Here is a 144179-nt window from a genome sequence, read left to right as displayed (position 1 = left end):
TGATGGAAGAGGTACCAAAGACACCACATCATTGACATGACCAGGCACTTAAGATGAGCAAGGGTTTGCTAGAAACTTGAACTTAACAATAACACCGGTGGGAGACAGAGGAGACACAACACATTGATTTGTTACAAGCACTTGAGCTCTGGGGTCTCTTCAACAACAACAATGTTCCAGGAAGCTATCCACTTGCTGAGTAATTTGGTCATCATCAAATCTTTAACTACAACCATGACATTTTATTATTTGCTGTGTCACTCAAGGAGCTCAACAATGCAACTGAGAGTGAGTGCATGCACTTAAAGAAGTCACCCTCAGACTCAATCAGGAAAAATATGAGCTCTATAAATCCTAATTGAAACTTTTGAAGATAGATTGCTTGATGAAAATAAACAAGTAGATCCAGAAGATCTAGAGGTTTTGAATAAAACGCCATTGTAACAGGATATACGCACTTTTATGCATGTCTAGCTACCGTACATTATAGACAAAGGAACATGCACCACTCTGCCTCCACTGTAAGAGCTTGGATTGCATGGACACGTCCTTCACTCATCATCAATGTGTTCTCACACAGAACAGGAATGGCATGGGATGCAGATTAACACACACACATCACATGGAAATTAGGACTGCAGGTTTCTTTTGCACAAAGAACAGATACCATAAGAACATCAGCAATGCTAGTGTGCGTCACACACAGAACAGGTGTCACATAGCAATCAGCAGCTACCCTCATGCAGGTACCGTATGGGCATCAGTATTGAGTCACGGCCGGCATGGCTCACGGGTGGGAGGGTCACGCTGGAGTGGGGGTCACACGGGGATTAATTTAATAATAATATTTTTTTTTAATTTAACTTACCTTTCCGCTGGCTGGGTCACGCTTCTTCTCTGCTCCTGCTCTCCTGCCTCCGGCAGGAACAGGAAGCAGGCAGCCAGGCCCCCCCAGCAGTGGCTTATGGGGAGCCCATGTTCTCCATTCAGGCTACATTGCAGCCTGCATGGAGATGGGCAGAGGGTGCACGACTGGTTGGGTGGCCCCAGAGGGCCGACCACACAGTCCTTGCGCAGTCAGGAGTTGGAACACCACTCATCCCCTGCTTACAGAGCAGCCCGCCCACCCGCCTGCCTGCAACCAAACATAAAATGGTAATAACTGAAAGTTATTACCATTTTATCTTTCTGCTTCTCGCAGTGCGAGAAAGCAGTGGGGCGACGCTCCTCCGCCCTAGTGGAGGAGCCGCCCCTGTCAGTATTTCAAGCTTCCCTCGCACACAGCAGAAGTACCATATACCATATATTAGGCAAAATATGTCTCATTCTTCCAGGGCCGGCTTTATTACCGGTGGCGCAAGATGCGACAATTATTTTTGGTGCCCCCACACCCAATGACCGCCTCCTCGGATTCTCTCACTACCACTGGGCAAAAGTGCCCCTCATCTCTCCAATCATGTTATTACTCGCGCTTGTGTATATACCAGCAGGGTGCAAATGTCAATATTTTCTGCAGTGAACAACAGTATTGCAAAACCAAACTTTAAATAATATTTGCACCACCACAAACAACAAAAACAACATCAATAAAAATAATAATTATTTGCAAATTATTTTTTTGACAACACTGCATGATGTACCTCTGGCATTTTATAAATGCTGCAAGTAAAAGTTCTTGCTGTTACGCATTTTAATGGAAATCAGTTTATCAAACGTGAAAGCATGTAAAGCTGGACGGAAACTACCCGACAATATCTGTACACAATGTGCACAAGCCACTTAAGGGTTACTAAAACTGGAGATATCCAAGCTTAAAAGAACATGAAAACAGGAAAGGACAAAGCTGCATTTAGAAACATAACGCAATGATTTTTAGGCACTAACTTAAAAAACAAGCAAACATGAGATGTGCCATTCTTAACTGAGGCACCCACTTTTACGTAAACCTTCAGGCCTTCCATTGCCACAGTACACTGCCCTCATAAAGAATGCAGATGGTGGATGGCACTTTACATTGGTGTTGATTCACAGGGCATTTATGAGTAAGTGAATTAGTACTAATATTGCAATACTTCACATACTCATAAATGCCTTTGTGACCTGGCCCAAAAACATCTAACATGGAAAGAAAATGTGAACATTTAGAGAATATTCATATACAGTTAGTACAAATAGAAAATACTGTATCCTCTTTCCACTTTGCACTTTTGTTGCTGATATACATAGACATTTTTGAGTACATGATGTAGTATTTTTTTTTTTGTTTGTTTTTATATTAAAACTTTGTTTATTGAGATTTTGTGTCATGTCATTACATTCATACAAAAAAACATAATCAAGGGCAAGTGGCATTGCAGGTCACAAGTCATAAAGGCATCTGATCCAGTGTAATCTCAGGGGCCAAGTGAACAACCATACACAGTATAGCATGAGTCTTAACGCTGGTACATAGGGTAGGGACATCAGGCAAAGGGACAATATACAGTATAATCGTCTGGTATAAGCGTGGGGACCCTCGGACAGAGCTCACCTATGCACTACACATCTCTCAAGGCGTGACCACATCCCATAGATCCCGTACAAAGAGCACATAAAACAATCCACGTGATATGGAATAACGTAGATGAGGGACCCAAAAAGGCCGCCCAGAGATGAGGGGGAGAAAGGTGAAGGGGAAACACCGCATCCACACCCATAAGTCTGCAGCAGCTCACCTTCCGCCTTGTGCGGGATGTACGTCATGGGCACTGGGAGTCGGGCCGGCAGTGGCCAGGGGGGGGCGTCTTCTGTCAGAGCCCCTGGACATTGCAGTAAGTAACTTTGTAATGGTCCCCAGATATTGGCAGGGCGGGACCGGGCAGGGAGTAACTCGGAGTATGTCAGTATCTGCTCTTGGCAATAGACAAGGTCTTTGAGCCACTCCTTAAATTTCGGAGCCCGTCCCCGTCCCCACCGGCAAGCTACGCGCCGTTTCGCCAATAGGAGCGCAGTCGTGACAAATTTGCGACTCGCACGCGGAATATGTTTGGTATGTCCCAGTAACGCCTGTACCGGCTCAGGTGCGAGGGGCAGTTCTATCATTTGCGAAATGGCAGAGTACACGTGTGTCCAATAGGTCTGAATAGTGGGGCATGTCCAGGATAAGTGCAGGAAGTCTGCCTGGGGGGCATGACATCTCTCGCAATTATCCGAATCTTGCAGCTGGAATTTGTACTTGGTGACCGGTGTGCAGTAGAGACGGTTCAGGAACTTAAAATGGATGATACGGTGTCTACTGCTCGCAGAAATCTGCTCCGTCTGTGTGCAACAATATGCCCACCTGTCATCGCCCAGCTCCAACCCCAACTCCCGCTCCCACTCCCCACGAGCCCGTGAAATGTCGAGTGCAGTGTCAGAGCGAACTGCATGGTACAGTATCGAGACCAAATGGGAGGGTGAGGTGGCTTGTAAGATCCTGTGTAATGGATCAGTGATTTCGGGCTCAGCCGGGAATGTCGTCAATATGGCCCTCATTCCATGCCTCAGTCTAATGTAGGTGAAAAGCTCCAGAGGGGTAGGCGTGCAACCTTCGAAGAAATGTTCCCTGTCGCGAAAGAGCCCACCGGAGAACAGATCTCCCCATCTCTGAATTCCCAATTTGCGAATCAAATCTTGAAACAGTCTCTCTTGGAAAAGGGGAAGTTGCGGGTGATAGGCAATGGGGAGAAGGGGCGAGTACAGGAACGAACTTCCCACTCGCTTTGATAACTCCAGCCACGCCCTCACCATGCCCTGCAAAGCATTGTAATTTGTATTGGTATGTGGGAGCACACTATGCAGCAGGCCATGCAGGGGCAGGGGCGCCGCCAACCAGTCCTCCGCAGCGAGTTGGGGCATAAAAGCGATCGGGTGGAACCAGTAGTACGCATAGTGCGCTTGAGCGCAATGATAGTATAGTTCCAGGTCCGGTATATGGAAGCCACCGCGCGAATATGGAGAGGTCATCACAGCCCACTTCAATCTAGGTCTCCTCCCACCCCACACCAACCGTATCAATACTGAACGCAAACGAGTGAAAAAATGCCTGCCCGGGGGAAAGGGAATGTTCATAAACAAATACAGAAGCCTGGGGAGCACTACCATCTTAATCAGGGCGGCACGCCCAGCCATCGATAGAGGGAGCGTAATCCAGCGGTCGACACAAGAGGAAACATGCATCAATGTCGTGCCGTAATTTAACCACATGAGCTCTTCCCTATCTCGAGAAATCTTAATGCCTAGATACTTGACTTCGGACTCACTCCATTCTATGGGATAGTCGAGCGAAAAAGTCAGAGAGCCATCAGTCAGATGGAAGATCTGGGACTTTGACCAATTGATTCGTACGCCCGACATCTCCCCGTATGTCAAGAATTCCCGGAGTAGTGGGTTCAGGTTATTTTGAGGGTCCCGCACATACAAAGTAATGTCATCTGCATACAGCGACAGTAATATCTGTCGCTGCTCACAGAACAGCGCTCTGTTTTGATGGCGTTGTCGCAGCCGCGAGGCGAGAGGTTCAAGCGCCAGTGCAAATAAAAGTGGGGAGAGTGGGCACCCCTGCCTGGTCCCTCGGGCAATTCCGAAGGGCTCCGATGTCCTGCCATTGATTAAGACCCTGGCACACGGACTGCCATAAAGAATAGCTATCCATCCCAGGAACACCAGAGGAAAACCCATGTGAGTTAGCACGGCTACCAGATAATCCCACTCCAAGGAGTCGAACGCTTTCGTGGCGTCCAAAAAGACTGCCACCATCTGTAGGCTGGGATCCACATTCTGTAAGATTGCGAATAACGTGCGCAAGTTGTGCGACGTCGCCCTACCGGTTATAAAGCCCGATTGATCCGGGAGTACCAGTCCCTCCATGAGGAGCGTCAAACGGTTAGCCTGAGTTTTAGCAAGGATCTTTGCATCACAATTAAGGAGGGACAAGGGCCGGTATGAGTCCGGGGAAGTTGCCGGTTTACCTGGCTTCAAAAGGGAGGTAATTAGGGCCTCTCTCATAGAAGGGGGAAGCTCCCCCAGCGTGTGGGCTTCCTCGAATACCACTTTTAAAATCGGGGCAAGGATATCAATGTAAGATTTATAGAACTCTATCGGGAGACCATCAAGGCCTGGGGCCTTCCCCGAGGCCATTTGCATTATGGCCTCCCGAATTTCGTCGATCCCAAGTGGAGCCATTAGGAACTGTCTTTGTGCGTCAGAGAGCCATCCCAATGTAATCTCCCCCAAATATTGGCCCAGCTCCAGCGAGTGTGCATGAGCAGAGGAGTACAGGTCAGTGTAATGGGTAACAAACGTTTGCATTATAGACCGGGTATCTCTGTGGAGTACCCCCGAATTTCCTTGGATTTCGAGGACATGGTTGTTGAAACGGGGCGGTCGTATTGCCCAAGCTAGGAATTTACCCAGCCGCTCCCCCTCCCCGTACCTGCGAGCCTGAAAGTATTTCCCCCTAAACCGGACCTCTCTATCCGCGGTTTCTTTATAGTCGGACAGTAGGTCTCGGAACTTGGCCTGCGCTCCAGCATCAGTTTGAAACGTGGGGGCGGTCTCCAGGTCCTTAAGGTCAGCCTCTAGTTTACGAAGGGTGTTACGTAGGTCCCTAAGGACTCCCACCCCCTTCGAAATGCACAGCCCCCTGATTGTGGCCTTAAAGGCCTCCCAAACTACAGCAACACTGTCCACCGTTCCACCATTTCGTTGAAAGAAGCCCTCAATCTCCTGTGCAATTTCAGACAGAAAGACCTCATCTAGCAGGACAGAAGGCTGCAATCTCCACGACATCGGAGAGCCAGCGAGGTCAATCAATTCTACGCCCATCAGGACCGGGGCGTGATCAGAGTACGTACGCGCAAGGTGTTTTACCCAGCATATCGTGGGAGCGAGTCCCGGGGAAACTAATAGATAGTCCAATCTCGCCCACGTGGAATGTGCGGCAGACCAATGCGTGCCCTCCATGGTCGCCGGGTGTCTAGAGCGCCATGCGTCCAACAGATGACGCTCATTAAGGAGATCGTGAACATACGCCTGCGAGCGAGAGTAATGTTGAGGGCCAGGGTTCGCCCTATCTTTTGTGGGATCAACAGCTATATTAAAATCACCTCCCCACACTAAATAAGTTGAGCCTATGCTTAAAATCTCCCTCCAGAGCGTCTGGAGGCAATTCGGATCATCAGAGTTGGGACCATAATAACACGCCAGAGTGAGCGTATCCATACCCATGCGTCCCCAGACAACACAATACCTGCCCTCCCTATCTGTTCGTTCGCCCAGGTGTACAAAGGGGGTGTGTTTCCTAATGAGGATTGCGACTCCACGTGAGTAGGTGGAATAGGAGGAAAAGGTACGGTGTATGGCCCACCGTGATGCAAACAGCGAAGGCCTGGAGGGGTCCAGGTGCGTCTCCTGAAGGAAAGCTACGCCTATGTGATGTCTATCCAGGTACGCTAGGATTTGTCTACGCTTTCTAGGGTCTCCCAAACCCCTCACATTCCAGGTCAGGAAGTTTAGCTGCCCAGTAAAGTCCCTACTTGTCTGCGGATCACTCATGGGGAACAATAAGCCTCAGATACAGCAACGCAATGCAACCACCGCCCCCCGAATGATGTAAAAAAGACGATGCAAACGCCACCACATGCCAATCGAAACTATCAGTCACAAAAAATCTCCAACTCCTCCCCCCTCCCCCCACCCACAGCAGCATCCCAATCATGCCATCTGGATAATCCCCCTCCCCCACCCCAAAACAAAACCCCTCTAGAGCCGGTGCCACAAGGGATCAACATTCAAACTTGAAGACAATGGGGTAATACCCTTGGGAGGACAGTCTAGGTGGAGACACTGTATCCCCTTGAACCATAGGAGCGCGCCCAGCCAAAGACCGAGCCCTCTCCATGGACAAAGGGCGCCCAGCGAAATGAGAAGTCCTGAGAGTCTGGCGCGCGCTAAATAGGTGCAGGACTCTGGTTACATCCCCTTACTACTAGTGCAGCCAGGCCCACGAGTCCTCATACCATGTTCCGTGGCGGCATACGTGCTAGGTTTTACGACCGCGAGGCACTGGTTGAAAAATCGATAGGCAAAAAGGAACCTCCCAATAAAGTAGTTTTTGTAAGTAAATTTTCCCACCTCAGTAACCAGATCAAAAATGTAGTCAACAAAAACTGGCACATTATTAATCACGATGAAGAAACGAAACTGGAGAAACCATTATTTGCTTTTAAAAGAAATAGCAATCTGAGGGACATGCTTGTGCATACTTACCGTGAGGAAAACAACTGGACACAAAGAACGATTACTAACATTCCAGCAGTTGGTAACGTGAGATGTGGTACCTGTAATGTGTGCCCATTATGTATGCAAGCTAAAGAAATCTCCTATAATGGCGTGAATATTCGATCTAAAACACTAAATAACTGTAGAAGTAAAAATGTGATCTACTTCTTACGATGCCCCTGTGATCTTGGTTACGTTGGGCAAACAGGCAGAGAGGTTCGAGTGAGAATACAAGAACATAGGTCAGCCATAAAGATGAAAAAATTTACAGCACCCCTTGTGCCGCACTTCCTTGAAGTTGGACATAGGGAAAATGATTTCTCTTGGTTCATCCTAGAAAAAGTCAAACTTGATAAGAGAGGTGGTAACATTACCGATAAACGCAAGGCCCGAGAACAATGGTTCATTTCTCATCTCAATACCATATGTAAAGGCCTCAATTCACGTGAGGAGTGGGACGCTTTGATAACAACGTAATGTTGTATATCTAGTCTGGAACTTAATGGTCGATTTACCCACCGTCTGCGAGTTTGATACCTGTTTGCTCTTTCGGTGTCTTAGGTATGGTGGCTATTTAGGCGAGCCTTTTCTGCGTAGCATTTCGATTTTAATAAAGGACTAACCTATCTTAAAAGATATTTAGTTTAATATCTGTCTCTACGTGAGTCAATGCTGAGTAATGCATTTAATTAACACATACGCAGAGATTGCAATCCTCGGGATGAGGTTTTTCTAAAATCCATTTTTATGGCTTGCGTCCTTATCAATAATGAACGATGAAGTGCAAACAACTATTGTATCCAGTAATATACCGACAAAAAATCAGGGTATTGTTGCATCTGTATTTATAACAATTCTTGTGCCGTTCCCCCGGCCGTCACTTTTTGATTTCTGTCGGGTTATATTTTGACGCATTTACGCGATAATATTGACGACGTTCTCATTATTCGTCTTTTCATTATTTATGACTTCGGTAGCATCTCAGATGTATTTCTGGACAGAAGTGTCCCGTTGATATATAGAAAAAATGAGTCTAACTCCTTGACTCTAATACTAATACAACAGTGCTAAGATGGCGGCCACTGTGTTTTTGTGACTATTAAGGCATTATTGGGCCTTTCTTTTGCCCCGGAAGGACAATTTCTAGTTCCGGTGCCAGAAAGTGCTAGGTGATACTTAAGCCGGCGTTTTGCTTTACTCCGTGTTCAATATGCTTTGAAGGAATCCCTACTTGCGGAGAGGATCGAGCCCTTTTTAGGTACGTAAAGAGATAGCAGTAGAGATTTGTTTGCGTTTATGGCTGCTTCGGGGATTACTAATCTTCCTCTGCTACTTGTGCTTTTTTCGCTATAGGGACATACATGATCTCAGTATCTGTGGAATCCGCCATCCTTATCACGCTTAAAGGGGGCTAGAGAACGAACTATAAGGTATCTATCTTCATCGAGGGAATGTATGTGCGGTAGGCTTGTAGGATGCTCGTTTAATGGGAGCACTCGGGATTTAAAGCCGCCTCTTTATGCAGTCAGTGTTATAATGGCTTGAGTCTTATCGTGTTATGCCATTAGTAAAGCTTCACTACTCTCGTTTATATAGCCAAGAAGAGCAGGGCTTGGATTCAATCTTATGGGGTTAAGTTCAGCCAATAGGAGCGACATTTGTGTAAGCTTAGTTTCATGTATACGGTGAATTTAGCGTTTTGAGCTGACCTTGTGATATATATTTAATAATAAACAGTCAAGACGCTTAGAATATGTTGGTCAATAAAAGATGCCTCTACTCTGTTTCAGATATTTTACTGGATAGAGACCGAAGACTCTTATAATTTGAATACTTACAGCCAAGGAAGTGTGTTTATATCGCTTGGTTGCATCAAAAGAGTTGAATGGTAAATATAGGACGTAGGGGGTGTCATATTTGTAGTTGGACTAAATGAGATAGGTACCTAAGCCTTTTTCGAAGGGCTAAATAATTTAAGGACATTTTTTGTTTTGTTTTTCTTGTTGATTTTCATGTTAGGTAACAGAATCTTCATGTGATTATCATCCATGAGATTATTGATGGATCACCCATTTTTGTGGGGCCTTCATTTATGCTAGCCACAAAGAACCTTAAGGTAACATCTTAAATCTTTCTCGAATTTCCTAAAAAAATGCAGTAAATAGAAATTTCTGTACGTATTGATAAGAAGTTCTCTTAGTAAAACTACAATGTTGGTGTAGCATGTAGTCTAAGCACAGATAAATGAGGATGAGAAGAATTGTGGTTTAACGATTATGTCAATGACTAAATTACATGTAACCACAGTGTAAGAGAGGATATCCTCCCATAACAACTTCGTCTCAAATATTAAGTACTATTAGCTGTATGACTCCATCAATGTGAAAAAAATTCTTTTAATCAATTCTATTTATCAAAGCACTATGTATTCACATAGTAAGGTATGAAAGAGTGTATGTTTGGTTTTTATAAGAGTGTTCCTATAGCTTGGGCTGAATCGCGATCAATGAAGCATATCAAATAATGTCTCAGATGTATAAAATAGGTAGTCACTCATACTAGTTTTGTTGCACATGTCTTTCAGATTCTCTAATTTTTTAATTGGGATCAGCAAACAATCCTGAGGAAGGTGTTGGCCGTCACCTGTGGCCTACCGAAACGCGTCGATGCTCATTTAAAGGGGAATCGGATAAAATCTATGACATCAAGGGTTGTGCGAAATACATAACGTAATCAAATGTTACTAGGGTCACAACTAATCAGTCTATGATTAAGCGATTCTCCCTTTTGGAAGTAGGAATAATCATCCTGACCTTCTTCCTTTTCTTTTCCCAATTGCCTTGTTTTGTTTTTTAAATTGTGTATTGTATATTGACAGTGAGTATAATTGCTGTGTTGTCATTGCATTATATGTCATTGAATCACATGTGCATTTTTATCGACTTTTATCTTTTTGTGTATTTTGATAAATTGTTAAAAAATTGTTTTTTAATATATGTGTACAATTGCTCATTTTTGGTGAGATTCATGTGACTAATTTTAATAAACTATTGATTTAGTAGCTTGTTTGTTTGCTTCGTTGATGCCTGTTCCTACCCCGTTATTTTTTTAAAGTAAAGTTTTGAGTGTTGCATGATTGTTGGCACGTATAGAGATCCAAGGGAGGTCCCTCTTTTTTGACTACGGGTTTAGTGCAGAAGATCTGTTTCCCCTGATGGGTGATGCGCAAACGAGCTGGGTAGAGTAGCGCATAGTCAATTTGAGCAGCTCGCAACTTTTGTTTGACCTGTACGAATTTCTTCCGCTCTTCCTGGACCACTGGGGTGAAGTCCGGGAATATAGTAAAGGCAGTGCCGTCGTATGATAGAGTTTTCTTCTCCCTTGCCATCCGAAGTGCCGCATCCCGGTCCCGGAAGTTCAGCAAGCGGGCGATGATAGGGCGGGGGGGCCCCCGGCGGCGGCCTCGGGGCCAGTGATCTGTGTGCCCTCTCGACAATGAACTGAGGGGATAGGGAGTCAGTGCCCACCACCGCTCGCAGTAGACTCTCCACATAGTCCTCCATCTTGCCCGTGTGGGTCGACTCTGGTATGCCAATTAAGCGAATATTATTCCTCCGACTACGCGCCTCCAATTCCTCATTCTTGGCCGCTATTACGTGGAGGACTTTGTCCATGCGCGCCACAGTGGCAGACAATTGTGATGTGCGATCCTCGGAATCAGAAATACGCCGCTCCGTCTCTGAGAGGCGTTCTCCATGACTGTCCACCTTATGTACTATCGAGTCCATACGTGACTGCATAGAGTCCATTTTATCCACTATGGTCGCTAGACTTTGCCGCATATCCAGCAGTATAGATTTGACATCATCCACCGGTTGGGCATCCACCGGCGCCGATCCCCCCGCACCAGCCTCCGGCTGGGACCTGGTAGTCTTTTTCGCCTCGAAGGTGAGGCGAGGCTGACGGCTGTCCGGCTTCCCCATGATGACACCGTCAAGCAGTCCGCAGCAGGAGCAAGGATACGACCGGACAGACCGGATTGCAGGGTATTCCGCGAGGAAAAGAAACAAAGGGGGAACACAGCTCTGCAGGGGTAGAGGCAATCCACCAATCTGTACGTAGGCACACGTTAACCCCTACAATAGCGCAATCAGGTCCCCTCCACCAGCAGCGAATGGCCTCGCCAGGGGCAGGCCCCCGCACCGGGAGTCGTCCGCGACCCCTCTCTGGGCCACCAGTCACCAAGAGCCAACCAGGGGGGGCGGAGAGGCCCAAGCCGGACCCCCCAGGTAGGCACAGCAGCCGCGACCCACCAGTCAGGAGCCAGTCAGGGGAAGAGGCAGGCCCCACCGTCCAGCGCCTCCGGGCCAATGGCGCCCGCCGCAGCCCCACCGCAGCCTCAGCGCGATCTCCAGCGCGGGCCTCACAGATCAGAGATCGATGCAGGACAGTCCATCGACCAACGCTCCCAGCAGGCAAGCCCCCCGGGCCACAGAACCCAGCCGAGTCCGCCGATCTCCGAATTCCACCAGGCAGGCAGGCAGGCCACAGCGGGGGTCAGGTGGTCCCCACGGAGCGAGGTGGGCAAAGCAGCGCCGCGCCGCCCCAGAGTCCCGAAGAGAGCAGGGGAGGCGACCGCCGCAGTCGCCGTGTCAACCGGAAGCTCACCTCCTCAATGCCAGTGCCCACAGCTCGTTCTCGGCGTAGTCGCCGTCGCGGCAGTCGTCTCGTCACCGGGTGAGGGCGCCGGTCGGGGCACACGAAGCCCACTGCAGTCACGATACGGGGCAGCTGCCCGTGGTCCAGATGCCGGAGGCGAGGCCCTCCGTCCACGTGTGCAGCGCCGCCCTCACGTAGCGGCAGCACCCCGGTCTCAGCTCCAGTAGGATTCCCGCGCCAGCCGGCGCGGTCAGCAGCAGCCTCTCAGTCCGGCACCACCGAGTCACACAGGGTGATGCAGAGCACGGGCAGCGGCAGCGGTGTCGGGCAGTTCACGAAGGTCTGTTTCGGCAGGAAATTACGACGCTCAGGCAGGATTTTTGTAGGATTTCGTCGCTGGGCTGCGGCAGCTTCACCCACAGGCAGCCATCCCGCTGTGCGCCACCTAGCGCCTCCCCATGATGTAGTAGTTCTCTAATACCACTTCACATACTCATAATTGCCTTTGCGAACCAACCCGATTATTTCTAGACATCTACCCTGTTGCATGGCATTCCTGTGAACGCCTCCTGCACTCCCTAGCCTTCTCCTTGGAGCAATACTTCTCCCAGTGGTCATGATGATAACAAATAGTGGTACCCAGTCGGTTTTGTGACAACCCTTTCAATTCCCAGAAACCAATGCCTGAGCCATGATTGCTTGATGGGGATACCACCTGCTAAGGTCCCCGAAGCATCCCAGCATGCTTGTAGAGTGGCTTAAACAGAAAGATCTGAACTTTGTATTTCTTGAGTCTGAGTTGGAGTTAGCAATAACATAGAGATGCCTTCGCATAGTAACATAATATGTATAGATGACTTTTTTTTTACTGTCTTGCTTGTGCTCACTTACCTTGTATCTAAATGAGCTTCTGCATTACCTATGTCGCACAATGCTTGGGCTGATCAAGAAAGACGAACAAATCACTTGCTTATTAATGAGCGCTTTCTGTATGCCAATTGATTTAATTTTTGTTACTATCTGAGTAACGTGTTCAAGTTTTTTTTCAATTTCATGAGAAAGTGAAGAAACAGAAAGAGGACAAATGTTCACCATTTTACAATGGAGTGGGACAAGCTGTGTCAATTGCAGTGGATGGATACTTCAAAGTCCATGTATTGCAATGGAAGGACTTCTTTTACTAAGGAATAAAAGTCTATGCGATGGAATGTAAGACATGTGTACAAAGAAACTACCAGTTACTTCCTTGGAAGGGTTCCATCAGTAGCAATATTACAATATTTGAGTGTCACTGTGCAAAAAACGGCAAATGGTATTTCTATTTCACCTTAGGTATTATCGTAAGGTCGCAAAACCAGGTCTCAGTAAATCCCACCACCGAAGGCACCATACCCCTTCCTTCCAACAGGGGAAAGATCGATGAGAGGCACAGACAAGGGCTAAAGGGACCATTTTGCATGCTACTCAGTCATAGCTGGAGTTGTTTTTGTAATTCCTGACTTCATTGATACCTAATCAGTATTCAATACAATTTGACCTATGGACCCTCATTAGGAGTGGCCCAGAACAGTATCCTCTGGGTGATATTACAATGGGCCATTTGAGTTGTCAGGTGTTTCTGGGCCTTTCCAGCTCCCGTGTCCCCCTCCCCCCCCCCACAGCACAATAGCTGCAGCTCTCCTTGCCATGCTTCCAACCGGCTCCTCTGCCCCTTTACATTGAGAGCGACTGGGGCTGAAAGAGAGCATTGTCTACACCCCAGCCAGTGCTTAATTTGCAAAACAATAAGTGCCAGAGCTCTCGTCAGGAGGCCACTGCAATCTGTACCACACATTGCCCCCGCCATGCTGTCACTGATTGTAACAACACAACCACTAACCGTCACACTTCTACAAATGTGACAATTTAGACTATTTTATACCCCCAAAGCTACATGAATGGCTTGGGTGCCAGGTAATAGTCATATTTATGTATATTATTTTAATAATTACCTGTTGTTGTGGTCATCGCTAAATTAGCAAGACAGCGCCACCTTGTGGCAGACTGTCACAAGCGTCAGTGTTGACAATTATGTGCCGGTGCTGAGCATCGGAAACCACCAGCTCAAATTAAGCACTGACCCAGCCCTCCATTACCCTACACACCCTACAAGCGGATATCCCTCAGCCATGCACAGAGCCCTTATTCACAGCCAGGAAAGGAAGGAGGAGAACAGACAATGTTCCCTACTGCTTAGTCCTGTCCTGAATCTCCACCATCCTCTCCCACCCCCACCCTACCCCAGGAGCTGTCCCATCCCTTGAGCCTCTCCACAACCCCTACTCCGATATGCACCTGCAAGTGGTAAATGGGTATGGATTTGGGGCAGGTAATCGACCTCTAATGAAACATTAATTTTTGGTGCATGTAGAACAATAAAATACCAATTAAGATTTGGATTTCTGGGTCCACAGGATATTCTCCACTCTGGCAGGAAAATATCAAGGATCCAGATTTAGTTTCGAAGATACAGACCAGATTCAAAGACTTCGACCCCATTACACCTCCCCCAACCTCACATAGTACCGCACATTAATGGAGGGATCTTGTTTCATACAAATCATACAATCACTGATGTGCCTACTGTTTATTTGTAATAATTATGACCATTGCCAATTCACAGAGTTCCTTATTCTCACCCATCTAACTCAGCCAGAAAAAGCAATTAGACCAACACAGACCACACCCACGTCCTCAACTTAACTAGCAGGGGTGGACTGGCCGTACTACCAGTCATCGGATATTTGCCCGGGAAGCTGGAAGGGTTGGGGCTGGTTTTGCAGCAGTGGGGGCCAGTTTTGTTACTGGGGGCTGGTTTGGGAGCTGTGCCGCAATATCTGCCTAAAGTAACAAAAGCAGCAAGCAAGAGTTTCCAGCCTCCCGGGGCCAGGCAGCGCTTCCCCTGGGGCTGGTACGAGAAAATTGCCAGGGCTGCTTTGGGTTCCCAGTCCAGTCCTCTTTACTAGTAATCATTTCCTCTGGTTAGATAAAACAACACATGTGTCCAGAGGCAAATAAAGGATTAATGAACAGCACTTTGTTAGCTATCCGACTACCCCTGTGCCCTTCATCCGCTTTGGGAACACTCATTCATGTTGTGTTGTGGTCTACTGAACCTCTGAGGAGCAAGCATGGTTGATCAACACAGTGGCAACACAAAGCCACACTGTGGGGTATGGCTGCACCTGGGCCATTTATTGTAATATATTTATTGCAACTTCTTTTCATGCACGAACAACGTGGCAAAATACGTTTGCTTTGTTTTTCAGTCGATAGACAGCAATTATGTTGCTAAATCTCTCTTTTTCCTGTTCACCTAGGACAATGTGTTCTCTATATGCCGGCCAATCTGTCAAAATGGCTGCTTTGAGTCCTGATGTACTTTTTGGGAATTTCCATCTTGTTCTTTATACATAATTGTTCCCACATTGATGCTTCAGTAGAAAGATCTCTGGTGGTGCCATGCAGTTGCTGATGTGATAAATGTTCCCATCTTAACCCATTTCAGGATGTTTTGATTTTTACAGTAGATGCCCTGTGGCAGAAACTTCAGACGATGTAACAATAAATGTCTGCTCAAAACAGAACCACCCAGGATGAAGCTTGTGATTATTTTTGTACCACTGACTGAAACTGGCAAACTCATGGACTCCTGACAAATCTGTCACACACAGCTGAATTGTTACCCAACGGGGTCAACAGATAGTTGTCTTGAGATCTTTCATCGTCTTTCTTATATATTGGACTAATTATTACTTCTTTCCAGCTCTCTGGATAAGACCCACAGGCCAGAGCTTTTTGTAAGGTGACATAAAAGAGGCTTGCCCACCAATCCACATTATTTTTTATTAGAACTGTCTGTAGATTGTGTAGGCCCGTCGCCATTGATGCAGCGCAAAGGGCAAATTTACATATTCTCCCTATGTCACAAATTCGTGATCACAACAACTCATTCATTCAATCATTCATTGGTGGGGCCCATAACACCAACAAGCATTCGTCTCATTCGAATCTGTACACTGGAGAAAAAGCGCTGGACATGTGGGTACCTTATTACCTATCAGGATTACATTTCTTTACATTATATACATTATATACACGTGCACCTACAGAATCCTGACCTTAACATCAAGGCACTCCACCACTTGGTCGATGGACCAATTAGTTGGACTGGTTGATGGTGAATTAGAACCAGCTGAAACACAATTAAAGCCTAGGAAACATTTGATTATTCTCTGTAATCAATTAAAGAACCACAAACTCTTTTCTTATTAATTCAAAATTTGTTTATCTAAAATTAATTTCTTCTGCATTAGCATTTATGCACTTCCGGTCATAGTATAAATTCAGCTTAGTTTCAAAGAGAAATCGAACATCTGGTAAATAAGCATAGATTTAGAAAACACATTTAATAATTACCAAATAACAGACGTTGGCTATCCTCTGAGCAAATAGAGAATTATCCGCACTCTCTGGTACAATCTCCGGGATAAATGTCCAACCAACAGCAAAGATGTAACCACCAGACGAAATAACTTACCGAAAATCAAAGAAACCCAAGGCAAACCATGGAAATCTTCACCAGCTCAACACAGTCCCAACGCGATGAAAGATCAGCCCAATGAACCACCCCCCTTTGGCGGATGAGGGCATTTTATACCCTTTTTCCCCTCTTACTTCATTTTAACATGCACATTTTAGGGGTAGAGACATGTTCTGATTGGACAGTCTGGGGTTATCTGTAATTCTATAAAAATTTCCCAGGGCAAACTGGCTCTCCATGAGACTTGGCATAGGAAAGCATGCATAAAATGTTATCCTATTCATTCGGCTCCCAGGCGAAGGTTTTAAAAGTAACGTTTGGAGGAAGAGAAGACATTCCAGAACAGGTTCGGTATTGTCCCCTTTGATGTTCACACCGTCCGTCAGTTGGCAGATAACCACGCTCATATCCTTGACAGGGAACACGGTGTCACAGGGCTGAGGTCACTTGGAGAGCTCCAGAGCCATCCAATTCTGCACAGAAGTCATCGTGCTCACATGGCGTTGGAACTCCATCTTAGGTACTGCGGCCTAGTAGGCCCGAATGCCAACTTAAGCAAAAACAGACATAACAGTAATTAAAATATAGAAATGGAGATTCTAATGTTTAAACCCACACTAATCACAATGCATATTAGTATTTACCTAGCTTGTAGCAACATTCAAAGCAATAATACTCACCATTTTGTAGTACTGGAAGCACAAACCAACACAAAAGCAACATAAATCATGCAATTTTCTATTTTACCAAAATCTAAAGTTAGTTTGCATACCATAGTTAATTAATGAATTGGTTTGCCATACAATTAGCAATTTAGTCCCACGTGTATCTCGTGTTTATCAAGGTGTAAATGTTGATTAGTAATATTTCACTTCAAACCAATTAGTACGCGTTAGATTTAGAATGATTACGTAATTAATTTCATGCAAATTAGAGGAGGTATACAAAATTTTGTTTTTCCTGCTCCATCACCATGGTTTGTTTAAAAGACTGGATGGTTTCTTTTATTTTCTAAATGGAGAAGTACTACTCAATAGCCATATCATACTCGTAGATTTCAGCCGATGAGGTTATTACTCTAACCCCAACACACCATGATGCAGTCCATAGGAGAAAATTTGTCACTGGTCAAGGATAAAGGTGGACTAGCTTCCATTTGCCCCTAGAGCCAATCAATCAGAACCATTCAACAGACCACAAAATACTCCTTTGACCTCTGTGTGTGTGTCTGCAAGGAATAAACTTCTTCAGTTTAAAGAGGATTTTATTGAAGAACGAAAAAGTTGCAGTACAGTAATAATATACATTTGTGGGAAAAAATACATTGTACAACATTTCAGAAAAATAAAAAGGAGTAGAAAGAAAAAGAGAGAGAAGAAAAGAAGGAAAGAAAAAGGGATATCATCATAAACATATTACAACAATATCATAAATAACTGGCAGAATAAAGAAAAAATATGACTTCATAATACAGGAATTAATACTCAAAAAGAGATAGAACAAATTGGCAAACTTCATACATTAATACTATCAGAATTAATAATGATAACAAGAAGATCAAGGAGGTTTAGGTACTTCCTCCCTGCAAGGATTATGTAAGGGAAGGGGTTGGGCAGACAAATTCAGAAAGGAGGTAATGGGTAACCATAATAAGTCCCTTTTAATCGCAAGGGAAATAGGGTGGACATAAGCTCTATCTAGTCTATGGTTATAGCAAACCCCATACCACCATGCTTGATAAGAAATAAGGGAGGTATCCTTCCAAGCTTTCGTGATTTGTTGAAATGCCACAGCAAGAAGGAGATCAACAATAGAGGTATCAACATTGGAGGAGGACCATACTTGTGAAAGACTACCAAGAAAAATATGAGAAAGAGAAAAGGGGAAACTGGTGGAAAAAATGGAATTAATTTGTTGCCATACTTTGCTCCAAAAAAGGCTGAACAGCAGGACAAGTAAACAACATGTGTTTAAGATCAGCCACTAAAGCCAAACAGGACCAACAAATGGACGGGATAGAGGAGTCAATGTGGTGTAGTTTGTATGGGGTGATTAGAAGTCTATTGTATATAAAAAATAGAGTTTGAGTTGTATTTGCCGCTCTAGACAATTTCCTTATTTTGATCCAAATGTTATCCCAGGTAGTAAGCGGAAAACAGTCATCTAAATCTGATTCCCAAGCACATTCCACAGCAGATTTCACTCGATGAGCAGACGAATCTCGCAATTTTTTGTAAATTTGAGAAGCAGATGGAGAGGAATGTAAAAATGGTAAGGAAATGAGAGAAGAATTATATTGAATGGAAGTACCCGTAAGAGCATCAAAAGTAGCTTGAGCCGCCGTTCTTAATAGAATATATTTGGGATAAGAAGAGAGGGGAAGAGAGAAACGATCTTGAAGAACAGAAAAGGGGATAAAAGAACCATCATGAAAGAGTTGATGAGTCCATTTAAGACCTAGAGATAACCAGTCATTCCAAAAAATAGATCTATTTTTAATTTTGATAAAAGAGTTATACCAAATAGGAGACTGTAAAAAACGAGCACGGTCATCCAGGTTGTGCAAAATAATAGGTTGAAAGGACTTGCGAACATGTTGAAGAATGGGAAGAGAAAATTTCTTTGGAGCTTGCGACAATGAAACAAACTCTTCAAACGCAAAGGGATGAAAAAAGGAAGTTTCTACCTCTACCCACAAAGGACAAGAAGAGGGGTCAGGAGTATGATCAGAAAGGAAAGAGGCAGAATGAGTGAGAAAAAAGGAAGTATGATATGAGGAAAAGTCCGGAAAATTAACACCACCTAAATGTTTAGGAGATTTAAGCCTAGAAAAAGACATTCTGGCAGTTTTGTTTTGCCATAAAAATTTTCGATAATACGGAATAAATATTCTTGTAATAAAATTTAGGAATGTGAACTGGAAGATTCGACAAGAGAAATAAGACCAACGGTACCAACATCATCTTGATAGAATCTAATCTACCCCACCAAGATAAGAATAAGGGGTGCCATTGCTTCGTAGAAGTAGTAAGAGCTAATAGTAAATTTTTAAGGTTCAAGGCCACAGTATCCTTAATAGAAGGTGTAAACCAAAGACCAAGATATTTGATTTTGTTTGGGCTCCAGTTGAAGGAAGAAGTTACGAAATCGGCATGAAAACAGAATTTATTGAGAGGAAGGATTTCACACTTGTCTACATTAAGCTTATAGCCAGACACTGATGCATAGTTCGAAACCTCTAACAAAAATGCTGGGAGAGACGTATGAGGGTTCGAGAGAAATAACAAAATATCATCTGCGTATGCAGAGATCTTTAACTGTGTAGAACCATAAGGGAAACCAGAAATATCAGCGCTCATACGAATCTTAGTTAAGAAGGGTTCTAATGCTAATATAAATAGGAGCGGAGAAAGCGGACAACCCTGACGAACACCACGAAGAAGAGGAAAGGAGGAAGAGACAAGGCCATTGGCCAAAATAAAGGACCTAGGAGAAGAATAGAGCATTGAGACATATGAAAGAAACTTAGGGCCAAAACCAAACCAAGAAAGGGAAGAAAAAATAAATTGCCAGTTGACTCTATCAAAAGCTTTCTCAGCGTCCAGTGCAATAGCTGCCAATGACGTCTTATGAGAATGAGATTTACTTAAGACATTAAAGAAAAGACGGGTATTGTCAGATAGGTGACGTCCTTTGATAAAACCACATTGTTCTTTGGCGATTAATTGTGGAAGAATTTTTTCTAAACGAAGTGCAAGGATCTTAGCAAAAATTTTGTAATCTAAATTAATTAAAGAAATGGGCCTATAGTTCTTACAGAGGGTGTGATCTTTACCATCCTTGGGGAGAAGACAAATAAGGGCCTCCTGAAAGGTACCTTCAGATTTTTGCGATGTTATAAAGGATGAGAATAGTTGATGTATTCTTGGAAGAAGTAATGAGGAGAAATGGGAATAAAATTCTATAGTAAACCCATCGGGGCCAGGGGCCTTAACCCTCTTTAGAACTTGGATAGCCTCCAGAATATCTTTATGCGTGATATCATCCTCTAAAGGGGAGAAATCAACTTCTGAAGAGGAAGGTGGAGCAATGGAGGATAAATATCGAGTAATTTCAGACAAGACAGGAGAGGATTCAGGAGTATATAAACGTTGATAAAAATCTGTAAATTCACCTAAAATATCCTCGTCTTTATGAACCACAACATTAGAGGAGGTAACAATGGATTCAATTTTAGTACGCTCCTTCTTAACTTTGAGGTATCTAGCTAAAAGATTACCGGCTTTATTTTGCGCGGTGCAATATTTAGCACTAGACTTAAGTAAAAATAAATTGGCAGAGTCAGTAGAAATTTTATTAAAGGAAAGCTTAGCCTTAATAAGATCATCTAGGTCAGATTGTTTCTTAGAGAGGTAAAAGGAGTGTTCTAATTGTTTAATTTGTGCGTTAAGCAAATGAATAGATTGAGAGGCTTTACGACGCTTACGGGCAACAAATGTAATAATGAAATCTCTAGAAGCGGCTTTAAATGTATCCCAAATAAGGGAAGGGGTTAGCTGGGGCGAGTCATTGTCTTCAAAAAATGAAGAGGCAAAATCCATAAAAGCTGGTGTAAACTGTGGGTCCAATAAAAGAGAGTTATTAAACCTCCATCTCCTAGTGCCTTTCACGGGTGGGAGTAAATCCAGACTTAAAGAGACTGGAGCGTGATCAGAAATTAAGATAGAACCTATGTCTGAGTGAGTAATAAGTTGAGTGAGGGCTTTGGAAATGAAAATATAATCTAATCGGGACTGGGAAGAGTGAGGAGGTGAGTAAAAAGTGTATTCTCTAAGGGTAGGGTGGCAAAGCCTCCAAGAATCAACAAGGGCTCTTTGGGAAATAGTGGAGGTAAACAAAGAATGCATGTGAGAGGGGGAGAACCTAGAATCAGATCTTCTGTCCAAAAAGGGGTCTATAACCATATTACAGTCACCACCCAAAATCAGATAATCATCAGTGACTTGCATGAGCAGGGAAAGAATATGGGGCCAAAAGACTTTATCCGGAACAGTAGGAGCATAAATATTAATAATAGTCAGAGGAATTTTATTAATCAACAGAGAAACTGCTACCCACCTACCATCTGCATCATTATCTTGATTAACAAGATGAACATCTAACCTCTTATGGCATAAAATGGCGACACCATTGCGCTTCCCAGACCCAGGAGAGGCAAAAACATGACCAACCCAATTACGACGTAACTTAGGAATTTCAGTATCTTTAACATGAATTTCTTGTAATAAAACAATATCCCCTTTTAAATTTGCTACATGAGACAAAACTCTTTGGCGTTTAATAGGTGAACCAAGACCTTTAACATTCCAAGATAAAATATTCAAAGACATTTACAGATAAGGAAGAAAATGCAAATAAAAGGAAAACAGAAAAGCATAAGTAGATAAAAACTGGGTAGTAATCATTACATTAGTAAAAGAAGGAAAAACAGAACATTGCAGGGAGAAGAAATAATACCAGTACAAGAGAGAAAAGAAGATACATAATTTAGTAAATACAACCGAAGAACCGCCATAAACACATTGCATTGAAAAGGCAAGAAAATCAAAGAATACAAAGAGAAAACAAGATTGAAACACGGGAAGAAAATAGGAATAAACAGGTGAAAAAGAGAGGTAAAAAATAGATTGAAGTAAATGGTTAAAAAGAAAGAGATAAAGAAAAGAAAAAGAACAGGAAGTAAGAGTAAAAAGAAAAAGAGTGGAACAACGGTAGCAAAAGAAGATATGAGAAGCAAAAGAAGAAAATAGAATAAAGAGAAGAGAACAACAAAGCAAAATCAACCAATTCCATAAACATAAGAACACAATGGCAAAAGACATACCACAAGAAAACAAGAAAGGATGAGGGTGTTGGAACCACATCAGGGAAATGGAACGCCGAACGGGAAACTGCTGGGCAACAACGACAGGGAGGACGTCATCCAGGAAAACTGAAGAGGATAACATACAGGGGCCCAAATATCCAAAACTAAATGGAGAAAGACAAAATACAAATGTTAACAATGTAGAACATTAGAACCAAATACAGTAAGACAGCAAACATTCTACATGAGGAAAACAAAACAGTTACAATCTGGAAACATCCATGGAATCATGACGACAAGTATTCAAAAATTGTTGGAGAACAGCCGGGTCTTCATAAGATATAGTCTTGTTGTTATATGTCACTTTAAAAAGGCATGGATGAAAAAGGCCATATCTAGCATTAAGACTTCGAAGAGCAGGTCTCATTTCCAGGAACCTTTTCCGACGATCTGCCGTCACTTTGGCAGTCCTGAGTAAAAAATAGGTTGGAGCCATGCCAAGAAATCTTTCCTTTTTGTTTGGCAGCTTGGAGTACCTTGAGCAGGTCAGTATATTCCAGAAAATATAAGATAGTACCTCTAGGTCTCGTTGAGGAGGAGGAAGAAGCAGACATCCGGCCCAAACGGTGAGCGTGTTGAATGTTCAAAGGAGGGGATTCAGGAAGACCAAGAAGAGAAGGTAAGAATGACTGGAAAAATTAGATTGGATTAGAACCTTCAAGACCTTCAACCAAACCATAGATACGCAGGTTATTGCGCCTGTTGCGGTTTTCCAATTGTTCGACTTGTTGCTTAAGATGATCAATTTCTGTATGTAAAATGGGAACTTGATGTATGGTCTCCTCAGAAGCGTCAACTCTTTGTTCAAGGGCCACAACTCTCTGGATGGTGTGAGACCAGTTATCTTCAAGGCTTTGTAAGCGCAAATTAGTTTCCTCCATATAAGGCTTCAGAGCACGAATTTCATCAAGGAGAAGCTCCATAGAGACTGAAGAGGGTGGATTAGTAGGAGAAGGAGGATTAATTTTTACCCGTTTGCCAGAAGGCGAAGCCGCTGGTAGTTTGGAGAGTTGTTTGGGACGAGTATCCGCCGAGGAGGAGGCCTTAGGGTCAGAGGATTCCGGGGGAGCTTCATCCATAGTATCTCGTAGGACATTAAAGGGTTGTTATCAGCCAGTGGTGGGGAGATAACTTGGTGAGCCCCACTACGAGCACCACTACGAGCACCACGCGGCATTGCCATGAAGAGAAAGAAGACAAAGTCCCTTTTGGTGATGGTAGAGAAGGTCACAAGGAAAGACGGTACGGAAAGCAATACTTGTCAAAGTTAGAGGAATTCCGCAAAAAAGCGTTGATGAAAATAAAAAATAAAAATGAAGAAAAAAGAGTCTGCAGGAGGTACTCCAATAACTGTCACAAAAAAGACCAGGAAATTATAACGCAAATGAGGAAAAACCTTTGTTCATATGTTATAGTAGAAATCCTGTAGCGAATGGCACTGATAAAAAGGCAACAAATGCATCAGGAAAATATCGTCACAGAAAACAAAATGGCGGCCGCTGTTCTGACTGACCGCATTTTTCGATATAAAATCACCTTAACGGCATGGAAACTCTCCGCTAATCCTCACAGCGATAGCTGAGGTATTCCGACGAAAGAAATGCCGGTTTCCGCGGTCCAATACAGAGGAAAAGAAGCCTGGAGACTCCCCGCTGCCTACGTTGCCGCGGAGCTCCCGAAAGCAGCGGCCATCACCAACGGCTCCGAAGCCACGCCCCCCCAGGAATAAACTTCTTAATGAGCAGAACTACCAAGAAAGCAGTCCTTGGTTGAACATCTGGATCTCTTCGTTGATTGGACGTGATACCATACCATTGGTCTTTAGATTGCATGGGCCTCATTGCACCAGGGTTGGGAATACTTTGCAGGGATTGGTGCAATTGGAATTCCAGATATCCCAGGGTCAGACTTAGGGAGTGCCCTCAGTAATGGGGAAGGAGCAGGGAGATTGTAGTTACCACACTTGGACCAGATGTACTAACTTTCCAGTTGCAAAATGTGGTTGCGATTTGTGACTCCACTCTTTACAACCAGAAATGTATTTTGCAAACCGACCTAGGTACTAATAGGTTGATTCACAAAGTAAGCAATCCTAATAAATAGCAAATGTCCTGCCTAGTGAATGGTCATTATTTAGGTCACAATTAGTGACCCAATGCAAGTGGTCACAATCACAGGGACAAGGACATGCAAGGGTCAGCAGACCACCATCCTGTGACTGCTTTTCAAAAAAGAAAACTTATTCTTTAACGCAGCCCAATTTCTCTAAAAGTAATATGTCTGATTTTTTTCCCTCTCTCAAAAAGGTCTAGTGAGAGTTGGCAGAGGTCCAATGGGCCATTGCCCACTCCCTCTGAAGCTTGCACCACAGTACACAAAGTATAAGGTGTACAAAAAGGACCCCATCCCTTTTGCAGCAAAATTTCTACCCACACTTAAATTAGTAAATTATCAGTGGTTAGCAAACTGAGTTCTAGTCACAAACCATTGGTACATAGGGTGCCAGATTGCTATTGAAGTGTATGCCCCCAACCTTTTACTGACTCGTAAAATCTGTTTAGTTCATTAGGATTTTTTTAGAGGTTGCAAAGCAACACATTTAGTGAATCACGGGGTTTCTTAGTACTAAAATGTTTGCACGTTTGGCCCTCAGTTCCCCTGGTAATTCCATATTTTTTGGCAGTTTTCCACTAGGGAATTTAGGCAGGTTTTTACTATTGATACATCTAAGGGCATTAATATCAGAAATTTGCTTTCTTATGGGAGTTGTAAACCTGAGTCAGCCAGTAGCTCCCAATACCAGTTGAATCGGGATTACCTACAACTAAAAATGGAGACACGTGTTCCGTTTGATGCTGTCATACACAACTCTGGCCTTTCCTTAGTGAAAAATGAGAATGGCAAGCAGCTCTTCCACAAGCAAACAGTGAAATGTGGTTCCCACTTTGTCATCTGATTCTTGATGACAAAGTCTCACACTCCAGGATATACTCTTCGAAAGCCAATGTATTCCCACATACTTTCCTATCAATCAATAACCTAAAGGTAAAATCCCTTAAGACATAAAGCGATCTTTACCTCTTCTACTAGCTCTGTACAGAGAAATGTCAGGGATATATCCACTCTCCTACAGGGAACATCACAGTTCCCTTGCACTTAGGTGGTTTATATTTGCGTCCAGCCAAACTTTGAGATCCATTTGAAAATGTACCAGGCAATGCCTTAGAGCCGGCTGTAGAGGGCTCTACTGGCCATTAAAGGCCCATCCAGCGGTGAAGGCCTGAGCCGATGGTGAGGGCCTTTAACAAGGGAGCGGGCCTTTAATGTCGGGTAGAGCCCCCTACGGATGGCTCTAAAGCTATTAGAAAATTCCGTCCCTTGAAGGTAGAATGTTCTAACTTGTAAAACAAAGGCCTCACAAAGCCTGAGGGGAGCTCTGTGAGGCCTTCTGTTCACAGCAACATTTGTGAAATATAAAAACATTGGAATGTTGGAGCTGCGGGCTTCTTCCGGCCATTAGAAGCCCGGAGCACTCCATTGTTTTCAATGGAGCTCCCAACATTCAATTGTTCTAATTCTACTTACAAACCAGTATAGATTTAAAACACAGCTTTCCTCAGGAACTCCCAACAAATCAAAGGAACCCACTTATCCTGTCCTATGCTAATAACTATAAATTTCTCTGTTTAGGACTTGAGGCTTCTGGTACTCAGCTGCTCCAGCGCATACAATTAGGATCTCAGGATCTAGATAGGTCTGTTCAGTTCAGTTCAAAAAGTTTGTTTATTTAGACCCTGGTCTAACACATTACCATGAATACATTCTAGAATCAGTACCAATATCAACATGATTAATGACGCATCTCATTGTACATACAGCATTTAAAAGGATCTCAATCAATAAAGGGTCTCATGCCACCCCCCCTAATATCTTAGAGCTTATCTGACAGCCCTTTTAGGGATTCACATATTGCATTTAAAAATCACCTTATTGCACATATGACATTTAAAAATCTCATATTTATCAACAGGCTCAGGGTTTGATTTCGATTGATAATCTTATAAGTAATAAAAGTAGACTTAAAAATGTTTTCCGTTTATTTAAAACCCACAGGCAATCCAATAAAATGTTTTTGCCTTCATATCTGTATAACATGGGTTTAACCCAACCCTTAAATTTTAACACTGCATTCCTAAGCTTTGGGCTTAGCAGACCCTCAATATAAGGGAAACCATCATCATTGCTCCAGCTTTTAACCAAAAACTGGGTGGACAGTTTGCTCCTCAAATAGAGCTTTTGCTTAAAATAGCACGTAACTCCTGCTTGGGGGTGGACTGCCCTATCTTCCATTCTTCTGGCACTAATGAGAACTTAACAGAAGCTTCCTTAGCATGTGTTGGTCTTGAAGGGCCCAATTCAGTTCACTTTTTTCTGTCTCCCTTTTACAGAGGTGTGATATTTTAGCATTACCCATTTAATCCTTCCAAAGATTTAGCATAGCTTGCAGCCCCTTATAACTCCAGGATGTAAGTTGGCATTCTGCCCTTACAGCCTGGATCATGGTTGATGGAGGAGGTGTACGGAGCCATTTCAAATATTTACCCTCCTCACGATTCCAATCCAATTTACCAACTAAAGTTAACACACCCACCCTGTACTGGAATTGTGGATGAACCATTGCATTAAAGGATGACAGTAAGAGGTGGAAGGATGTCCCTTCATATTTCTGACGGATGTATGTCGTTACAACGCACACTTTTACAACGCATGCACTTACAACGCATTTTTTACAACGCACAATCCATTACAACGCATGACATTACAACGCAGGACACTACAACGCATTTTTTAAAACTACCTTTACAACGCATTTCCATTACAACGCATACTACCTTTACAACGCATACCATTACAACGCATAATATTAAATTGCATTTAAGGTAAGTATTAGATAGTATAGGGGTAACAATTACTATTCTAACTCCAGGGGGTGCAACAGTAGGGTAAGTGTTGGATAGTATAGGGGTAAAAATTACTATTCTAACTCCAGGGGGTGCAACAGTAGGGTAAGTGGTGGATAGTATAGGGTTAAAAATTACTATTCTAACTCCAGGGGGTGCAACAGTAGGGTAAATGTTGGATAGTGTAGGGGTAAAAATTACTATTCTAACTCCAGGGGGTGCAACAGTAGGGTAAGTGTTGGATAGTATAGGGGTAAAAATTACTATTCTAACTCCAGGGGGTGCAACAGTAGGGTAAGTGTTGGATAGTATAGGGGTAAAAATTACTATTCTAACTCCAGGGGGTGCAACAGTAGGGTAAGTGTTGGATAGTATAGGGGTAAAAATTACTATTCTAACTCCAGGGGGTGCAACAGTAGGGTAAGTGTTGGATAGTATAGGGGTAAAAATTACTATTCTAACTCCAGGGGGTGCAACAGTAGGGTAAGTGTTGGATAGTATAGGGGTAAAAATTACTATTCTAACTCCAGGGGGTGCAACAGTAGGGTAAGTGTTGGATAGTATAGGGGTAAAAATTACTATATTATGCATTGTAATGGTATGCGTTGTAATGGTAGTATGCGTTGTAATGGAATGCGTTGTAAAGGTAGTTTTTAAAAATGCGTTGTAGTGTCATGCGTTGTAATGTCATGCGTTGTAATGGATTGTGCGTTGTAAAAAATGCGTTGTAAGTGTAGTGCGTTGTAAAAGTTGCGTTGTAAAGGTTGTTCCCCATTTCTGACTGAACTGTTTTAGGACCCATACAGGGTAGTGCAGATGATTTTAATGCTTCAATGGGGTCTATCCAATTTAAATTGGTATCAAACCACATACCCAGGTATTTATATTTAACTACAACATCCACTTTGTCCCTTCCCAAGCCTCAATTAAAAGCCCCCATTTCCTTTCCTCAGCACCAATATTTGTTTTTCTCCAAATTTACAGTATTTTTTTTATTTGAAAGATAATTAAGGAAAACATGCAGGGGCAGATTTACAAGCCCCTTGCGTGACTTTTGCTTCGCTGTTACGTCACTTTTGTGACGCAGCTGCAGCGTAAATGTTGTGGCCCATTTACAACGTGACGCATCTAGGGAGATGCGTCACATTGTAAAGCCTTGCATTTCATTATACCTGTGTCAGGTATAATGTATGCAGGGTGGGCGTTCCCACGCAAAAAGCCATGTAGAACTGACGCAGTGAAATCTACAAGATTTCACTGCGTCGCTCTATGCCTTCACTGCGTCAAAATCCCTACGTCTGCTCAAATCAGGCGTAAGGAATAACGCAGGGCTTTTTGAATGGGACTCACCCATCTATTGAGGTGCATTGAGGCATCACTTTCATGAGCAACTCTAGCAATGCGTCACTTTTGCGCCAACAGATGTGTCAGAATTTCTGACACATCTGTTAATCCTTGCACCATGGAGCACTGTATTGTAAATACAGCGCATCAATAGTGGCGCAAGGACTTTCGGCGCTGACGCAAGGAATCTGACGCATCGATGCAGCTGAGTAAGTTCCCTGCAGTTTCGTTTGGAGACTCAATTCCGTCTAATCCACTATCACCATCATCGGCATATAGTAGGCACAGGACATGGGTCCCTCCCATTTTGGGGAACGGGCCACTAGCTTCATGTAATGTATTTGGTAAGTTAGACAAGAGTAAAGAGAACAACAAGGCCATTCTTTATTTGTATTCTTTTTGATAATGTTCCACAGATAATTAAGATCACACTTGTCCAGATCTGACTGTGCAATTCCTGAACAAGTGAAAACAATGCCTTGTTGATGCAGGGCTGCCTTGGCATCTCCCACAACAATTTGCGATCAACCAGGTTAAAGGAGGCTTGAAAATCAAGAAAGCAGCAAAATAATCTACATCGCAACTCGACTGCCTTCTGTGCCATTGCCCATAAACTAAGGCAGTGATCTATGGTTGAATGGCCTTCCTTAAAGCCACCCTGCTCTATCAGTATTCAATTATTTTGCTCTGCCCAAGGCTTCATTAAGCCTAACAATACTTTGGAGAATACTTTCTCCCCCACATCCAGCAAACTAATTAGGCAATAATTCTTGGGCAGTGTGGCGTCGTCTTTCTTATATATTGGACTAATTATTACTTCTTTCCAGCTCTCTGGATCAGACCCAGAGGCCTAAGCTTTTATAAGGTGACATATAAGAGGCGTGCCCACCAATCCACATTATTTTTTATTAGAGCTGCCGGTAGGTTGTGTGGGCTCGTCCCTATGGATTGTTTAAGAGACTGGTTTCTTTTATCTTCTGAATGGAGAAGTACTACTCAATATCCATATCAACCTTAACAGTGCTCTTCAGATTTTTATCTGCGCTGTTACTAACATGTAGATTACTCAGGTGGTTGATCCAATCATCTTCACCTAATAAGCATCTCATTTATTCTTGTACGTTCCCATTACACCCCAGCTGCAAGAACGTCTTAATGGTATTTGTTTCTGTCACTTCAAGCACGGTTTGCCAATTTTTGCTTGCATATTCCAATTTCCTTTCCCTCAATTTCTTTTTGTACTCGAGTTTTGCCAGGCGGAGGCTTTCCATTGTTACCCTATTGTGCATTTTCCTAAATAATCTTTCCCATTTTAGTACCATTAATTTTAGGCTCCTACATTCTTTACCAAACCAACCATTTCTCTTTCCCCCCTTATCGTTTTTATGGTCCTTAGTCACAGGCCCTACTTTGAGTTTTACCCTCAAGCAGTTTGCCACCTGCTTAGCCACCTGGTCATCCAATATTAGTGCATTGACCTGGTCCTCTGGCATGCTGAGTCTAGGAAGCTATCTCTGCACATGATATCACCACTAGGTGGTAGCGCCGTGTGCAGGGTCCAGGGGTTCCCAAAAATTGTACAGGGCTGAATGTAAAACCCAAAGTGCTCTATTTGTGATAGTGTGGTCGAGCAGCCTTAGGCCTAACACAGAGGAGTGTAAGACATGTATTGCACACACAGGATCAATAATGGACACACGACTCAAGAAGTAGATCCAGGCCAATTTTATAAAATTATACTTTGTATTTTTTTTATTAAGACCACAAGACTTTGTAAGGAGGTAAGTACATTTCAAGTAAAGCTTCTTTTCATGTTCTAAAATCAACAGTGTAATATTCGGATAGTTTGAGATCCCTGAGGAGGAAATCAGTCGAGTATGTAAGATACAGTTTCAGTCCTCAGGTGGTCAGACCCACTAGGAGTGCAGGATCTGTCGTGGGGGACTAGGACACCCATACCTTCACCGAGGTGGTCGATACCGGTAGTGTTCACCGCCCTCCTGGTCGGAGACGGCAAGGAGCGGGATAGGGTCAGCAGGCAGCCAGCGCAGTTACCGTTGTGGTCGCCAGTGGTCGATGGCCATAGTTTGGGCGGAAGTGCGCCGTTGTTGGATCGTCTTTGAGAGATCGCAGTTGGATCAGAGGTGCTGGAAGTGACCGGTTGGACCACTAGCAGGAGGGTACAGGCACTCAGGCAAGGAGCTGTGGGCAACTCGGTTGCGGGCTCAAGAGGATCCCGCGAGGTTGTGGGGGTCGTCTGGTTGTAGGGCGTTCTGTGGGTCGGGTATAGTTGCGTCGATACAAGTGCCGGTCTTCTGCCACTGCAGTCTTTGGGATATCTTTGGTCATGGTGAGTCATGTCGACAGCAGTGTTGGTCCTCAGCCGCTGCGGGTCTTGGTGTTCTTGTGCAGCAGAGAGTCGCGTAGACTGGAGCCGGTCCTCCCTGTGGCAGTTCTTAGGGTTTAGCTCTTCTTGGACAGGTCCACTGTCCTCGGGAGATCGGAGTCTTTCTTGAAGCCAACATTTCTTCAAGGGGTTTTGGAGGTTGTGCTGCAAGACAGGTTGCAGGTTTCGTTTAAGTGGGAAACAGGCCAGTAGGACTGGGGCCAGGGCAGTTGTCATTTCCGGGCTTCAGCTGCAGGGTGTCTTCTTGTTTCTTAGGTCGTCACAAATCTGTGGCCCAGGTCTGGGGAAGCCACCTAAACAAAAGATTTAGGAGGCATTTTTAGGGGACTAGCAGGAAGGGCCAATGGGCACCACACCTGGGGTGACTACACCTTCTATTTTGCTATCCTTATGTGAGAGGGGCATAGACCTAGCCCTGAATTGAGGGGTCCCCCCATCCTCAAGATGGCAGAGCCTGAAAAGGGTGCTTCACCTCGCTTCCCCAACCTGAGGGGTTGGCAGAGGTGGGCACACTTCCTATCATTTTTAATTTTTCCGCCCAAAGAGGGGGTGTGAACTGAGGCATGCCATTTAGGCTTCGAGCACTGGCCCATCCTGGGGGAGGAGGCATGACATTGCCATCCAGTTGTCCTCCATTTGCAAAGTTTCATACCCTTCTACCTCTGTATAATGCCAGGCATTCATAAAAGCATAATCAATTGGACAGACCTGATTACCTGCTCAAAATGTCTGGGTTGCAGGGCAGTCTGTGTCTACCCATCCATTAACACAAAACATTCCTATAGAACAGATGAATTTTACAAGGTTTTTGTTTTGCACGGTATCGCCTGATCTAGGGAAAACAGCTGGGGGCACTCGTGCAGCGGCTTATAGGTCCGTATACATCTTATTGCTGTAGGATGGATAAAGTTATGATTAAAATCCTCTAATATCATTACCAACTGATTTGCCTTTGCCATATAGTTTGACTCCAGGTCTCAATCTAACAGTTCCAATGGAGCTTCATAATCTATTATATTCCCTGGTTGGATGTATATATTAATCACAATTATTTCTTTTTTTACCCTGGAGCCACTGTAACGCTCTATTTGACTGGCCAGTCGCCATAGGCTTTTAACTTTCAACACTGATTCTTTATTGTCTATTTTAGGTGATAGTAAGGTGACCAATCTGCCTGAGGGCCAGCTTGGGCCCAGCCGCACAGCCTCTTTAAAAAGCATTAAAAATCTGTATACTGGCTCAGGTACTTCGCACAGCCAAGTCTCATGAAAACACATAATTTCGTACCTTCCCAGTATCTCTTTAAATTTGTCTTGGATTAAGTGTTTCTTATATCCGCCCTATATATATTATAAAGTATATCATTCTTCAGCTCAAAGATATTCCTCCACACAGTGGACCAAATCAGAAAGCAGGAGCTAAGGATTACACTGGGGTGTGGGTGGGCACTTAAAATGTATAGCCTGATCTAAAGTTCGGAGGGTGATATTCCATCTGCCGCATTACAAGTGCCACTGGATATAATGCACTTATGGCAGACAGGATATTTGCCACATTTGTGACGGAGTAACCCATTCGCTGATCTCTAAATCAGGCCCTTAGTTCGGTAGGTGCTCAGTCCTTTATCAGAGATTCCAGTTTAAACATGTTGCCTAAAGCTTGTTAGACGTTTTCATAGATGCTGAGCTACATGGAACCGCTGATAAATATTCGAAGATCGTTTTGCTATAAATATCTGGGCCCCAGAGATAAATAAGTGTTTCTGTATCGTGCTCTCAGCATCCTCAAGAGTTATTCTAGCACTAGGAGAGAAGAAATCTGCTACCAGCAGGAAAATAAAATGGAAGAGTGACATAGAACAACCAAGATTTTGAGGTGATTGCAGAAAGATATGTGGTTGCACTGACTGCAAATTAAAAGAGAGAATTACACAGATTGGTAGACAAGAGTTAGATGGATCTTCCTCTTGTTCTGGAGCGTTGAATGACCCGCACATTGAGCCAAAGGGTGAGCGGGCCTGTGACAGGAAAAATTTGAAGTAAGAGAGGGCCAGTGTTAGGTAGTACCCAATGATTTAGACATGGACAGATAATGAAAGTTTGACCAAGGTCCATCAGGGGAAGCCTACAGGAAGCCTAGATTGGAACTTCAAATTATACGAAGACATGTCAGGGTCCAAACATATGGAATTCCCACGATTAACTATTTCCTGGAAAACTGTTTGACAGTTGTCCTAGGGGAGACGAGGTACATGTTTTTTTCAGAAATCAGAAAACAATTAGTGGTTAGTACACTAAACTGAGCTTTGAGAGTGATACTGGAAAGAAACAAGGGACAAAGCGGCGATAATTTTATTGCCTAATTAGCAAGGTCACGCTAACGCGTGAAACCTTGCATTAGCGCACCTATTCTTAACGCCCAGCTTTGCATCTCTAATGAGATGCAAAGTGGACGTTCGCGACATTTCTCCTATCATCAAGCCCCACGCTATGAAGCATAGCGGCAGGAAAAGTAGTGATAACCCCTGTTATCGCTACTTTCCTTACGCCTGCTTCAGGACTGACTTAGCCATGATATCCTATGGAAGGTGGATATCATGGCTAAGTTTGTGAGTCCCTATCAACAAGCTAACGCCGCATTTCGTGAGATTATCGCTGGGTTTCCAGCGATAGTCTCACGTTAGGCAGTTAGCGCTAGGATTTTTATCGCTTTTGAGATAAGGGTTGCTAATAGCATGCTATCTCAGCGATAAAAATCCACACTAGCAGGCGATAATTGACCTAGTGCTAAGTGCGCTTAGCGATAATTATCGCCGGTTGTTGCTGACATGCCCCCAAGATCTCTCAATTTCAAAAGCTGGTAGATGGAGTAGGGAGTTCTCCCATGTAAGATGGCCACCAGGAATCTGACCATGGAGTTGTGCCTCCTTCCAGTATGTCACTCTAATTTTTCATCAGGTTTGAGCTTTTGTGAATTGAGGCTCATCCATTTCCTCCGATTCCAACAATTTAAAAACTTTTACAGGCTCTTTTTGATCTCTTTTCCTTTAATGAGGTACTACTTTCCCCTTTACGCTCCCCTCTTCCTCAGATTTCTATATCATGTGGCGACCCAGCAAAGGACCGCTGTAAGTTTCTATCCCTCTCCCATGGTATATTTGATTGAACCCCTTCTGCTGCCGATATCAACGTACTGAGACACACCACCTTTTGCAATATCCTCCCTTTACAGGTATGTTTTAGATTGAGACCTATTGTTTTATAGCTCATGAAGTGATCCAAACATTTTGACTCTGTACATGTTAAAAGTTTTAATAAAAACAAGCCAATGGCAAAACAAATGTTCGGCTGACCGAGATCCAGTTGCATGTCTGACTTTAGCAAGTCCAGGCCCTCATGAGGCTTCGACCTCTCTCTGCAGTAATCCCACAAACCCCAGGACATAATCCTCATTAGCAAAAACATAAACCCTTCGCATGTAGCCCATACATCATGCAAAGCTCAACGGCCCCCACATATGGTGGGCCCAACTAGAAACAGATGGAGCCAGAAAGGCACTCAAATTAAAGGGAAATCAGTTCCTTACAGCACTTGCGTGAGAGTTTCATAGGCTAAATCTTGGCTTTCAGTGCGCCTCAACCCTCAGTGGTCTACTCTGAACCCCCTTCCCCTCCCATCGGTGCAACTTTATGTCGACTTTACACCTCCTGAAACTTTGAAAAGTTTAAATCTATAGCAAGTCCCTTCAGTAATTGCTTAGCTTTGACCCACATAGGCGCTGGGAATATGCTAAGAAGAATGCGAGAAGAAAGGAGCGCTGCTGAGAATTCTTGAGCGAAATTCGAAAATCAGCCTCATATTATAAAAAAATAAAATAAAAAAATAAGCAAAGCCAAATGTTTGATGGGATCTTCCAGCGTGCATGAATAGTTATGTGTTGCAGTGTATTTTTAGACACCAAAGAATACAATTTCCGCGGCGGAAAATCCCTCGCTTTGCATCTGCTTTTTTTTATCAACATTTATTATTTTAAAAATGGCGGATCAGCATTTTCTTTGCCTCGCGTATTAACACATTTGCATTTGCTCAATGCGGAGAATACCTGTGCAGCGCCTTCACCATTGGCGGAAAAAGCATGTCTCATTAGGGGGAGAGAAAAGGCACTTGATGGAAGCTTTGTATGCCAGCTGGAAGCTGCATAAATAACTTTTTAAAGAATTTAGCATTTTGTATGAGGGTGAAATGAATTCAGTCGGAAAACAATTGCAAGGTTCATTTTGTTGGCGAATATATGTGCCATTGAACTGAATCGATTGACATTTACAAATGTCATAGTTTTCTGCACATTAAAAGTTTGTGTTTTGTTCCAAAAGTCTTCTCTCAGATAGAGATCATTTTCATGAGAAGGGATGCAGGTTTGAACATTTTGATCATGGAAGCCTAGAGAGAAAACTATTAGCATAATTGAACTCCAAGACTAATTTGTGATAGATTTGACCTGGTAGCACTTTCTTCAGTGGGGGCAAACTCCTTCAGGCGATCTGGCTCATCTACGCATACGTAAACAACGTAAGGCACAATTGACAAAAATGACAGGATTTTAAGGAGACAACATAAAATACAAAGGTTTTGGCTAGGACTAAAATGGATGTGATATAGTCTTTGTTAGGACCAGAACCCCTCACATACCAAGGTGGAATGCGTCATTGTAGGGTCTGCACCTCACACTGGCAAATTAGTCTTTTTTTCAGGTGGGCACATGAACAGGAGGGCTTGGAGGCGAGATTTTAGGAGCATATGAAGAAATTGGTTATATCTCTATAGCCCTGCTTTGGCAAGAAAGGAGGGCTACTATAGAATTTAAGTACAATTAACTAGCAGTAGACTAAAATCCATGTATTGTTGTCTCCCTATGATAAGCTTAACAAATATTTGTCTTTTAAGGAGGGTAAGAAGACATCCCTCCCACCCAAATCATCGACATGTTTCGGTATATTTATAACGAGGGCTTTCTGCAGGACAGAGGTCCCTATTTGCAGCTCCCTTTGTAGGTCCTTAATTGTAGTGTCCATTAGCTCCTTGTTTCAATAGAAGAGTGAACTACTGTGTGGCCTGTAGGGTGCAGAACTTAAAACCAGGATAAGATGGAACTAAAGGATACACTAAACCTGCTGTGTTTGTTTCAATCTGGTTCAAACCCATACAGAGCATTTCATAAAGACATTGCATCATTATTGTATCATTCTCAATTACACCACCGCTGTTCAGCCATATGCTTTCCTTTGTACACCACTGTCATGATAGTGAATGAAAAGCCAACACAGGGATTCTTTGTGTTGGGATGAACCTCTCCAATATGTGTTAAAGTTCCTTGCACTCGGTGATCACACATTTTTGGTGACAGGTAATTAAGAGAAGTATACTCACCCTAACACTACACTAATAATTTACATGGAGAGGTTGTGGTGCCAAGCTCTGCGGCCCAATGGCTACAAAGAAAACAATAAAAAAATATATAAGGCATCTTTGGCATCAAGCTCTGTAGGTCATCAGTGTAGGGGAATGCTTCTCTTCTCTTCTCTTCTCTTCTCTTCTCTTCTCTTCTCTTCTCTTCTCTTCTCTTCTCTTCTCTTCTCTTCTCTTCTCTTCTCTTCTCTTCTCTTCTCTTCTCTTCTCTTCTCTTCTCCACATTAATCTGTGATAACAGAGGCCTAGTTATTGACAGCGGAACCAGTATATGTAGACCCTAAGGTCACCTCAAGCTCTTAGGAGAGACAATGATGATTAAAAGGAGGGACCAGGGGACAAAGGAAGGGAGCGGACGAGAGTGATGGAGAAAAGAACCTGTCCTGGGAATGGAGCACTTTTTCACAATAAGCTTATTCTGCTCGATGGAAGGAGAGTGCCGTAGGGAATACAGTAGCGAAAAAGATCAGTTTAGAGATGCACTCAGGCTGGTAAAGGGACAATCTAGTGAAGAGAAAAGAACAATTTTCATTACCCAGTTCTGCATAACTAACAATAACAAACAGAGATAATCCTGGAATGCACCTTTGGTTCATGCCCGGGTTTGCAACCTTTTGTTCATTGATGGCTCCTTTAGAGAGCATTCTGGTGAAATAACAGAGCTCCATGAGATCCTCTCTGCTTCATTGATTCTCTGTTAGAAGATGTCCTATGTGTACTTAAAGTCTCTGTGTTTTTAAACCTGGTTCTATAGTTACTAGAGGGCACTGTGCATTAACAGCCATTGGTCGATAGGTGTTAGGTGTAAAAGGCAGAGCTATTGGCTTTGCTAATGCTTGTTGGCACATGAAAACATGTATTTCAAAACTCCTGCACATGCATTACTGACAATGCTGGAACAGGTTTTCTATTATAGAAAGCCCATTTCAAGCTAGCTGCCTATGTACATCTATGTGTCATGACACATGTTCAGATTGTGGTGCATGCACTTGCATGTGTCATCATTTGTGTGTACGGATACATCACAAGGGCATGCGCATGTGACATGATGCATTACAGATGACGGTGTTAGAATGGCAAACTAAAATGTTAAAAAAAGAAAAAAGGTGCACGTGAAGCCTGAAAAAAGTAGCGAGAGGCCCAGAAGCCGCCTGACCGTTCTTGAATTTTATTTTACTGTGGTATTGTTATGTCTTTACAGACAAACCAAACCAAAAGGAACAGTTCCCTGTCACAACTGCAATAATGTTATTCAAGGTTCCACCATGACACATCCCAGAAAGGGCACTAAGATTGGTTTGGAAGTCTCAGCAACTTGTGAAACTATGAATGTGATTTACTTGTTGAAGTGCCCATGTGGCAAAGTGTATGTTGGAAAGACCGAGAGAAAAATTAAAGCCAGGATTAATTAACACACAAGTAATATTAGAACCAAGAACATGAAATCTGTTGTAACCTGTCCATTGAGCAAAACCACAACATCAGTCAATTGAAATTTTTTGTTTTAGAAGTTGTAACCAAAAGTGAGGGCAGAGACAATAACAACCACTTACTACAAAGGGAGAACTTTTGGATCAAACACCTTGACGCTTTAAAACCACACGGAATGAACGATAGAATGGAATTTCAGTGTTAATTGTGACCTGAACCTCGTTGTTGACTTTGTTAACATTGTTCCTTTTTATCTTTGAATTCTTGTTGAAAAGCTCTCAATCGATTATTTCATGTAATCAAGTATTCATATTTTTGTTTGAATTATTACTCCTGGATTAAGTTTGGTTCATAATTATTATTTACATGAGAGATGTAATGGTGTACTTTTTTATTTGTTAATCGGGTGTATTTTCAACACTCTAATATGGCCGCCATGAATTGCACTAACCCACAAGCACCAACAAGTCCTTTTTCTTTTTCGAGAACAGTTTGACTTCACGAGTCTGTTTTTCATTCACGTTATTTTTTCCAGGGATCACAGTATGCATTTGTTTGACGTGTGATTAACCATTGCATGTAGGAAGACGCTGTACGCAGGCTCAACGAGCGCTTATTACGTTTTTTAATTGTGCCATCCTTCGTTTTGGTTTTCACTGCCAAACAGCACTGGGGCTTACGGTGTTTATAATTTTACACACGTTATAATATAGTTCACGGTTCACGTTCTTTTCCTAACCGCACATTTGACTAGGGGAGCTCCCCGTGCCACGATCGCCGAATATAGCACATTAAGGGTGTCCTATCAGTTAAGTTTGTCGAGTAAGCACATTCCATTTTATCTTCTTTTTTCAACATGATCACCTCGCTTCTTGCTTTGTTGTTTATTAAACTCACCAGATCCTCAAAAGACCCAGCTTGCACGTAGAGCATGATTGATTGAGCAACACGGCAGTTCGTCATAGATGCATGTTATTACCGGGCACCACAAGATAGCTCCACAAATTGACAATAGGATGGTTTCCTTAATGTAAATTATTTGTTTTGTATCAAAGAATTGTCCCCTGACGAAGGGCCGAGTGCCCGAAATGCATTGGAATGGGCATGAAGCAAGAGGAGGATAAATATGCTGTATAATAGTTGGCTTGGATTTATGGCCATTGATGCAATTTGAAGATTTTATAATATAGCCTTATAGCCCGCCATAGCGGGCTATACCGGCTGTTAAAGGCCCGCTGCAGCGTTAAAGGCCCGAGCCGAAGGCGAGGGATTTTAACAACAGCAGCGGGACTTTAAAAGCCGGTATAGCCCTGCTACGAAGGGCTATAAGGCTATTAAAACATTCTGCCACTAGAGGGCAGAATGTTCTAACAAAACGAAGCCTTCAGGGAGCGCGAGGGGATTCAAATCCCCTCTGGCTCCCTGAAGTCTTTGTTCACAGCCAGAGCTGTGAACAAAGACACATTGGAATGTTGGCGCTCCGGGCTTATACCAGCCATTATAAGCCCGGAGCACTCCATTGTTTTCAATGGAGCTGCCCACATTCCAATGTTCTAATATAGCCTTATAGCCCACCGTAGCGGGCTATACCGGCTGTTAATGGCCCGCTGCAGCGTTAAAGGCCCGAGCCGAAGGCGAGGGACTTTAACAACAGCAGCGGGACATTAACAGCGGTATAGCCCTGCTACGAAGGGCTATAAGGCTATTAGAACATTCTGCCACTAGAGGGCAGAATGTTCTAACAAAACGAAGCCCTTCAGGGAGCGCGAGGGGATTCAAATCCCCTCCGGCTCCCTGAAGTCTTTGTTCACAGCCAGAGCTGTGAACAAAGACAATCATTGGAATGTTGGAGCTCCGGGCTTATACCAGCCAGTATTAGCCCGGAGCGCTCCATTGTCTTCAATGGAGCTGCCCACGTTCCAATGTTCTAATTCTGGATAAACTCTTGAAACACTGAACCATAAACTCTGGATGACTCTCCTTTTTTGAACGAATAAATGTGAAATACCTTCTGGAGGGTCTAGATTGTGCCTAGGGGGACGAACCCTATTTAGGGTGTGCTACTTCTTGCTTTTAACAGTTGACGCTCCAGACCGGAGAGTGATACCCCAGGAGCACATCAAAAATAAGGAAAATTTGATTTTTGTATTGGTTACACGTGTTGTGCGTGCTCATCATATTTTTGTATCGTCATGTCTTTGCCATTCATTCTCTCTTTAGTTATATGTCTCCTGCTGCTCAGTTAGTGTGAGTGTGAGGTAATAGAATGCAGATGTGTGCATGGTTTGAGGGAGTGTGAGTTGGAGTGCATGAGCTGAGCAGCAAGGATGCTACTCCGGGTGGGGCCTTCCTGATACTTTACCACCATCTTTACCTGTAACCTGAGACTCCTACCTTGAGAATAAACATTATCCTGATTCACCTATATTATTGGCTACCTTGCATCCTCATAAAAGTTACATGGCCAGTGGGATGGGGAGTGTGACAGCAAGCAGACAGGGAACATCGGGCAGTGAGAAAGGAATAAAATAAGAGGGTGTGGGCGGGTGGTGAAATAAACAGGAAAAAGGGGCACATGCATGCCATAGAGAACTCATTGATAAGAGCATAAGAGTTTGCTCAAGTATGCAGTGTAAGAATACAACTCATCCAATCAATAAACTGCAAGAATGAAACATTCCTGGGCAGGACAAAAGCAAAAATAGGAAAGCAATTGGCTAAAGAGTAGATAACTGAAACACAAAAGAACGCCATTGGATCATGAGCATGGGGCTGACCTAAACATATGCTGTCTGGTGGCAACAACAGGTCAACCTACAGATGTCTAAAGCTGTCTGTAGTCAGACCTACAGAGATGTAGTGTTCTAGAGGAGGATTAGTTTCTAAATCTGTGCTTTGAACATTGTAGAGCTCTGTAGATTTGAAGTTAGTAAGGATTGTTTTACCTGCTGTTTAATATAAGCAAACAAAGAAACAAAAAAATAATTAAATGTTTAAATGAATTGACATCTGTATAGATTGCTCCCATATATGTATGTGTGTCATGAACACCCACCTGTAATACTTTATCCATAAACACCACTTTAAAAATGCTGCACTTTCAAAATTGCACTTATGAAAACGGACATAATAAGTACTCGCTGGAAGCATAGCTAACACATTTGTGAAGTACTATGGTGCATCACTTATTGCCTGCACATTGATGGTGCGTGTATGTTTCCTGTTCCTGTAAATGTGTGACATACCAGCTGGTGGTACATGTGACATGTGGGCAGCCTGTAGTGCTTATGTGATGAGGGAAACTAGCTATGGACAGATGCTACCCTTTGCTAGTTGTGTGTTGAGTCCTGGTTCTGGGAGCCTCATATGCTTTTGTATGATGGTCAGAACTATTCCAAAGTAGACAATGCTGTTTCTGGGACACCAGCTCTGCCAGGTGCAATGCATCCTGTACTTCTACACAGTACTTAATTTGTAAAATAATAAGTGCTGGGGCTCTCATCAAGAGGCCACCACAGTTTGCACCACACTGTGTCACGGTACTTTCACAACTCCTAACCATCACACTGCTAAACGTGTGACAATTCAGACTGTTTGAGGCTGCCAAAGCTTAAAGAATGGCTTGTATAGCAGGTATTCGTTGTTTTTAATGTATATTGAATTAACAAACAACTGTTTTTCTACTCATCTTTGAATTACACAAACAGCATCACCATGTTGCAGCTGTGATAAGTGCAAGTTCCAGCAATTAAGAGCCGGTACCGAGCACCAAAACCACCGGCTCAAATTAAGCACCACTTCTACATTAATTAGCATTTTACAAGGCCTCATTTCATCTAATACGATATGTTTTTTTGACACCAATGTGCTTTGCATCCCATTGTTGGTCACACTGATGGGCATGTTTGCATTTCTCAGTAGTTCAGGGCCTCTATTTGAAAGAGAGGCTGAATCCCTTAGTTAACAAGCAATGGTAATGCCAATAGGTCTGGCTTTGAAAGAATGCTGTATGGTAATGTGAAGTATTACAAGTAGATAGCACGGAAATGGCTATGTAGTTCTGTGCTGGAAAGAACTCTAGAATAATATTAGTGTAAGTTAAAAGGTCATATGACAGATGCATTGTTAAGCCAAACCTAAAAAATCCATGTAGGTTAATGACTGTCCTCCTCTCATCTCTGCTGCTGCCGGAGAAAACCACAATAAATGATGTAGTTATCTAAGATAATTTAATAGCATTCCTATGTAATGTGTGTGCCCCTGGAATTTCAACCTCAGGCAGCTGGATAAGTAAAACATGATTACAGCTGTGTGGAGAGCAAGCCCTTTGTTGTGGAAGCAAACAACTGCATGCCCAATCAAAACATGTACTCCTGGCTCCCAACATGTGGGCGGAGTCAAGGCCCCTCTCCTTGTGTTCTCACATAATTTTCTGGCAACAGCTATGTTATCAGGGGTGTCACTGTATTATAGGCATCTCTGTATTGCTGGGTGTTGCTGTCAGACTTTTTCGGGTGCTCTGAATGAATAAGTAGTGTTCTACGATGTGGGAAAACTAGTGCTTAATTTGTGGAAAAGTAAGTGAAAGGGTTCGTCTCGGAAAGCCACTGCAGTACACGCCACCCATTGCCCCTGCCAGCGCTGCCAATGACAGTATCAACACCACTATTACCATCAAACTCCTTCACACACTTCAGGATGTTTCAGGCAACCCGAAGTTATAATAATGGCGTGAGTGACCTGTATTACTCAATTGTAATGTTTATTGACATAATAAACACGGTTGCTGTGCTCAATTCAAAATTAGACAGACAGTGCCACTACGTGGTGGACTGTCACTAGAGCCGGTGCTGACAATTAAGTGCCTGTGCCCAGCACCGGAAAACACCAGCTCAAATTAGGCACTGGGGAAAATGTGTTAAATACATAACGTAAAGCTTGCTCCCTGTATTAGATGGCTGCCTTTATGGGATATCTGTGTGAAAAGAGGTACAATCTGTGTTAGAGAGCTCTTGTCTTAAAATATTGTGTATAGATAGAGAATTCAATGAAATAGTTACTGTCAGTATTAGAGAACTCTCTCCATTAAAAAGAGGTGCAGTTGTGTGGTATACTGTTATATGTTAGATGATCTTTTTTTATTAGACCTCTCTGTTTAAGAGGCTCTTTCTGTATTTGAGAGCTATCTATACAAATGATGCAAGTTACCTTCTGTATTCTATTAGATATAGGATTACACAGATCTCCATGGAACTTGCACATGATGTGTTTTCTAGAAAGAAGCAAAAAAACTGCAGACGCGTATTGCATTTCACTAAAGTGATTAAGAAATATATGAAACTATGTCCCAGCAGCTTACCAAATATTGGGGTGACCATAAGGCCAGTAAAATATAAATTGGTTTGTAGTGTGATAGTGAAGGAAGACATAAGGACAGCAAGTCAGACCACTGATGAGATTTGTGGATGGCCATTGAACAAGTCAAGCCAACTTTGGAAGAATGAAGTTTGAGGGCTTACTGATAAAAAAAGAACATAAGTGGTCCATTGACTAATAACAAAGAAGAAATAGCTGAATGAAGAGATAGACTGGCATAGTAAGGTTTGACTGGCAAAGATGAACTAGCTAGAGTATATAGAGAAACAGTATGACTGGACATTGCCGTGAAACAGATGACAGCGCTAACACACCTCTAGGCCGAAACATAAAATAGCACATAACAAACAGACACCCTCAAACTATTCAATGGGTATATTCAAGTGAATTACCTAGAAACACAATAAACTTAATGTGTGTTTCAGTTATTTGAAAACACAAAGCAAACAGATTTTAATATGTTAAACACATTTCCTGTTTATTTTATAAAACTAAGGACCTTGTGTCAATTCATTTCCCATATACAGAGAATGGGTAAAACCCTGTAAAACATAAACCATACATTGCAATAATAATCAATCTCTAATTATGTTAAAACAATATTATTTCTTTTCTTTTTACTTCACATTTACACTGATTATTCTCTCTCTGAACATATATACATGTTTAGACTTCCTTTATGTGCCCCGCACGATTTTGATAAGGCAATAACCAACCAAGGTATTTCTGTTGAATGGCTTCTACATTCCCAGATTACCTTGTAACTAACATTGACGAGATGTTTTCCCAAAACATGTCATTGAACTGCCTTTTTAGCATGAATAGGGTTGGGCGAAATTTTCAGTGGAGGTGAAATAAAATATACAAAGAGATAACATCCTATTTCATGAGAAGCAATAAATTGAAAAGTGGACAGCTGTTTTGCATATATATTAAGTAAAATAGACATTTAAACTTAACAAAAAATAACCAACGTAGTGATCAGAATTGTTAAAATATCACACTCATTTCCTTTAATTCTGGCAACTTATTGTAAATCAATGGCTTTTTTGCAGGTTCAGTCCCACTTTTTGCCCCAGACTTTTAGATTATTAGGTACTCGTGTAATTAGCTGGTTTTAAACTGCTAACCTGACTTTGTCATTTAAACCAATAGCAAGTCCCAAACATTCCTTTTTGTTATTAATAAGTCTCGCCTAAGGCAGGCCTACTGAGCCCTAAAGGCAAGGTGCATATTAAAAAGAAGGACATGTGTTTTACAAACCTTACATGAGTGATCACTCCATTGACTTCTATGGGGGCTACTTGATGCGGCTAACAAGACCCTAAACTGCTAGTCATGGTAGATTACAAAGATTCATTGCATTTAGTGAAAAGCAGTAATTCAATGTTTGTTTGAAAACTCATATCTCCGGAACCCTTTGGTGGATTGTTGTCATTAAGGTGTTAATTTAAAGATAAAAATACAACCCTTTTTTATACATCTTTTTCACATTTTTATTGTATTTTCTTCTTATTCAACTGTTCTGGCACTTATTAATGCTTTACACTTGCTTCCATTGATAATGCCTGACTGCTACGAGCCACTGCTACCCAGGACTGAGCTACCCGACTGGACCTGATACAGGTTTGTGCCATTATTACACTGTGAGGTCACTCAACCACACCATATAATAATCTACATTTCCTCCGACTTATGAAAAACATCTTCATATCTAATGAAACACTCAATAAAATACATATATTTTGTACCTGGAGTCTTTCCAAATATACTTCAATTTTATCAAGAGCAATGTAGGAAGCGAATATATACCAAAATCCTCTAGATCTATTTATGACCAGCGGAATTCCACATGCACTATAAGATTAGGAGACATCTGGAGAAAAGTATAAAGAATAGAACGTATAATTCATTACTGAATGGAAAATAGTGGGCTAATCAAAAAAGGCAACTTGAGTGCACCTAGGGCCTGCCACTTGTACGCTCTGATCAAATTGTTCGGGATTAAATCTAGCAACTGCTATGATATTAAATAGCCATTAAAGCTAATCACAAGATATCTGTTACCAAAATATTGTAAATACTGTGGGAGGGTACCTATCAGTGGTTATTCTTGTTCCCTTCAACTTTTAAACAGAACCACTTTCTGTAATCTTTGGCAGTCACAACCTAATTTAAACTCATCTGATGGGAATGTTGAGTCCCTCAGTTTCTAGATTGAGATCAACATGTCCCTAAAACTTTTTTAAAGCAAAAGACACAGACATACTGGTAGAGACCATCCTAGCAAAACTAAGCAACATCTTCCTAGGACGGAATTCACAACAACTAAATATGCTCTGAGCCACTATCACCTGAACTGAGACAATGCCCTGCTCACCAACTTCCCTGACACCAACTCTGCTCCACTGGCCACTGAAAGGCACTCTGTATCAGAAAAACTCATCAAAGATCACAATCCCTTCACTCCCAACATGCAGGAAATTCATGGGTTATCTGTCCCTGCCCTATCAACATAAACACCTGTCCTAACATAAGGCAGCAACATCTCACATACCATCCTATTTGTAAGAAAACAACATCACTGGATGACATCCGGTCTCTAAAAGGCTTCATACCACCTGCCACAAAACTAGGAGTTGCAAAAAAGAGAGGGCCAGAATGTTTTTGTTTTCTTGTGCACACAACTAGAATCCGAAATCCCATGTGTGTGTAGCTCTGATTTGCCCCTTTGTTCATCCACTTCAGAAAAGAGGAGGTAGCACTTCTTTTAAGGAACTCCTCACGACATGTATTGCACAACTCGGACGCTCTCACGTGGGCCGCAACTTAAGATAATGCATCCTTCCTTTTCTGCTGTCAATCTTGCATGTGTTTTCTTCGAAGTAGTACAGTGCTGAAGTTAGAAGGAAATATTTTCATGGCTATCTAGCCACGCTAGGTTTGATCATTGCTGGTAATTACATCTTGGGGCCCAGTTGTATCAAAGGGTTTTGTTTCCCTTGCATTACAAAGGGTGACACAAGGGCAACACCATCCTTAAGTCAGATTTACCAAGCCATGCAAGGCCAACTTGGAGTAAGTCACGTCCTTGCGTTGCTCTACTCTGGAAAATGAGTACATAGATGTAGTGTGGGTGTTCCCATGCATCCACCATGGACATCATTTGAGGGTCACCAGGGGTCGCAAAAGCCATCCCTGGATTGCCCCTTGCTATCGCTGGTACTGTTCTTGCGATCCCTGGCCTCAGAGGTCGCAAAGGCAGCACGAGTCACAAAAGAGTCGGACTTGAGAGCAGAAAACAGACCAAAAAATATAAACTCAGTTAATTTCTTTCTCGTTTTTGTAAAAAAAAAAAAAAAAAAACTTGTCACTGCTTCAATGTTTTGGCCAGAAGTATGCCCTTCGAGGCAATGCAGGTCCCAAGCTCCTAAACACTGAGTATGTTTATCCTGCAGACTCTTTTGATATTTTTCTCCCATCCTCTTTAGTAGAAAAGGTAGGAATTAATAATAATAATCCACATTTGTAAAGCACGAACAATCACCCGTAAGGGTCTCTAGGCGCTGGGGGCCGTCGGGAAGATTAAGCAAGCTATTCCCCAGAGTCACATGGTGCTGGGCTAATCTGCCACTGGCGCCAGGGATCGAACCGTGATCCCCAGATTCCGGAGTCAGTCGCCCTGGCTGTGGCGCCACACCTCTTCCCTGTTAGAAGGACATGCATCTTCAGTGGGCTTCCCTGGTTCTCCAGTTCTGCTAGAGCCTAGCTGTCATTGTGGGCCTGTGAGCTGTGCTGCCAAAAAATCAAGAATGCATCATTATGCAATGTGGTTGACTAAGTTGTGTGGCAAGAAAAGGAAAATTAAACCTCATAATTTGTGCACATTCTGTGGCAGGGCTATTACTCCATTTTGTAATTTTAATATAGGTTAAGTAATATTTTATTTTATTGTAATTGCCATTACATAGCACTTCGTATACCTGATGAGGAGCTGAAGCACATTAGTGGATGAATAGTATGTTACACAGTGTGGGAGTACTTGATTGAAACAGCGTCAATTGCAATTTGCCTTACTTGGGAAGTGTTTTTGTGTTCTGTGGGTGTGACCAACCAGAGTGGTGCTGTCTCTGTGAAACTCAGTGTTAAACGTGTGGTGATGTCACTTCCTGTGATGTCACAGGTTCAAAGGTCACATGATGTCACTTCTGCTACACCTTACATTTTTGGGAATTGACTTCCATGGCATCCACTCATGCTTTCTGGTGCATTCCCAGATTTACCAAGAGTGGTAAACCTGGGAATGTGTAAAAATGGTATGCCTTCCCAGTAGAGGTGCTACAAGGAGAAATAGATTGATTTTGTCTAGTTGTTTTCTCTTTCTAAGTTTGCTGCATTCTTCAGCATACTCTGAAGGAGGAAAAAGGCTCAAAGAATTGGTTTTGTGCAAGAAGGTTCTCTTCCTGCACAAAACCAATCCTGCATCCACCACAGGCACCCTTATATAATGAAATATATGGGCCGGCCAAACAGTCATGTGCACTTAGGGAGTGCAAACCGCTCCTCCTCCCTCTGACGGCGGCGAGCCCAGCCCGTCCCGCCCTAACATTGGTTTGAGTGGCACGGAAAAAGAAAATGATAATAACGTCTTGTTGTTATCATTCTCTTTTTCTTTTTTAACACTGCTCAAAGAGCTGTGGGGCAATGTTCCACCGCCTTAGTGGATGGGCCGCCACTGTTTGTGCTAAATTTCTGGCCTAGATTCCATTTTGAGATTTCAAAAGCCTATTTTTTCTAGTTCAGGCCTTTGGTCTTTTAGAACCGATGTGCATTAAGTTGGTTAAGGGAGGCATAAAAGGAACAACACCATATAAAACGTACACACCAGTCATTAAAATTTAATTTTCTATTGCTTTACAATGAGCACATAAAACTCCGTAGAATGCCCTATTATATATTTATTATGAGAAATTGCATTACAATTGCGCTCCCAGCCCACTTCCAAATAAAATCGTAAAAGCAAAGAAATATGGCATTTACTTTCGAATTTTTAGTTAATTACATTCTGCTCTGGCATGACTTTAACAGCTTCATCAAGATATCTTCCAACGCTCCCACATGTTTTATTTGTGTTTCCTCTTAGAGGAAATTCCAGGCTTCAAAGACTTTATTAAACCCAGGCTCATGAAATAAAGGCCTAATAGATTAACTCCTGCCTTTATAATGGACCCTTAACACGCAAAGTAGATGTCGTATAGTTTCAGCAAACACAGTCAACATTTCATTTCATCTATCGATAGTTACAATCTTGACCCTAGAATCTGCCATCTGTCCAGGGGCTCTTGGAACGATTCAGGGCCTGCCTAGTGATGATGGAGCCCGGTGAGACAATGTTTTTGGGTGCCCCCCCGCCCCCAAATGACATCCTCCTTGGATTCCCTCACTACCACCTGGGCAAAAGTGCCCCTCATCTCTCCATAACCGGAACAGCGTACCTCAACAGCTGACTCAGCCTCTACACCCCCACCCGCCAGCTACGCTCCGTAGAATGGCCCTTGCCACCGTCCCCCGCATCCGAAGAGTGACCGCCGGCGGCAGATCATTCTCCCACCTCGCCGCCAAGACGTGGAACACCCTTCCCATCCGCCTACGGCAGACTGAAGACCTTCTAACCTTCAGGAGACTCCTCAAGACCTGGCTCTTCGAACAGTAGCAGCGTTCACCCCCCCTAGCGCCTTGAGACCCTCACAGGTATGTAGTGCGCTTTACAAATACTATGATTGATTGATTGATTGAAACCCTCTCTCAAATACATATCATTTGTTTAAAAGAGCTGGTAAAGGCTTACGTTACTATTCCACTCAGCTATCCACATAAAATACAGATCTCTTCTGTGCAGCAGGCGTATTAACCCTCTGGCTACTTTATGGAGAGTCAAAACTGCTTAGAAAAAACTCAAGTTTCTTTCTCTCTAGCAGAGACATTTATCATATGAGTTATCATGACATTTTTATTGCTATCTGAAAGCTGGAAGCACAAGAAACTCTGCAGTGGATGCTTTTAAATCCTACATTATTGCGAAACACAGCGCTCCCCTTGAGGTCAGCGCCCCCCCTTACAGGTCAGCGTCCAGTGCGGCTGCACCAGTCGCACTGCCCTAAGGCCGGCCCTGGTGCGATTCACAAACTTTCAAATTCATCCATAAGATGGCAGGAGAGCTAATTGTTATTGGCGTCTTTGCCCCAAGAACTTCACGCAACTGTACTGGACTATTTTGGCTAAAAATGGCCAATCCCCTTTTCTCTTCCAGGAGTTGTAATTTTTCTTTACTAACAGCATACGTTTTGGTGTCCACTGAACAAGGCTACATTTCCAAGATCTTTTGCTGCAGAACAACAATTCTGTAGGGCAGACAAACATTGTGGATTTCTAGTCTCCTCATGGCTTTGGATAAATGTAATTTAATTTTCTTCTGTCCGGAGCAAAAACAGTGTGGCTGGTACCAGGTGGGCCAGACTTTGACCAGGTGCCATTGGAATAGACTAAAAACCCTTTCCTCCCTGCACATCTCCCACTTTTTCAAAACAGCAAATTAACAATTCCGTAATTGGCTTAAACCTCATATTGTCCATTTTTTGGGATCATTCTTCTGTTAATAAAAAATAATAATTACTGTTCAGATCTATAAAATGCCTTTTAATGCGATAGACGCAATACTGTAATATGGTGTATACTGCGTTCCCAAAAAAGTCACAGACAGATAACAAAGGCTACAAATTTATATGGCCAAACTCTGAACCTGATTTAGATTCTGACGGGTGAGTTACTTCGTCACAATGTGATGGATATCCATTCACCTTATTATAAGAGACATAGGATATAATACACTTGTAATAATGTGGACAGGACATTGGTCACAGTTGTAACAGAGGAACCCATCGGCCAAATTCTTAATCGGCCCTCTGTCTCGATCCTTCAAAATGTGACTTTGTCAAATCGGCTTTGAAAACCTTCCATTGGCTCCCAGTGGATTCAAGGATCAAATTGAAAATAGGCCTGGGCGTTAAACTCAACTCTGTTCGTGGAGTTTTCAGAATTTTGGGCTCTGCGCGCAGAGCTTTGAGCTTTGAAAAACCCTGCAGAGTGGCGGAGCGGAGTTTTCCCTCTCACGGCTCGGCAACGTTAAGTTGGCAAGTGCGAGTGAGGAGAATCCAACGCTAAACCACCTCCCGGCGAGATTTCTCAACACGCCAGTTGCGGCAGGTCACTACTGCATGCACTGAGAAACCTGCAGCTCATGTCGAGGAAGCTGGCGCTCAAGTAGAACATATATTCGAGTGGCAGAAAAGTAGCTGCGCCCTCTTGCACTGTATGTGGTGCTGTTCATGCAAATTTTTCAGCGTGGGACAAACGTCTGGAGCTAAAAATCTTGTGGATCTCCGTTGAGTTTTTTGGGCACTACGAGGAGTTCTTCATATCTGAACTCCGCATTTCCACCCAGGCCTAATTTACAACCCTCTGCAACAGCCAGGCGGACTACTTGAACAAAAGACCTGCCTACTTACAAAATCTGACTCCTTATTCGACTCAACCTGAGATCGAAAAAAAAAACGACACCTAATCGACTGAAATACATTCCAGTGCCAGGTACATGGGAGACAGATATTTGGGCATCCAGGGCTTTGGGATTCGGAATGCCTTTACACAATAAACAAATGCATAAATAAATAAATATCTGAATGTCCCACCCACTTTCATTACCTGAGCTGCCACTATCAGCCTCACTTAACCTGGATATGGGGCTCAAAATAATCTGAATTTGCAGAGGTTAAAGCATGTGTGACCTTCAACAGGAACCGGAGATCAAAGAAATAAAGCAGACTTGCAGCTTTTTTAAAAATAGATTTTAGACCTGCATTCTCTATGGGGCATTTACAATTGAAAATATTGTCATGCGAATATATGCAGCCGGTATGTTTGGTGTTTACTACATACATTCGTTAGACTTTTTATAGACTTAGATTTCTACAATAGGATTTAACAAGTAAAATGGTAATCAAAACTTGTTTCTTTGCATTACACACTTTACTTATAGCTTATGCTGCCACCTCAAGGAATAAACACGCCCTTTGTCTGGGTGAGATCTCAAAGTCACTAAATTGACTTGAGCTAAACCCCCTGGCAGCTGTGACATAGAGCAAACAGGCTTACCTTAGATCAATGTGTAAAAGAAGGATCTATACAGTGCCAATACAGTAATAAAGTAAAAATGCCAAAAATGTAAATACTGAACCAAAGTAGAAAAATAGATTTCAATGTAATAAACAAATGGCACCAAAATGACAAACAAAACTGTATACGGAATGGGAGATATTTTTTTAAAAGATTTAAGTAGAAATAGCTCCAGAAGTACAAAGCTTCAATGATAGTCAGTGGGACATAGGCGTTAAATTAGACTGAACGTGATGGAGTGTGGGTCGGCACATTTTACCAGGGCAAACCAAGCAGGTTTGTCCTGGTAAAATATTTGACCTCCTGACTTAATCAATTAAGTCCAAATCACCCCATGCGTACACTTCTAAATCTCCCCAGGACCTATGGGGAGGTACTTGAGATTCACAGGTGGTGAGGCAGAGGCCCACAACAGCATTTAGTCCACGTCCAGTTGCCACTGGTCAGCTGGGTGCTTCCAGGAAAAAGCCCCATGCATCTTGTTGTCTCCCTGAAGCCGAAAAGAAGGTCAGCAACTGATCCTTGGAGTTTTCTTCTTTGTTCTGGGTACAAGAGGGAGCAGGCCCTGTCCTTTTAGGCACCTCTGAGGTCACAGGCAGCTGGTCTAGTCCTCTTTTGATCTTCCGCAGGTACACAAGTGTTCTGAAGTGGTTGCCCTGGCGAGCCACATCTATGCTTAGCACCAGCTAGAGGGTGTGAGTGACTCCTGGGCACTCCCTAACCAATGACTATTTATTTTCAAGATGACGAAAGACTTCAGCCACATTGAACTTGGGCTGAGGGGAGTGTTCTACGGTAATCCTAGTGTCCTCTCACATCTTACACTAAACTCCAGTTTAATGCAGGCACTGTACACACAAAAAGTGCAGAGACCGGCGTCTGGTAGGGTGAAAGCAAGGTTATTCACTAACCAAACAGGGAATCCACAAGAATAGCACTCAGTTCTCTCCCTGTTGGATGCCCAAAGCCCTTCCCTGTCCAACTTTCTGTGGAGTTCAGAGAAGTCATCTCTTCCCATTCTGATTAGCCGATTATTTGAGCTTGTGGAGCATTTCACACCTTTTTCATACCTATTCAAGGCTGAGCACAGGCTGAGAGCTGGCACAGAAATATGCTAATTGGCGGTCTGACAGTTCAGGGAGGTAAAGGGCAAGTTTCTAAAAATTACTTTTCCTTAGTATTATTCAAAATCTGACTTCACCATTGAATTGGATTTTTAATAACTTTTAAAAATAGTGATTTAAATATTTGTCTAGCTCGTTCCTTTCTCGAAATGCAGTATTCATATTTCAATCTGTGCTCTGGTTATCTACAAAGACAGCTATGCCTCACACACTGAAAATAGCATTTTGGGCCATGTCGCTGTGGGAAAATGGTAATAGTAATTTTCTACATGCCCTACTTTTAAATAACATGCACCCTACCTTATGGGCTACAAGGGTCACATGGGGTGACTTACTAATATTTAATAGCTGTTTTTAAAAAATATCAAAAGGCTTATTTTGACAGGTTGCCATACATGTTTTGCACTGTTACAGTCAGGCTACATTGGTAGGACTGAGTCCATGTTTGCACTGGCACTATAATGGATGGCACTATAGGTGCAGTCCACTGTTGGTATTTAGCTTCCAGGCCCTTGGTAATTTTGTACCATATACTGGGGACTTATAGGCATGGTAAATGCACCAATTAGGAGTATGCCACTTTGAGCATGTTTAAGGGGGAGCACAGGCACTGTACTACTAATTAGCAGGTGGAATGTTCTAAAGTTAGCAAAAATATATGGTCCAGCAAAAGGCAAAAAATCTTGAGTCACCATGCAGAAAAGAGGAATTTCCTGCAACCATATTTTCACAATTCAAATTAATGGCCGCAAAATCATGTAAAATAACAAGCTTTCTGTCATGACGAACAATGGTTTGAACATTGGTTTCCATGAAAAAACAGGGCTCATCTGTGTGCACTTTCACATTTAGTAACTTTCGCATATGTACTTGAAGTAACAAGAAGAGAAGTGACGGGCGCATGGCAAATGGACGACAGCCATTGCTGACAAAGTGCTGACACTGGGTATGGCCTTCTGTAATTTTAACTGTGAAATTTATAGCCTGCTCTAGTACAGATCTAACAAAGTTGTGCATCTGGGGCCATGATGTGTTCCAATCAGCATGTGGAAAACCATCACGCACGTCCTTTTAACAAGCAAGCTGGACTATAATAACACCTTCTATGCCAGATGAACAAAAAACGTCCCCTTTGGCTGTTGACCATTCAGAACTTGGCGGCCAGAAACCCTTTCATCCTCCCACGCCGCATTTACATCGCGCAACACCAGAAGGAGCTTCACTGGCTCCCCATAGACAACTGAACATTATCCAAACTTCTCACCCACCCATTCAAGGCACTACAACAGTGGTATCCAACCTTTTCTATAGTGAGAACTACTTCTGATCAAGGAAAGTCCTGCATAGCTACTAGCATATATTATCACTGTAAAATAGTGGTGATGTGTTCACATTATACTATGAACAGCCTAAGCATGATTATCAGTAGAGACCACCCAAACATTCTAGGCGAGGTTGCACGTAGAAATGCCATGAAAACATTCATCCGTATTAAAGTCCCCAAAGTGAGTAATGAAGTAACATTCAAATCATCACATGCCCTGTGGCACTAAGGCTCTAACCTCAGCAGTAATTCGTCCCAGCTCAGCTTGAATTATCATTCAGCTATCAACTTAAAATGTGTTTTAGAACTGCAATATTTTGTCTTTGCCAGCATATTAATTTTTTAACATAGACATTTTTCTATCAAAAAGCATTTTCCATTTTAGGCAAAGAAATTCAGTTTTCAAAAAGAAAAATCAGTTTTAGAAAAAACACATTTTTTTGCCTTTAGAAAATCAGTTTTCATTTTTAGAAAATACACAGTCCTTAAACAGCAGCTTGTCATTTTCATTGAGTACTATCATGTAAAAAGGTATCACATGGACAGATTCTGCTTTGAATACCCAGGTAATATAATCATAGCCCATTGATGCTCCCCATAACTTCAAGGAGGCCTGTGTTATGATAAAAATGCCAACCATTATACCAAGGCTGGATGCCATAACACCCAGGATGCTCAATGATGGCAGCCTATATGGCACAACTAGACAAAAATGGCAAAAATAGTAAAAGATGGTCATTATTATGCAATTAGCTCTATTATGTTATGTATGGACACAATTGTGCTAGAAATAAAACCCTTATGATGGGGGCATGCATACACATTTGGTGGTCCTCAACACTAGACGTACGTTCCAGGAAATAAGGTTTATTAGGAAGGAGCACAATGTCAGACAGACACGCACACAAATGTGGGCCTTATGTTATGAGGCTCTTAATTTTCTTTGCTCTGGATCAATACCTTGCTCTCTTCTGCTCTTGGGCTGGCCATGCTCCCAAACAGTGCTTGATTTGACCCTGTGGTTTCCGGTGCTCGGCACCAGCACTTAATTGCTAGAACCTGCACTTATCTCAGCTGCCACATGGTGGCCCTGTTTGTGTAATTTAACGATGAGCAAAAAAACATTTGTTTGTTAATTCAATATACATTAAAAAAACAACTAATACCTGCCACCCGAGCCATTCTCAAAGCATTGGCAGCGCCGAACAGTCTGAATTGTCACACTTGTAGAAGTGTGATGGGTAGTAGTTGTCTAAGTACAGTGGCAATGTTTGGTGCGAACTGCGGTGGCCTCCTGACGAGGGCCCCGGCATTAATGTTTTTACAAATTAAGCACTGCTTCCAACTAACAAAACTTGGGCTGAGCATGCTCCCAACCAGAGGCGCAACTAGAGCCAAATTTCGGGGGGGGGCTGAGCAAAAATTTCGGGGGGGGCTGAGCAAAAATTTCGGGGGGGCTGAACTTTAAGCAATAGGCAGAGTGGAGCTGCAGGGGCTCTTAGAGGGGGTGAAACAACAGCAAGGCCTCATTAACATGCAAATGGTCTTTTAAAGACCTGTGAAGTGCTCGGGTGCGGCTGCTTTTTTGCCCGGGAAGGTGTCTCAGCCCGGGCTGCCACACACGACGGGGGGGGCTGAAGCCCTGTGAGTCCAATGGGTGTTGCGCGCCTGGTCTGGCTTCTGCAGTTCTACACTTTGGTAGGTCACCAATGGTAAGAGCTGCCACTCTTTGATAGTGCACACACATGGCACGATGGATTGGGTAAGGAATATAACATGGTCAATATCCTTATCACTAAGTTAGGTTTAGAGTGTGTACAGATGGTCACAAATCAGACCCAATAAGCTAACACAGTGTGTGATTAGGTTTTATCATTTGGCCCTGCCATTGGTTTGGCCCACTGTCACTCTGTGGGTTTTGAGATGAGCAGTGGTGGCTTCTTTAGTATGCAGGCCCTCTGATATTGGCTTAGCGCCGCTTCTGCGAGCTACTTTAAGTGTGCCGGTGAGCTGCCAGTAGCTCCTGATCTACTTGTTGGAGACCCCTGCACTACATAATACAGGCCCAGCAAGCCTAAAAAAATCACATCTGCTTTCACAACCCTTCCAGACACGGCCTCTCTCTCAAACGTTTACTTACACACATCCCACGCATAGGGAAATCCAGATCCAGAAGTCAAGCCTTCTACATCACTCCTAAACTGTGGAAGGACCTGCCGCTACACATAAGAGCCTCCTCCTCACTTCTTGAATAACACAAGAAGCTGACGACATGGCTTTTCCAGTAGCCCCACTAGACCTTAGGTGTGGCTAAATTCACAACTGATCAGCGCCAGGATAGCGTGCCTATTGATAGTGAGCTCGACAAATTTGCATAACATAACACAATATAACACAATATCATTGTATGCTTTCATTGACTTCCAAGAATGGCAAGGTATCACACAGGATCTCCCTTCCCTGATCTGACGGACCCTTTATGGTTTTCCAGCAGCTACAAAGTCATCAAAAGGCAACTTACATGTGAGTAGGAACTCCATGGCTTGCAGGTACTGTACATAAATAGGCTACCTGAGACCATTAAGCTAATTTTCAAATCTTCAACTCTGGCTACGGTATTTCCAGAAAATCTAACACCTTCTTTTGGCTTCAGTGAATAAGAAGCTTGTAAAAGAAAATTATTTAACGTTTTGAATTATATTACAAACCTGAGGTCATACTGTTACTTACCGATAGTATGATGTTGGGTATGGTTGTTCATTTGGCAACATCCAGAACCCAGAAGACATTGGATGCACTGATAATCACTTAAAAGACACCGGGTATATGCATGTAACTGACTCTGAGCAGTCATCTGTAAAAAGATTTTCTGAAATGATGTGTTTCTATTTACCTAGAAAGCCATTTCTTTTAATCAGTATAACTGAGTCATACATTTGTAAGTCAATTTGTGGCCAATCTGCTTTCCTTAATGTTTACCTTTTCTTTTGCAAGATATCCTGAATTGAATAGAACCGACAAATAGCATATACATAGGTATTTTTGTTGTTGGTTCTGGAGGACATGGCCATCATATTTTATGTCTTAATTATATTTTAAGAACTGTCAATATATCCCAATGTTCCATTATTGTTTTAAGTTTCTTTTCCTCTCTGTACAAGCTTTAAACATATCTTCATATGTCATGATCTGAAATCCAAGACTTTGTATCTATTTTTGCACAGTTTTCTCAACATTTCCAGTTATAACGCCTGTTTTATCTATGTGGATTTTGTGCTCAGAGATTCTTCTAAAGTCCATTGTACTTGTATTAATAAATGTTTCTATTCTGGATCATCCAGATGTGGCGAAGACAACACCTTCTGCATAGAGTGAAATTTATTTCTGGCTATTCCCAATAGTTCAACGGCTTGATGACAGTCCTCAGTCTAAAGCAAATCGAGCTCATGATGAAAAGAAAAAAGGGTGCCTGGAGGGGGGACCCTTGAGTTATGCTACTCAGAACTTCAAATGTGTCTAATATCTTCCTATATATGATAACGTAAACATGTACTTCACTGTGACTGACTTTGATGATCCTAAAAGGTCTGTTGAAAAACAAACATCACTTTTCAGAGGTCACTGTCAAATGTATTTTCTTCATCTTACACTTTCGAAGAGAGGGGAAGAATGAGACCTCCAATCTATCTTAATGGTTGGAGTGACGTAGATTGCTAAAAAGCTGGTGGTGCCTTGCGTGTACTTGATCTATAGGACTGCAGGTTGAAGGGATGAAATGGAATTTCTCAGGTTGACCCCAATACAAGATAATGGGAGACTTGTGGATTAACGTTAGAACTATGGGTAAAATCAATGGACACATACTGAAAATGGACCGACGGAGCTCTCGCTCCCTTCACGATCTGTTCCATCACCTATAAAATATCAACCTTCTTCCAAGACTCTCTAAGAAATGATCAGTAAGACCGATACATTCAGAATTTCACGCTGAACATTATACAAACCCTCTATAACCCAACAGTATTCAAACTGAGAGATGGTAGAGGTGTGGCGCAGTGGCCAGGGCGACTGACGCCGGACGCCGGACGCTGGGGATCACGGATCGATCCCCGGCACCGGTGGCAGGTCAGCCCAGCACCATGTGACTCTGGGCAATAGCTCGCTTGATCTTCCCGACGGCCCCCAGCGCCAGGATGCCTATGGGTAGCTGTGCGCTTTACAAATACTGGATTTACATTCTGTGGGAGATTACAAAAACAAAGTGTGAAATCTCTTGGGAGATACAGTTTACTGAATATGGTGTAAGTACACCTTCAAGAGGATTAGTGAGAATGGGAATCTTTGGGATACTCAGTAAGTGATCCTTGCAGCAGTATAATTTGATCTACTTCAATCAGTTAGATAAAGATGCTTGGAAAATAGGCGAGTCAAGTTCAAGTTTTATTGTTTGATTACTTAAAATCATTACAACCCATCCCCCCCCACCCCCCCCCCCCGGAACAAGTAACTAAATATTACATAACCTGGAACCTTGTTGTTCTGAATAAAATCCACATCAATTGTCAATAAAATTTAAGTTTTAAAAATGCGTACATTAGCAACTTTAAACTTAGAACAGCAGAGTTATTAAAGTCAAAAACCCGTTGAGGACACTGATAATCTCATTATACTCATATTATTTAGTATCTCCATCGGCTTGCCGTAAAAGTCTACTGACTAAGTTCATGTATTTAATTCCACGGCATGCCAGTATAATCGACGTACCCTCTAACCAGCAATCACCACTTGCCAACTGGAGCGAATGTTCAGCTCATTGAAGATAGATTTGGTCTAAATCGGCTGTACAGGCACATAATAAGTGGATTAAGGTTTCCTTTTTAAAACCACAAAGTCTGCAGGAAAATAGGGGAGTCTTTTCCAAAGGATCCAGTGGTACTGTAGATGCCATCAAGTATGGTGTTGAAGACTGAGGAAGACGCTAGAAAATATAGCATTGCAAGATGGTGGGAAAGGATGCTTTCTATTAAGTGCCGACTACCACAGCCTTCTTAAAAGATCATAGGCAGCTTTGTGATGACTACTGGAGTGGTATTTTCTGACCAAGATCAATGGGTTTTCCTCAAGAGGTTCAAACTCCTCATGCAATTTTTATCTATTGCTAACATTTATTGAACCATTTTACATGAGCAATGCATTCTCGTTCATTAAAAGTAAGAGCCTGAAATACACCCATTTCTGGATATAAATTAAATATATAATGTCTCGTCTCTTAATCAATCTAATAAAAACTAAATTGGCAAACATGTTTTCACTTTATAGTCACAGAGCTATTGCCTGCTTACAATGGAAACATCTGTGGTGCTGGTGATTCTTTTCAAAGTTATTCAAACATATGATATATCTGTGATGGTGTGTTCAGCTGTGTTTTGGGAGCAGTGAATTGCTGTGTACTCATACAAGACCATGTAACAGAAAAACATGACCAGAACAAGCAAGACTGTTTGCGTGTGGGATGGAAAGATAGAATGGAGGAGAAAGACGTTTAAGCAAAAGTTTGCATACAACTTTTCAGATGTTTTTGAAGAAGGAATTTCTTTAATTGGCACAAAAAAAACACATTTTGGGACAGGAAGTTCCATAATACATCGCGGCTGTGGCAGAGGACACAGCATACAAGGATCACCACCGACTAATGCAAGTCCAAAACTGCTACACTTGTCTAGGCCTGGGCGGTGAACTCTGCTTCATTCGGGGAGTTTTCCACTCTCCGCGGAACACACGGAGTACGTGGAGCGTTTTTTTTCCTCGCTCTTGCTCAGAAGCATTAAGTTGGTGTGCGTGAGTGAGAACAATCCAATGCTAGACCACCCCCCAGTGATATCTCTCAGCGTGGGCGGTCGCTGATGGTCTTGACCGTTCGTGTTGAGAAGCCATCCATTCGCTTTGAGGAAGCTACTGCTCGAGTAGAAAATCTACTCGAGCGGTAGAAAGAAGCAGCGCCCTCTTGTGCTGCGCATGATGCCGTTCCCGCTGATTTTCCAGTGCGGTACAAACACCCGGCGCTAAAAATCAGAGTGAACGGCACAACCTAAAGCACTCTGCCGCTTGCGAAACCCGTGTAGCACAGCAGACTTTTTGGTCACTTTACGCAGAACTCTGCCCAGGCCTACACCTGTCCTGTCACGAAGAGTCTGCAATAACGGACATACAGTCATGACTTAGGCAAGGCCCTCCAACAATATCTACGCTCCCAAGATAGATTGACCTGGAAGAAATCCAGGGCTCTACAGAGGTTATGAAATTAATGTGGAGGGGAGCAGAACCTTGCCCACCAGGGGCGGAACAGGGAAGCACATGCAGTTTGTAGAGCTAGGCATTTGTACTTCGAAGGAGCACCTCAGGTATCTGCAAATGTATCACCCGTCAAGCGCAGCTCTGTACCCGCAATGTAGCTGAGCAAGGCACAGCAGAACTGCACCACAAAATACTAAAGGTAAGCCCAAAATACACACATTTTATGAAGGAAAATAATGATGGTGGCCCATGTTGCCACCCACAGGGAAGACTGGTCCTTAGCTAGCCAACAGCCAAAGCTGGTCGAGCAGTCAATTGGAACAACAATGATATCCATCAACAATTGGTGTAGATTGAAAAGGCAACACAACCGCAGTATTACTAGTCCCTGAAATGTCAGGTGGAAGCCAAAACTCCCTTGTCCTTGTGTCTTCTTGTGCCTAAATGCATACCAGTCAGTGACTTTAAATGTCCCAGCCTGTCCCCGTCGGTGTCTGCCCAGTGATTTAATATTTCATTATGTCCCTGAGATTCTAGGTTCCCGAAATTTGTATTTTCCACAAACACAGGAATGGTTGGCACATAAAATAATTTAGCTGGTGCTTTTATGTATTTGTACACAGAAGATGTCTTAGCAATCCATTCATGCATGTAATGGTGCAGCAGGCACTTGATAAACACTGATACTGTGGTGTGAGATATTTATCAAGTGACCCATTCTGGTTTACATGTTGGAATCACAGAGGACCCACTGATACTACTTGTTTCCCTATTCTAAATTGCATAAGCTTGGTTTGTTTTGGTGTACCCTAATGAAATATGTGCAGGGAGGCAATGTTATCTAAATGACAGAGCTTCCTACTTTGGAATTCCGGAAACCAGGGGGCATATTTACAAGCCCCTATAGCCGCCAGAGCGTCACTTTTTGTGACGCTCCGGTGGAATAGCGGCACACATAGAAGGTGCAAATCACCATTAGTGATTGTTTATGTGCGGGAAGGTGTTCCTTCCTGCACATAAACAATTGTTTCCGTAACGCAGGTACCCTTGCAACATGGCGACAGGGTGTGCGCGCTGGTGCTAGGCAGCTTTTTTTGCGCTTTCTTGTGAATACGGCACATCCCTGCATTTCAAACATTTCGGAACGCGGCGCTGCAAAATTTGGCAAAGCACCGCGCACTGACATTTTTATGTAAATATGCCCCCAGGTTTGAGTCCCAAACTTGGCTCAACATTCTGTGGTTCTGGACAATTCAATGATTCTCCCCGTGCCCCAACCCCCTCAACACATGTGTAATGCGATCGATCAGGTTTTCGTGTAGAGCGTTCGAATTCCTGGGGGCAAAATTTGCGACGCACAAAACTGTGAATAAAGAGAAAACGTGTGCACCGCACATATTTGGAATCTGGATTAGGACGAGAACTCCGGCTTGCACCTGAATTTGTGTCGTCAGGAGGCCTCAGTGAACTTGTGCATTTAGTTGAAACCAATACCTGCCCAGATGGTGACTTTCATGGGGCTGTTCTGCTGAATTAAATCCTACATTCTCAAAGTCGTACACAGCCTCCGTCATAATTCTTTATTACTGCATCAGTATGTTTGCGCGAATGGTAATTTGTTGCGAGTTTTATTGCTAATTTTATGAAATGCCATGTGGCAGTCTCTGCACACGTATTCATTACAGTTCCGGAAATTATCCTTCGAAAATCAGGCGCCATATTGCTTAAAAGTGAGTGTCTGCTGCACGGTACGTCTGTTCACATAAACGCTTGAAATTTCAAAATGGCGGCGAGAAGTAGAGAGTACTATGGACGGTGCAGAATTACCTTTGCTATATATCACACTTTCATGTTATTTTAACGATGTTTTATGGTATTATGAGCAAGGAACTGAAGAAGGCAATTCATGTCCTCCATTTTGTCTCTGCGCTTTCATTTATTTTGAAATCCATCCACACTGCAGTTTGGGAGTAAAAAGCTCTGTTTCTTCTCGTTTTCGGTTTTCCTATTATCCTCAATGCTCGCAGTGGGATTTGGGGATATGGTTTTCTTCCCCGGCGATCAATGCTTGCCTGCAGCCCGCGTGGTGCTTCTGACATATTTTTACCCTCTCTTCCGACCTTCAGGAGAAATAAAAGGAAGGTAAGACTCTCAAAGGCTGTTCATCAGACATAACTTTGATAGACCGCGTACCTCTACCATTGCCCCGTATAAGTAAATAAGAGATTCATGTGTAGCCGCTGCTCTGCTAGGGAGGCGGGAATGGGCCTTATTCTGGGCTTCATTTGATTGTCTTTACAGCAGGCCCCTAAGGGGAGCAGCCATTGCGGGGGGTCACTGTGAAGGTTGGAGGAATGATGGAGTAAAGAATACATCATTTGGATCACCCCCACAAAAGATGCTGAGACTCTTCAGAAATTGTTCTTCGGAGCTCACTGATGTCTGAGGATAAAGAAAATGCCCCTGAGAAATGTGTTAGTACTTGTTTACCGCTCTCTGTGGCAAATGCTACCAGGGTGTAGTTGTAGGGCATGGTAGGTACGTGATTGATAAGGTGCCTTTCAAGATTGCATGTGAGGAAAATGACCTTTACAACGCGGTGAAAACACCGCAATACACTTACATCGCTGTTTTTACAAGGACTTGCGCTGGATGGCGCTCTAGACTAAGGAATAGTGTTATTTACTATTCCAACACCTTCCCTACTGTTACGTAGGCTGGAGTTGGAATAGTAAATCACACTATTTCTAAGTACAGCGCCCTCCAGCGCAAGTCATTGTAACGACTTGCATTGTAAAAACAGCGATGTAATGTACCACGATCTAAATGATCGCGCTGTGTCGTCATACATCCGCATGTGATCATATTGGTTCTCGAGAGGGCAGATGGTAACAAGGTTATGTGTATTTCAGCTTGAACTCAATGTAAGATTTCAAGAAAATGGTTTGAGAAATTCATTTGTCTTTTGGAACCCCATAAATATTACCTTGGATTTGCACAGTTTTTGACCTCATCTGAAAATCTATGTTATGGTCACACCCATTTATTTTAATGTTTTATATATACAGAGGGTGAGATACAATATCATTATAATTGAATGTAATGGCACTTTACCCTCACTGCCCCTCGCTAGTGGCCCCTGAATGCCACAAAAATGTGCTGGAGAACCTCTATCCCCCAGTGTCCTTACGAATTTGGGGCTGTCAGCATCAAACGATCGGAATGAAATACCACAAAATGGCTTCGAGAATTCTGTCTGCAAACCAGGCGCCATATTACACAAAGTGCCTCAGGAGTGCAACAGCACTTTGGTATTACAGAAGGTGCCGCTGATGCTTGTGTAATACCGATAGCGCTGGCGCACATAAACGCCAGTGCTATCTTCAGAGGGCGTTCTCTTGTTTGCATGGGGCGTGCCCAATGCATATGAGGGAATCCCTTTGCCTCTGAGTCCGTGCTGTATTACAGACATGGGCACAGAGGTAAAGAAGCTCTCAGGAGGTGAACTGTCCGTGCGCCCCCTGAAAGCAGCCCTCAGAAGGGGGGAAAGGGGGTCTTATAGACCCCACAGACATCCCCTTGCAGGCGGGTGACTGCAACCGCCTGCAAGGGGATCTCTAATCCCCTTTAAAAGTGCAGAGGGGTTGCAGCCTGCACTGTGAAAACACGGAGTGGCTTCAAAGTAGCCGCTCCTTTTTTTTCACATGAATGCGCTGCCCCCAGGACAGTGCGAGTTCGCAGCTACCCTGAGGGCAGCGCATTCATCATAATGCGATGCATTTCCTACATTACACTGGGCGCACCTTTTGAAATGTGTGTCCAGCGCAATGAAGGAAAATGCACCGCATTTATAATGCGGCCCCAGGTCACTGCAAAATTATAGTTGACATACAGCCTGTGTTATTCTTCTGGTATGTTCAAAATCATGACAAACGCACATGTGCGAATCAATACCTTCAAGCGGGGGCTCTATTACTAAAATGTTTTAAAATTATTCGTATAGATATTTGGCCGAACATCCAGTTTGATATGGTACAGAAAAATCTTGGCTACCAGAACCCTAAACCTGGACTTGTGCCAATGGCACCTGTGCCTTATAAACGTGGCATATTTTGGTGTTGTACCACTGTGGCCACCTATGGTCAACTTTGCTACCTGAACAACAAAGGATGCGATTAATTCGATTCAGTGTTCGAGAAGTATTCTTTCTAGAAAAAAAGAGGACTATTTTGCGACTTTCATAAGACTTACTTTTCTTTCAGCCCAAAATGTATCCATTTTATGTTTTAAAGTACATTTTTTTCTGCAGCATATGAATTTACTATGATATTGTCTCATGCCAATTTTGTCAGGTTTTTATGTCTTATTATTTATTATAGGATCATGCCTTATGGTGTTTTTTGCTTCTTTGCACAGTATTTTACTTGTATATTAGTGTAATTTGAATGCTTTAATGGCTATTTTATAGCCGAATAAAGATCATTCTGATTCACATTCTGTATCCATATCTGTATTTTATTAAATCCAGCCAAAAGCTGATGGAGGCTTTGGTGCTAGATTTGTAGCACAAGTCAAGGTTGGTCTTTGTCTTCCATTGCACAACTTTATGAGCTCTTTAAGCTGAAGTCATGCCATACATCCCTGTTTTATCCCAAGCTTTTCAGCCAAGGAACCAGTCTCGTAGATCTATTTGTCCTTCTACTCAAATCAATTTATTGATTTATTGAATGCTTAAATCCTTTTTATTGCTAATGCATGCACCACTGTGCCCTTCTGAGTATGAAATGGGATTCAAAAAGTTGGACAACAAGAGACATGGGTCCAACTGAACTTGTACTACAAATCAGTTATTGGTTGTCACTGATTGGCTAGACCACCTCTTGATGGCACGCTGAACTGATTCAAAGCGCAAGGAATATTGAATGAAATAAGAGTGCGCAAGTATATCAAACTCATTTATTTGCAGGCTTTGATACTAGACCAGAATCTTCGAGGTTCCTATTTAAAAGCATAAAATTAAATGTAAGAGACCGACAAGAATTGAATTTAACCTTTGAAAAGAGAACTGGATGTGTTCTCTTTTCAACCGTGGCTACTGCAGGTAAGTGTGCTGGGGCGGTGGGGCCGTCTGGGGGGATTTCAAGAGAGGACCTTGAGGGAAAATTATTTATTTATTTAATTCTCCCTTGCAGTCATCTCTCGAACTTCCCCCCTCCCCAGCCGGCCCCACCACCCCACCACCCCACCACTCCTTACCTGCAGCTGTCTCTTTGTCAGTGACGACTACCTCCTTTCTGAGACAACTCTGCAGGCAAAGGGTTCTCCAACATAGACACTAGGGCATGATGGACCTGGAGAGATTAGGACAACATCAACATGTAAGCAGGGCTGAGAAGGAGGCGGTGTGCACTATAGTTGAGGAATGCTGATTATTCATCCTAATTGATCATCTTTATGCTAAGGAAATGCTAAGGAAATGCCTAAGGTGTTTGAGGAAGCTGGTTTGTTAACTGGTTCGTTAACTGCTCTTATCCAAAGTGGTATTGGGATTCAAAGTGAGTCATTTAGCTTGACTCCGTGAAGTTACAAAAAAGCTCTGCACGATTCTGCAGAATTTCTTGAATAGGTGGAAGCAGTCAAGGTGCGCTGCTTGCGCTGTGATTTGTGCTGGGAGCTCGTACCACGCTAATTGCACGAACAGCACCATGAAGCATGCCAGAGGGCAAAGCTTATTGAGTTAATTTTGCTGTCATTCAAGTAGATTTTCTACTGGAGCTGCAGCTTTCTGACCATGAATTGTCATGACCGCACGCTTTGGAGAAATCTTGCTAGGTACCCTCCTAGTAACTGAAGATCATGCTAGGGGACTCCAAAGCTCGCTCGTGCTTGCCAACTTTCCATTTTTGAGTCGCGCGCGAGAAAAAGCTCTGCATCGGTTGGCGGTATTTGACCGGAACTTCGTGTTACAAGCGTAACATGGTGTAGCCAAAATTCTACCAAATCTGCAGTCAGACTAGAATAGATCACCCAACCCTACAAAAAATGAGGCTTCTTCAAACTCTGAATCACCACAAAGTACTGGTTATGAGAGATCCTCTTCACTTGGTTCATTTGGTCCTTTATGCTAAGATTAAGGGGTGCAAACTTGTGGGTTTCAATGGTGTCAAGATTATATCCCAAAACCAGTACACTCAAGACTAGAATAATTGAACACGGGAGGAAATGTAACTTAGCAATGCACAATGACCACACAAATGGCCATTCAGGAATAAAAATGCATCTGGTAGAGAATGAGAGAGGGAACTTTAAAGAAAGCTGGGTGAGACCAAGCACGGTTAGAGAAGTATTACAGGACAATGCTTATTTCAGACACCTAATTTAAGTTCGGTATCTCTATATTAAAACACAACAAAAATCACAAAAGACCATACAAATACAATTTAAAAATTCCTTGCCAATTTAAAGCTGTGAGTGCGCAGCTGGAACACAATCTGACTGCTTGCATTACTGTGGTCAGGAACAAAAACTGTATTTTATTAAATCATTTAAAGAAGGAGAAGTCCAAAGATTGGAAAGAAAACACAATGTGATGATTGGAATGAACCCAAAAGCTTCTTCCTCCTCCAAGTTGTCTTTTTGAGCCTGGAACATGCATATGTTAAAATAAACTGAAGGTCTGGTTCAGTTCTAGATCACCTGTCTGTTATTAACTTTAAAGTCTGCATTTTTTCCACAGTATTCATGAAACAGGTGAATGTGAAAGAGGCTATGTGTATATAAAGAAGTTGGACACAGTGCGAAACTTTGGCCTTGTTTTCGATGTTTGATATTATCACAATCAATTTATTGTAGGTATTTTTTCATGGACAAGATCTAAATCCTAGATATTTATTGGACCATTAAAACCTCATAACCATTTGCATCGACCCACTTGCCGCCTATACACTCCCTACTACCTACTTCCTACTACCTAACATTAACTGGTTATCTATTTCGTCTATGCATCTCATTGAGGTAGGGTAGGTTCTTCGTCAAATTAAATCAGGCTCACCGATGATGTCTGGCCGACATCCATTCATAGTCCTTTGTTACAGGAGTTAATCATTCACATTCAGTGTTCTCTCTGATTCACTGCAAAGTAAGATTGTCCCTACTTTGACAGAAAAGAATATTTGGACACAACAGTTAGAGAAAACATCAGTTGCATTACCCTTCTTCTTATTTTAAGCAAAATTGCAGAAAAGGTAAAGTTCAATAAACTATCAGTCTGCCTGTAGTATACTAACATTTGAGACACCTAGCAGCTAAGCGTACATCTGGCTGGAGAAAAGAAACTGGCCTGCCATTGACTGTCCTTGGACATAATCTGTGCTGGATGATATGGATGCGGCGGTCGTTAATTCTATTAGATCTACCTGTTGCATTTGGTCCCTCTTCATACCACTTTATTCACTCCAGAGTTAGCAAGCCCAGAAGTGTTGTGTTCATTCTTGAAGGTCGCAATCTGTGCTCTTACTCTACTTTCAGTCAATAAGCGGCCTCATTAGATGCAAAGTTCACCAGGGCTCCTGCCTATCACTGAAGTTATTTAAGATCTATGTCTGAATATTGACCAATCCGATAAGATTATTTGGATGCTTGACTATCACCCAAACCACCTGATAGGCAATTTACCGTACACTGGTTATACTAGACCATTCGTGATTCCTGTTCACCCTCTTATCTGAACAGGTGCTTGTTGGACATGCAGCAGTGGATGAACTAAGTTGTCACTTGTTAGGAAGCAGCAATTCTGAGGGCATGACTTGCTGTGGACTTCATTCTTTGGGGATGGGATCTTCCACTGCTGGCAATAGCTATCAAATCACTGGGATTCATCCAATTTGAAAAGCTCTATTTCAAAGCCTGGATCAACACTGTTTCTTCTACTTGCTTCTAGGCATTGCGCTTGATAGGAAACATTCTTCCAATCTTCCCTGTTGGCTACAGATGAGGGATGTCAATGCCTCTTTATCACAATTTTCTCTATTCTATAAAATTGGAGTAGGATTTTTCTTGTTTTGTCTTTTCCACTTTAGTAACTGTTTTGGAACTGATAAATGCTTTACATATTTCTCCTAAGTTAAGCCTGACTGCTCTGTGCAGCAGCTACCAGGGGTTGAGTCCAGGTTTAAATTAGTGAAACCTAACTGGACCTAAGGAATAGGGCTATTATTACTTGAAGATGGCTAGCACGCTCTTCAACTAATAATCCACTTCATCAGAATAACAAACAAATTTATTATTACATGATATTCTACTATAACAGTCATGAGAAAGCATTATCACTATAATTTGTAATAACTCTGATAACAAAACAGAAAGAAGTGTGAACCCTGAATGCGCTACAAACCTATTTTATCAAACTTCCCTAACCATTTTTGTAAAAACCTAACTATGTTATGATTAATTAACATATGTCTTAGTTATCTCTGAAAATCTTATTTTACGTTATCCTGCCTTCTGGCACTCTGCTAGCAACCAGTCTATTTTCCTTGCTGTGTCCTAATTACCAGTATCTTTTGTACCATTTTCATTTATGGGGGTCTACGCAGTGAAGAGAGGGGGCTCATACATTTGTTACACAGGACTAGGCTCAGCATCCCTGACATGGTGTCAGTTTCATTGCAACTTTACTATTCTTCAAGATTCATTTAACCCTGGGCGTAGTTCGCGAAGTAAGCTATGCGTAGCACTTCGCGAACTGCGTAGTACCCTGTTCGCACTGTGCAAGATGCTGTTTTCAATGATTGCACAGTGCAGACAAGCATCCGGCACTGTGAAATCATTGAAACAGCATCTTGTACAGTGCGAGCTGTAGTTTTCTACCGCTCGAGTAGATTTTTACTCACAATGAGAAACCTGACCTCCCCACGTTGAGAATCTCGCCGGGAGGTTTATTTTCCACGCTCGCGATCGCCAACTGGATGTTGCTGATCGCGAACGAGGAAAAAGCCTCGCCGGGATGTCATTTTGCTTGCTTGCGGTCGCCAACTTGACGTTGAGGACCGCGAGCAAGCAAAAAAGGACCGCAGGACTACACAACGCTACGCGTGTTTGCCCTGTGCTACGTGCAATTCGCGTAGTGCGAAGTAGCGCAAACTTCAAAAAATACGCGAGCGTAGCGTAGTGCTTTGCCCAGGCTTAGATTCATTGCTACCAAACACTTTGCCATTGCCCAAACCTAGCTGCGTTGATTTGGTGCACTGCACATTTATAAAGGACGTAAGCACCATGCTGTCCTTCGAGTCACTACTGGAAAGCATCCTCCAGTGCCCATTTTCTGCACATCGTTATCTCTGTTACTTTCACCTGTGGCAATAATTCCTTCACTCTCCCTTCCTCCCCAACACAGTCTGCTCATCACTTATCTCTCCTCTCTGTCACCAGCTCCCTTTAATGCTATTCCTGTTGTCAACCCATCTGTCACATTCTGTGATCTGAGTCACTCTCTTCTCACTCTTTCTTCTTATTCTTCCTGTCACTTGTTGCCCTATATGAATGTATAGATGTAACATATATATAGATGGGCAGCCAAGCAGTGCTGTAGCATATAAAGGTGTTGGGAGATGATACAAGATTGTGTACATCAAGCTGGAATTTACATCTTAGACAACATAACATAATGTGTATTTGTACAGCGCATCTTCACCCAAGGGTATCTTGGCACTGAATAACAAATGTTTATTGTTACCCAATGGTACTCATTTTATCGACCTCAGAAGGAAGAAAGGCAGAACAGATGTTTATTGTTACCCATCTCAATGGAACTCATTTTATCAACCTCAGAAGGATGAAAGGCAGAACCTGTGACCATGAGGTCAAACACAAGCCCCATACAGTGGACGCATTAGTCCACTAAGCCACCAGACCCAACATTGTTACATTTCACACTTTACAATTGCATTTCACATATTAACTTTATTCGAGGCACAAGGTGATGAAGTGATTTGCCAGAATCTCACAATTTTCAGTCAAGTGCTGATGGATTTAAAAGCAGTCAGCTTAGCAAGTCCTCTTCCTTGTCCTTTTTGGAAGCATCGCCCTGTCGCTCTCTCTCATACCCTGTCCCTCATCAGTTCTTTCAAGTGTACCACTGCAGCTTCTGCACACACAATCTGCAGTTAAAGTCATTGTTAAATACAGTCGTGAAATCGCACCATGGAAATTAAAGTGGCCACTCTAACAAAACATGAATATGAGTTTTTTACTGATGGAATAAGTTTGTAAGAAATTCTGGAGGTTTGGGAAATGTTGAAGGAAACACATAAATTGTCCCTAAGAATGTTTGTTATGTTGGTGGCAATAATAAACAGCCATTCGGGGAGAATAGTGGCGATTTTCTATCACATCTCTGGGCTAATGAGCCAAAAGTTAAAACTTTATGAAGAACTCAGAGTTCCAGAAAAGTAACAAGTCCTCTGTTTGGCTCGCATCAAAGTTCTTCTTGAAAGCCTGGCACCTCGTTAAGAAAATTCTGCTGTATGCAGTGAAGCCTAGGAACTATTTCAGAACCAATTTTTCGTTCAGTAATACATTAACGAGAGAAACGCTGCTTCTATTCTGAAAATAGATACTTAAGTACATAAAAACAGCTTAAGTAATGCAGACAAATAATATCCTTGAAATAACTTATGGTGCAGACATTTCAGGCCTCATTGAAGCAAAAGTGTTAATAAGGCAGATCACTTCAAAGCTAAAAAAACATCTGTTTATTAGAATTGTCAGTTTTAAGGTCGAGCCTAAGGGCACCGCACAAGCGCTGCTCGCTCTGAGAGTCATGCTATATTGGAGTATGCAGTGGAAGCCCCTCCCACTCTCCGCCCATATTTGTCATTGGCTTGTGTCATTGTCCTATGTAAATGCTGGCTTCGGATTCATGAGTAGGCTAGTTAGTCCCTCCTTGGTACTGCCTTACCTGCATTTGTTACCTCCCATAACGACTGGACCTTTTACTTGGCTTGTTACACGGTCTAAATTATAAGTGGGTGAGCACTATTTTGTTTATTCACTAATGTAGACAATGGTGGCTGCTTTTTTTGTATCTGCAGCGCGCCCGCACAGGGCAATGGTGGCCACTTTTCGTATAGATCACTATGCCGCTCTAACTTTAAAAGTGGCTGCACCCTACCACCACAGCACTCATGGCACAATGGCTACGTTCTTTCACCTTTTCTTAAAAATAAATCGGCTTTTGGGACACCGCACTCAGTTTCATTTTTTTTTGTTAACTATAATGTGGAGCGCGGCGCCCGCTTCAGGGACAGCGTGCTCTCTGTTTTAAAAAAAAATTCGGGTTTTTTAACTTTATTGTTGAGCGTGGCGCCGATTCAAGGACACCGCGCTCTACAATGCAAAAGGTCTTACTTTTGCCAAAGTTTAACCTATTGGTATTGTAAATGACAAAGCCTTTTAATATTATAAAAGGCATTGCCATTTACAATGCCAATAGCTCAATTTCTCGCAATTGCGAGACCTAATGCTTGTTGTTCCTGTCTCCTGGAAGTGAAACCGAATCACAGTAGGGAACATACCATTTCTTGGTTTCACTTCAGCAGTCACAGTAAGTAAAGAATAGCTGCTGTATCTGCCAGCGGGCCATAGACCGCTGCTAGACTGCCATTCTGGTTCCCTCTGGTTTGGACAATTTGTAACAGAATCAGCAGGCGGGACAGCAACATTGTAAATGGCTGCACAGCAGCCAATCAGAAGGGCCTGGGCACAGTGAATCTTTTGAATGGCAAGCATGCTCTATTGCCGATGCGTCTTATTGATGAGAATAGATCGTCTGAGTAATGGAAATCTCAAAACCGGTCCTCAGCCCACACACAGCAAAACACATTTTTAATTGCAACAGTAAGTAAGTAAGTAAAAGCTTTATTGTTAGATTAATTAAAATTGTTACAATATGAAATGCAGTGACAAATAGAGTTTGTTAAAATAATAAAATGAGAATGGAGAATTGCAACAGTAAGCATTTTGGTCTACATCCTCAGCATTGATGCCCTCAACGGAATACAGCTTGTATCGTTGGGCATCGCTGAGGGGTCACTTCCAATGAGTATCCATAGGAGACCCGGTTTGGTGCCTAGGTTTATGTGAGTGTTCCTGGTGAGTGGCACTGTGCCCAGCAAGAACTGTGCATCGGGGATTCTTTATCTAACCAAATTGGACTCCAAATAGGCTGAGGGTTATTGTCTCCTCGGGCTCTGTGAGGCCTTTGTTCATAGCAACAGCTGTGAACGACAACATTGGAATGTTGGAGCTCCGGGCTTCTACCGGCCATTAGAATCCCAGCGCACTCAATATTTTTCAATGGAGCACCAACAGTCCAATGTTCTAATAAAGAGTTGTAGATTTACTTGTACCAGTGACTCAGGGTATTCACTACAAGAGTTTTGTGACAAGTTGAATGAACCCATTGTGCTTGGCTACATGTCAATTGTGGGGGAGGTATACTGGCATTGTCCATTATTATTACAGCAAATAGCTCGCATAAGATAGTCCAACATAATATAGCACTGTTAGACCTGTCAGCCCTTTGGGTGGTCCCTCCTCATCATTATTTATTTTGTCCCACTTTTGCCTCAAACCCGGTTTGAATTTTTCCTTTTTGGGAACCACCAGACTTTTTAGAGTTGCTGCAGATTCAGGGAGCCATTTTAGCTACCCCTGAAACTTCTGTCTGAGGGCCTGAAGCACAAAATGGTGGCCACCTGTGACATCACCAGCATCCACTGGAACCTACCAGCACCTTCCAGAACATTCCAGAACCCTGTGACAGTTGGAGGCGGTTTAGAATGTTGGGAAGCTAAGAGAGAGAGTTGGCAGTTGGAGCTGGCAGTTGGCACCTGACTGGTGAAGAGTGAGCAGCACAAACGTGAAGGAGGAAGGAGTGAAGCAGCAGGGGTGGAAACTTGTGCCTGGAGTGGGGTCCATAAACCCACCCTTGATACTAGTCCCTACTGACGGAGCCCAGCCTAGAGCCCTGTGTGGGAAGAAGTCAGAAAAACCATCCTGAGGACCTGGACAGCAGGAACAGGCCTTAGAAACAAGAGAACAGCAAGATCCTGACCTGGAAGCTGGTTTCCCTGAAGTCCGACGTCGAGTAGCCTAAGACCTGGAGCCCGAGGTGGAGAAGCGGCGCTGACTGGAAAAGCAGGCGTCGTACCCGGAGCCGCCAGAGGTCGAGAGAGGGCGCCATCAGAGGTCGTGAGGAATACCAGAGGTCGAGGAGGAAGTCACCCGAGGTCGAGTGAGCGGCGTCATCGGAGGAGTGAAGTCCGCCCTCCGGAGTCGTCGGAGACCGAGGTGAAGGGTAACGGAGGTCGGGAGTGAGGATCGCACTCCGGAGTCGCCGGAACCTGTGAGAATCGTGCCGGAGGTCGGGAGTGGAGGTCGCACTCCGGAGTCGCCGGAAACCTGTGAGGAGCACCGGAGGTCGGGGGTGAGGATCGCACTTCGGAACCGCCGGAAGTCGACATCGAGGCAAGGCCGGCCGACGTCATCGAATCCGTGGTCGCCATCGGACCGGAGCCGCCCGAAGTCGACATCGAGTAAAGACTGCCCGACGCCATCGAATCGGAGGTCGAGATCGAACCGAGGCAGCTGACATCGAGACCGGAACCGCCTGCCGGCGTCGTCAAAGAACTGACATTGTGCCGAGGCCGCCGACATCGAACTGGAACCGCCTCACGGCATCGACCCGACTCCAGCGGCGTCGGAGCATCAGAAAAAGGGCAGTAAGTGGAGTAGAGGGCGCCTAAGGCCCTGTGGAGACCTGAGAGACTGCTCTAAGGGGCTAGGGAGGTGCTGGAACCAACCTGACTGTGCCAGGGGTGAACTGGGACTAATCTAGAGAAGTTGTGTGGAGAGAGAGAGCCAGGTTTCTGGTATTTTCCCCCTTTATCTACCTCAGTTTAGGCCTCAGCCTTGACCAAGCCAGGGAGTAGACACCCCCAAGCCTTCCACATCCCCACAAGCTGTGCCTGGGCCAAATCAGCCCTTAGGAATTCAAAAGTGATCTGATTCCATGAGTGTCACTGTCAGCTTTTAAGTATTTATTAGGGGCACTGTATTTATTGTATTTAACCTATTTATTGTTCCACTGTATTTATTGGTCCACAGTATTTATTGATGCACAATATTTATTGGTTACAGTATTTATTGCCTCAGAATATTTAATTGCCTGTCTGTATTGCACTTTTATTTATGCCTTCAGTATTTATGATCACCCCTATTTATTGAATCATTAAGCCAGTATTTATTTGACCTGCACTTTCTAAAAAAGTTTGTATATTGTGATTGTTATTTATTTTATCCAATCAGCAACTAAGAGAAAAAGAAGATAAAGAAAGTTATTTTCATAATTTTTACGGTGTAGAGTCGTTTTTGGAACGGATGCACGCATGGTTATTGTTTGGGTATGTTGTATGCTTAGCACGGAGCCTGATTCCTGACCACTCGAGCCAAGCTACCACAGTGTGTCCGGAAGACCACCACCACCCCTTCTAGTGTGGGAGTGGTTTTCCAACATAAATTGGTGTTCAGTGGTGGGATAGAGCTGTGCCTACGCATACTCAACAATAACTGTGGGTAGTCCATAGGCCTACACCGGGAGTTTTCTCAAGAGCGGCCTTCCTAATTGTGGGTTTTTGTTTTTTCCAAATTTACTCTGGTGGTGGGAGGAGGTATTATTAAAGGTACCCCCCTGCATAGTTACTGCACAAAAACCTGTCCTCTAACCTGAGTGGGCAAGATGGAGTTTGTACTAGAGAATCTAGAAACGTACACTGTGGCCCAACTCAGGGAGTTTTGCCAGCGGGAGGGGGTGTACTGTCCCCCAGGAGCAAAGAAGGGTGCACTCCAAACCAGCTTAAGGGCTTGGGGGGAGGCACGCCGAGAAAGCAAGGCTGAGGAGGAAGACAGGGATGGAGAGCCTGACCCCGAGGGGGCTGAGATGTACCAACCTGAGGTGGGGAACCTGTCAGCAGGGCCCAGAACCATTTCTAGGAAGGGCAGCAGTGCCTCTAGCGGTGGCTTGTCTGAGGTGGAGTTAACAGACCGGAGGGAGAAAAGACAGCTCACATGGGACTTAGCAAGGCTGGAGAAGGAGAAGGAGGAGCAGAGGATGGCCCATGAATTACGACTGAAAGAAATAGATCTTCAGATCTTGAGAATCGGGGCACAACCTGTTCCTAATGGTGGCAGCCAAACCCAAGAGATCCCCAGGGAACCTAAACCATACCTGCCAAAGGACATAGTAGCTAGCTATGGAGTGGGCGACGATATCGCCAAGTGGCTAGCGGCCTATGAGGTCTCGTTGAGGGCCCATGGGGTTCCAGAGAAGTACTGGGGAGGGGGATTGTACAAGTACATGCCTCCAGCTGGTAGGGATGCTTTATTGGCCCTCGAGGAGGATGAGCAGACCCACTACCCCACCATGAAACTGGCGCTCATCAGAAAGTTTGGACTAACACCTGAAAAGTACAGACAGAAGTTCAGGGGTAGTCACAAACTGGGCACGCAGAATTGGGTGGACTTCCTGGACTATGCAAAGAAGGCACTGGAAAGTTGGATTCAGGGCAGTGAAGTGAGGAACTACGAGGGGTTGTTTGACCTGGTACTGAAGGAACACCTGCTCGAGAAATGTTTCCCTGAACTGCGGCAACACCTGGTGGATAGCAAGCTGACCAGTCCCCGGAAGCTTGCTGAGGAGGCGGACATTTGGGCTAGTACCCGGGTGTCCACAAGGGGGACTGGAGGGGATACTCAAAAGGCCGGACAGGGCGCCCCCCAGAAGAAAGAGGGAGGGGAAAAGAAAAAGGAGTTCTCCAAAGGCCCCCAAAATAACTTCCAAGGGAAGGGAACAGGATTCACCCCTAAGGCTAACCCGCCCAGAAACCCTAATCCTGGCCAGAGTCAGCAGCCAAGGGTTGTCCATTGCTATGAGTGCGGTGGCGTTGGACACTATAAAGGAGATCCGAAGTGCTTGAAACGACCACCCCCTCCCACTGGAGGAAAGACCCCCGGAGTAGCTAGTGTAGTGCTCGGGGAGGAGATGCCCTTAACTAAGGGAAGGGAGTGGGCGGGTGTCACTTTAGTGTCCCTGGGAGAACGGGAGATGGTTCCTAAGATCCAGGTGCCCGCAAATACCGCAAAGTATGGGCAATGGGTCACCATCAACGGCCAAAGAGGGGAGGCTCTGAGAGACACAGGAGCCAGTATGACTATGGTGCGTAGCCAACTGGTGTCTCCAGAGCAGGTAATTCCCGATGTACTCCACCCAGCCGCGATGGCTGACGGCAGAACAGGCCACTATCCAGTGGCCGAGGTTCCCTTTGAATGGGGGAGGGTTGCAGGTTCACTTCGAGTTGCCGTAAGCCCTGCCGTGCCAGTCGATTGTCTGCTGGGGAATGACATGGAGCACAACGCTTGGAAGGAGGTGGAATACCGGACTCACACCGAGATGCTGGGTACACCTGACTGGGCCTGTGTTAGCACAAGGTCCACGACTACCCGAAGAGGGAGTTCATTTCGGCTGGAGCCTGGAACAAAGGCCCAGCCAGCTGCCAGTCAAGGGAAGAACCGAGGACAGGAGGAGCCTGCCTCGGCGTCCCCACCCCGTAGGACGGATAGGCCACCGGAGGTGGTGGACCAGGAGTCTGCGGTGGGGGACGTTACCAACCTGGAGGACCTACCCATCCCGGCCGAGTGGCACGTGGAGGGAGGCCCGTCCAGGGAGGAATTCTGCCAGGGCCAGAGGGAGTGCCCTACCCTTGAGGGGCTGAGGCGACAGGCCGAAGCCCAGGCAGCAGGGAACGTTGAAGGGAACTACAGTGTTTACTGGGAGGATGGCCTCCTCTACAGTGAACCCAAGGCACCCCTACACGGATCGTCACGAGCCTTGGTAGTTCCTCAACGTTATCGAGCCTTCCTTCTGGAGTTGGCTCATGAGATACCATTGGCAGGACACTTGGGGCAAGACAAGACCTTCGCCCGTCTTGTCCCACACTTTTATTGGCCTCAGATGAAAGTGTCGTCCGATACCTACTGCCGGACATGTGTGTCTTGCCAAGCCAGTGGGAAAACAGGGGTGAAGCTGAAAGCTCCCCTGGAACCACTTCCTGTCGTTAGCACCCCCTTTGAAAGGGTGGGCATCGACATTGTGGGTCCATTAGATCCGCCAACTACAGCTGGTCACAGGTTTATCCTGGTTCTGGTGGATCATGCCACACGGTACCCAGAGGCAATACCTCTGAGGACCATAACAGCACCTGTTGTGGCAAGGGCCCTGATGGGAATCTTTACCCGAGTGGGTTTTCCCAAGGAAGTTGTGTCCGACAGGGGGACCAACTTCATGTCAGCGTATATGCGGGCAATGTGGAAGGAGTGTGGAGTGACATACCGGTTCACCACTCCTTACCACCCCCAGACAAATGGTCTGGTGGAAAGGTTTAACAAAACCTTGAAGGGCATGATCAGAAGTCTGCCTGAAAGCCTGCGGAGGAAATGGGACGTCCTCCTACCCTGTTTACTTTTTTCCTACAGGGAAGTCCCATAGAAGGGAGTGGGCTTCAGCCCCTTCGAGCTTCTGTATGGGCACCCTGTACGTGGACCTCTCAACCTGGTGAGAGACGGATGGGAAAGAACTCCCAGAAAGATTCCCCAGGATGTGGTGAGCTACATGCTGGCCTTCCGGAGCCAAATGGCTAAGTTGTGGAAGCAAGCTTCTGACAACTTGGAAGCCAGCCAAGCAGTGATGAAGGCGTGGTATGACCACAATGCTCACCCGGTGGAGTTGGAGCCTGGCCAGAAGGTGTGGGTGATCGAACCCGGAGAGCTTAGTGCCCTCCAGGATCGCTGGTCAGGACCCTTTGAGGTGTTGGAGAAGAAGGGTAAGGCTACCTACTTGGTGGACCTGAAGACCCCTCGTCAGCCCCTGCGGGTGCTGCATGCCAACCGCCTCAAACCCCACCACGAGAGGCCCGAAGTCATCTTGATGATGGTGACTGACGGAGGAGAGGACATGGAAAGCGAGCCTCTCCCTGATCTGTTTGCGTCTCAAGAGAAGGATGGGTCGGTGGAGGGAGTGATTCTCTCCCCATCTCTAACTCCTGAACAGCAGGAGGACTGTCGCCAGGTCCTGGGGCAGTACTCTTCGTTGTTCTCCCTTGTCCCGGGTAGGACTCACCTGTGCGTCCATGACGTGGACACAGGAGACAGCCCACCTGTGAAGTCCAAGATCTACCGGATGTCAGACAAGGTGAAGGCCAGCATTCATAGTGAAGTCACTAAGATGCTGGAGCTAGGAGTGATCGAACCTTCTAGCAGCCCCTGGTCCAGTCCGGTGGTGTTAGTACCAAAAGCTGCACCACCGGGTGCCCAACCAGAACTGAGGTTCTGTGTGGACTATCGGGGACTGAATTCAGTGACCAAAACTGATGCTCATCCGATCCCTAGGGCGGATGAATTGATTGACCGGCTGGGAGCTGCCCAATATCTAAGTACCTTTGACCTTACTTCAGGGTACTGGCAGATCTCTTTGACTGATGGAGCAAGGGAAAGGTCAGCCTTCTCCACGCCCAATGGCCACTACCAGTTCTGTGTGATGCCCTTTGGGCTCAAGAACGCACCTGCCACGTTTCAGCGCCTGGTAAACCAGATCCTCACCGGAATGGAGAGTTTCTCTGCTGCTTATCTGGATGACATAGCCGTCTTCAGTAACAGCTGGGAGGATCACTTGCGTCACCTGCAAGCTGTTCTCCAGGCCCTGAGACAAGCTGGATTGACGATCAAGGCCAGCAAGTGCCAGATCGGGCAGGGGTCAGTAGTGTACCTTGGACACTTGGTGGGTAGGGGAGCGGTGCAACCCCTCCAGGCGAAGATCGAGGCCATCATGGCCTGGGAACCCCCCAAGACACAGACTGAGGTCCGAGCATTTTTGGGCCTCACGGGATACTACCGCCGCTTCGTGAAGGGGTACGGTACCATCGTAACCCCCCTCAAGGAGCTCACGTCCAAGAAACAACCTCGACGGGTAGTCTGGACGAAGGCTTGTCAGCAAGCCTTTGAGAGATTGAAGAAAGCCATGTGCGAGGACCCGGTCTTAAGGGCCCCAGACTTTTCCAAGGAGTTCATTGTCCAGACAGATGCATCAGAACATGGCATTGGGGCAGTGTTATCGCAACTCAACGAAGAGGGTCTGGATCAACCCGTGGTCTTCCTATCCCGGAGACTACTTCCCAGGGAACAGAAGTGGAGTGCAATAGAGCGTGAAGCCTTTGCAGTGGTATGGGCTCTGAAGAAGTTGCGGCCATACCTGTTTGGCTCGCACTTCCTAGTTCAGACCGACCACAGACCCCTTCGTTGGCTGATGCAAATGAAGGGGGAGAATCCCAAGTTGTTGAGGTGGTCTATTTCCCTACAGGGAATGGACTTTCAGGTGGAACATCGGCCTGGAGTGGACCACGCCAATGCAGACGGTCTCTCAAGGTATTTCCGCCTTAGTGATGAGAACTCCCAAGGGGTCGGGTAGCTCTCCCCACTTTCAGCTGGGGGGGACGCGTGTTAGACCTGTCAGCCCTTTGGGTGGTCCCTCCTCATCATTATTTATTTTGTCCCACTTTTGCCTCAAACCCGGTTTGAATTTTTCCTTTTTGGGAACCACCAGACTTTTTAGAGTTGCTGCAGATTCAGGGAGCCATTTTAGCTACCCCTGAAACTTCTGTCTGAGGGCCTGAAGCACAAAATGGTGGCCACCTGTGACATCACCAGCATCCACTGGAACCTACCAGCACCTTCCAGAACATTCCAGAACCCTGTGACAGTTGGAGGCGGTTTAGAATGTTGGGAAGCTAAGAGAGAGAGTTGGCAGTTGGAGCTGGCAGTTGGCACCTGACTGGTGAAGAGTGAGCAGCACAAACGTGAAGGAGGAAGGAGTGAAGCAGCAGGGGTGGAAACTTGTGCCTGGAGTGGGGTCCATAAACCCACCCTTGATACTAGTCCCTACTGACGGAGCCCAGCCTAGAGCCCTGTGTGGGAAGAAGTCAGAAAAACCATCCTGAGGACCTGGACAGCAGGAACAGGCCTTAGAAACAAGAGAACAGCAAGATCCTGACCTGGAAGCTGGTTTCCCTGAAGTCCGACGTCGAGTAGCCTAAGACCTGGAGCCCGAGGTGGAGAAGCGGCGCTGACTGGAAAAGCAGGCGTCGTACCCGGAGCCGCCAGAGGTCGAGAGAGGGCGCCGTCAGAGGTCGTGAGGAATACCAGAGGTCGAGGAGGAAGTCACCCGAGGTCGAGTGAGCGGCGTCATCGGAGGAGTGAAGTCCGCCCTCCGGAGTCGTCGGAGACCGAGGTGAAGGGTAACGGAGGTCGGGAGTGAGGATCGCACTCCGGAGTCGCCGGAACCTGTGAGAATCGTGCCGGAGGTCGGGAGTGGAGGTCGCACTCCGGAGTCGCCGGAAACCTGTGAGGAGCACCGGAGGTCGGGGGTGAGGATCGCACTTCGGAACCGCCGGAAGTCGACATCGAGGCAAGGCCGGCCGACGTCATCGAATCCGAGGTCGCCATCGGACCGGAGCCGCCCGAAGTCGACATCGAGTAAAGACTGCCCGACGCCATCGAATCGGAGGTCGAGATCGAACCGAGGCAGCTGACATCGAGACCGGAACCGCCTGCCGGCGTCGTCAAAGAACTGACATTGTGCCGAGGCCGCCGACATCGAACTGGAACCGCCTCACGGCATCGACCCGACTCCAGCGGCGTCGGAGCATCAGAAAAAGGGCAGTAAGTGGAGTAGAGGGCGCCTAAGGCCCTGTGGAGACCTGAGAGACTGCTCTAAGGGGCTAGGGAGGTGCTGGAACCAACCTGACTGTGCCAGGGGTGAACTGGGACTAATCTAGAGAAGTTGTGTGGAGAGAGAGAGCCAGGTTTCTGGTATTTTCCCCCTTTATCTACCTCAGTTTAGGCCTCAGCCTTGACCAAGCCAGGGAGTAGACACCCCCAAGCCTTCCACATCCCCACAAGCTGTGCCTGGGCCAAATCAGCCCTTAGGAATTCAAAAGTGATCTGATTCCATGAGTGTCACTGTCAGCTTTTAAGTATTTATTAGGGGCACTGTATTTATTGTATTTAACCTATTTATTGTTCCACTGTATTTATTGGTCCACAGTATTTATTGATGCACAATATTTATTGGTTACAGTATTTATTGCCTCAGAATATTTAATTGCCTGTCTGTATTGCACTTTTATTTATGCCTTCAGTATTTATGATCACCCCTATTAATTGAATCATTAAGCCAGTATTTATTTGACCTGCACTTTCTAAAAAAGTTTGTATATTGTGATTGTTATTTATTTTATCCAATCAGCAACTAAGAGAAAAAGAAGATAAAGAAAGTTATTTTCATAATTTTTACGGTGTAGAGTCGTTTTTGGAACGGATGCACGCATGGTTATTGTTTGGGTATGTTGTATGCTTAGCACGGAGCCTGATTCCTGACCACTCGAGCCAAGCTACCACAGTGTGTCCGGAAGACCACCACCACCCCTTCTAGTGTGGGAGTGGTTTTCCAACAAGCACATAATACATATGCCATGAAATAGCAACATAAACCAATAAAACATCACAAAACACACTATAGCATAAAATAATTTTAAATCACATAACACCATAAGGCAAAACATAAAAAAATTAAACACAACATAACATCACAACAAACTAAACATTCAGCAGAAACCTGTATAGATACACCAACAATATTGCTTTTGCTCCTATTTTGAATTTAAAGAACTCTATTTGAACAGATAATGAATGCATACAAACATTTTCAATTGCTTCAGACCATTACATAGATTAAAGTCCTGTTCAGTACCTCAAAGGTATTACAGACCGCTTTTGAGAAATTAAACGAAGGAGGGGGCGTTTTTAAATGTGCCCATGAGAATGTTTTTATTTATATTCTGTTGTTGTTCCATGATATTCTATTGATAAAGGCTTTTTTAATTTATAGGAGCCATTTTAAACTTTGTATTGCATGTAAATCTGAAATTGACTTTGTGAAATGCAGTGTTTACTTTGTATGTCAAAAGGAAAGAATAAAAATGAGCAAATAAACTTGAACGTGAACAAATTCAATTAGGCTTATCGAGCAATAATTCTGTGTCTCAAACAGAATTTAATGTGTGTGCTCTCCAAACACATAGCAGTCTGTTCTTGAGACTCACAGGGAGGACTGGCCTGAACTGTCATCACAACATTCACCATGTATGTCCAAGAACACTTCATAAACATGTAAGGGTATGGTAACCTTCTTATGTGCAAAAGCAAAACAACGTGTGCTGGCTTTGTCTACAAATATAGATTCACTGAAAAAAACAAAGGTTAAAGTGACATTATAGTTATATGAAAGAGCCAGTGACAAAGTATAGGTTGAAACTGAAAAACCCGCCGAAATTCCCCAGTTATATTTTTCTCTCTGAACTATAACCCGAGACCTATGGTAACTATAACTCACACCCCTGCCATACACAGTCTTGCCATCAATGATGTAATTTAAGATGTTGCACTCATGCTATCAATGATGTCATAGATCATGTAATGAGTGATGTAATATGTGTCATAATTAGCACTGTTTCTTTTAAGTGGAGAGGAATGGGCAGCTCCCATCCGGAGCCTCTTTGGCCCCAGGGACCCAAACGCCCAGTTTTTTTTTGTTTTTTTTAAGGGGATGGGGTGCGCAGTCCCCTTCCCGGAGCCCTTTCAAGCCCCGGGACCCCATCTCCCAGGGCTTTTGTCTTTTTTTAAGACGAGCGGGATAAACAACATCCCCCTCCTCAAGTCACTTTGGGCTCCAGGGACCTTATACCCGAGGTCTTTAATTTTTAGGTCTCGCGAGCCAAAGGCTCGAAGAGACATTTTATATGTGGGATTTTCAAAGTGCTACCCACAGTCTTTTGGCTGGCCTAAACCTTGAGTGCACGAGATCACATGCACGTGCACAGCTGCTCCTCTGCTCATTGCATTCCCCCCTCCCTTCTCACCCAGCCCTTTGATGCTCTGCTTGATTACTTTCACTTTCGCCCGCTTTGACCCTTGCATTCCCCCTCCCTTCTCACCCAGCCCTTTGATGCTCTGCTCCCATCTCCCTCCTCCCTGGGCGTGAAGGGAGACAGAGCCATCCTGCTTGATTAATGGCTTTTTTATTTTACTGCTTCAACAGAACCAGCAGGCCACCAGTCACCCACTTCAGCTCTGTCAGTGCCCCACGGACTTTCGGTTTATGCTGCTGAAAGAGCATACAGTGAAAAGACTATGTGCCAGCTGATACGTTAAGAGCGTCTCACTCTGGGGCTCTGTTCAGTAATGATGTAGCTTTAAATTAATGTCTGCCTCAATGAGTACTTAATAATGATGAAATACAAGTCAGATAAAAAAACTTCCGCATTTCGGTAGCAACATTATCTAAGAACACAGAAGATCGTATGGCCTGTGGAACAAAGAGTTGTTTTTGTGCGACTTCCTTGTTTAAAGCATATAGTCATGGGCTCTCAATCACATGCATGATCAAACAGGGACATGCAGCTGAAATGTGATAAAAAGTTCCACACAAATTTCACAAATTTCACAAAAGAAAACCACAAGGCTTGCGTGCAGATCAAAGACAGTTTATATGCAGCCAAAAAGGATAGTGCTGATCTCAAGGCATATGACTTACTAACTGACTCACTCTCACTAATTGACTCACTCTCACAGACTCACTAATTGACTCACTCTCACTGACTCACTCTCTCACTTGCTCACAAATTGACTCACTCTCACTGAGTCACTCTCTCACTAATTGACTCACTCTCACTGACTCTCTCTCTCTCTCATGACTCACTCTCACTGACTCTCTCTCTCATGACTCACTCTCACTGACTCAATCTCACTAATTAACTCACTCTCACTGACTCACTCACTAATTGACTCACTCTCAATGACTCACTAATTGACTCACTCTCACTGACTCACTCACTCTCTCACTAATTGACTCACTCACTGGCTCACTCTCACTGACTTACTCTCACGGACTCACTAATTGACTCACTGAGTCACTCTCTCACTAATTGACTCACTCTCTCACTAATTGACTCACTCTCTCACTAACTGACTCACTCTCACTGACTTACTCTCACGGACTCACTAGTTGACTCACTCTCACTGACACACTCACTAATTGACTCACTCTCAATGACTCACTAATTGACTCACTCTCACTGACACTCTCACTAATTGACTCACTCACTCTCACTGACTCACTCACTAATTGACTCACTCTCACTGACTCACTCTCTCTCACTAATTAACTCACTCTCACTGGCTCACTAATTTACTCACTCTCACTGAGTCACTCTCTCACTAATTGACTCACTCTCACTGACTCACTCTCACTAATTGACTCACTCTCACTGACTCACTCGCTGATTGACTCACTCACACTGACTCACTCTCTCTCTCATGACTCACTCTCACTGACTCACTCACTAATTGACTCACTCACTGAGTCACTCTCTCACTAATTGACTCACTCTCTCACTAATTTCCACACTCTCACAGACTCACTCTCACTCACTCATTGGCTCACTCTCACTTGCTCACTCTCACTGGCTCACTAATTGACTCACTCACACTGACTCACTCTCTCTCATGACTCACTCTCACTGACTCACTATCACTAATTGACTCACTCTCACTGACTCACTCACTAATTGACTCACTCACTGAGTCACTCTCTCACTAATTGACTCACTCTCTCACTAATTTCCACACTCTCACAGACTCACTCTCACAGACTCACTCTCACAGACTCACTCTCACTCACTCATTGGGTCACTCTCACTGGCTCACTCTCACTGGCTCACTAATTGACTCACTCTCACTGGCTCACTCTCATTAATTGACTCAGTCTCACTGACTCACTCACTAATTGACTCACTCTCAATGACTCACTAATTGACTCACTGTCACTGAGTCACTCTCTCTCTCTTATGACTCACTCTCACTGACTCACTCTCACTAATTGACTTAGTCTCACTGACTCACTCACTAATTGACTCACTGTCAATGACTCACTAATTGACTCACTCACTGAGTCACTCTCTCTCACTAATTGACTCACTCTCACTGGCTCACTTGCTCACTAATTAACTCACTCTCACTGAGTCACTCTCTCACTAATTGACTCACTCTCACTGACTCACTCTCACTAATTGACTCACTCTCACTGAGTCACTCTCTCACTAATTGACTCACTCTCACTGACTCACTCTCTCTCTCTCATAACTCACTAACTGACTCACTCTCACTAATTAACTCACTCACTGAGTCACTCTCTCACTAATTGACTCACTCTCACTGACTCACTCTCACTAATTGACTCACTCTCACTGAGACTCTCTCACTAATTGACTCACTCTCACTGACTCACTCACTAATTGACTCACTTACTGATTGACTCACTCTTACTGACTCACTCACTAATTGACTCACTCTCACTGACTCACTCTCTCACTCATTGACTCACTCTCACTGACTCACTCTCACTCACTCATTGACTCACTCTCACTGGCTCACCATACCACAGGAATGTTCCACAGGCAAATATAAACTTTCTTTACAGTATTCTTGTTGCATCCTTTTGTAGTGTGATCGAAGTATACTACAGTTACACATATAAAGGAATCAAGGCCGGAAGCAAGTACATTAAAATGAAGTAAATATTGCCTACTTGACACTAGAGATGTGGGAAATAGTAACTGTGGTTAATTTATATAATCTATTCACATTAAGTGGCGATTAATGGTTACTTTAGTTACTCTTTTCCCTTGCTCCGTGCCATAAGCAGTGACTTGAAAAAAAGACCACTTATGCCATAGGTTGACTCACTCACACTGACTCACTCTCACTGGCTCACTACTTGACTCACTCTCACTGACTCAATCTCACTAATTAACTCACTCTCACTGACTCACTCACTAATTGACTCACTCTCAATGACTCACTAATTGACTCACTCTCACTGACTCACTCACTCTCTCACTAATTGACTCACTCACTGGCTCACTCTCACTGACTTACTCTCACGGACTCACTAATTGACTCACTGAGTCACTCTCTCACTAATTGACTCACTCTCTCACTAATTGACTCACTCTCTCACTAACTGACTCACTCTCACTGACTTACTCTCACGGACTCACTAATTGACTCACTCTCACTGACACACTCACTAATTGACTCACTCTCAATGACTCACTAATTGACTCACTCTCACTGACACTCTCACTAATTGACTCACTCACTCTCACTGACTCACTCACTAATTGACTCACTCTCACTGACTCACTCTCTCTCACTAATTAACTCACTCTCACTGGCTCACTAATTTACTCACTCTCACTGAGTCACTCTCTCACTAATTGACTCACTCTCACTGACTCACTCTCACTAATTGACTCACTCTCACTGACTCACTCGCTGATTGACTCACTCACACTGACTCACTCTCTCTCTCATGACTCACTCTCACTGACTCACTCACTAATTGACTCACTCACTGAGTCACTCTCTCACTAATTGACTCACTCTCTCACTAATTTCCACACTCTCACAGACTCACTCTCACTCACTCATTGGCTCACTCTCACTTGCTCACTCTCACTGGCTCACTAATTGACTCACTCACACTGACTCACTCTCTCTCATGACTCACTCTCACTGACTCACTATCACTAATTGACTCACTCTCACTGACTCACTCACTAATTGACTCACTCACTGAGTCACTCTCTCACTAATTGACTCACTCTCTCACTAATTTCCACACTCTCACAGACTCACTCTCACAGACTCACTCTCACAGACTCACTCTCACTCACTCATTGGGTCACTCTCACTGGCTCACTCTCACTGGCTCACTAATTGACTCACTCTCACTGGCTCACTCTCACTAATTGACTCAGTCTCACTGACTCACTCACTAATTGACTCACTCTCAATGACTCACTAATTGACTCACTGTCACTGAGTCACTCTCTCTCTCTTATGACTCACTCTCACTGACTCACTCTCACTAATTGACTTAGTCTCACTGACTCACTCACTAATTGACTCACTGTCAATGACTCACTAATTGACTCACTCACTGAGTCACTCTCTCTCACTAATTGACTCACTCTCACTGGCTCACTTGCTCACTAATTAACTCACTCTCACTGAGTCACTCTCTCACTAATTGACTCACTCTCACTGACTCACTCTCACTAATTGACTCACTCTCACTGAGTCACTCTCTCACTAATTGACTCACTCTCACTGACTCACTCTCTCTCTCTCATAACTCACTAACTGACTCACTCTCACTAATTAACTCACTCACTGAGTCACTCTCTCACTAATTGACTCACTCTCACTGACTCACTCTCACTAATTGACTCACTCTCACTGAGACTCTCTCACTAATTGACTCACTCTCACTGACTCACTCACTAATTGACTCACTTACTGATTGACTCACTCTTACTGACTCACTCACTAATTGACTCACTCTCACTGACTCACTCTCTCACTCATTGACTCACTCTCAGTGACTCACTCTCACTCACTCATTGACTCACTCTCACTGGCTCACCATACCACAGGAATGTTCCACAGGCAAATATAAACTTTCTTTACAGTATTCTTGTTGCATCCTTTTGTAGTGTGATCGAAGTATACTACAGTTACACATATAAAGGAATCAAGGCCGGAAGCAAGTACATTAAAATGAAGTAAATATTGCCTACTTGACACTAGAGATGTGGGAAATAGTAACTGTGGTTAATTTATATAATCTATTCACATTAAGTGGCGATTAATGGTTACTTTAGTTACTCTTTTCCCTTGCTCCGTGCCATAAGCAGTGACTTGAAAAAATGACCACTTATGCCATAGGTTGACTCACTCACACTGACTCACTATCACTGACTCACTATCACTAATTGACTCACTCACTGACTCACTCACTAATTGACTCACTCAGTCACTCTCTCACTAATTGACTCACTCTCTCACTAATTGACTCACTCACTAATTGACTCACTCACTAATTGACTCACTCACAGACTCACTAATTGACTCACTCACTAATTGACTCACTCACTAATTGACTCACTCACTAATTGACTCACTCTCAATGACTCACTAATTGCCTCACTCTCACTGAACTCACTAATTGCCTCACTCTCACTGAACTCACTAATTGACTCAATCTCACTGACTCACTCACTAATTGACTCACTAATTGACTCACTCTCACTGACTCACTCACTAATTGACTCACTCTCACTGACTGACTCACTCTCACTGACTCACTCACTAATTGACTCACTAATTGACTCACTCTCACTGACTCACTTTCACTGACTCACTCTCACTGACTCACTCTCACTGACTCACTCTCACTGACTCACTCTCACTGACTCACTATTTGACTCACTCTCACTGACTCACTCACTAATTGACTCACTAATTGACTCTCTCACTGACTCACTCTCACTAATTGACTCACTCTCACTGAGTCACTCTCACTAATTGACTCACTCTCACTGACTCACTCTCTCTCTCATAACTCACTCTCACTGACTCACTCTCACTAATTGACTCACTCTCACTGACTCACTCGCTGATTGACTCACTCACTGAGTCACTCTCTCACTAATTGACTCACTCACACTGACTCACTCTCTCTCTCATGACTCACTCTCACTGACTCACTCACTAATTGACTCACTCACTGAGTCACTCTCTCAGTAATTGACTCACTCTCACTAATTTCCACACTCTCACAGACTCACTCTCACAGACTCACTCTCACTCACTCATTGGCTCACTCTCACTGGCTCACTCTCACTGGCTCACCAATTGACTCACTCACACTGACTCACTCTCTCTCTCATGACTCACTCACTGACTCACTATCACTAATTGACTCACTCTCACTGACTCACTCACTGAGTCACTCTCTCACTAATTGACTCACTCTCTCACTAATTTCCACACTCTCACAGACTCACTCTCACAGACTCACTCTCACTCACTCATTGGCTCGCTCTCACTGGCTCACTCTCACTGGCTCACTAATTGACTCACTCTCACTGGCTCACTCACTAATTGACTCACTCTCAATGACTCACTAATTGACTCACTGTCACTGAGTCACTCTCTCTCTTATGACTCACTCTCACTGACTCACTCTCACTAATTGACTTAGTCTCACTGACTCACTCACTAATTGACTCACTGTCAATGACTCACTAATTGACTCACTCACTGAGTCACTCTCTCTCACTAATTGACTCACTCTCACTGGCTCACTTGCTCACTAATTAACTCACTCTCACTGAGTCACTCTCTCACTAATTGACTCACTCTCACTGAATCACTCTCACTAATTGACTCACTCTCACTGAGTCACTCTCTCACTAATTGACTCACTCTCACTGACTCACTCTCACTAATTGACTCACTCTCACTGAGTCACTCTCTCACTAATTGACTCACTCTCACTGACTCACTCACTAATTGACTCACTCTTACTGATTGGCTCACTCTTACTGATTGACTCACTCACTAATTGACTCACTCTCACTGACTCACTCTCACTCATTGACTCACTCTCACTGGCTCACCATACCACAGGAATGTTCCACAGGCAAATATAAACTTTCTTTACAGTATTCTTGTTGCATCCTTTTGTAGTGTGATCGAAGTATACTACAGTTACACATATAAAGGAATCAAGGCCGAAAGCAAGTACATTAAAATGAAGTAAATATTGCCTACTTGACACTAGAGATGTGGGAAATAGTAACTGTGGTTAATTTATATAATCTATTCACATTAAGTGGCGAATAATGGTTACTTTAGTTATTCTTTTCCCTTGCTCCGTGCCATAAGCAGTGACTTGAAAAAAAGACCACTTATGCCATAGGTTGACTCACTCTCACTGGCTCACTCTCACTAATTGACTCAGTCTCACTGACTCACTCACTAATTGACTCACTCAATGACTCACTAATTGACTCACTGTCACTGAGTCACTCTCTCTCTTATGACTCTCTCACTGACTCACTCACTAATTGACTCACTCTCACAGACTCACTTACTAATTGACTCACTCTCAATGACTCACTAATTGACTCACACTCTCTCTCACTAATTGACTCACTCTCACTGGCTCACTTGCTCACTAATTAACTCACTCTCACTGACTCACTCTCACTAATTGACTCACTCACTGACTCACTCACTAATTGACTCACTCTCACTGACTCACTCTCTCCCTCTCACTAATTGACTCACTCTCACTGGCTCACTTGCTCACAAATTTACTCACTCTCACTGAGTCACTCTCTCACTAATTGACTCACTCTCACTGACACTCTCTCTCTCATGACTCACTCTCACTGACTCAATCTCACTAATTAACTCGCTCTCACTGACTCACTCACTAATTGACTCACTCTCAATGACTCAAAAATGGACTCACTCTCACTGACACACACTCTCTCACTAATTGACTCACTCACTAGCTCACTGACTTACTCTCACGGACTCACTAATTGACTCACTCTCACCGACACACTCACTAATTGACTCACTCTCACTGACACACTCACTAAGTGACTCACTCTCAATGACTCACTAATTGACTCACTCTCACTGACTCACTCTCTCTCATGACTCACTTTCACTGACTCACTATCACTAATTGACTCACTCTCACTGACTCACTCACTAATTGACTCACTGAGTCACTCTCTCACTAATTGACTCACTCTCTCCCTAATTGCCACTCTCACTGACACACTCTCACTGACACCCTCTCACTGACACACTCTCACTGACACACTCTCACTGACACACTCGCACTAATTGACTCACACTCACTAATTGACTCACTCTCACTGACTCAGTAATTGACTCACTCACTGACTCTCTCTCTCAATCACACTAATTGACTCGCTCTCACTGACTCACTCACTAATTGACTCACTCTCAATAACTCACTCTCTCATGACTCACTCTCACTAATTGACTCAGTCTCACTGACTCACACTAATTGACTCACTCTCAATGACTCACTAATTGACTCACTCTCACTGACTCACTCTCTCTCACTAATTGACTCACTCTCACTGGCTCACTAATTTACTCACTCTCACTGAGTCACTCTCTTACTAATTGACTCACTCACACTGACTCACTCTCTCTCTCTCATAACTCACTAACTGACGCACTCACTAATTGACTCACTCTCACTGACTCACTCACTGAGTCACTCTCTCACTAATTGACTCACTCACACTGACTCACTCTCTCTCATGACTCACTCACTGACTCACTATCACTAATTGACTCACTCTCACTGACGCACTCACTAATTGACTCACTCACTGAGTCACTCTCTCACTAATTGACTCACTCTCTCACTAATTTCCACACTCACAGACTCACTCTCACAAACTCACTCTCACTCCCTGACTCATTGGCTCACTCTCACTGGCACACTCTCACTGGCTTACTCTCACTAATTGACTCACTCTCACTGGCTCACTCTCACTAATTGACTCAGTCTCACTGACTCACTCACTAATTGACTCACTCAATGACTCACTAATTGACTCACTGTCACTGAGTCACTCTCTCTCTTATGACTCACTCTCACTGACTCACTCTCACTAATTGACTTAGTCTCACTGACTCACTCACTAATTGACTCACTGTCAATGACTCACTAATTGACTCACTAAATGACTCACTGTCACTGAGTCACTCTCTCTCTTATGACTCACTCTCACTGACTCACTCTCACTAATTGACTCACTCTCACAGACTCACTTACTAATTGACTCACTCTCAATGACTCACTAATTGACTCACACTCTCTCTCACTAATTGACTTACTCTCACTGGCTCACTTGCTCACTAATTAACTCACTCTCACTGAGTCACTCTCACTAATTGACTCACTCTCACTAATTGACTCACTCTCACTAATTGACTCACTCTCACTGATTGACTCACTCTCACTTATTGACTCACTCTCACTGATTGACTCACTCACTAATTGACTCACTCACTAATTGACTCACTCTCACTGACTCACTCTCACTCACTCATTGACTCACTCTCACTGGCTCACCATACCACAGGAATGTTCCACAGGCAAATATAAACTTTCTTTACAGTATCCTTGTTGCATCCTTTTGTAGTGTGATCGAAGTATACTACAGTTACACATATAAAGGAATCAAGGCCGAAAGCAAGTACATTAAAATGAAGTAAATATTGCCTTCTTGACACTAGAGATATGGGAAATAGTAACTGTGGTTCAAGCATGCAGACAGCGGGCTTCTTTGCAATTACATTAGAAATGCTAAATTAACAAGTGTCAGCAGGAAACAGACCAGAGGCGCCACTAGGGCAGAAGCCAGACAGAACCATCCTCCTTGATTGCGGTTTCCCCTCAGAGGTGTCCGTGCTGCATATACTTAAGGAGCCTGCGAGGTTAATAAGGTCACATTTAAAATTCTGCTTTGGCTTACAGCGCTTCATATTTCGCCGCTCCCACACGCAGGGGGCCAGGCAACGGATATGGTGTGATACATAGAAGTAAGAGGGAACAACTGTCAAAATTGAAATGACCAAAAAAGGAGTTTTAATAAAGGCGCGTTGTTAGAAACCTGCATGCCACTGTACAACATAAACGTTACACAAATATACTAAGAAATATACAATTTTCTTTGTACAATATTTCTATAGTGGATTAAAATCTTTAAAGTTTGGTGAATGGGAGCCCCACCATAAATCAGTGTGACTCTGGCCACACCTAACACATGGCTACCCTGCCTCGTCTAACATATAGGAAAACATCTACAAAAAATGCTTTCATTTATTCCAAATTATAAACACTTAATTCTGATAACAGAAATCTACACATTTTTTTCATACGGTACCATACGAAAATGCACCTCCTTATAAACCTTCCGTTTTCCTTCTGCCTACATGGAATGGTCTTTTCCCTGCTCCTATAGGACAGAACAGCAACTTCTCAAGGAGATAGCAATCTTAAGTGCCAGGCCACATGTCTTTTATTATGCTGCCACAGTCTAAACAATTGGAACTTTTGACACCACGCCAGACTTCTTGGGGCAGGGAGGAACTGATAACAGTCAGCAGTTGTACACTGGCTCAGTTACTGCTCACACATTAAGCCACGGGTCACGACAAAGGAACATGCAGCTTTTTTATACCCTACATCCTTATATCCCAACTTTTAAGTGTGCTGCCGCAGTCTCTAACAGAAGTACATTTAAGAAACAATTGCAACATTTCACACCACGCCACACTGCTTGGCACATCTTTCTTTCTTGAAGCACAAGATGTGAATACATTTAAAACAGACTGAACTGATAGAATAGCCTAAAGGCAGCATTACGTTTTTAGCCAATTACAACGCAGCTTTCTAAAACAAGCATTTGCAAAGCAATATGTATCGCATTTGCGAGAGTTTAAGCTTTTAGCATTGTAAATGGCAATGCTTTTATTTATGTTTTAAATACCAAAAAATAAATAAGAGGCATTTTCATATACAAGGCCAAGAGCTCAAACTTGCGTAAGTGCGAGACCTATTGCATTGCAAATGCTTGTTATTATGGGTAGGGGAGCTAGCAGCCCCCTCTCAGAACCAATAAGTGCCCCAAGGACCCCATTCCATGGGGCCTTTTTTTAAATTAAGACGAGGGGTAATGGCTTTACAGGCACGTCCTTGGTGCGCTCTGCATTTGAGGAACCACCCAGAGCTCTCCCATCCTGCACATCTTTAACAGTTTTATACAGTGCTCTTGTGCCAAAGGGCGTTAGGGCCTTGAAGGATAACTGAGTAGATCAAATGAAGTATAACCTGAGAGCACATTTTGATGCACAGACTGCACAACAGAAGAGGTATGAATATTTCATGGAACCTATAAACAATGCCCTTTCGTTAGATCAGTAGTAGCTATTAGTAAGGAAGTGGGTATTAACTTAAGAAAAGACACAGAAGGTTTGTTTTAAGTGCTTTCTGACAGTGAGAATTGTAGGTTTTGCTCATATGTCAAGAGGCAGATAATTCCTGTAGTCTTTGGGGTGGGGGGTGCTTTCTTTTTTCTCCTCTGCAAAGACCACAGTTGGTGATGGTTGATAGGTTTTAGGGTGTAGTATCTGAACCCTGGCCTCATTCTAAATTAAGATCAATGTCCTGGGACAATTGAGATCTTCTTTGCAGTTATGTTTTCTGCCTGAGTGGAAATGTTTGCAAACACTAAGTGCACTGGCTTTACCAAGATGGTCAATAATTCTTCCTCTCCTGCTGTTGTGACTCCAGGACCTGTATGAGGGGAATAAGCAATGTTCACCATCCACTACGGCTCCTGAAAGTAAATGGACAGCCACTGGTGGGCTGTGGTCATTGCTGTATATTCTGGCAACAGTTAATGAGTGTTCTTCCCAGATGCCCTTCTGAGGAGGAAAAGTTCAGCTCCCACCTGATTGGTTGAATGTTTTCACTGAAAAAGAATGGCATGAATCTGATTGGCTGTGGGACTATTCCTTAACTTCCTGGACTTCTACAGACATACTTGAGCACCCCTCCAGCTGTTTGAACACCTTCAGCTCCAACCTGACTGGTTGGATTTTCTAACTGAAAATAATGCAATGAACCTGATTGGCAGTGAGACTAATACTTAACTTCATGGACTTGGATAAATGAACTTGAGCACCTCTCCACTTTGTTGAACACCTTCTTCACGACACACCTGCACGTGCCCTGTGGAAGTGGCAACTCCCAGCTTGCCCAAAGACCCCCGTAAAGGCAGACCCAACCTTAAACAGCCTTTGATGTCCATCATATAACAATGTCGTCTGGATAGGATTTTGGTATTCTCTGCAGTTTTTTATGGAGAAGTTTGGGAAGGGAAGGGAGGGTGCTTGATTCATTGAAAGATTCACGACCATGAAGAATCTTGATTTGGGAAACATGGAAGACAGAATAAAACAACTGCTGTTCACCACGGCTATATGAAGGGTGACCCATGCTATGGAGTTATTTAAATTTGATACCGACACACATGTGGTGCTTGTCCTCTCCTGCTTTTTATTTTCCACATGGAGTTAAAGGAAATGTCTTCAACAGTGATTTATATGTTGCCTCCTATTGAGCAACCATTGTTTAAAAGTGTGATGGGAAATGCTTATGCATAGTTTTTTTATCTGTGATTTTATATGTAGGGCATACCAGCGGGGTTCTATCACAATCTTTGTTTAGAATTGTTTATTGTACGTTGTTTTTAAGTGTTTTATTTAAATAGGTTTATACGTGTATTGTATGTTATTGCTTCAGGTTTTTATGGGCTCGGCCCCGAAATAACCTTGCACAGAGAGGATCCAAATAATTATGGTGACAGTAGGAAGGTTGAATTCATTGAAGCATATCTCACGGTTGAGTACTTCCCATCCAGCCTACACCACTTGCGTCCCGATCACCTGTGCATGTGCACTGAATGTGTGTGAGATGGATTGCAGAAATTAAACCTTAATTTTTCATTGCTGAGGGTGTCGGCTGTGCTTCAAAGTGAACTACAGCTAGTAAATGGAAATAAGGGTTCCGGAGTAGTGTGCTACTCGCCGAAAAGGCGCTTCAACGCCTCGTCTGGCGTAGTAAGTGCTATATAAATGCAATTACAATACAATACAATACAGTAGATAAGGATTTAGCAAGCAAGGGTGATGTATGAACAGACAGACAGAAATGGATGCATGGATGGAATTATAGGTGACAGAGGGTGGATGGTTAAATAGATGCGTAGAAGGAGGGAGAGGTGAGTTATGTAAATGATTGAATAGGAGACAGCCAGATAAGGATCCAGATGAACGGATGAGTGGGTGAATGAATAGAGGAGCAGTGCTTCAGATTACGTGGTTGCCTCGATTGTCCTTTCTTAGATGACAGGAGCAAGAAGAATTAAGAGATACTGCTGAAAATCAAAGATAGAGGGATCGCTGGTTGTAGAAGAAATAGAAGGACCCTGAAAAAGGAATAGAGACTTAAAATGATTTTAAAAAATCAGAAGATAAAAAAAGAGATAGAAAGAGAGCAAGAAAGAGCAAAAGAGAGACAGAACATAAGAGAAAGAGAGAAAATGGAGATAGAGAGTTTCACAGCATGCTAGAGTCTTTGAGAGACAGCGAGAGAAAGGAGCGACAAAGACACACCAATGATAAATACGGGAAAAGAGAGTGGCAGAGGGACAGGCTGAAAGAGATTCAGAGTAGGTGAATGCACACTAGTGCTGTGGGAGAAGAACCAAATACAACAACAGAAAAGAAAGCCGCCTTGGATTCATCGTTGTAGTATTAATGACGTCTTCACGTCTGAGGATGTATGACGTTACAACGCATACTTTTACAACGTATGCACTTACAACGCAATTTTTACATCGCAACATCCACTACAACGCATTCCATTACATCGCATGACACTACAACGCATTTTAAAAAACTACCTTTACAACGCATTCCATTACATCGCATACTACCTTTACAACGCATACCATTACAACGCATACTGTTACATTGCATTTAAGGTAAGTATTGGATAGTATAGGGGTAAAAATTACTATTCTAACTCCAGGGGGTGCAACAGTAGGGTAAGTGTTGGATAGTGTAGGGGTTAAAAATTAATATTCTAACTCCAATGGTATGCATTGTAATGGTATGCGTTGTAATGCCTGCGTTATAGTGACATGCGATGTAGTGTCATGCGTTGTAATGGTATGCGTTGTAATGGTATGCATTGTAGTGTCATGCGTTGTAAAGGATGTTCCGTTGTAATGCCTGCGTTGTAAGTGTAGTGCGATGGAATAGTTGCGTTGTAAAGGTTGTTTCCCCACGTCTGATGTCTCCACGTCGCCAGTGTAAAATGATAAAATTCAGGATGCTGGCACAGGTAGAGGTGAAAATGAAGTAAGTTTATTGCAGAGGAAATAAGATCCCATCCATCAAGTTCAATCAGTCAGGTGCAACTCTCCGTTCCCCACACCACAGTATTCCATCAGCTACATCAAGAAACAACGAGCTCTCCAGTGACTAATCCTTAAAGGAGAACTACTACTATGTACAAGATAAATATTTAAATAATATGCACATTACTAGAAAAGTACTTGCTGAAAAGTATGGTTGAAGTATATCAGTCTATATAGCAGCGGACACAAAATGTAAAGTTGACTTATAGAACTGATGCGTGCATGCTGTGAGAAAATATGTGGCCTTGAAAGATATCTCAATAACAAATGGCTGACTTTTTCATCCCATTTTCAAATCATCCTGTAAAAAAATGATTCAGAAAGAATCAGCCTCCTCCAAGCTACTTAGAGGAATGTTTCTCACCTTTTGGACAACCTACAAAGGTGTCTTTAGGGGCTCGGGACAGAGGAGATGCACATCACCTGCTGGAAAAACCTAAGGAAGAAACCTTCTGATACTGACCCGACAAATTGTTGTGTTCACTGTGGATTTGTAAAAACTGTTGTGACCAACCCAACTGTGCAAGTGCCCATGGAAACGTAAACCCTTCAGGTCATCATAGTTATACCCCACTGAACATGCGGAAGAACCTATGAGATCAAACCATCTGCACACATCATTGACCAATAAATGAAGTGTTTTTAATCATAAGAGGAATCTCCGATGAATTTAAGGAAGCTGGAGATCTTCATGAAAGAATTGGGCTCAACAAAAACTTCACAAATAGGCTAAAAACGAACAGATGAGAAGGGAAAAGTCCAAGAAACCAATGCAATCTGATGCTTAAGTTGGTGTGTGTGTGTGTGTGTGGGCGCATGTGTGTGTGCGTGTGTGTGTGTGCGACTCATACAAAAACATTTAGAAGCTGCAAAAATCGTATTTTAAAAGCATCAAATACCTTTTCTTGAAAACTAATAGATTGCAGCAGGGAACATGTAATTATGGATTTGATTATATTTACCCAATACCTGCCTTGTGAACATTGGCTGCAGAGTAAGGGCCAAGAGCAGTGCTTAATTTCTGCTAGTGGTTGAACACATTTTTGGGGGCCGGGACTTGTTTTGCATCATCATATTTTGACTCAGAGCTGCAGAGATTCAGACAGGAAAGGTAAAAGAAGGAGGAAGAGAAGACAGGAAAACAGTGACCAAGTGAGAAAGGAGGGATGAAAAAGAACCTACTGTATTGAAGTAAGGAGATGGAAATGAAGGGTAGTGGAATAGAGAGACACACGTTGGAATCAAGGCAAGGCAGCCTTTGTATTCGGCAACGCCTGGATTTGGTAGCGCTAACATATGGCTCCAATGCCCAACTTTGTGCTTCTGCACTTAGTAATGTACAAATGAAGTGTTGGTCACTGGTCCCTGTGGGTCCTTGTTAAGTAGACATTAGACTCAAGTTTGACACTGAGGGATAGCCAGGGATGACTCCAGGAACTCAAAATTTGACATCATCTGATACACTACCATGTGCGGCCAGTACAGATAAAAGCGGTGAGGCGGTGGGGCGGGCCGGGGCAGGGGGGAAGTCAACAGACAACGGAATAGGGAAAATAAAAGAAAAAAGAAAACCACTTACCTTGCGCTCACCGTATCATCGGCAAGTGTAAGGTAAGGAGTTTATTTACTTTATTTTATTTTCCCTATTATGTCATTCTGTGCCCTCTCCCCGCTGCTGCCCACCCCGCCCCACTGCTCTTAGCTGTTCCGCCCGCGCCTGTGCACTATACCTTTTAGACCCAACATTGTACCCACTGTTTGCCCCAGTGATGCGTTAGCAGAGAGACAAGTGTGGCGATAAGTAGGGGTGGCTTAGTTGGGCCATCCAAGAGTCCATAATTCCTCATTCTGGAAACCTCTGTCTGTGCAGTGAACTTCCAGTTTAGTAAGAGTCCTCAGCAATTTTTGTGGGAGGGTAAAAGTTCAGCCTGGGATCAGCCAGGCAGCAACTGCACATTCCATTGATTCCTGGAAACTGTAAAAGTAAAACCTTGACAGTCGACATTTTTGACTATTTGCCATTCAGCTGGCTCTCTCCATCAGGCCCTTTGGGTATTTTTGGCACTTCTCGAAGACCCCACAAATCAAAATGCGGAGACATTTGAAAACATAGGTTGCTTCATTGACAGACATGGCGGCTTCGCTGAGTCTGACCACCTTGATCAGCGCGTTCGTCATCCCGGGTGGTGACAAGTAACGCTAAGCTGTGTAGCAGATGATGCCAATCACCCAACATGGAGAAATCTGCCGCATGCATGGCAGCACTAGAGCATGCGTTGTCTTCCCATGTCACCAGTGTAGAGGCAAGTGGTGGTTCTGTTGGCCACTCTATCATGTGTAGTGTAGGGTGATGGGTATGTTGGTCTCTACTGAGAGACGGAAGCAGCACTTGGGTCTGTAGGAGGCACAGCGGGGCACGTAGAAGGATGCGAGGGATGGTCTATTGCACTCTACCATGAGGGCTACAGTAGCACGTTAATACATGGCGTAAGTGTGTGATGTGCTTTTAGAGTGTTTACAGTGACGAGAGATTGCTCTACTGTGTTTGAAGTGTCATGTGATTTAAAGAAGGGTGGTCTTCCTTCTCAGCACAGAGAAAGGGTGAGTTTTGGATCTGTCAAAAAGAGTTACATTGTCCGAGTGACTGCAGGGTGTGGCCCTTCTGTACCTGAAGGGGGTGGCACAGTTTTCTGGACTGTGTAAGGCACTCTGCATCATTTAAATGATTGGATATATTCAGTCATTAATTTGAGCTGGTGGTTTCCGGTGCTCGACACCGGCACTTAATTGCCAACACCGGGTCTTATCACAGTCTGCCACAAGTTGGCGCTGTTTGTGTGTTTTAGAGATGAGCACAACAACAGTTGTTTATTAATTTAATATACATTAAAATGACTGATACCGGCCACCCAAGCCATTCTTATTGCTTCGGGGGCCTGGAATAGTCTGAAGTGCCACACTTGACGGAGTGTGATGTTCATAAGTGTGTTTGTGCTGTCAGCGGCAGCGCCGGCCAGGTGAGTGTGTGGTGCAAGCTGCAGAGGCCCCTCTGACGACAGCCCTGACGCTTATTTATTTACAAATGAGGCACTGATGCATATTGAATTGTTCTCTGTTGTGGGATGGGGACATCCTTGGGTGTGTGTGGGGTGCACTCACAGTTCAGAAAGCTGTGTGTCACTGCAGTGGGGACTGACTGCTCCTGGCCCTGCATCAGACACACAATTAGTGATAAAACTGACGGGATCTACCGCTTTCTGCAAAACGAATGGAAAAACCCTCTGGCAGCATGAAGAAGCATCTTTGCAATGAAAGATGGCAGATTCTGTCTTGTCTTATGAGCCAAGAGAGGCTGTAGTAATTGGTTTCTGCAAAGGATAAAGGTACGTTGTACCCAGTGGTTAATTTGTAAAACGATAAGTGCCAGGGACCTCGTCAGCAGGCCACCACAGCTTGCCCCACACATTGCCCCTGCCAGTGCTGCCAATGCCAGTAACAACAAAACTGCTAACCATCACACTCCTACAAGTGAGACAATTCAGACTATTTCAGGCTGCCACATCTATAAGAATGGCTTGGGTGGCAAGTGATAGTAATTTTTCATGTATATTGAATTAATAAACAACAGTTGTTGTGCTCATTTCTAAATTAGACAGACAGCACCACCATATGGCTGACTGCTACAAGTGCTGGTGCTAAAAATTAAGAGCCGGTGCTGAGCACCGGAAACCACCAGCTCAAATTAAGCACTGCTGCACCTCTGTATAGGGAAGGCCCTTGCATTAAAGTGCAGGGTTCTATTTGTAACCACAATGGGATGAGCTAGTTCAGGTTGATATGGAGCACAGGCTGGAGGCATCCTCTGGACTGTGAGAGGGCAGTGTGCAGATCTGTATGACGTACAATTTGTGGCAGAAATTGATGGGTTAGAAGGAATCTTTTAGTGGAAGAGGAAGTTCCTGTGACGTAGAAGCTTCCTTTTGTACTCTGTCTATTTGACGGAGCTTGGATCTACTCGTCGCTGTGCTAAACACATTAGTTAATAAGCGAATATTGCCTGATGAGGTGGGCGTCCTATGGAAGTGTGGAAGCGAATCCATTAGTGGGGGATATTGGTCCTTGCAGGGGCCGGGACCTCTAGTCTCTCTAAGTAGGACAACAGTGGTGCGGCAGCACAACCATCCGGTTCCTGGACTCCCTCAACCGGCTCCCACTTCAGGTCTTTAAAGTTATAATCCCTGCCACTCAGTGCTTAATTTGAGTCTGTGGTTTCCGGTGCTCAGCGCCAGCACTTAATTGTCAACACCATTTGTTTATTAATTCAATATACATTAAAAATGTCTAAGACATGTGGCACAAGCCATTCTTATAGCTAGAGTGGGCCTAGAATAGTCTGAATTGTCACACTGCTAGGTGTGTGGTGGTTAGCAGTTGTTTTGGTACTGCTATTGGCAGCGCTGGTAGGAGCAATGGGTCGTGCAAACAGCAGTGATATCCTGAGAGGGCCCTGGCACTTATTATCTTACAAATTAAGCACTGCTGCCACTCCCCCCTACCTCTGTAATCCTAGCACCTGCACCCCTCCCACAAAATGTGGTCCTGATACAACCCCTTTAACATAGCTTCCCATGAACCCCCTCTTAAACTGCAAACACCTCTCTGTCTCTATAATACATGTTATAATGTTATCATTTTTTATTAACCGCTAGATTACCCGTGAGGGTGTCTTGGCGCTGATTACAGGGAGGCAATGGTATACTAAATTAGAGAAACCTAGTGAGTAGAATTAAAAAGCCAAGTCTTAATGGATTTTCTGAATCCCAGGAGACATGGGGAAGCTTTTATGAAGTAGGGAAGTTCAGTCTAGGCGAGGGCGGCGGTCCACACAAAACTCCATCCACCCCAAGTTGCTCGCTTGAAGCTGGGAACAATAACTTTTTTAGTAGTCGAGGAACGTAGAGACCTGGTAGGCTGGTACCAGTTAAAACAGTGTTTGCGGACTAAGGGACCTTGGTCGTTCAGGGACTTAAAGACAAGGCACATGACTTTGAAGGTTACTCTTTGCCTAATCGGTAGCCAATGGAGTTTCCTTAAATGTATGGCCACCAAGTGATACTTTGGTATTTTCAGAAGGAGTCGTGCGGCCGCATTCTGCAGCGTCTGCAACCTGTTTAGCATATGCTAATGGGAAGTTAGATACAGGCCGTTGCAGTAATCCAGTCGTGAAAGAGCGAGGGAGGTAACAAATGTCTTCTGAAGATGGGGAGGAATGGAAGGACGGATCTTCTTCATGCGCTTTAGAGTATAAAAAACCTGGGAAGCGAATGCACTCACTTGATCCACAAGGGATAATTTGTTGTTCATTATGATACCAAGATTGCGATCTTTGATGACAGGGAGTGGAAGGGAGCCCATATCCTGAGGCCACCATGTAGGCGTCTAGAAGGATTTGTCGGCCCTGAAAAGCAGAACCTCCATCTTGGCTGAGTTTAATTGGAGGCAGTTATCTGCCATCTAGTGGTTAATGGGCTGCATACACTTGTTAAAGTTGAGCCCAGTTTCTATCAAGTCATTGGCTAGGGACACCACGATTTCGGTATAGTCGGCGAAGGACATAAGGCTAAAGCCAAATGACTTGATCAGTTACACGAGAGAAGTAACATAAATGTTAAAAAGCATAGGGCTGAGTGATGAGCCCTGCGGAACTCTACATGGGCGGGAGAAGGATTGGGATACAAATGATTCCAGTCTGACTGTTTGTTTGCGGTCCTGAAGAAACGAGTGGAGAAGTTTCCAGGTCATGTCAGTGACCTAGATTGCTTCAGACGATTCAGTAGTCTGCCATGATATCAAAAGCCACCAACAGGTCCAGAAGTGTCAAGGTTGCCTTGCTGCCGTGAGCTAAAGATTTCCTTATTTCCTCGGTTGCTTTAATTAAAGCCGTCTCCGTGCTATGCCCGGATCGAAAGCCAAATTGAGTTTCATCCAAAAGATTGTTGTCCAGGATAAATTTTACAAGCTGACTATTCATTTCTTTCTCAATAAGCTTCGCCGGTAGAGGGAGACACGATATTGGGCGGTAGTTGTTTGGCTCTGCGGGATCGAGAGATGGTTTTTGTAGCAAAGGAAGAATCTATGCTTTCTTCCAGATGGATGGAAAAATGGCCGAGTAGAAGATGTGATGGAAAATTTGCATCAGGATGGGGGCTAATGACTCTGTGATGGAGGTTGCTAGCCTTGGTGGGCATGGATCCCTTGGAGATCCCGATCTTGCAGATTTAATAAGTTTTGTGACACGTTCGGTGGACGGGATAGAAAAGAATTCAAACTTGGATTCATTGGATATGGCTTTGAGACGATTGTTGGTGATGCGAGACAGGTATGTAGGAAGGGAGAATGTAATGTAGATGTTAGATACATCCACACCATCACATCGTCCTCAGCCTGTACCACATGTCCACCCAAAAATAAAAAATAAATATATATATGTATGTATGTGTGTATATATATATATATATATCTTGTAACAGTTCGCCGTATGTATCCACACAGAAACTGCACTCCACGTAGCGCTAATTTTCAGTTTATTGAGGTCTTTATCTTCATGGCAAACATAAAACATCTATGTGTTTCGGCTCCTGCAGAGCCTTGTTCACATGAATAAATGGCTGTTAACAGGCGTCTGTTAGTCTTTGCAGTGAGGAGACACACTACAGTGTAACTAGAATTAGGCAATTCTGCATATTTATGGATTTACTACACTTCACACAGCATTCACCATCAGCTTCATATTTTGTAGATTTCAACAAAAAATGTTTTTATGGGTAAAAAAGATCAAATGTTTCTTAACATTGGATCACTTGATAGCATTGCGGCACACACTTTACATAGGATAACTAGTCACCTTTCAATTGCCAGTGATGAACTGGTACTAATGAGGTGAGATCTTTGCACAGACCAGATTAATGTGTCTTAAATTAAAATAGCTAAATATCTGCTTTAGAATATGCCCCCTGAAACTGCATTATGCCAAATAATTTTGCATTTTTAGGCCGCATAATTTAAAGTACCCTACCGCATAATTTGGTCCGCCACGGCTGCATAATGCCGGTGGCCCTAACACTAACTCTGCTTGCAGATTTCTCCATTATTCGCTGCTGGGTTTCATGTTTGCCGCCTCAATTTTAGTGCAGTGAATTCTGTCTATTGTCTTGAGGTCCCCTAGCAGGCTGCAGAGTGCAGACCCTTCTTCCATACCCCCTCTCCCCCTGTAATAATGGAGGTGTGACCTTACATTACTGAAAAAAAATTGCCCTGGTTTGACTCTTTTGTGACCCGTGCTTATAGGGTGATTGACAGCCGGGCCCAGGCACCAATATCAACACGGATTTGAAGGGTCAGGCATTTTACATTTCAGAATTTGTTCCTGGCCCTGCCTCCATAAATCTTCCAGGCCTCCGGCCCCAGACTTGCTGCATCGGCGGCTGGTGACAGGTTTCTGACTGGGGCCACCATGTGCAGGCTGCCTGCGTCTGGTGGCAGTCCGGGCTGGTATGCGCCCCCCCTGCTCGGGTTACTAATGCCATGCGCCAGGCTTGTGGGCCTCTCACAGAACTGAAGTCATTCTCAGCACATTTACACTGCTCTGCTTGTTGGACATATCAGAAGCATTCCCCAGGGCTCCCAGGGTCTAGAGGACCCCGCTCCATTAGTGAGGCAGACACATGGAATAAGTGGCTGGTCTGTCAGCACCAGCCCAGAGACAGGCTGGCCCCACAGGACAGGAGACAAGCCCCTCCCCCCTCAGGGATATTCATTTCTGCCTCGCAGTGCTTCATTCTTAATTTGTTAAACAACAAAAAATAATTAACAAAGTAAGTGCTGGGGGCCTAAAGTGTCAAATGCCAAGGCTGCATAATCTTGATTCCACCTCATGCCCGTTCAGCCACCACAGACACTCTCTGCCCCTTTATCCCACTCGTTCAGTCATTTTTCACCCCTTCTTCCTCCGTTTATCACTGATATTATGTCTTCCTCTTCTATCCTTTCCCCTCTTTTGTGCTTTTCTCTCTGTCGTCCTGGATCAAAGTTAGTTGAGGAAAAATAAGTGGTAGTGCTGTGGGCCCCACTTACAAGGACCCGGCTCAAATTAAGCACTTTTGCACCCAGACCGTTCTCATTCTGGCATCCAGTGTCCACTCTACAGAAGAATTAAGGAGCGAACTTTCCTAAAGTCACTGTAATTGTCTGTTTACTGTAACACATAAATACTCCACATTTGTAAAGCGCGAACAATCACCCGTAAGGGTGTCTAGGCGCTGGAGGCCGTTGGGAAAATTAAGCAAGCTATTGCCCAGAGTCACATTGTGCTAGGCTAATCTGCCGCCGGCGCTGGGGATCGACCCGTGATCCCCAGATTCCGGAGTCAGTCGCCCTGGCCGCTACGCCATACCTCTTAAAGCACGTGCCACAAGGGTCCTACCTGGCGAGGGGGGGGCGGCGTTTCCGATGTTTGCCCTTTGCACAGATGGCATTCTACTGGTCACCTTCACCTGAGCGAAGTTTCGCATCGTTATGGTGAGGGGAGCATTTAGCAGTTTTCACTGCCCCTTATCAACATTTTCCTATTGGTGACCGGCAGTGAAAATTGACCTCTAATTCCGCCCATCCACACTAGGTGGGTGGAATGGGAGGTCATCGCCCTTACTTTAAAGGGACATCCGAGGCGTTCAATCACAGCTGATCTGGAGTAGTCGCTGCCGTGATTAAACCAAAGGTCTGCCTGCATTTAAGTCGGGTGCGCGGACCACAGTCTTGGTGGTAAGGATACTCTGTCACCGTTACGATGGAGTATCCATACCGCCAAGATATACATTTGTCCGTAAGGGTCTATAAAGGGTGTCCAACATAAGCCCAGGAGTGCTGGATCCATTCCACATTTTTAAGGCAGGCACTGAGTTCCACTTGGATTCATTGTTTGTAAATGTACCTAAAGTGACTATATGATAACCCGGCATGAATCTGACCAACGGATGTGCCTAAGTTCATTATGTCACGGTGGGAGCAGAGCACAGGGAACAACGGGGAAACCCAGGTTTGTCATTCTGACCTCAGATTGTGCTGCTTCCTACGTTACCTGCTTCCATGTGTAGATTTTGTTTCAATTAATCTGAGGTGTTTACAATATTACCATGTGATGTTCAACTGTCTTTACATCATCTGGAAGTGTGATTGCAGCTTGCATATATTTATTAGCACTTTCTCATATATTATCTACTGGCGGTCGCCAGTAGATAGTTATAGTTAGGACCGTGTTTCCATAGGAAATCCGCAATATTCTATTTGGAATAACTTTGGCGCCGGTTGACGAATCCTCGCAAAATTTTCAAAATAGGTGGGGCGCCCCGCTCCACTCCTACCCCAAAAGTCTCGGGGGGATTCGTCAAGCGGGGGCTGAGAAAAAAGGGGGGTCCCAAAACACGTTTTCCCCATGCAATTTTCCATAGGGACCTTTAGTCCAAGGTACAGCCCGAACGGCTGAACAGAATTACTTGAAATTTGGCAAAGAGGTAGTCCTCAGGTCAGGGAAGTGCCTTTTGCAGGTCTGGTGTCAATCTGTTCAGTAGTTCCTGAGAAAATCAAAAGTAAAATCATATATATATGTGGGCGGAGCCTAACCACACATCTCATCGTGAGATCTGATTGGCTGTCAGTACTTCATCCAAGAAGTGTTGGCAACCATCTTGGGACCAATATACATGATAGCACCCCATTAAAAAGCATTGCAGTTAATAGAAGGTTTTAAGACTTTAGTTACATTATAAATCATTTGTTGATGGTACCATACTCATTTTAGGAATTGTGGTATGTTCTAAGGTGATTTCACCATGTGAAAAAGCCTTCTGCTGGGATATCATGATTGAGAGAAACATATTTTCTCATGCTTTTCACCACAGAGGTTTGGAAGGTGATCTATAAGCTAAACTGAGAGCTTATTTTCTGTAAATTCACATTATCTTTCTCAGTCATGTGAGAATGAAGTCTGACATTCTCAGTAAAACATGTACATACAACAAGGGCAGAGACTGTCAGTTGATTCCTTTGTGTTCTACTGCAGCTTCCCAGAGTGTTCCAAAGAACTACTAGACCGCTAACAGTCCTACTTATGATAAACGTATGGCACACCTGAAGCCATCTTGCTTGGATTAAAGTGGTAACTCTTAAAACATTTAATTTAAAAAGGAACAAAATGAGGGGGTTCATTTTTCCATAAAAAGTATGATTAGTGCTGCAGAAAGAAAAATTAGGGCACATTTTGAGTGACTTCTCAAATCCTCTTCTATTTCATTAAACTATTCTGACATGCAGACTGAAACATGCACTTTCAATACCAGCAGCAGTTTTCCTTGGTGAGCAGTAGCTTTACTACAGTGATGTAATGAGCAAAAAGAGTGCTAACATTCTGAATTTATGGCAAATGTGTGACACGTCTGAATGCCTTCTTGATGGAATCAAAGTAAAAAACGGAAAGTATTTCCCACTGAGGAGACTGCAGTAAATGAGGAAATTAGGAAACTTCATAACAAATAAGTCTCCCAAGATGGCCACCAGAGACAAAAGAGCCCACATGTAGCCCAAATATCACCCAGATGTAGCCCAAGTATAGCCCAATGACAGAATGTCCCAGAGTGTTCTTAAAAACAACTAGAGCGCTTACTGTCTTCATTATGATAAAAGTATGGCACACCTGAAGCCATCTTGATTGGCATAAACTGGTAACACTTAAAACATTTAATTTAAAAAGGAACACAATGAGGGGGTTCTTTTTGCCATAGAAATTATGATTAATGCTGAAGAAAGAAAATGAGGGCACATTTTGAGTGACTTCTCAAATCCTCTTCTATTTCATTAAAAAATTCTGACATGCAGACTGAAACATGCACTTTTAATACCAGGAGCAGACTTCCAGTTTTACTACAGTGATGTAATAAGCAACTAGAGTGCTAACATTCAGAATTTATGGCAAATGTGTGACATATCTGTATACCTTCATGATGGAATCAAAGTAAAAAACTGAAAGCATTTCCTACTGAGGAGACTGCAGTACATGAGGAAATTAGGAAACTTCATAACAAATAAATCTCCCAAGATGGCCACCGGAGACAAAAGAGCCCAAATGTAGCCCAAAATCACCCAGATGTAGCCCAAATATAGCCCAATGACAGAAGTGTGCAAAACACTTATTATTTTGTGTTTTTGCAGTGTTATATAGTGCAGACTTGTCAGGTATTGGAGTGCTTTACATGAGCATTGGTTACATTACACAAGAACAAATTCATTTTGGTTGTAGACATGGGGAGACTAAGTGATTTGACCAGAATCACAGAATGTCGAGCTGAAGCAGAAACTCCAACCTGGTTCCCCAGTTGCAAAGTCTGCAGTTCTGGAAGTAACACCACATCCTCTCCCCTAAGTGCAACATTTAATCAAGTGGTCAACTGGATAAAAAAACATAAAGATAACAAATAATTTAAAAGTGCTTTGTCGCTATTTGAAAACTCAGAAAATATGTCCTTATTTTAGTCTTTTAGAGCACTAACCATAATTTTGATGCCAATAAGACCCTCTCATATATGTAATTTCTAAAGGAAATGCTCTAGGTATTACAGTTTTGATTACATCAAGATGACGTCAGACGTTCCACACTTTTGTAATAAATATAGAATGTTAGCAATCTAGTTGTTCATTAGGATACTGTTGAGAGGCAGAGGCCAGGGGCACGGACTCTGAAAATTGAAGGCAGGTAGGAGGGTGCAAAGGCAACAATTTAACCACACTGAGCAGGCAGCAAGGGCGGTGGAAGCACAACAGACTATGGAGGGCAGTGGAAAGGGGGGCAGGGGCAACAAATAAAACAATACAGGACTTACAAGAGAGGCTGTGGCAATGTAATAGACCATTGTGGGCAGAAGGAAGAGGCAATGGTAGTACAACCATACATGCCAACAGACCCGATTCAGCCAGGAAACGTCCAATGTTTTTAAGCTCAAATGGGCTTTATTTGATCTGTCTCCTGTCTACAATCTCCTCTTTTTCAATGTAACTCAAAGGGGAAAATCAATACCCCAGTTTTTTTTCAAAATCTCCCTCTTACCAAGTTCAAAATGTTCGCAAGTATGGTACATTGGATCATGGAAGGAAATGGGATAGGGACATGGACTTGGATAACAGAGGACAGGAGGGACATGGAGAGGTGCACCAAACTGACCCTGCAGGGCAGGCATCAGGGTTTGCAGCAGCACAATACACCACACAGGGCATGCGGGACGGGAGTGCAGCACAACAATCCATAGAAAGCAAGATGGAAGGGACAGGACCATGCACATGGACAACAGAGAACTGAGGGGCAAGAGGCAATGGTAGCTAGCTGACCATAATGGACAGACAGGAGAGAAAGCTGCAGCATAACAGACCATAAAGGGCAGGAGGGACGGATCAGGGGCATTACAATGGAACAGACAAGCCAGGAGGGAGGGAGTAGGGGTCTGCACATGTAAACAGAGGGCTGGGGGCAAGGGGGCACGGCAGGAGCAGCAAGATAGCCATGGAGGTCAGGCAGGATGGGCACTAGAAGCAAGACACACCATGAAGAGCAACAGTGAGACTGTGATGGCATACACACAGACCATGGAGGGAAGGTGGGAGGGGGTCAGGGGCAGCTAACTGACCACACAGGGAAGGTGGGAGGGGCCATGGCAGCACAGAAGACAATGCATGGCAAGTGGGAGGGTTAGTGGCAGCACAATGGCTATGATGGGCAAGAAGGAGGGTGCAAGGGCATGCACAAAGGACGATGGAGGATAGAAGGGAGGGTCAGGACCTGTGCACAGACAAGAAAGTTCAGGGGAAGGGGCCTCACAACAGACCGCACAGGGCAAGCAGGAGGAGCAGTTGCAGCACAACAGACCAGGGAGGGCAGAAGGGTGTGGCAGTACAATGGACCATGTAGGACAGGAGGAAGAGGATAGGGGCATGGCATGTGGACAGGCAGGGTGGAGGTGGCAGGGACAGGTTACAGTCATCTGACAATGCTAAGCAGGTGGGAGGGGAGGGGCAGCTCAACAGAACACTCAGAGTAGATAGGAGTGGCAGGTCCATGGAACATGGTGGGCAAAAAGGATGGAGCAGGGGCATGCACAAAGACATCGGAGGGCAGGGGGAAGGAGAATAGGGGTAGCAAGCTAAGCACAGAGTTTAAGCAGGAGGTCAATGATGGGGCATAGAATTGGGCAATGGAGGGCAGGAGGAGTGGACTGGTACATCATACTAAATTGAGGGCAGTGGCAGCACATCAGACCATGCATGGCAGGAGGGAGGAGGCTAGTCCATGGATTCACACAACAGAGGATAGGGAGGAGGGGGATGGGGCAGCAAGCTAACTGTTCAGAGAAGGCGGGTATTAGGAACTTTATTGTTTTTAAAATGTGTGTCTGTGCGAACTACTTAAAATATGAACAAGTATGCAGCATAATCTCACTTTTATTCAGGAAGAAGAGGACATTTGTGACTGTGACTCCGGGCTCACTTGGCAGAAACACCCCCTGACCCTCCACCCCCTATCGCAAAATGTAATGCCCGTGAAAAGGGTAGGTGAACACAGTGTTATATAGAACATAGTCCTGAGAGCACGACTGAAAATGAAAACTAAATATAGTGTATGGTGTAAACTATGCACCAAAAAGTGTGATATAAGATGAACCGGGCGTGAAATATAATATGCAATACATTGTGCGCAATGACAGATTCATTGGAGAGCGCGAGATAGCACAGGCACTAGCACGTGCTATGCGATATGCGCCTTAGAGTGTAATATGCACAGGGCAGTGTTGTGTAACCTAACTAGTCTCTAAAGTTGTAATATAAAATATGTGCTGGGGAGTGTAACGTTGCATATGCACTGTGACAAAGATTTGGATCCCAGATTGTAATATGTATGGCATAGCACTGTGCGTTATAACATAGGCATCGAGGAAGGCACGTTAGATGGGGCAATATAACCCGTGCGAAGACAAGTGTGGCATGATATATTCACGGGGTGGTGTTACAGTGCACATGGGCTAGAGAGTGTCATAGCATATGCACTAGTTAGTGGAATACAACACAGAGGTGTGTGGCACTCGGCAGGCAATGGTGGGTGTAACACAGCATTGGGCTCTGCCAGGAGCGCGCTGTGACTCTCAAGTGATGTTCGTCCCCTTTCCAGAGAGTAAAATAAAAAGTATTACACATCCGGCAGTGGATGTGTGTTTTATTAACCATGAGGGGGTTTCTTGCAAAGTTTTGGTCGAATTTTTGTCGAATCCCCTTTGAATGGCTTGGTGTGCATGTGTATTAAATGTGCCCGTCAATAGCTACCCATGTTTGTATAAATAAACGACAAGGGTGTCTACCGGGATTAGGCACGGTAGGGCATCAGACATGTCAGAGCTTCACTAGTGGTGTAAATACATTCCACGTGGATTCATTGTATGCATAGTCCCCTTTTAATGAATATCACGCAAATCGTCATGTTGATAGGTACGTACGGTTTGTCCAGCATGTCCTAGGTGTGTCTATAAATATATATTTTTTAAAAATAATAAAAAACAGTGGCCGGTCCTGGGGATTGGGGTCAAAAAAATATAATTAGGAGACAGGTCCTGGGGGATGGGGTCATCAGGGCCAATAAATTAGAATAAGAAGGGGAACCACACAGGCCCCCTTCTTAAAAAATTAAAATAAATAAAAGACTGGCATCGTGCCGGAACCATGCCCCCTCCTTGCAGCACTCTGCAAACGCGCCCCCTGGCGAGTTGTAAGTTGGGGAATTAATTCCTCTTCAATACGGAGGGTCCCTGAGGGCCAACTAGCCCAACAGGCATCTCCAGTATGCGCTAGGGAGCTGCGCTGCAGACAGGTGTTCTGAGGGAAAGCCCCTTTTTACACCTCTCTGCAACGCAGCTCTGAGGCGCTTACTGTAGGTACCTAGTGGTCTAGTTTGACCCTAGGGACCCTTAGGATTCAAGGGGACTTAATCTCTCAACTTAGAACAGCCACAGGGTGCGTTTATACAGTGGTGAAGGGAGGGGACGGGGCCTGAGGTGACGTGTGCAAACACGCACTATGGCACGTTTTAAATTGGGGATATAATTTTCCTTCAATACTGAGCGCCCCTGGGGGCTAACTAGCCCACCAAGTGCTTCCAGTAAGCGCCACTGAGCTGCATTGCAGAGAGGTGGTCCAGGCCGTGCCACTTTTTACACCTCTCTGCAACGCAGCTCTGTGGCACTTACTGGAGGTACCTAGTGGGCTAGTTGGACCCTAGGGACCCTCAGGATTCAAATGAACTTAATCTCCCAACTAAAAACAGACACGGGGCATGTTTACACAGTGGTGAAGGGAGGGGACAGGGCCTGAGTTAACGTGTGCAAAAACGCCCTGTGGCCTGTTTTAAGAGGTAGTTTTAACCCCCCTGCCCTATTATATACTAGGGGCTTACAGAGGAGGTCATGCTAATTACAGGGGGACCCCAACGCATAATGTTCCCTAGTGTATGTAGGTGTTTTCACTGTATTCCAAGTGTCTTTTAACATAGCACTGGCTCTAGGACTGGTTAGTCAGACTCAGTTACCACCAGTATCCGTCTGAAAAAGTTGAGGGTACAGGATGATTTTGCAACAAGGCTTCTTTCTGCTCTTCTTTTTGTTCTTTCTGCACGTTATCCTTCTTCCTGCACTTTTCTTCGTCTTTGAGGACTTCTGTTGCTTCTTTCTGCACTTCTTTTTTTTCTTTCTGTGCATTTTTTCTTCTTTCTTCACATGTCCTATCTCTGTAGGCATAGTTAGAAATTAGCATTTAAAAAACCTTTGAAATTCACAGAACAAACCATAGGTTTCAGGCACGTTATAGTTAGGAATTAGCATTTAAAAAACCTCAGAAATTCACTGAAAAAACCATAGGTTTCAGGGGTGTTATAGTTAGCTGGACTTTTCACTCGTACAAAACCATTGAAATTCCCCCGTTATAGTTAGTTCAGCCAACTATAACTCGCGCGCCCGCAATGCACTGCTGATGACGTCACATATTACATCACTCATGACATGGTCAGTGACATCACTCATGACATCACTGATGACATCTCAAATGACATCACTGATGACATCACTGATGACATCATCCTTGTGATAGAGTGGCAGACCTCCTCTCACCCTAATATAACCTTTGATACACACATTCAAAAATAGAGACTCAAATTTTCAAAACAATGGACATACCAATACCAGTTACAACAACCTCTTTAGTAATTCTAAGATCCACATACACATCCACTCATTCACCAACAGGCCTATACAGTCACTCATACATGTACTCACTCATCATATGTACTCATACACCTATACATCCTGTTACACAATGCCACTCATCCATAGAGTTACTCACACACATAGTCACTCATGCTAATAAAGAATCAAACATACATTTACTTGCATATACAGTTATTCAAACACCACCACACTTACTTCTACGGAAACTTACACATACTTAGTCTTTTAAACAATCACTTATAGAAACACATACTTGTTCATACAGGAACTCTTTCAATCTCTCACTCTCACATATACTCACTTATCTACACCAATAGTCACATATACTAGTTTAAAACATATGTAGTTACTCATAAAGACACTATTGAGACAGTCATTCACTCACTAACACACCCATACACACACTCATCCACCCATACAGTCCTGCACACATACTGTGTTCAACACATACAAACAGTGAGTCACTCATTCATGCACCTATGCACTACGTAATACCCCCCACCGAACCATGCAGACACTCAGACTGATACTCAAAAAAACAACTAATAACCTATATAGACACCCATGTAGCTACTCACCAACCCATGCAGCCACTTATACACAAAGTGAGAGACTGATACAGATATTTACATATTTAAACATTACTCACTAAGCCATGTATTCACTATGATACAGTTAATCAGTCAGTTACACAATCAATTTTTCAAAAACAAATCATCCATTTAGACACTTATATACCCATTTATTCTTCCATCGACCTTGAGATATACATATATAAAACATATTTAATTTTCAGGAAAAAAAACATTCACTGGATGATGTCATCAGTGATGTCATCAGTGATGTCATGAGTGATGTCACTGACCATGTCATGAGTGATGTAATATGTTACGTCATCAGCAGTGCATTGCGGGCGCGCGAGTTATAGTTAGCTGAACTAACTATAACGGGGGAATTTCAATGGTTTTGTACGAGTGAAAAGTCCAGCTAACTATAACACCCCTGAAACCTATGGTTTTTTCAGTGAATTCATATATATTCTCATATATTAAGGGCACAAGAAATGTCATCTTGCATGTGCAAACAGGCATTTCATGACTTCACATCCTTATTTGTGATTGACAGAGCATGGATTGCATTCATAAAATAATTTACCCAGAAATTACATTTTTGTGTAAGTAAATCTACTTCTAAACGTTGGGCCTGAGCATTCCAGGGCAGGAATTCTATGAACCTTTGGGAACCTACTTGTTTGTGGCTGTTCACACACTTCTTTTCTGCCCATTTCCAGCTGTTTCACTTGTTTTCTGGATGGGAAGAGAAACTGAACACCTGTCCATATACCGCTGCACAAATGCCTCATCATATGAGTACATATGATTCACAAAGGTTTTCCAAGACTATTTCTGGGAGCATGCAGATGACACAGCTTCCCTGGTGGTCACTGGCAAACCTTGGTAAATTCGCCCAAAATTGAAAATTTACTTAGACAGAGCCCTATATGTTATCTGTAGACAAAAGGGCATAATTTTCATTTCGTCTCCAATATTTCGCAAAAAATGTTGGCTTGGAGAGGATGACTGTCCATTGAACTAGGGTATGTGCAGGGGTACTGGAATTATGCCATTATGCGGCTACAGCATTTTTTGTATAATTATTTTTGCTGAATTTGCCACATAATCCATCATCTACTGCATAATCTGCAGATTTTAACAAAAACAAAAAGGTGTTCCTAGCTCAAGCGGTTCAAAAGTTACTAAAAATGTAGCGACGTGTTACTGTGCACTGGAAGGTCATTTGCAAAGGCTGACTGACCACCTTTCTGTTGCTTATTACTAAATTTGGGTGTTAAACTGGTACTAATGAGATGCACCAATACCCAGACAGTGTTAACAAGTGTAAAAATGACAAATTAATGAAGTATTACTATCACAAAATGTTGCGCATTACTCCACAAAATTAGCCTTTTCTTGCTGTATAATTTGCTCAACCCTGCCGCATAATTTGGCCCTCCCTTCCGCATAATTCCAGTATGGGCATGTTTAACTAGGAATGCTATATTTGGCTGCAGGGCATTCAAGGACAAGTAAAATTATGACCCAATAAAAGTAAATTGAAAAATGGAAACACTCCCAGATGAGGCCACACAAACAGACCTTTGGAGGGTGTTTACAATGCAGTGGTGAGCTTTCAGCTACCTCACATAGGATGCTATTTTGATATATATAAGCATTTGAAGGTCTGAAGGTTTTTCTTTATATCATATTACTCTTTTTTTCTACTTTATAATCCATTACCTTTTATTAATATTTAATCATAAGTATTTCCCTTATGTGATTACTTTCCATTACAGATTTCCCTAGCTCTTGTTATCCTGATGGGTTAACAGAAAGCTATCTTATTTCCAGTAAAATGTATTATTCCAAAACATACTTTTAGTGCGTTCGCATTTGACATTTCCCTAAGGAAGCATGTGTTACAACCGTAAACCGGCCGCAGTACATGCTCCCATATGGAAATGTGAAGTGGTGTCAATCCCTGCAACCCATGGGGTGCAGGGATTAACAGGTATGCACCATAGGTGCCCCATTGGCCACCAACTGGAGGCCGCAAAGGAAAGGGGGCCCTGCTAGGGGCCCCCAAACACGCTTTTGACAGTGTTTCCATGTCAGTTATGCGGCAAACCGTGCATCGTAATCCGGACGATGTAAACCGCCATCCATTTGGATTATGGTCCGGTTCCGACTGGGAGCCCGTCGGAAGCCAGCTGGAATGACCAGCCAGTTTCAATTCCGATCAGCTGAATCAAAATCAGCCGGTCAGAATTGAAAACGACCTGAGGTCAGAGGCTTTACAACCGACATCGTAATAGGCCCTTTACCACACTCTGTAAATACCATCAGAGCAGGATGCAGTATTTGCCGGTGCAATAAATCCCTCCAAATCCAAGTTTCCTGGTTAATATTAGTAATCGCATCCATAATCTGTTGCTTTTTGCACCAAATTCCAAACCCATTGGAATTTGCTACATGATTTTACCTGCAGAATTGAAATGCTGAACTTGAAAATGGGAAAATTGTGGGTGTGCAGTGATAATGGTAAATCTCAGAATTTTAATTAATGAGCCAACAGGAGTTTGCAGTGATCAGAATTTAATAGCTCAATTGGAATAGGACCTAAGTGTCCATTGGCAAACGAAACTGCTGTGTAACAAGGCTTAAAGTAAAATAGTAAAAAAGGTCTATGGTGTGGTCTACCTCGGCCATGCCATAGCACTTTATTTTTATTTATTGAGCCATATTGCACAGTATCCTGAACTTCTTTGCCATAGGCGAAATCTATTGGCTTTGTTTTCTTTCCCAATATATATATATATATATTTTTTAAAGCTGGAAGGGGCTGCATTTAAAAAATGTTTTCCAATTAAAAAGCCATTAGTGAAGAAAGCAGTGGACTACTGCCTAATCTGCCTAAGCCTGCCTGATGTTCCCAAACAGGGGAAGCTTCTCCTTTGCAAATCATTTACCACCGAAGTTGCTTGTTGGTTCCTGTGAATCCCAAAGATGAGCGGGGTGCCACTTTCTTGCACCCTCCAAATCATAATTCAGAATGAATCAAAAAATTTATTTTGTGAATCAGAAAATATTTTATAACTCAAAATGTACTTTTAGTACACTGCAAATCACTTTTTTTGTGGTTGCAAAGCCGGCAGTTTTATGAATTCCAGACTTTGAGACTGCAAAAGAGTAGCATTGATCAGGCTCTTGGTACCTCAAATCTACATTGCAAATAAATGCTTTAACCCCTTCGATGCTGCGCAGATTCCGCCGCTGTGCTGACGGAATCTTGCGCGGGCGTGGTCATGACGGAATGGTTCCGTCATGAGCACAGCTCAACCGTGGGTCATGATGGAACCATTCCGTCATGAGCACCGAAGGGGTTAACAACTTTCGTTGTGTTTCCAGACGAAAATCCAAGACAGGCAGATTTGGAAAAAATTGACAGTGGATGGCTGATAGAATATCGATCGCTAAAAAAAACGTGGACAGATTATTGTGTCAAAAATAACCGGTCCTAAGATGCTTGTTTCCAGTTCAGGGAGGACCTGGCCTGGCAGTTCAGGCTGGACTGTTCCCTTTGGGCGCAGGGTCAAGAATGATTTGCATATGGCTGGGTCCAAACTGGAATGGCATGGTGAGCAAAAAAACGATGGATTTAGGCCCAGATCTCTGTACTGGGGGGGAATGTATGACATTGTTCTGCATTCTGTCCATCAATTGTTCTTTTTGCATTTGTCACCCCGAGTGGGACGGGTATGCCCAGACGTGGGTCCCGTGCTCTCCATGCCACTGGAGTCATGCTATCCTGGTTGATGAGGGCTGAAAGCCTGAAACCGGTCCTAGGATGCTTGTTTCCAGTCCAGGGAGGGCCTGGCTTGGCAGTTCGGGCTGGACTGTTCCCATGAGGCACAGGGTCAAGACTGATTTGCATATGGCTGGGTTCAAACTGGAATGGCATGGTGAGCAAAAAAACGATGGATTTAGGCCCAGATCTCTGTACTGGGGTGAATGTATGACATTGTTCTGCATTCTGTCCATCAATTGTTGTTTTTGCATTTGTCACCCCGAGTGGGAAGGGTATGCTCAGACGTGGGTCCCTTGCTCTCCATGCCACTGGAATCAAGCTATCCTGGCTGAAGAGGGTGAAACCCCGAAACCGGTCCTAGGATGCTTGTTTCCAGTCCAGGGAGGGCCTGGCTTGGCAGTTCGGGCTGGACTGTTCCCATGAGGCACAGGGTCAAGACTGATTTGCATATGGCTGGGTTCAAACTGGAATGGCATGGTGAGCAAAAAAACGATGGATTTAGGCCCAGATCTCTGTACTGGGGTGAATGTATGACATTGTTCTGCATTCTGTCCATCAATTGTTGTTTTTGCATTTGTCACCCCGAGTGGGAAGGGTATGCCCAGACGTGGGTCCCTTGCTCTCCATGCCACTGGAATCAAGCTATCCTGGCTGGAGAGGGGTGAAACCCCGAAACCGGTCCTAGGATGCTTGTTTCCAGTCCAGGGAGGGCCTGGCTTGGCAGTTCGGGCTGGACTGTTCCCATGAGGCACAGGGTCAAGACTGATTTGCATATGGCTGGGTTCAAACTGGAATGGCATGGTGAGCAAAAAACCGATGGATTTAGGCCCAGATCTCTGTACTGGGGTGAATGTATGACATTGTTCTGCATTCTGTCCATCAATTGTTGTTTTTGCATTTGTCACCCCGAGTGGGAAGGGTATGCCCAGACGTGGGTCCCTTGCTCTCCATGCCACTGGAATCAAGCTATCCTGGCTGAAGAGGGGTGAAACCCCGAAACCGGTCCTAGGATGCTTGTTTCCAGTCCAGGGAGGGCCTGGCTTGGCAGTTCGGGCTGGACTGTTCCCATGAGGCACAGGGTCAAGACTGATTTGCATATGGCTGGGTTCAAACTGGAATGGCATGGTGAGCAAAAAAACAATGGATTTAGGTTCAGATCTCTGTACTGGGGTGAATGTATGACATTGTTCTGCATTCTGTCCATCAATTGTTGTTTTTGCATTTGTCACCCCGAGTGGGAAGGGTATGCCCAGACGTAGGTCCCTTGCTCTCCATGCCACTGGAATCAAGCTATCCTGGCTGAAGAGGGGTGAAACCCCGAAACCGGTCCTTGGATGCTTGTTTCCAGTCCAGGGAGGGCCTGGCTTGGCAGTTCGGGCTGGACTGTTCCCATGAAGCACAGGGTCAAGACTGATTTGCATATGGCTGGGTTCAAACTGGAATGGCATGGTGAGCAAAAAAAGATGGATTTAGGCCCAGATCTCTGTACTGGGGTGAATGTATGACATTGTTCTGCATTCTGTCCATCAATTGTTGTTTTTGCATTTGTCACCCCGAGTGGGAAGGGTATGCCCAGACGTGGGTCCCTTGCTCTCCATGCCACTGGAATCAAGCTATCCTGGCTGAAGAGGGGTGAAACCCCGAAACCGGTCCTAGGATGCTTGTTTCCAGTCCAGGGAGGGCCTGGCTTGGCAGTTCGGGCTGGACTGTTCCCATGAGGCACAGGGTCAAGACTGATTTGCATATGGCTGGGTTCAAACTGGAATGGCCTGGTGAGCAAAAAAACGATGGATTTAGGCCCAGATCTCTGTACTGGGGTGAATATATGACATTGTTCTGCATTCTGTCCATCAATTGTTGTTTTTGCAAATTGAAAAATGGAAACACTCCCAGATGAGGGCACCCAAACAGACCTTTGGAGGGTGTTTACAATGCAGTGGTGAGCTTTCAGCTACCTCACATAGGATGCTATTTTGATATATATATAAGCATTTGAAGGTCTGAAGGTTTTTCTTTATATCATATTACTATTTTTTTCTACCTTATCAACCATTACCTTTTATTAATATTTAATCATAAGTGTTTCCCTTATGTGATTACTTTCCATTACAGATTTCCCTAGCTCTTGTTATCCTGATGGGTTAACACAAAGCTATCTTATTTCCAGTAAAATGTATTATTCCAAAACATACTTTTAGTGCGTTCGCATTTTGACATTTCCCTAAGGAAGCATGTGTTACAACCGTAAACCGGCCGCAGTACATGCTCCTATATGGAAATGTGAGGTGGTGTTAATCCCTGCAAGCCATGGCAGGCACCTTGAGGTGCCTGACACGGGGTGCAGGGATTAACAGGTATGCATCATAGGTGCCCCACTGGCCACCAACTGCAGGCCGCAAAGGAAAGGGGGCCCTGCTAGGGGTCCCCAAACATGCTTTTTGACAGCGTTTTCATGTCAGTTATGCGGCAAACCGTGCATCGTAATCCGGACGACGTAAACCGCCATCCATTTGCATTATGGTCCGGTTCCGACTGGGAGCCCATCGGAAGCCAGCTGGAATGACCAGCCAGTTTCAATTCCGATCAGCTGAATCAAAATCAGCCGGTCAGCCGGTCAGAATTGAAAACGACGATGTTGGTCGTAAGGCCTCCGACCTGAGGGCAGAGACCTTACGACCGACATCGTAATAGGCCCTTTACCACACTCTGTAAATACCATCAGAGCAGGATGCAGTATTTGCAGGTGCAGTAAATCCCTCCAAATCCAAGTTTCCTGGTTAATATTAGTAATTGTATCCATAATCTGTTGCTTTTTGCACCAAGTTCCAAACCCATTGGAATTTGCTACATGATTTTACCTGCAGAATTGAAATGCTGAACTTGAAAATGGGAAAATTGTGGGTGTGCAGTGATAATGGTAAAACTCAGAATTTTAATTCCTGAGCCAACAGGAGTTTGCAGTGATCAGAATTTAATAGCTCAATTGGAATAGGACCTAAGTGCCCATTGGCAAACGAAACTGCTGTGTAACAAGGCTTAAAGTAAAATAGTAAAAAAGGTCTATGGTGTGGTCTACCTCGGCCATGCCATAGCACTTTATTTTTATTTATTTTGAGCCATATTGTACAGTATCCTGCACTTCTTTGCCATAGGCGAAATCTATTGGCTTTGTTTTCTTTTCCAATATATATATATATCTATATATATATATATATATATATATATATATATTAAAGCTGGAAGGGGTTGCATTTAAAAAAATGTTTACCAATTAAAAAGCCATTAGTGAAGAAAGCACTGGACTACTGCCTAATCTGCTTAAGCCTGCCTGATGTTCCCAAACAGGGGAAGCTTCTCCTTTGCAAATCATTTACCACCGAAGTTGCTTGTTGGTTCCTGTGAATCCCAAAGATGAGCGGGGTGCCACTTTCTTGCACCCTCCAAATCATAATTCAGAATGAATCAAAAAATTTATTTTGTGAATCAGAAAATCTTTTATAACTCAAAATGTACTTTTAGTACACTGCAAATCACTTTTTTTGTGGTTGCAAAGCCGGCAGTTTTATGAATTCCAGACTTTGAGACTGCAAAAGAGTAGCATTGATCAGGCTCTTGGTACCTAAAATCTACATTCCAAATAAATGCTTTAACAACTTTCGTTGTGTTTCCGGCCGAAAATTCAAGACAGACAGCTTTGGAAAAATTGACAGTGGATGTCTGATAGAATATTGATCGCAAAAAAAAAGTGGACAGATTATTGTGTCAAAAATAACCGGTCCTAAGATGCTTGTTTCCAGTCCAGGGAGGACCTGGCTTGGCAGTTCGGGCTGGACTGTTCCCATGGGGCACAGGGTCAAGACTGATTTGCATATGGCTGGGTCCAAACTTGAATGGCATGGTGAGCAAAAAAACGATGGATTTAGGCCCAGATCTCTGTACTGGGGGGGAATGTATGACATTGTTCTGCATTCTGTCCATCAATTGTTCTTTTTTGCATTTGTCACCCCGAGTGGGACGGGTATGCCCAGACGTGGGTCCCGTGCTCTCCATGCCACTGGAGTCATGCTATCCTGGTTGATGAGGGTTGAAAGCCTGAAACCGGTCCTAGGATGCTTGTTTCCAGTCCAGGGAGGACCTGGCCTGGCAGTTCGGGCTGGACTGTTCCTATTGGGCGCAGGGTCAAGACTGATTTGCATATGGCTGGGTCCAAACTGGAATGGCATGGCGAGCAAAAAAACGATGGATTTCGGCCCAGATCTCTGTACTGGGGGGAATAAATGACATTGTTCTGCATTCTGTCCATCAATTGTTATTTTGCATTTGTCACCCCAAGTGGGATGGGTATGCCCAGACGTGGGTCCCGTGCTCTCCATGCCACTGGAGTCAAGCTATCCTGGCTGATGTGGGTTGAAAGCCCGAAACCAGTCCTAGGATGCTTGTTTCCAGTCCAGGGAGGACCTTGCGTGGCATTTCGGGCTGGACTGTTCCCATTGGGCGCAGGGTCAAGAATTATTTGTATATGGCTGGGTCCAAACTGGAATGGCGTGGTGAGCAAAAAAAACAATGGATTTAGGCCCAGATCTCTGTGCTGGGGGGAATGTATGACATTGTTCTGCATTCTGTCCATCAATTTTTTTTTGTATTTGTCACCCCCCAGTGGGACGGGTATGCCCAGACGTGGGTCCCGTGCTCTCCATGCCACTATTGTCAAGCTATCCTGGCTGATGAGGATTGAAAGTCTGAAACCGGTCCTAAGATACTTGTTTCCAGTCCAGGGAGGACCTGTCCTGGCAGTTCAGGCTGGACTGTTGCCATTAGGCGCAGGGTCAAGACTGATTTGCAAATGGCTGGGTCCAAACTGGAATGGCATGGTGAGCAAAAAACTATAGATTTAGGCCCAGATCTCTGTACTGGGGGGAATGTATGACATTGTTCTGCATTCTGTCCATCAATTGTTCTTTTTGCATTTGTCACCCCGAGTGGGACGGGTATGCCCAGACGTGGGTCCCGTGCTCTCTATGCCACTGGAGTCATGCTATCCTGGTTGATGAGGGTTGAAAGCCCGAAACTGGTCCTAGGATGCTTGTTTCCAGTCCAGGGAGGACCTGGAATGGCAGTTCAGGCTGGACTGTTCCCTTTGGGCGCAGGGTCAAGACTGCTTTGCATATGGCTGGGTCCAAACTGGAATGGCATGGTGAGCAAAAAAAAGATTGATTTAGGGTCAGATCTCTGTACTGGGGGGAATAAATGACATTGTTCTGCATTCTGTCCATCATTTGTTCTTTTTTCATTTTTCACCCCGATTGGGACGGGTATGCCCAGACGTGGGTCCCGTGCTCTCCATGCCACCGGAGTCAAGCTATCCTGGCTGACGTGGGTTGAAAGCCCGAAACCAGTCCTAGGATGCTTGTTTCCAGTCCAGGGAGGACCTTGCGTGGCATTTCGGGCTGGACTGTTCCCATTGGGCGCAGGGTCAAGAATGATTTGTATATGGCTGGGTCCAAACTGGAATGGCATGGTGAGCGAAAAAACGATGGATTTAGGCCCAGATCTCTGTACTGGGGGGAATGTATGACATTGTTCTGCATTCTGTCCATCAATTGCTCTTTTTGTATTTGTCACCCCCCAGTGGGACGGGTATGCCCAGACGTGGGTCCCGTGCTCTCCATACCACTGGAGTCAAGCTATCCTGGCTGATGAGGGTTGAAAGCCCGAAACCGGTCGTAGGATGCTTGTTTCCAGTCCAGGGAAGACCTGGCCTGGCAGTTCAGGCTGGGCTGTTGCCATTGGGCGCAGGGTCAAGACTGATTTGCATATGGCTGGGTCCAAACTGGAAAGGCATGGTGAGCAAAAAACTATAGATTTAGGCCCAGATCTCTGTACTGGGGGGAATGTATGACAATGTTCTGCATTCTGTCCATCAATTGTTCTTTTTGTATTTGTCACCCCCGAGTGGGACGGGTATGCCCAGACGTGGGTCCTGTGCTCTCCATACCACTGGAGTCAAGCTATCCTGGCTGATGAGGGTTGAAAGCCCGAAACCGGTCGTAGGATGCTTGTTTCCAGTCCAGGGAGGACCTGGCATGGCATTTCGAGCTGGACTGTTCCCATTGGGCGCAGGGTCAAGAATGATTTGCATATGGCTGGGTCCAAACTGGAATGGCATGGTGAGCAAAAAAAGATGGATTTAGGCCCAGATCTCTGTACTGGGGGGAATGCATGACATTGTTCTGCATTCTGTCCATCAATTGTTCTTTTTGTATTTGTCACCCCCGAGTGGGACGGGTATGCCCAGACGTGGGTTCCATGCTCTCCATACCACTGGAGTCAAGCTATCCTGGCTGATGAGGGTTGAAAGCCCGAAACCGGTCCTAAGATGCTTGTTTTCAGTCCAGGGAGGACCTGGCCTGGCAGTTCGGGCTGGAATGTTCCCATTGGGCGCAGGGTCAAGACTGATTTGCAAATGGCTGGGTCCAAACTGGAATGGGATGGTGAGCAAAAAAACGATGGATTTAGGCCCAGATCTCGGTACTGGGGGGAATGTATGACATTGTTTTGCATTCTGTTCAGCAATTGTTCTTTTTGCATTTGTCACCCCAAGTGGGACGGGTATGCCCAGATGTGGATCCCGTGCTCTCCATGCCGCTGGAGTCAAGCTATCCTGGCTGATGAGGGTTGAAAGCCTGAAACCGGTCCTAGGATGCTTGTTTCCAGTCCAGGGAGGACCTGGCCTGGCAGTTCGGGCTGGACGGTTCCCATTGGGCGCAGGGTCAAGACTGATTTGCATATAGCTGGGTCCAAACTGGAATGGCATGGCGAGCAAAAAAACGATGGATTCCGGCCCAGATCTCTGCACTGGGGGGAATAAATGACATTGTTCTGCATTCTGTCCATCAATTGATCTTTTTTCATTTGTCACCCCAAGTGGGACGGGTATGCCCAGACGTGGGTCCCGTGCTCTCCATGCCACCGGAGTCAAGCTATCCTGGCTAATGAGGGTTGGAAGCCCGAAACCGGTCCTAATATGCTTGTTTCCAGTCCAGGGAGGACCTGGCCTGGCATTTCGGGCTGGACTGTTCCCATTGGGCGCAGGGTCAAGAATGATTTGCATATGGCTGGGTCCAAACTGGAATGGCATGGTGAGCAAAAAAACAATGGATTTAGGCCCAGATCTATGTACTGGGGGGAATGTATGACATTGTTCTGCACTCTGTCCTTCAATTGTTCTTTTTAGGGTATGCCCATACGTGGGTCCCGTGCTCTCCATGCCACCGGAGTCAAGCTATCCTGGCTGATGAGGGTTGGAAGCCCGAAACCGGTCCTAATATGCTTGTTTCCAGTCCAGGGAGGACCTGGCCTGGCATTTCGGGCTGGACTGTTCCCATTGGGCGCAGGGTCAAGAATGATTTGCATATGGCTGGGTCCAAACTGGAATGGCATGGTGAGCAAAAAAACGATGGATTTAGGCCCAGATCTCTGTACTGGGGGGAATGTATGACATTGTTCTGCACTCTGTCCTTCAATTGTTCTTTTTGTATTTGTCACCCCGAGTGGGAGGGGTATGCCCAGACGTGGGTCCCGTGCTCTCCATACCATTGGAGTCAAGCTATCCTGGCTGATGAGGGTTGAAAGCCCGAAACCGGTCGTAGGATGCTTGTTTCCAGTCCAGGGAGGACCTGGCCTGGCAGTTCAGGCTGGACTGTTACCATTGGGCGCAGGGTCAAGACTGATTTGCATATGGCTGGGGCCAAACTGGAATGGCATGGTGAGCAAAAAACTATAGCTTTAGGCCCAGATGTCTGTACTGGGGGGAATGTATGACACTGTTCTGCATTCTGTCCATCAATTGTTCTTTTTGCATTTTTTACCCCGAATGGGACGGGTATACCCAGACGTGGGTCCCGTGCTCTCCATGCCACTGGAGTCAAGCTATCCTGGCTGATGAGGGTTGAAAGCCCAAAACCGGTCCTAGGATGCTTGTTTCCAGTCCAGGGAGGACCTGGCCTGGCAGTTCGGGCTGGACTGTTCCCATTGGGCGCATGGTCAAGACTGATTTGCATATGGCTTGGTCCAAACTGGAATGGCATGGTGAGCAAAAAAACGATGGATTTAGGCCCAGATCTCTGTACTGGGGGGAATGTATGAGATTGTTCTGTATTCTGTCCATCAATTGTTCTTTTTTCAAAAATATAGAGGACAAAAATATTGAGAAGGTAAGCGCCAATAGGAAAGTATAGATTTACTATTCTTATCGCCACATCTACGTACCTTAAAGATATATACTTTTTGTCGAAGAACATATATTTGGAGTTATACATAGCAAAACTTTGCTTTTCCCTCAAAAGTTACCTTCACAATATTTTTGTCCACCATGTTCTTAACAACAAACAAATGATGGACGGAATGCTGACAATGCAGACATTCTCCCCCAGTCAAGAGATCTGGGTTAAATCCATCGTTCTTTTGCCCACTACGCCACCCCAGTTCAGACATGGCCATATGCAAATCAGTCTTGACCCTGTGCCTCATGGGAACAGTCCAGCCCGAACTGCCAAGCCATGTCTTCCCTGGACCGGAATCAAGCATCCTAGGACCGGTTTCTGGCTAGCAGCCGTCATCAGCCAGGATAGCTTGACTCCAGTGGCGTAGTGAGCACGGGTCCCACGTCTGGGAATACCCATCCCACTTAGGGCGAAAAGCGTTACAACAAACAAATGATGGACGGAATGCTGACAATGCAGACATTCTCCCCCAGTCAAGAGATCTGGGTTAAATCCATCGTTCTTTTGCCCACTACGCCACCCCAGTTCAGACATGGCCATATGCAAATCAGTCTTGACCCTGTGCCTCATGGGAACAGTCCAGCCCGAACTGCCAAGCCATGTCTTCCCTGGACCGGAATCAAGCATCCTAGGACCGGTTTCTGGCTATCAGCCGTCATCAGCCAGGATAGCTTGACTCACCCCGAGTGGGAAGGGTATGCCCAGACGTGGGTCCCTTGCTCTCCATGCCACTGGAAATCAAGCAAGCCTTGCTGAAGACGGCTGAAATGCCAGAAACCGGTCCTAGGATGCTTGTTTCCAGTCCAGGGAGGACCTGGCTTGGCAGTTCGGGCTGGACTGTTCCCATGAGGCACAGGGTCAAGACTGATTTGCATATGGCTGGGTTCAAACTGGAACGGCATGGTGAGCAAAAAAACGATGGATTTAGGCCCAGATCTCTGTACTGGAGTGAATGTATGACATTGTTCTGCATTCTGTCCATCAATTGTTGTGTTTGCATTTGTCACCCCGAGTGGGAAGGGTATGCCCAGACGTGGGTCCCTTGCTCTCCATGCCACTGGAAATCAAGCAAGCCTGGCTGAAGACAGCTGAAATGCCAGAAACCGGTCCTAGGATGCTTGTTTCCGATCCAGGAAAGACATGGCTTGGCAGTTCGGGCTGGACTGTACCCATGAGGCACAGGGTAAAGACTGATTTGCATATGGCCATGTCTAAACTGGGGTGGCGTAGTGGGCAAAAGAACGATGGATTTAACCCAGATCTCTTGACTGGGGGAGAATGTCTGCATTGTCAGCATTCCGTCCATCATTTGTTTGTTGTAACGCTTTTCGCCCTAAGTGGGATGGGTATTCCCAGACGTGGGACCCGTGCTCACTACGCCACTGGAGTCAAGCTATCCTGGCTGATGACGGCTGATAGCCAGAAACCGGTCCTAGGATGCTTGATTCCGATCCAGGAAAGACATGGCTTGGCAGTTCGGGCTGGACTGTACCCATGAGGCACAGGGTAAAGACTGATTTGCATATGGCCATGTCTAAACTGGGGTGGCGTAGTGGGCAAAAGAACGATGGATTTAACCCAGATCTCTTGACTGGGGGAGAATGTCTGCATTGTCAGCATTCCGTCCATCATTTGTTTGTTGTAACGCTTTTCGCCCTAAGTGGGATGGGTATTCCCAGACGTGGGACCCGTGCTCACTACGCCACTGGAGTCAAGCTATCCTGGCTGATGACGGCTGATAGCCAGAAACCGGTCCTAGGATGCTTGATTCCGATCCAGGAAAGACATGGCTTGGCAGTTCGGGCTGGACTGTACCCATGAGGCACAGGGTAAAGACTGATTTGCATATGGCCATGTCTAAACTGGGGTGGCGTAGTGGGCAAAAGAACGATGGATTTAACCCAGATCTCTTGACTGGGGGAGAATGTCTGCATTGTCAGCATTCCGTCCATCATTTGTTTGTTGTAACGCTTTTCGCCCTAAGTGGGATGGGTATTCCCAGACGTGGGACCCGTGCTCACTACGCCACTGGAGTCAAGCTATCCTGGCTGATGACGGCTGATAGCCAGAAACCGGTCCTAGGATGCTTGATTCCGATCCAGGAAAGACATGGCTTGGCAGTTCGGGCTGGACTGTACCCATGAGGCACAGGGTAAAGACTGATTTGCATATGGCCATGTCTAAACTGGGGTGGCGTAGTGGGCAAAAGAACGATGGATTTAACCCAGATCTCTTGACTGGGGGAGAATGTCTGCATTGTCAGCATTCCGTCCATCATTTGTTTGTTGTAACGCTTTTCGCCCTAAGTGGGATGGGTATTCCCAGACGTGGGACCCGTGCTCACTACGCCACTGGAGTCAAGCTATCCTGGCTGATGACGGCTGATAGCCAGAAACCGGTCCTAGGATGCTTGATTCCGATCCAGGAAAGACATGGCTTGGCAGTTCGGGCTGGACTGTACCCATGAGGCACAGGGTAAAGACTGATTTGCATATGGCCATGTCTAAACTGGGGTGGCGTAGTGGGCAAAAGAACGATGGATTTAACCCAGATCTCTTGACTGGGGGAGAATGTCTGCATTGTCAGCATTCCGTCCATCATTTGTTGGTTGTAACGCTTTTCGCCCTAAGTGGGATGGGTATTCCCAGACGTGGGACCCGTGCTCACTACGCCACTGGAGTCAAGCTATCCTGGCTGATGACGGCTGATAGCCAGAAACCGGTCCTAGGATGCTTGATTCCGATCCAGGAAAGACATGGCTTGGCAGTTCGGGCTGGACTGTACCCATGAGGCACAGGGTAAAGACTGATTTGCATATGGCCATGTCTAAACTGGGGTGGCGTAGTGGGCAAAAGAACGATGGATTTAACCCAGATCTCTTGACTGGGGGAGAATGTCTGCATTGTCAGCATTCCGTCCATCATTTGTTTGTTGTAACGCTTTTCGCCCTAAGTGGGATGGGTATTCCCAGACGTGGGACCCGTGCTCACTACGCCACTGGAGTCAAGCTATCCTGGCTGATGACGGCTGATAGCCAGAAACCGGTCCTAGGATGCTTGATTCCGATCCAGGAAAGACATGGCTTGGCAGTTCGGGCTGGACTGTACCCATGAGGCACAGGGTAAAGACTGATTTGCATATGGCCATGTCTAAACTGGGGTGGCGTAGTGGGCAAAAGAACGATGGATTTAACCCAGATCTCTTGACTGGGGGAGAATGTCTGCATTGTCAGCATTCCGTCCATCATTTGTTTGTTGTAACGCTTTTCGCCCTAAGTGGGATGGGTATTCCCAGACGTGGGACCCGTGCTCACTACGCCACTGGAGTCAAGCTATCCTGGCTGATGACGGCTGATAGCCAGAAACCGGTCCTAGGATGCTTGATTCCGATCCAGGAAAGACATGGCTTGGCAGTTCAGGCTGGACTGTACCCATGAGGCACAGGGTAAAGACTGATTTGCATATGGCCATGTCTAAACTGGGGTGGCGTAGTGGGCAAAAGAACGATGGATTTAACCCAGATCTCTTGACTGGGGGAGAATGTCTGCATTGTCAGCATTCCGTCCATCATTTGTTTGTTGTAACGCTTTTCGCCCTAAGTGGGATGGGAATTCCCAGACGTGGGACCCGTGCTCACTACGCCACTGGAGTCAAGCTATCCTGGCTGATGACGGCTGATAGCCAGAAACCGGTCCTAGGATGCTTGATTCCGATCCAGGAAAGACATGGCTTGGCAGTTCGGGCTGGACTGTACCCATGAGGCACAGGGTAAAGACTGATTTGCATATGGCCATGTCTAAACTGGGGTGGCGTAGTGGGCAAAAGAACGATGGATTTAACCCAGATCTCTTGACTGGGGGAGAATGTCTGCATTGTCAGCATTCCGTCCATCATTTGTTTGTTGTAACGCTTTTCGCCCTAAGTGGGATGGGTATTCCCAGACGTGGGACCCGTGCTCACTACGCCACTGGAGTCAAGCTATCCTGGCTGATGACGGCTGATAGCCAGAAACCGGTCCTAGGATGCTTGATTCCGATCCAGGAAAGACATGGCTTGGCAGTTCGGGCTGGACTGTACCCATGAGGCACAGGGTAAAGACTGATTTGCATATGGCCATGTCTAAACTGGGGTGGCGTAGTGGGCAAAAGAACGATGGATTTAACCCAGATCTCTTGACTGGGGGAGAATGTCTGCATTGTCAGCATTCCGTCCATCATTTGTTTGTTGTAACACCATGTTCTTGACACAATATTTTGTCCACACAATATTTTTCCTCAATATTTTTTCCAAAATCCATTGACAGTGAGGTTTGACTGTCACGTGTTCTACGCATATGAGCCCCTCAGGTTTCACACATGGGTCATTAAAGGGGAAGTCCCAAGTGGGGACAGCTTTTCAATTCAAAAGTCATCCTAGTGATGTATGAAATTAGAGTTCCTCCAGGGGAAATGGCCAAAATTCACATTTTCACACCTCATCAAATAATATAATTTCCATTTTTTTCCAGTTTCGTCTTTGTCTAAAGGTTTGCAGTACATTTGTCCAAAAAGGCAAATTTGTTTTTTTTCCAGTGCAATAAATGAATGATGCACTTATTTCCAATGAGAATGTTCAGAAAAAAACATCATTAAGGTGTATTCTTACTGCAGGCCTACCTTTTTCCCAATTGTTTTTTCAAAATTCTCCACTAATTTAAGGAAATATGATGACATTTACCAAGGGTTTCCTAGAACTTCAGTAAATTTTCAGAATTAAACTAATTCCACACATTGTAAAATTCTCCTATGAGTTATTGGCATACAATGCAGTAGTTTTGGTGTTGTCTAAACATGACCCAGTGCCTCAGCAGTCGAGCAAGCACATTGTGAAATCTTTTAAGTGTTCCAACAGGTATTGTGATCATTCGCTCCATGGGAATAGTCAATTACTCTTTAGGTCGAGGCATAGGTGCTAGAGGGGAACATTAATAGGAGAATGATTCAGCACATTGTTTTAAAGTGCAGAAAAAACACAACACTTTCACCACATTCAGCATCTGAAGGACAATAGAATGGAGTACTTCCATAAAAACACCAAGGTTGTTATACCGGGCCCTGGAGGCACAATTCAGCTGTGTTCCTCTTGTCTACTCAATCAAAGGCCGGTATGATCACCCAATACCACACAAAGTGCCATCTCTTGTCCACTCTGATTTTGAACTCCTGTTGTTAGGTTTTTCTTCCATACTCAATGCACTATTATTCCAACTAAAATACCCTCTACTTTCTACGTGTCTGGGGCAGGCATTGTCTCTGAGTGAGGGTGCTGCTGTGTATTCTGCAGCTGGTATTGCTAGCACAGGCATCTGTCTTGAGTCTGTTGGTGGCAACTTTTCCTTGGCATTGCCAGTCCCAGTACCAATGGGGCAGATAGAGTGGTACTGTCAGTGGCTGTACACAGAGTATATGTCCAGATCAGTCAGTCAGTCAAAGATCTTTATTCGGCTGAATCTCAACCATAAAAGAATACATCTTAAAAACAATTAATACAAAAGAAAAAAGAGTTGAAATAAATAAAATATACACATCTTATAATAATTCCATGACAATAGCAAAATATCTTTCCAGGGTTTCAATTTCATGAATAAGTGTATCTACGAAGGAGCCTCTTTAAAAGCTTAGCATAGGATAAAAATGATTTAAAAAGAGAAATCATTTTCAGACAATATCCCGCAGCCGCACAGCGGTAGAAATAAATCTGTAAATCATTAGACAGGTAAATTCATCATTTAAAAGCTGGAGATGATATAATGCAGGCTGACATTTTCTTATGTTTAAAATTTTTTCAAGCGGCATTATAAAGGCAGGCCTGGGTTCAATGTAAAGTTTACAAAAGAACAAGTAGTGTAAAATACTCTGAACTGACTCCGAGTCACAAGGACACCGGTCCAATTTATCATCACAGTAAACTTTACGTGGATGTGAAACAAGAAAGTGCGAAATACCGAACGTAAATCTTATTAGATAAAACAGTTTAGCATGGCTAAAATAGAAAAAAAGATAAGGTTCAATGTCTGGCGTGCGGACTAGCATTAAGTGTTCAACTACCCTTGTCTTACCTATCTCTTGGGATATTCTGGTGACATAAAAGTGTGATAAAAAGTCCTTTTTCAACTTTGCTTTTGAAACCTTGACAACGATTTCTGGCTTACATCAAGAATCTACCAGGCCCACAGTCTCTAATTTATTTTTTATGTAATTGGGCCAAGGTATTTTAGTAGAGCACTCTAGTTTTAAACAATCTAAAATAATGGCACAATTTAAGTCTGTTTCTTCCTTAGCCCAAATTGAATGCCACAGGAGTATCGGTGCTAATTGTATTCGAAAGAACAGAGGGATCAAACCCAGTTCACTGTGACAGATGGTAGCAGGGGTACTTTTGGGGACTGTCAGCAAACGCCTCAAAAACATATTCTCTGCTCTTTGAAGACCCTCTGCCTTGCAAGATCCCCAAACTCCAGAACCGCACAAAGAAACATGAATGTTAATAATCACATTGATAGGTTTAGAACCCAACTTTTTGGTGAATCTAAAAATTGCCTCTGTATTTTTATTAAAACTACAGATCCTAGATTCTATGAAATGATTCCAGTTACTTTTTTGGTCAATTAAAATATCCAGGTAAGAAAAAGTAGACATATAAGACATTTTGTCATTATTAATAAAACAAGTTTTTGAAATCGGGGGGAATTTTCCCACTACCATTGTGTTAGATTTCCCAACATTGGTTTTCAATCCGAGGTCAGTCATAAAATCGTTGAACCTGGTTAAAAGCTGCTGCAGCCCAACACCCATTCTTGACATTAAGACACAATCATCTGCGTATAGCAAGGAAGGTAACAACCTGCTACCTATCATGTGGACATCTAAGTTCCCATGTTTAATATGTTTTCTAGGTCATTTATATATATAGGCAGAACAAAAAAGGTGCCAGAACGCAGCCCTGGTGCACCCCACGCATCATTTTCACTGGGGTTGTGAGTTCGCCACCTAAACCATAGCAAACTCTCCCCGTCACGTCTTGGTGCATAGCTGCTAAGAAATGGACAATAGCTGGTTAAATGCCAATTCCCAGCATCTTCCCCCAGATTCTACCTCTCTGCACCCAGTCAAAGGCCTACGTCAGGTCCATGAACCCTAAATAGAGTGAACCTAGCTTAGCTAAGGTGTATTTGCCTATGACCAGGTGCAGATTGAGGTATTGTTCTATTGTGCCCAGGCCTCTCCTGAACCCATATTGAATATCTGAGAACTTCCCGCTGGCTATTGCCCAGGCCTCCAATCGCGCTAGTATTACCCTTCCCATTAATTTGAAGGTACACTCGATTAAGGAGATAGGTCGATAGCAAATCTGGTTTGATCATTTACTGATCTGTTTACACCACCTCAATTCTCCAGAAACAGACTGAGGTTGACAATACCTCTCCGTATTCCCCCAGTCATCCGAGTAAACGGTGTGTATTTTCTTTCCTTCTGGTAGATTACATCACAGTTTATGAACCAGGAGTCTTTCTTCTTCCTGGAGATGGAAGTCAACATACCTTGAACCAAGCAGAAGACATGTTTGTCCTTCTTGGGACCTGATTATGTTGCTGGATTTAAGAGTGTGGATACCGGGTGGGTGGATCTAACATATCCAGCCACTATCCCTACACCTAAGTCCATCTATTATGAGCAGGGTCACTGGAATTATGCGGCAGGAGATGGCCAAATTATGCAGCAGGGTTGAGTAATTTATGTAGCAAGAAAAGGCAAATTATGCAGCGTGATGCGGCACATTTTTAAATAGTATTACTTTCTTAATTTGTACTTTTTACACTTGTTCACACCATGTAGGTATTGGATGCACCTCATTAGTACCAGTTTAATACGCAAATATAATAAGCTACAGAAAGGTGACCAGTTAACATTTGCAAAAGGCCTTCCACTGTGTGGTAACACATGCCACTGTGGTTTTTGTAACTTTTGAACCATTTGAGCTAGAAACTATTTTTCTGTTGTTGTTAAACTCTCCAGATTATGGATAACGTGGCAAGTGCGGCAAATCTATAACTATGCGAAAATTTGCACGGTCGCACAATCGCATAATTCCAGTGGCCCTAATTATGAGTTACTCCACCCAGAATGAGGGTCAACATGCAGACCTTGTTTTATTGGGACAAAAACTCTTGCAGATTCCTCTTTTCATTGTTCCCTAGGCTTCTTTTGGTGGGGAATAGTGCCACCTGGCACTACCATTCACTATACCTGAGGTGAAGAGGAAAGGATGTTATTTTAATTCCAGAGGTCCCAGTCACTTTACCTTAAGCTGAGCGTACAATGTGTGTTTCTTCGTGGCAGTGCCAGTCAGCCAGGTTCCAGCTAGACTAAGGCGATTATTATCAGCTGGCACTGTCAGCCACCCTGCTTGAGGCAGAGATAAGGTGTTAATTTTTGTCCTACCAATGCCAGACACCCTATCTTGAGCCATTTGTTGGATCTTGTTTTTCTTCTGGTGGTGCCAATCACTATGTCTGGAGCTAGACCGCTGTGAGGAAATTATTTTTGTCCTGGCAAGCACAGATGCCCTGTCTTGGCCAAGTGGAAGGTTTTGATTATGTTCATGATGGTGCCATATGCAAGGTGATTATTTTATTCCTGGCACTGCCAGTCACCCTTCTTCGAACCAGACATAAGATGATTATCGTCTTCTTTGAAGTGCCAGGCACCTTATATTGACCCAGTCGCTGAGTGCTGATTTTCATCCTGGCAGTGCCAATGACTGTATTTTTGACCAGGATAAGGGCTTCACTTTGGCTCTTATTAACTAGGGTCCTTTTTAAGCCCATGCAACATTTTTCGTTGAGGGGGCCACTTTTATTTGGCGGGTGCACCTTTACTTTGGTGCCCGTGCCAATTCACTGTCCTGGTGTGACCCTGAAGGGTCTGAATGCAATCTCCAAGTGTAGAAAGGGCTTTCAAAGAACGTTCACCACCGCGAGAAGTTCTACCTACATTGATGTCCCCAGCTTCCCAAGGTAGGCTAACGTATATGTGATGAAGGAAATGGCTTAACAACGCAGTCTACACCACTCGTGCCGATACAACCCAAGCATTACCACGCTTGCCTCGACCACGCATATGCCTTTACCACGCATGCCTTTACAACAATTTCTGTTGTAAAGGCATGTGGCTGGTAAAGGCCGTCAGTGCTCTAGATCCGGAGTGAATGGGCGGGTGGTGTTGGAGACTTCCTGCTCAGACCAGAATGGAAGGAACGGCTTAGTGAGTAGTTTTTTGTTTTTAAGGGCTGGGATCGGGGGATTTTTCAGGGCTGAAGGCTGGGTTTTAGGGCTCAGGGCGGAGTGTTGGGGTGGGTTTTAGGGCTGGGGGCTGTTTTTTGGGCTCAGGGCAGTGGTTTGGGGTATTTTTAGACCTGGGGTTGGAGTAGTTTTTAGAGCTGGGGGCTGGGTTTTAGGGCTCAGGGCGGAGGGTCGGGATAGTTTTCAGTGCTGGGGGCCAGTTTTAGGGCTCAGGGCGGTGGGCTGGGGTATTTTTAGAGCTTGGGTTGGGGGTAGTTTTTAGGGCCGGGCTGGGTTTTAGGGCACAGGGCGGGGGGTCATTGTAGTTTGTACGGCTGATGGACAGTTTTAGGGCTCTGGGCGAGGGCTGGGGTGTTTTTAGGGCTAGGGTCGGGGTTCTTTTTAGGGCTGGGTCCCGGGTTCAGGGCTCAGGGAGGGGGGCTGGTGTGGTTTTTGAGATGGGGTTGGGGTTGTTTTCAGGGCTGGGGGTGGTGTTTTAGGGCTTAGGGTGGGAGGCTGGGGTGTAACCTTTACCACGCGTATTCCTTCACTAATCATGCCTTTACAACAACATTTGTTTTAAAGGCATGCGTGGAAAAGGCAAGCGTGGAAAAGACACGGTTGTGATAAAGACTGCGTTATTAAGGCATGCAATCTAAACGCATGCGTTGTTTTGTCATACAACCATGTGATTCTGGCCTTGTTCAGATGTTGCACATTATCGCAAGTCTCCTGGCAGAGAACCTGCGCCTCTAGCTGTAATCTGGATATTATCCTCTACAAGGAAAACGATCATGTCCATATTTCTTGCACAGAAAAACTATTCAGAATATCCCTGCCGAAGTTGCGCAGAAAGTCATTGTTCTCTGGCACCGGTAGAAAGATCTGGCAAGTGTCCGGCCTTCTCGGGCAGCCACCGGGGTTTGACTAATGTTACACCAAACAATGGGTTGCCTCACGCTTTATTAAACCTGAAGCACGCGCTGGTGACGGAGCCGACGTCAACGGTGGAACAGACCGGAAATGTCCATAATTGCGCCGCCCTCTGACCTTTGCCCAAATGTAAACGAGAATGCGTCCATTTGTATAACCCAATTCCAACCATGTTTTAAGGAGAAAGCACAAGCTCTTTAGCACTGGTCAGCAGTGGTAAAGCACGCAGAGTCCCAAAGCAAGCAAAAACAAGCCAGCAAAAACAGGAGGGTTGAAGGCAAAAAGTTATGGAAGAACCACGCCATGAATGACAGGTCGAGCAGGTATTTTCTCTGGTGGGTCCCATGCAATACAATATGATCTCCTGTGATGTCATTATTGAGCCCAATGTTGTGTGATGTCATTTGAAATTATGTAATCATTATCCTAATTAGTGTTTTTAAACTTGAAAAATCCTACCTTTTTTTGGTCAAAGGATGTTGGCAATTGAGAAAGTTATAGCAAATCTTATCTTCTCTTCCACCCCTCTTTGCTGTATTAAACCTGGTGTAAGGGTCAGTCCTATCTGGAAAAATATGTGCCATAACGAGGCACGATACATCATATGAGATGACAACCGAGCGATGGTTGGCTAGACCAGGGCAGGCAAGATCTGGGCCATAGTAATAATACTTATCAGGAGTAATTAAGGCATTATCTTTTCATCGATTTTCCGCCTCCCAGTTCTGATTGTGTGAGCAAATACTCAAGATAATAAAGAGTACTACCAATATGATAAAAGAAAAAGTTTGTCAAAGTCTGTACGTTTGGCTCTAATCACAAAGGCTGTATAAATGTATTGCATGGACAGATGCCACCAATCACATTACAACAAAATGTTGAAGTTCAGTGTGGAATGCACATAGGTGTGACGAACAATGTGACGGGTGAGTTTACTCTTCAAATATAAAATATCACTGATGCATTCAAATAGAAACACTTCCTTGAAGACAGAATTATACACCAAATAGCCAATAGCATGGTGCAAGAGAGTAGTACTCCTCTGCCTGCAGTGAAAGCTACCTATTGGCATTTAAGTGAATTTGTAGCAATATGACTTGCGGAGGGAAACATCCATTACAACCCAGTCATTATATCAACTGCCATTACAGCGCATTCCATTACAACGCATGTCACTACAACGCATGCCAATACAACGCATACCATTACAGCGCATGCCATTACAACGCATTATAAGGTAAGTAATGGAGATTTTTTAGTTCTAGGGTGGGTATGGGTTTTGGGGTAGATGGGAATAGTAATTTGTACCCCTACACTATCCAACACTTTCCCTACTGTTGCACTCACTGGAGTGGGAATAGTAATTTTCACCCCCATGCTATCCAACACTTACCCTACTGGTGCCCTAAAAGTATTATGCGTTGTAATGGTATGCATTGTAATGGTATGCGTTGTAATGGAATGCGTTGTAATGGTAGTTTTTAAAAATGAGTTGTAATGGCATGCGTTGTAAAATCATGCAATGTAATGGTAGTTGCGATGTAAAAACCACGTTGTAAGAGCATGCGTTGTAATTGTTTGTGTTGTACCGTCAGATATTCCTTGCAGATAGCAGTGCTGTTAAGCCAGAAATAAAGTCACAGAGGGGCATACATCTGATGTACATAGGTGAAGCATTTATGAAGTCCAACAACACAAAATTCAATAGAAGTACATAACCAAGGACACCTGTCCATAATTAACTAATCTCCCACTCAGAAGACATAATGAAAATGGGATTTATGCAGACAGACCCAAGCAGAAGCTCTAAATGAATTCAGTAATTAGAATGCCTCTTATCTGAGCCACAATGCTGCCACATCTTCTGAAAGTGGTCCAGAGAGCAAGCCTTGATAATTGCAGCCCAGATAGGCATTGTGAAAGTGCTTGAAGGCTGTGTATAAACTAACTGTGCCTACCGTGGCAGAGAACAAGAGACCTCAAGGGAAACTCGTATGGAGTTTTAAAGTTCCCTAAGAAATATCAGGGTGGTAATGTGCTTATGGAATGAGAAAGGTAGCTTCAGGAGAAAAATAAGGATCTCTCCATAAGGCCATGTTTGTTTGATTTTAAACCAAGTTTTATTGGACAAAATTGAGGTTTATATAGTTTTTTATACAAAACAAAAGCGAGTTCAGTGCATTACAAAGATTACCAAATGCAAAAAACTATTTTGCTATTCAGTAACCTCATAGTGAAACCTTTTGCATTTTTTTCTAATCTAAAAAACATGTTTCCTTCAAATAGGAGAAATATACAAAGATCTTGAATAACTAAACTAAAGGCAAATTAATGGAAGGAAAAATGTATTCAATGTTTGGTTTATACAGTTACAATCCTCTGGATATAAGAAAAGCTCATTACCTAAGTAAAAGCAACCACAAGAGATTAAATCTGTCCTATCCATTAATAATAAGAAACGCATATCCTATTCCGATTCCTATAGCCTATTCACTAGCATCTCAAACAAACCCATTAAGTAAGTAGCATAGAAAAACAGAATCACCACTTTTCAATGCATTTGTTTCACATTTTTCCACCAGAAAAAAAGCCATAGCAAAGCCAATAGGCCTCTTCTTTGGAATCAAGTGGCATTGCCAAACCCTTGGCGATGCAGTATAGCATCAGCAAGGTGCTTGGCAGCATAAGCAATAAAAGTGCAATGAAGCGGCCACTGTGTCCAGTTCTTTTTGTCAGCACGGGCAAGTATGATGACGCCATTAAGCATGCATGCTTACAAAACGGCGTGGCGCCATTTTTCTTTTATTTACTGATCCGCTATGGATCGTAAATAAAATATATTAAAAAGAAGTAGGCAAACTAACTTTTTTTAAGACAGAGTGGAAAACAGCAATTTGCTGCCTGCCTGATAAAATATTAAAATAAAAAAAAAAGATTGTGGACGTGGAAAGCAATAGGTGGAAGCAACTGGGAGTGGGTGGCGAAGGGGATATGCAGCACATGATGGAAAGTAACACTGGTGACATGGGGAGAAGCACACGCGCGAGAAAGCAACACAGAGCGCAGGGGAGGCAGGGAGTTTGGCTGGGAAGAATCACATGACAGAGGGCTTGCAACAAGATGGAGCATGCGGTGAGTATTTGGCAGGCAGAAAGAACCATACTTGGGACAGAACTGGAAAACACATGCACTCACTCTGAGTGATTAAGCAAAAAGATAAACATAGTTCCCTTGAATTAAGCAGTGGGTGGATAGAAGCCAATATATCAGAGGAATGATAAGAGTGACAATGAAGCCACCCAATGGAAAGCTAATGCTGAGCTGTGACCCCTCTTGTAAATTCGTTGTGAGATCTCAATGAAGTCTTTGCAACTGTGCTTGTACTCTCTGTGAGGCTCAACCTAAAAAATATTAGAGGGCTCAATGTCATGGATGTCATTGATTAAACATATTCTGTCTGAAGATACCACAACACCAATATACAAAGAGGATGCTGTTGCTAATAATGCTTCTAGGTGAAATGCCTCTACTGTGTCGCCAAGGAGAAACGGTCGGTGGAATATAAATATTTAGGAGCAAGAGCCCTACCCACCAGATTTGGCGGGATGCTTCATCATCGGGCAGCTCCTCGTTGGGCCCGCTCTGCAATGCCCAATGTTCCCCTCGAGGGGGCTCTTTGCCAGAGATCTTTTCATTTGATTCGCTGTAGAATGCCTACGGTGAGGGTGCTCAAGTGGTGTAGATCAGAGTGAATTGCTAGGGTTCAAACTAGCTAAGGGCCTCCACGCCACAACTTTATTGTAGTGGTGGTCCTCGTTAAGGATTAGAAACAAAGAGAAGTTAGAAAAGAAATAATGTTCCTTCTTGTTCCTATAAAGTTGGGTTCAGTGATTGGCCAACATGTTTCTTGCCATAAAGTTAGTAAGGGGTAGCAATCATTCATAAAGACAACACGGACATCGCGGAAATAAAATCATGCAATTACAACACGTTTGAATGCCTTTCAACCAACATAAAGACCAAAGATAATGGAACTTTGCTCTGCCACCTTCTCTATCATCCACCAAGCAACACCTCTGCATTCGGGGAACACCTATCTGACCTGAGCGCTCAATGTGCACTTGGAGATGCCAACAATCTAATTCTTGGTGACCTTAACCTGAGGTGGAATGAAACTAACAACCCGCTAATTCAAACGCTCTCCAATCTCCTCTGTGACAACAATTTAACCCAATACTGCACGGAGGAGAAGCACTACAAAGGAGCCACCTTGGACGCCATCATTGCTCAACGAGACGCAATTACAATCAACCACATACTCCCCGTGGACTGGTCGGACCACCACATGATCTTATTTCATATCAACCAACAAATTCTCTCTCAAACGCCTATGCAAGACCCTCCCAAATGGGTCAGAAACTTCTCCAAGATTCCCGTGACAGTCCTTGAAGAAAGGAAAAGCTTGCTCCTTCCCTGCACCTCTCCACAACCGAACTCACCGAGCGTTACAACGCAAAGCTAGTGACCATGCTTGACCAGCTAGCTCCCGTAAAAGCTGAAAAAAAGCCGAGCCATTCCATCCAGGTCATGGTTCAACTCCGACCTCAATTCTGAAAGGAGAAAACTAAGAGCCAAGGAAAGATGCTGGAGGAATAACCCTACCTCCATCCTCCGCGAACAACACAAAACAGCCCGTAGGAAGTACAACAATCACATCGAAAACAAGAAATCCATCTTTTTCCGCTCAGCGCTGGACAGCGCAAAAAATAGACCCAAGGAGCTCTATAGCATCATCAGGCAACAAACCTCCAAGCCCGTGACCTCCTCTATACAGGGCGTCCAAAGAACTCTGCGACAACTTCGCCAACTTCTTCAATGATAAGATCACTAAGATCGAACTCTCATCAGACGTCATCAATACGCACCCCAGTAAGAGCATCACGTCCAGGACGCTTGATTTCTCTCCCTGTACCTCTTCCAATTCCTGGCTAAGCTTCCGCCCATTCAAGAATCTGAGATAGTCACGCTGATCTCCACCTCCAAACCCTCAGCTCATGTCCTAGACCCCATTCCTCTCCTACTGACCAAAAAACTGAAGCACTCCCTAGCTCCGCTTTGGTGCATGATCATAAATAGCTCCTTGAAAAATGGAGTCGTTCCAGACTGCCTTAAAATGGGACAAGTCACACCCTTGCTGAAAAAACCCGGCCTCGACATTACGGAGCAGAATAACTTTAGACCTGCTTCAAACCTCCCCCTTCTGTCCAAAACCCTAGAAAGATGCGTACTCCAACAACTAACCCAACACCTGGACAACATCAACCTCCTGGACTCCCACCAATCTGGCTTCAGAAAAGGCTGTAGCACTGAAACCGCGATCCTCAACATCATAGACGATATCCACAGATCTCTAGACTCTGACCAATGCTGCCTCCTCATTCTCCTTGACCTCTCGGCAGCATTTGACACGGTAGATCACAAACTTCTTCTTAGGGCGCTCCAAGAAAGAGCCGGTCTTGGCGAGGTGGTCCTCCAATGGTTCTCCTCCTTCCTGCACAATCGCACACAAAAAATCAAAATCAAAAACTTTGCTTCCGACCTCCACCAAGTCAACAAGGGTGTCCCTCAAGGCTCAGTGCTATCCCCGCAACTTTTTAACATCTACATGGAACCTCTCTCCAAACAACTCAAAAATGCCAACATCCGTTTCCATGTCTACGCTGATGATACTCAGATATATTTGGAAACTACCTCCCTCAAAGACATTCAAAGACTCAATGACGTACTGAGAGATGTTCAACACTGGCGGTCATGCAACCACCTTAAACTAAACCCTGACAAGACTGAGACACTCCTCATCTTGAATAAGGAAGAGAACCCCCAAATTGCCGAATGATTAAAGGCCGTTGATGCGCTCAATGGGAATCTCACTCTAGCAGACTCTGTCAAATCACTAGGCATCACTCTAGACCCGAAACTGAACATGACCAGACATATCAAGAATTCGGCCAAGAGCGCTTTCCTTAACCTCAAACTACTGAACAAAATAAAACCCTTCATTCCGCCCAGTGATCTCAAACAGGCCACCCAAACTCTGGTACTGTCAAGACTGGACTATGGGAACGCAGTCCTCTCAGGAATTCCAAAATCACATCTGGCTCCCATCAAAACAACGTTGCATGCGACAGCCAGAATGATCACCGGTATCAAGAAATTCGACCACATTTCTCCTGCACTCAGGGAACTTAAGTGGCTTCCAGTCGAAATGCGGATTAGCTTCAGAACAGCCTCCCTCAGGCATAAAGCCCTACACACCGGCAAACCTGAATATCTGGTGAAAAAAATCAAAAAAGCCGGTCAGGCCAGGAACCTCAGAAGCTCAAACTCTCTCCTAGTCATCCCACCAAAAACCCGAAAACAAAAAACTGCGGATCGGTCCTTCGCCGGAAGCGCTCCTAAAATCTGGAACTCTATTCCCCCTCACATCAGAACCATTCCCTCCTTTGTAAAATTCAAAAGCCAACTCAAAATCCTGTTCCTCAACCGCTCCCTAGGGAGTGGATAGGATCAATCGGAGCAGGTAGCCGACATCGCGCACTGCTCCAACTCTAAGACTTCGAAGGACTCCGAAGACTAAGACTGTCCTGCACTGTTAATGTGTCGCTCTTCTGTTTTGTGTTTTGTGAATCTCTGCAATGTATCTGCTGTAAAGCGCTCCGATACCCTAGGGTCAGGCCAGCGCTATATAAAACTTCTTAAATAAATAAAATAAAAAATAAAATAATCTGTAACAATTCATCAGGACCTTGCAATATCCAAATCTACATAGGAATGGGCCGAAAACCTAAGCTGGTGGATTTCCCACTCCTCTAATCCACCTACACAGTGTGGAAAGGCCCAGATATCTTAGACGAAATTCCATCCTCAATAATTGCAGTGACTGGGTAGGTCACCTGGCATTGACCGTGCGCGAAGCCAAACCGCACACTGTGCAGTTGCTTGACCCCTGCAATGCCTAAGGGCCCTGATAATTCTTCCTACAGGGTCAGAAGCTTTTTTACTCTTTCTCCTAATGATAGTATTATGAGTAAGAGATCTGGGCTTTTCCACACTAAGTAGGTAGATAAGAGGAGGTGGCACTTTATCACTTTAGATTTTCGTCCCTTTCCTATGCAGATTAGGATATTACAAGGTACTGATGAATGGTCACAGATCATTCTGACTACCTTTATGGCAAGAAACATGTTGACCAATCATTGAACCCAACTTTATAGGAATAAGAAACAACATTTCTTTGCTTTCTTAGGCA

The sequence above is a fragment of the Triturus cristatus genome, chromosome 11 (assembly GCF_964204655.1).
Source record: "Triturus cristatus chromosome 11, aTriCri1.1, whole genome shotgun sequence".
Taxonomy (NCBI): Eukaryota; Metazoa; Chordata; class Amphibia; order Caudata; family Salamandridae; genus Triturus; species Triturus cristatus.
Note: the sequence above shows the minus strand (reverse complement) of the source record.